The 144,179-nt window shown below is 43.0% G+C and overlaps 1 protein-coding gene across 1 annotated transcript; it reads right to left on the bottom strand.

The window, feature by feature from the left end:
• Positions 1-43,943: 43,943 nt before the first annotated feature.
• Positions 43,944-132,648, bottom strand: UHRF2 (ubiquitin like with PHD and ring finger domains 2). The gene is made up of 16 exons (XM_075278919.1): positions 132,139-132,648; positions 106,288-106,521; positions 93,133-93,392; positions 87,841-88,059; positions 83,941-84,050; positions 79,717-79,903; positions 77,548-77,671; positions 73,514-73,621; positions 55,547-55,651; positions 55,349-55,455; positions 50,471-50,633; positions 50,179-50,316; positions 49,166-49,403; positions 46,941-47,104; positions 45,280-45,378; positions 43,944-45,051 (listed from the first exon to the last, which is right to left on the bottom strand). The coding sequence occupies exons 1-16, from the start codon at positions 132,289-132,291 to the stop codon at positions 44,905-44,907; spliced, it is 2,556 nt and encodes an 851-aa protein (XP_075135020.1). The 5' UTR covers positions 132,292-132,648; the 3' UTR covers positions 43,944-44,904.
• Between the last annotated feature and the right edge of the window lie 11,531 nt (positions 132,649-144,179).

Below are 144,179 nucleotides of genomic sequence, written 5' to 3'. Positions count from 1 at the left end.
ATTCTGGCTCTGATCTCTCAGACTGATTCTGGCTCTGACCTCTCATACTAATTCTGGCTCTGACCTCTCAGTCTTATTCTGGCTCTGACCTCTCAGGCTGATTCTGGGTCTGACCTCTCAGACTGATTCTGGCTCTGACCTCTCATACTGATTCTGGCTCTGAATTCTCAGACTGATTCTGGCTCTGACCTTTCAGACTGATTCTGGCTCTGACCTCTCAGACTCATTCTTGCTCTGTCCTCTGATACTGATTCCGGCTCTGACCTTTCACACTGCTTCTGGTTCTGTCCTTTCATACTGATTCTGGCTCTTACCTCTCAGACTGATTCTGGCTCTGACCTCTCATACTGATTCTGGTTCTGACCTCTCATACTGATTCCAGCTCTGACCTCTCATACTGATTCCGGCTCTGACCTCTCAGTCTGATTCTGGCTCTGACCTCTCAGTCTGATTCTGGGCTCTGACCTCTCATACTGATTCTGGCTCTGACCTCTCATACTGCTTCTGGCTCTAACCTCTCTTACCGATTCTGGCTCTGACCTCTCATATTGATTCTGGCTCTGACCTCTCAGTCTGATTCTGGGCTCTGACCTCTCAATCTTATTCTGGCTCTGACCTCGCAGACAGATTCTGGGTCTGACCTCTCAGACTGATTCTGGCTCTGACCTCTCATATTGATTCTGGCTCTGAATTCTCAGACTGATTCTGGCTCTGACCTCTCAGACTGATTCTGGCTCTGACCTCTCAGACTACTTCTGGCTCCTGTATCTCAGACTGATTCTGGCTCTGAACTCTCAGACCGATTCTGGCTCTGACCTCTCAGACTGATTCTGGCTCTGACCTCTCATACTGATTCTGGTTCTTACCTCTCATACTAATTCTGGCTCTGACCTCTCATACTGATTTTGGCTCTGACCTCTCATACTCATTCTGGCTCTGACCTCTCATACTGATTCTGGCTCTGACCCCGTAGACTGATTCCGGCTCTGACCTCTCAGACTGATTCTGGCTCTGAACTCTCATACTGATTCTGGCTCTGACCTCTCATACTGATTCTAGTTCTGACCTTTCCTACTGCTTCTGGCTCTGAACTCTCATACCGATTTTGGCTCTGACCTCTCAGACTGATTCTGGCTCTTACCTCTCAGACTGATTCTGGCTCTGACCTCTCATACTATTTCTGGCTCTGACCTCTCAGTCTGATTCTGGCTCTTACCTCTCATATTGATTCTGGCTCTGACCTCTCAGACTGATTCTGGCTCTTACCTCTGATACTAATTCTGGCTCTGACCTCTCAGACTGATTCTGGCTCTGACCTTTCAGACTGATTCTGGCTCTGACCTCTCATACTGATTCTGGCTCTGATGTCTCATACTGATTCTGGCTCTGACCTCTCATACTGCTTCTGGCTCTGACCTCTCATACCGGTTCTGGCTCTGACCTCTCAGACTTATTCTGGCTCTGACCTGTCAGACTGATTCTGGCTCTGACCTCTCATACTAATTCTGGCTCTGACCTCCCAGTCTGATTCTGGCTCTGACCTCTCATACTGATTCTGGCTCTGACCTCTCAGACTGATTCTGGCTCTGTCCTCTCAGACTGATTCTGGCTCTGAATTCTCAGACTGATTCTGGCTCTGACCTCTCAGACTGATTCTGGCTCTGACCTCTCATACTGATTCTGGCTCTGAATTCTCAGACTGATTCTGGCTCTGACCTCTCAGACTGATTCTGGCTCTGACCTCTCAGACTGATTCTGGCTCTGACCTCTCAGACTGATTCTGGCTCTGACCTCTCAGACTACTTCTGGCTCTGACTTCTCAGACTGATTCTGGCTCTGAACTCTCAGACCGATTCTGGCTCTGACCTCTCAGACTGATTCTGGCTCTGACCTCTCATACTGATTCTGGTTCTTACCTCTCATACTAATTCTGGCTCTGACCTCTCAGTCTGATTCTGGCTATGACCTCTCATACTCATTCTGTCTCTGACCTCTCATACTGATTCTGGCTCTGACCTCGCAGACTGATTCCGGCTCTGACCTATTAGACTGATTCTGGCTCTGAACTCTCATACTGATTCTGGCTCTGACCTCTCATACTGATTCTAGTTCTGACCTTTCATACTGCTTCTGGCTCTGAACTCTCATACCGATTCTGGCTCTGACCTCTCAGACTGATTCTGGCTCTTACCTCTCAGACTGATTCTGGCTCTGACCTCTCATACTATTTCTGGCTCTGACCTCTCATACTATTTCTGGCTCTGACCTCTCAGTCTGATTCTGGCTCTTACCTCTCATACTGATTCTGGCTCTGACCTCTCATACTGATTCTGGCTCTGACCTCTCATACTAATTCTGGCTCTGACCTCTCATACTATTTCTGGCTCTGACCTCTCAGTCTGATTCTGGCTCTTACCTCTCATACTGATTCTGGCTCTGACCTCTCATACTAATTCTGGCTCTGACCTCCCAGTCTGATTCTGGCTGTGACCTCTCATACTGATTCTGGCTCTGACCTCTCAGACTGATTCTGGCTCTGACCTCTCAGACTGATTCTGGCTCTGAATTCTCAGACTGATTCTTGCTCTGACCTCCCAGTCTGATTCTGGCTGTGATCTCTCATACTGATTCTGGCTCTGACCTCTCATACTGATTCTGGCTCTGATCTCTCATACTGATTCTGACTCTGATATCTCATACTGATTCTGGCTCTGACCTCTCTTACTGCTTCTGGCTCTGACCTCTCATACTAATTCTGGCTCTGACCTCTCAGACTGATTCTGGCTCTGACCTCTCATACTAATTCTGGCTCTGATCTCCAAGTCTGATTCTGGCTCTGACCTCTCAGACTGATTCTGGCTCTGACCTCTCATACTGATTCTGGCTCTGACCTCTCAGACTGATTCTGGCTCTGACCTCTCAGACTGATTCTGGCTCTGAATTCTCAGACTGATTCTGGCTCTGACCTCTCAGACTGATTCTGGCTCTGACCTCTCATACTGATTCTGGCTCTGAATTCTAAGACTGATTCTGGCTCTGACCTCTCATACTGATTCTGGCATTGATCTCTCATACTGATTCCGGCTCTGACCTCTCAGACTGATTCTGGCTCTGACCTTTCAGACTGATTCTGGCTCTGACCTTTCAGACTGATCCCGGCTCTGACCTCTCATACTGATTCTGGCTCTGATCTCTCATACTGATTCTGACTCTGATTTCTCGTACTGATTCTGGCTCTGACCTCTCATACCGGTTCTGGCTCTGACCTCTCAGACTTATTCTGGCTCTGACCTCTCAGACTCATTCTGGCTCTGACCTCTCATACTAATTCTGGCTCTGACCTCCCAGTCTGATTCTGGCTCTGACCTCTCATACTGATTCTGGCTCTGACCTCTCAGACTGATTCTGGCTCTGACCTCTCATACTGATTCCGGCTCTGACCTTTCATACTGCTTCTGGTTCTGCCCTCTCATACTGATTCTGGCTCTGACCTCTCAGACTGATTCTGGCTCTGACCTCTCATACTGATTCTGGCTCTGACCTCTTATACTGATTCCGGCTCTAACTTCTCAGTCTGATTCTGGCTCTGACCTCTCAGTCTTATTCTGGCTCTGACCTCTCAGTCTGATTCTGACTCTGACCTCTCAGTCTGATTCCGGCTCTGACCTCTCAGTCTGATTCCGGGCTCTGACCTCTCATACTGTTATTGGCTCTGACCTCTCATACTTCTTCTGGCTGTGACCTCTCATACCGATTCTGGCTCTGACCTCTCAGACTGATTCTGGCTCTGACCTCTCATACTTCTTCTGGCTCTGACCTCTCATACCGATTCTGGCTCTGACCTCTCAGACTGATTCTGGCTCTGACCTCTCAGACTGATTCTGGCTCTGACCTCTCAGACTGATTCTGGCTCTGACCTCTCATACTAATTCTGGCTCTGACCTCTCAGTCTTATTCTGGCTCTGACCTCGCAGACAGATTCTGGCTCTGACCTCTCAGACTGATTCTGGCTCTGAACTCTCATACTGATTCTGGCTCTGACCTCTCATACTGATTCCGGTTCTGACCTTTCATACTGCTTCTGGCTCTGACCTCTCATACTGATTTTGGCTCTGACCTCTCAGACTGATTCTGGCTCTGACTTCTCAGACTGATTCTGGCTCTGAACTCTTAGACCGATTCTGGCTCTGACCTCTCAGACTGATTCTGGCTCTGACCTCTCATACTGATTCTGGTTCTGACCTCTCATACTGATTCTGGCTCTGACCTCGCATACTGATTTTGGGTCTGACCTCTCATACTGATTCTGGCTCTGAATTCTCAGACTGATTCCGGCTCTGACTTCTCAGACTGATTCTGGCTCTGAACTCTTAGACCGATTCTGGCTCTGACCTCTCAGACTGATTCTGGCTCTGACCTCTCATACTGATTCTGGTTCTGACCTCTCATACTGATTCTGGCTCTGACCTCGCATACTGATTCTGGCTCTGACCTCTCAGACTGATTCTGGCTCTGAACTCTCATACTGATTCTGGCTCTGACCTCTCATACTGATTCCGGTTCTGACCTTTCATACTGCTTCTGGCTCTGACCTCTCATACTGATTTTGGCTCTGACCTCTCAGACTGATTCTGGCTCTGACGTCTAATACTGCTTCTGGCTCTGACTTCTCAGACTGATTCTGGCTCTGACCTCTCAGACTGATTCTGGCTCTGACCTCTCAGACTGATTCTGGCTCTGACCTCTCAGACTGATTCTGGCTCTGACCTCTCAGACTGATTCTGGCTCTGACGTCTAATACTACTTCTGGCTCTGACTTTTCAGACTGATTCTGGCTCTGACGTCTAATACTACTTCTGGCTCTGACTTCTCAGACTGATTCTGGCTCTGAACTCTCAGACCGATTCTGGCTCTGACCTCTCAGACTGATTCTGGCTCTGACCTCGCATACTTATTCTGGCTCTGACCTCTCAGACTGATTCTGGCTCTGAACTCTCATACTGATTCTGGCTCTGACCTCTCATACTGATTCCGGTTCTGACCTTTCATACTGCTTCTAGCTCTGACCTCTCATACTGATTCTGGCTCTGACCTCTCAGACTGATTCTGGCTCTGACCTCTGATACTGATTTTGGCTCTGACCTCTCAGACTGATTCTGGCTCTGACGTCTAATACTACTTCTGGCTCTGACTTCTCAGACTGATTCTGGCTCTGACCTCTCAGACTGATTCTGGCTCTGACCTCTCAGACTGATTCTGGCTCTGACCTCTCAGACTGATTCTGGCTCTGACCTCTCATACTGATTCTGGCTCTGACGTCTAATACTACTTCTGGCTCTGACTTCTCAGACTGATTCTGGCTCTGACCTCTCAGACTGATTCTGGCTCTGACCTCTCAGACTGATTCTGGCTCTGACCTCTCAGACTGATTCTGGCTCTGACCTCTCATACTGATTCTGGCTCTGACCTCTCAGACTGATTCTGGCTCTGACGTCTAATACTACTTCTGGCTCTGACTTCTCAGACTGATTCTGGCTCTGAACTCTCAGACCGATTCTGGCTCTGACCTCTCAGACTGATTCTTGCTCTGACCTCTCATACTAATTCTGGCTCTGACCTCTCACACTGATTCTGGCTCTGACCTCTCATACTGATTCTGGCTCTGACCTCTCAGACTGATTCTGGCTCTGACCTCTCAGACTGATTCTGGCTCTGACCTCTCAGACTACTTTTGGCTCTGACTTCTCAGACTGATTCTGGCTCTGAACTCTCAGACCGATTCTGGCTCTGACCTCTCAGACTGATGCTGTCTCTGACCTCTCATACTGATTCTGGTTCTTACCTCTCATACTAATTCTGGCTCTGACCTCTCAGTCTGATTCTGGCTCTTACCTCTCAGACTGATTCTGGCTCTGACCTCTCATACTATTTCTGGCTCTGACCTCTCATACTATTTCTGGCTCTGACCTCTCAGACTGATTCTGGCTCTGACCTTTCAGACTGATTCCGGCTCTGACCTCTCATACTGATTCTGGCTCTGATCTCTCATACTGATTCTGACTCTGATCTCTCATACTGATTCTGGCTCTAACCTCTCATACTGCTTCTGGCTCTGAACTCTCATACTGGTTCTGGCTCTGACCTCTCAGACTTATTCTGGCTCTGACCTCTCAGACTGATTCTGGCTCTGACCTCTCATACCGGTTCTGGCTCTGACCTCTCAGACTGATTCTGGCTCTGAATTCTCAGACTGATTCTGGCTCTGACCTGTCAGACTGATTCTGGCTTTGACCTCTCAGACTGATTCTGGCTCTGACCTCTCATAAATATTTTTCAAAAAACCGCTCAGACCCCAAACAAATATATAGAAAAGGAATGGAAAAACACTTGAGTTGGCTGCTACGGATAAATCCCCGACTGAAGAGGATGAGATATGTAGCAATGGTAAATAAAAAACTTTCCAGCGCCAAAAAATATTTAAATAAAACTTGACTTTTGCTTCATACAACTAAAATTGTAAATACAATGGATCCATATGAAATACAAATAAGAGTAGCTTACGCGTTTCGGGGCTACGAAACATGCCCCTTACTCATTACTCATTCTGGTTCTGACCTCTCATACTGATTCTGGCTCTGAATTCTCAGACTGATTCTGGCTCTGACCTCTCATACTGATTCCGGCTCTGACCTCTCATACTGATTCTGGCACTGATCTCTCATACTGATTCCGGCTCTGACCTCTCATACTGATTCCGGCTCTGACCTTTCATACTGCTTCTGGTTCTGTCCTCTCATACTGATTCTGGCTCTGACCTCTCAGACTGATTCTGGCTCTGACTTCTTATACTGATTCCGGCTCTAACATCTCAGTCTGATTCTGGCTCTGACCTCTCAGTCTGATTTTGGCTCTGACCTCTCATACTGATTCTGGCTTTGACCTCTCATACTGATTCTGGCTCTGACCTCTCATACTAATTCTGGCTCTGACCTCTCAGACTGATTCTGGCTCTGACCTTTCAGACTGATTCCAGCTCTGACCTCTCATACTGATACTGGCTCTGATCTCTCATACTGATTCTGACTCTGATCTCTCATACTGATTCTGGCTCTGACCTCTCATACTGCTTCTGGCTCTGACCTCTCATACCGATTCTGGCTCTGACCTCTCATACTAATTCTAGCTCTGACCTCTCAGACTTATTCTGGCTCTGACCTCTCATACTAATTTGGCTCTGACCTCCCAGTCTGATTCTGGCTCTGACCTCTCATACTGATTCTGGCTCTGACCTCTCAGACTGATTCTGGCTCTGACCTCTCATACTGATTCTGGCTCTGAATTCTCAGACTGATTCTGGCTCTGACCTCTCATACTAATTCTGGCTCTGACCTCCCAGTCTGATTCTGGCTCTGACCTCTCATACTGATTCTGGCTCTGACCTCTCAGACTGATACTGGCTCTGACCTCTCAGACTGATTCTGGCTCTGACCTCTCATACTGATTCTGGCTCTGAATTCTCATACTGATTCTGGCTCTGACCCCGTAGACTGATTCCGGCTCTGACCTCTCAGACTGATTCTGGCTCTGAACTCTCATACTGATTCCGGCTCTGACCTCTCATACTGATTCTAGTTCTGACCTTTCATACTGCTTCTGGCTCTGAACTCTCATACCGATTTTGGCTCTGACCTCTCAGACTGATTCTGGCTCTTACCTCTCAGACTGATTCTGGCTCTGACCTCTCATACTATTTCTGGCTCTGACCTCTCAGTCTGATTCTGGCTCTTACCTCTCATATTGATTCTGGCTCTGACCTCTCAGACTGATTCTGGCTCTGACCTCTCATACTAATTCTGGCTCTGACCTCTCAGACTGATTCTGGCTCTGACCTCTCATACTGATTCTGGCTCTGATGTCTCATACTGATTCTGGCTCTGACCTCTCATACTGCTTCTGGCTCTGACCTCTCATACCGGTTCTGGCTCTGACCTCTCAGACTTATTCTGGCTCTGACCTCTCATACTAATTCTGGCTCTGACCTCTCAGACTGATTCCGGCTCTGTCCTCTCAGACTGATTCTGGCTCTGAATTCTCAGACTGATTCTGGCTCTGACCTCTCATACTGATTCTGGCTCTGAATTCTCAGACTGATTCTGGCTCTGACCTCTCAGACTGATTCTGGCTCTGACCTCTCAGACTGATTCTGGCTCTGACCTCTCATACTGATTCTGGCTCTGAATTCTAAGACTGATTCTGGCTCTGACCTCTCATACTGATTCTGGCATTGATCTCTCATACTGATTCCGGCTCTGACCTCTCAGACTGATTCTGGCTCTGACCTTTCAGACTGATTCTGGCTCTGACCTTTCAGACTGATTCCGGCTCTGACCTCTCATACAGATTCTGGCTCTGATCTCTCATACTGATTCTGACTCTGATTTCTCATACTGATTCTGGCTCTGACCTCTCATACCGGTTCTGGCTCTGACCTCTCAGACTTATTCTGGCTCTGACCTCTCAGACTCATTCTGGCTCTGACCTCTCATACTAATTCTGGTTCTGACCTCCCAGTCTGATTCTGGCTGTGACCTCTCATACTGATTCTGGCTCTGACCTCTCAGACTGATTCTGGCTCTGATCTCTCATACTAATTCTAGCTCTGACCTCTCAGACTTATTCTGGCTCTGACCTCTCATACTAATTTGGCTCTGACCTCCCAGTCTGATTCTGGCTCTGACCTCTCATACTGATTCTGGCTCTGACCTCTCAGACTGATTCTGGCTCTGACCTCTCATACTGATTCTGGCTCTGAATTCTCAGACTGATTCTGGCTCTGACCTCTCATACTAATTCTGGCTCTGACCTCCCAGTCTGATTCTGGCTCTGACCTCTCATACTGATTCTGGCTCTGACCTCTCAGACTGATACTGGCTCTGACCTCTCAGACTGATTCTGGCTCTGACCTCTCATACTGATTCTGGCTCTGAATTCTCATACTGATTCTGGCTCTGACCCCGTAGACTGATTCCGGCTCTGACCTCTCAGACTGATTCTGGCTCTGAACTCTCATACTGATTCCGGCTCTGACCTCTCATACTGATTCTAGTTCTGACCTTTCATACTGCTTCTGGCTCTGAACTCTCATACCGATTTTGGCTCTGACCTCTCAGACTGATTCTGGCTCTTACCTCTCAGACTGATTCTGGCTCTGACCTCTCATACTATTTCTGGCTCTGACCTCTCAGTCTGATTCTGGCTCTTACCTCTCATATTGATTCTGGCTCTCACCTCTCAGACTGATTCTGGCTCTGACCTCTCATACTGATTCTGGCTCTGATGTCTCATACTGATTCTGGCTCTGACCTCTCATACTGCTTCTGGCTCTGACCTCTCATACCGGTTCTGGCTCTGACCTCTCAGACTTATTCTGGCTCTGACCTCTCATACTAATTCTGGCTCTGACCTCCCAGTCTGATTCTGGCTCTGACCTCTCATACTGATTCTGGCTCTGACCTCTTAGACTGATTCCGGCTCTGTCCTCTCAGACTGATTCTGGCTCTGAATTCTCAGACTGATTCTGGCTCTGACCTCTCATACTGATTCTGGCTCTGAATTCTCAGACTGATTCTGGCTCTGACCTCTCAGACTGATTCTGGCTCTGACCTCTCAGACTGATTCTGGCTCTGACCTCTCAGACTGATTCTGGCTCTGACCTCTCATACTGATTCTGGCTCTGAATTCTAAGACTGATTCTGGCTCTGACCTCTCATACTGATTCTGGCATTGATCTCTCATACTGATTCCGGCTCTGACCTCTCAGACTGATTCTGGCTCTGACCTTTCAGACTGATTCTGGCTCTGACCTTTCAGACTGATTCCGGCTCTGACCTCTCATACTGATTCTGGCTCTGATCTCTCATACTGATTCTGACTCTGATTTCTCATACTGATTCTGGCTCTGACCTCTCATACCGGTTCTGGCTCTGACCTCTCAGACTTATTCTGGCTCTGACCTCTCAGACTCATTCTGGCTCTGACCTCTCATACTAATTCTGGTTCTGACCTCCCAGTCTGATTCTGGCTGTGACCTCTCATACTGATTCTGGCTCTGACCTCTCAGACTGATTCTGGCTCTGATCTCTCATACTGATTCTGGCTCTGACCTTTCATACTGCTTCTGGTTCTGTCCTCTCATACTGATTCTGGCTCTGACCTCTCAGACTGATTCTGGCTCTGACCTCTCATACTGATTCTGGCTCTGACCTCTTATACTGATTCTGGCTCTAACTTCTCAGTCTGATTCTGGCTCTGACCTCTCAGTCTTATTCTGGCTCTGACCTCTCAGTCTGATTCTGGCTCTGACCTCTCAGTCTGATTCCGGCTCTGACCTCTCAGTCTGATTCCGGGCTCTGACCTCTCATACTGTTATTGGCTCTGACCTCCCATACTTCTTCTGGCTGTGACCTCTCATACCGATTCTGGCTCTGACCTCTCAGACTGATTCTGGCTCTGACCTCTCATACTTCTTCTGGCTCTGACCTCTCATACCGATTCTGGCTCTGACCTCTCAGACTGATTCTGGCTCTGACCTCTCAGACTGATTCTGGCTCTGACCTCTCAGACTGATTCTGGCTCTGACCTCTCATACTAATTCTGGCTCTGACCTCTCAGTCTTATTCTGGCTCTGACCTCGCAGACAGATTCTGGCTCTGACCTCTCAGACTGATTCTGGCTCTGAACTCTCATACTGATTCTGGCTCTGACCTCTCATATTGATTCCGGTTCTGACCTTTCATACTGCTTCTGGCTCTGACCTCTCATACTGATTTTGGCTCTGACCTCTCAGACTGATTCTGGCTCTGACTTCTCAGACTGATTCTGGCTCTGAACTCTTAGACCGATTCTGGCTCTGACCTCTCAGACTGATTCTGGCTCTGACCTCTCATACTGATTCTGGTTCTGACCTCTCATACTGATTCTGGCTCTGACCTCGCATACTGATTTTGGGTCTGACCTCTCATACTGATTCTGGCTCTGAATTCTCAGACTGATTCCGGCTCTGACTTCTCAGACTGATTCTGGCTCTGAACTCTTAGACCGATTCTGGCTCTGACCTCTCAGACTGATTCTGGCTCTGACCTCTCATACTGATTCTGGTTCTGACCTCTCATACTGATTCTGGCTCTGACCTCGCATACTGATTCTGGCTCTGACCTCTCAGACTGATTCTGGCTCTGAACTCTCATACTGATTCTGGCTCTGACCTCTCATACTGATTCCGGTTCTGACCTTTCATACTGCTTCTGGCTCTGACCTCTCATACTGATTTTGGCTCTGACCTCTCAGACTGATTCTGGCTCTGACGTCTAATACTGCTTCTGGCTCTGACTTCTCAGACTGATTCTGGCTCTGACCTCTCAGACTGATTCTGGCTCTGACCTCTCAGACTGATTCTGGCTCTGACCTCTCAGACTGATTCTGGCTCTGACCTCTCAGACTCATTCTGGCTCTGACCTCTCAGACTCATTCTGGCTCTGACGTCTAATACTACTTCTGGCTCTGACTTTTCAGACTGATTCTGGCTCTGACGTCTAATACTACTTCTGGCTCTGACTTCTCAGACTGATTCTGGCTCTGAACTCTCAGACCGATTCTGGCTCTGACCTCTCAGACTGATTCTGGCTCTGACCTCGCATACTTATTCTGGCTCTGACCTCTCAGACTGATTCTGGCTCTGAACTCTCATACTGATTCTGGCTCTGACCTCTCATACTGATTCCGGTTCTGACCTTTCATACTGCTTCTGGCTCTGACCTCTCATACTGATTCTGGCTCTGACCTCTCAGACTGATTCTGGCTCTGACCTCTGATACTGATTTTGGCTCTGACCTCTCAGACTGATTCTGGCTCTGAACTCTCATACTGATTCCGGTTCTGACCTTTCATAATGCTTCTGGCTCTGACCTCTCATACCGATTCTGGCTCTGACCTCTGAGACTGATTCTGGCTCTGACCTCTCATACTGATTCTGGCTCTTACCTCTCATACTGATTCTGGCTCTGACCACTCAGACTGATTCTGGCTCTGACCTCTCAGTCTGATTCTGGCTCTGACCTCTCATACTGATTCTGGCTCTGACCTCTCATATTGATTCTGGCTCTGACCTCTCAGACTGATTCTGGCTCCGACCTCTCATACTGATTCTGTCACTGATCTTTCATACTGCTTCTGGCTCTGACTTCTCATACCGATTCTGGCTCTGACCTCTCAGACTGATTCTGGCTCTGACCTCTCACACTGATTCTGGCTCTGACCTCTCAGTCTGATTCTGGCTCTGACCTCTCATACTGATTCTGGCTCTGACCTCTCATACTGATTCTGGCTCTGACCTCTCATACTGATTCTGGCTCTGACCTCTCAGACTGATTCTGGCTCTGACCTCTCAGACTGATTCTGGCTCTGACCTCTCAGACTGATTCTGGCTCTAACCTCTCATACCGATTCTGGCTCTGACCTCTCATACTGATTCTTGCTCTGACCTCTCATACTGATTCTGGCTCTTACATCGCATATATATGTGCTCATGTATGTATGTATGTATATGTACATATATATATATATATATATATATATATATATATATATATATATATATATATATATACAGGGTGCTCGCATATATATACTGGGTGTCCCAAAAAAATGCGCTTGCACATGTCTCATTTTTTTGGGACACCCTCTATATATATGCATATATTTATATATATAAATATGCGCGGGTGTCACATATATATGCGCTCGCACATATATATACAACATACCCTGTATATGCGCGCATATATATATATACAGTCCTATGAAAAAGTTTGGGCACCCCTATTAATCTTAATCATTTTTAGTTCTAAATATTTTGGTGTTTATAACAGCCATTTCAGTTTGATATATCTAATAACTGATGGACACAGTAATATTTCAGGATTGAAATGAGGTTTATTGTACTAACAGAAAATGTGCAATATGCATTAAACCAAAATTTGACCGGTGCAAAAGTATGGGCACCTCAACAGAAAAGTGACATTAATATTTAGTAGATCCTCCTTTTGCAAAGATAACAGCCTCTAGTCACTTCCTGTAGCTTTTAATCAGTTCCTGGATAAAGGTATTTTGGACAAACAATTCAAGTTCAGTTAAGTTAGATGGTCGCCGAGCATGGACAGCCTGCTTCAAATCATCCCACAGATGTTCAATGATATTCAGGTCTGGGGACTGGGATGGCCATTCCAGAACATTGTAATTGTTCCTCTGCATGAATGCCTGAGGATTTGGAGCGGTGTTTTGGATCATTGTCTTGCTGAAATATCCATCCCCGGCGTAACTTCAACTTCGTCACTGATTCTTGAACATTATTCTCAAGAATCTGCTGATACTGAGTGGAATCCATGCGACTCTCAACTTTAACAAGATTCCCGATGCCGGCATTGGCCACACAGCCCCAAAGCATGATGGAATCTCCACCAAATTTTACAGTGGGTAGCATGTGTTTTTCTTGGAATGCTGTTTCTTTTTGGACGCCATGCATAACGCCTTTTTTTTATAACCAAACAACTCAATTTTTGTTTCCAAAATGAAGCTGCCTTGTCCAAATGTGCTTTTTCATACCTCAGGCAACTCTATTTGTGGCGTACGTGCAGAAACGGCTTCTTTCTCATCACTCTCCCATACAGCTTCTATTTGTGCAAAGTGCGCTGTATAGTTGACCGATGCACAGTGACACCATCTGCAGCAAGATGATGCTGCAGCTCTTTGGAGGTGGTCTGTGGATTGTCCTTGACTGTTCTCACCATTCTTCTTCTCTGCCTTTCTGATATTTTTCTTGGCCTGCCACTTCTGGGTTTAACAAGAACTGTCCCTGTGCTCTTCCATTTCCTTACTATGTTCCTCACAGTGGAAACTGACAGGTTAAATCTCTGAGACAACTTTTTGTATCCTTCCCCTGAACAACTATGTTGAACAATCTTTGTTTTCAGATCATTTGAGAGTTGTTTTGAGTAGCCCATGATGCCACTCTTCAGAGGAGATTCAAATAGGAGATCAACTTGCAATTGGCCACCTTAAATACCTTTTCTTATGATTGGATACATCTGGCTATGAAGTTCAAAGCTCACTGAGGTTACAAAACCAATTTTGTGCTTCAGTAAGTCAGTAAAAAGTAGTTAGGGGAATTCAAATCAATAAAATGATAAGGGTGCCCATAATTTTGCACCGGTCATATTTTGGTTTAATGCATATTGCACATTTTCTGTTAGTACAATAAACCTCATTTCAATCCTGAAATATTACTGTGTCCATCAGTTATTAGATATATCAAACTGAAATGGCTGTTGCAAACACCAAAATATTTAGAACAAAAAATGATTAAGATTAATAGGGGTGCCCAAACTTTTTCATAGGACTGTATATATATATATATATATATATATATATATATATATATATATATGTGCGCGCATATACAGGGTTCCCAAAAAAATGTATACACATTTTTGCAGCTGATATCTCAATTATTTATTCTTTTTTTACAGACTGAACCCATTAAACCGAGTGATGGCAAAAAAATGCACGCGCACATTTGCGTGGGTGTCCCATATATATGCGCTCGCATATATATGGGACACCCACGCAAATGTGCGCGTGCATTTTTTTGGGACACCCTGTATATATATGCGAGCGCATATATATGGGACACCCGCAAATATTTATACATATAAATATATGTATATATATAGAGGGTGTCCCAAAAAAATGGGCGCGCACATGTGCGCAGGTGTCCCATATATATGCGAGCGCATATGATGGGCAGAGAAACATTGAAAGCGTCAACATTTTTTCAAGAAAAAAAGTTCTCTATTGTTTTGCGAGCGCATATATATGGGACACCCACGCACATGTGCGCGCGCATTTTTTTGGGACACCCTGTATATATATATATATATACAGTCCTATGAAAAAGTTTGGGCACCCCTATTAATCTTAATCATTTTTAGTTCTAAATATTTTGGTATTTGCAACAGCCATTTCAGTTTGATATATCTAATAACTGATGGACACAGTAATATTTCAGGATTGAAATGAGGTTTATTGTACTAACAGAAAATGTGCAATATGCATTAAACCAAAATTTGACCGGTGCAAAAGTATGGGCACCTCAACAGAAAAGTGACATTAATATTTAGTAGATCCTCCTTTTGCAAAGATAACAAGTGATTATGAAGATAATCTTGTTTCCCTTAGTCCTAACAGCGGCACAATGTGGGGTATTTCTGCCCCTGTGTGCTGGTAGGACAGGCGGATTTTTAATTAGCCAATCAAAAAGCGTGGCTGGCCCTATAAGAGGGCACAAGAACCTCCCCTCTGCGTGTCAATACAAAAGTACCTCCATATTTATACACAGTTTTATACATAAGATATGATTCCCAGGGTGGGAAATCTTGTGCCGCTGTTAGGACTAAGGGAAACAAGATTATCTTCATAATCACTTGTTCCCTGTCGTCCGTACCAGCGGCACAATGTGGGGATATAGCAAGTAGGCCCCAAGATGGGTGGGATTATTCCATGACTGAGCTTAAAATGGTCTGGGCAAAGGCAGAGGAATCTGCCACCCGGTCCTTCAGGCGGTAATGCCGAATGAAGGTGGACTCAGATGCCCAGGAAGCAGCTGCACATATTTGATCTAAAGACAACGCACTCCTCTCAGCTCGAGAGGTGGACACTAGAGATGAGCGAACAGTGTTCTATCGAACACATGTTCGATCGGATATCAGGGTGTTCGCCATGTTCGAATCGAATCGAACACCACGTGGTAAAGTGCGCCAAAATTCGATTCCCCTCCCACCTTCCCTGGCGCCTTTTTTGCACCAATAACAGCGCAGGGGAGGTGGGACAGGAACTACGACACTGGGGGCATTGAAAAAAATTGGAAAAAGTCATTGGCTGCCGAAATCAGGTGACCTCCATTTTAGACGAATAGTGGATTTCAAATCCGGGTCATATGAGAATGTGAACTTTGTGACTATGAGACAGGGATAGCTGTACAGGCAGGGATAGCTAGGGATAACCTTTATTTAGGGGGGAATGTTATTAAAAATAACTTTTTGGGGCTCTATCGGGTGTGTAATTGTGATTTTTGTGAGATAAACTTTTTCCCATAGGGATGCATTGGCCAGCGCTGATTGGCCGAATTCCGTACTCTGGCCAATCAGTGCTGGCCAATGCATTCTATTAGCTTGATGAAGCAGAGTGTGCACAAGGGTTCAAGCGCACCCTCGGCTCTGATGTAGCAGAGCCGAGGCTGCACAAGGGTTCAAGCGCACCCTCGGCTCTGATGTAGGAGAGCCGAGGGTGCACTTGAACCCTTGTGCACCCTCAGCTCTGCTACATCAGAGCCGAGGGTGCGCTTGAACCCTTGTGCACACTCTGCTTCATCAAGCTAATAGAATGCATTGGCCAGCGCTGATTGGCCAATGTATTCTATTAGCCTGATGAAGTAGAGCTGAATGTGTGTGCTAAGCACACACATTCAGCTCTACTTCATCGGGCTAATAGAATGCATTGGCCAGCGCTGATTGGCCAGAGTACGGAACTCGACCAATCAGCGCTGGCTCTGCTGGAGGAGGCGGAGTCTAAGATCGCTCCACACCAGTCTCCATTCAGGTCCGACCTTAGACTCCGCCTCCTCCGGCAGAGCCAGCGCTGATTGGCCGAATTCCGTACTCTGGCCAATCAGCACTGGCTAATGCATTGTATTGGCTTGATGAAGCAGTGCTGAATGTGTGTGCTTAGCACACACATTCAGCTCTACTTCATCGGGCTAATAGAATGCATTGGCCAGCGCTGATTGGCCGAATTCCGTACTCTGGCCAATCAGCACTGGCTAATGCATTGTATTGGCTTGATGAAGCAGTGCTGAATGTGTGTGCTTAGCACACACATTCAGCTCTACTTCATCGGGCTAATAGAATGCATTGGCCAGCGCTGATTGGCCGAATTCCGTACTCTGGCCAATCAGCACTGGCTAATGCATTGTATTGGCTTGATGAAGCAGTGCTGAATGTGTGTGCTTAGCACACACATTCAGCTCTACTTCATCGGGCTAATAGAATGCATTGGCCAATCAGCGCTGGCCAATGCATTCTATTAGCGTGAACTGAGTTTGCACAGGGGTTCTAGTGCACCCTCGGCTCTGCTACATCAGATTGCTACATCTGATGTAGCAGTGCCGAGTGTGCATCAGATGTGTAGTTGAGCAAAACTGACTCAGCACTGCTAAGTCTGCATTCGCATAGGAATGCATTGGCCAGCCTTCGGCCAATCAGCGCTGGCTCTGCCGGAGGAGGCGGAGTCTAAGGTCGGACCTGAATGGAGACTGGTGTGGAGCTATCTTAGACTCCGCCTCCTCCAGCAGAGCCAGCGCTGATTGGTCGAGTTCCGTACTCTGGCCAATCAGCACTGGCCAATGCATTTCTATGGGGAAAAGTTAGCTTGCGAAAATCGCAAACTGACAGGGATTTCCATGAAATAAAGTGACTTTTATGCCCCCAGACATGCTTCCGCTGCTGTCCCAGTGTCATTCCAGGGTGTTGGTATCATTTCCTGGGGTGTCATAGTGGACTTGGTGACCCTCCAGACACGAATTTGGGTTTCCCCCTTAACGAGTTTATGTTCCCCATAGACTATAATGGGGTTCGAAACCCATTCGAACACTCGAACAGTGAGCGGCTGTTCGAATCGAATTTCGAACCTCGAACATTTTAGTGTTCGCTCATCTCTAGTGGACACTGCCCTGGTTGAGTGGGCATGAAGAAAAGATGGGGCCGGCAGCCTTGGGCGGTATAGGCGACCTTTATAGTCTCGGAAACCCAGCGGGATATCGTAGCTTTGGCGGGTTTGGCGCCCTTGTTTTTCCCCGTATAGCTAATTAGCAGGTTTTCGGCCTGCCTAAAAGGGTGAGTGCGCTGCAGGTAAATTTGCAGGCATCTGACTACATCCAGCTTGTGCCATCTTTCCTCTTCAGGTGAAGAGGGGGAAGGACAAAATACTGAAAGGGAAATTGTTTGGTTCCTATTAACAGCGGATGGTATCTTGGGACGAAACCTTGGGAGGAACCTAAGCTGCACATGGTCCGAAAAGAAAATAGTATATGGCTCTTCAGCAGATAAGGCCTGTAGCTCACTAACTCTTTTGGCAGTTGTAACTGCCAATAGCAGTGCCATTTTGCCGGTCAGTAACTTAAGGGAGACATCCTCCAGGGGTTCGAATGGTTGGTCACAAAGAGCGTTCAGGACTGGAATAAGGTCCCATTGGTGGACAGGGGTGTTCACCACCGGTCTCAGCCTAGTTGCTCCTTTAATAAAGGTGCTCACTAAAGGATCCTGAGACAAACGCCTCCCCAGATAGGCGGACAGGGCCGCTACGTGTACCTTGAGTGTGGCCGCAGCAAGACCTCTGTCTAGTCCGTCTTGAAGGAAGTCCAGGATCGCCTCCGTCGGGGGATCAGTGGAGTCCACTTGATGCTGCAGACACCAGGCATTAAAGATGTTACTAATTCGACGGTAATTCCTGTTAGTCGAATCCGCTCTGGCGCTGGATAGGGTCTTCAAGACTGCTTGTGACAGTCCTCTATTCCTCAATAGGGACTGGTCAACCTCCAGGCTGTCAGGTTGAGTCTCCTCAGATCCTGGCATCTCAGCTCTCCTTGGGTTACCAGGTCTGGGAGAGGGGGAAGCCTCCAATATATGCCCTGACTCATTTGTATGAGCTGAGCAAACCAAGCCCTTTTTGGCCAGAACGGGATTATGGCTATTCCCGAGGCTTGGTCCTGTCTTATTTTGATCAATACCTTCGGTATGATTGGAATTGGAGGGAATATGTAAAACAGCCTGAACCTCCATGGGATGGACAGGGCATCCACTGCCAAGGGATTGTCCTCCTGGTATAGAGAGCAGAAGGTCCCTACCTTGGCATTGAGTCGGGTAGCCATTAGATCGACCTCCGGGAGACCCCATCTCTGGACGATCTGTTGGAATACGTCTGGATTGAGAGACCATTCTCCTGATACGGTAATACCCCGACTCAGATGATCCGCTACTATGTTCAGGGAGCCCTTTATGTGAACAGCGGATAACTGGACCAGATTCTTCTCTGCCCAGGTGAATATGAGATTCGTCTCTCTCAGTAAGGTTGGTGACCTGGTGCCCCCTTGTTTGTTTATGTAGACTACCACCGTCATGTTGTCTGACCTGATCTTGACAGACTTGCCTTTCAATTCCGGGGCAAAGTGTACTAGGGCCAGGTACACTGCTCTGAGTTCCTTGAGATTGGATGACCCCAGCTCCGGACATCTCCATCGTCCTTGAACAGTCTTGTCCTGGCAATGGGCTCCCCATCCCCACTGGGATGCATCTGTTGTCAACAGGGTCCACAATGTCGGGACCGTGGACCTTCCGTCTTTCAGGTGTATCCACCATCTGAGGGAAAGACGGGTAGCGGGAGAAAAGCAGATCTTCTTGTGCAGTCCCCGTGGAGACCTGTTCCAGGTTCTCAACACTTCCATCTGCAGGGGACGCAAATGCCATAAAGCCCAAGGGACTGCTCTGGCCGAGGATGACATTAGGCCGAGGACTCTCATGGCGGTGCGAATAGTTACCCGCCGGGTGTGTAATAGAAAACGTGCACTGGCCTGGATCCTTTCCTTCCTTGGGCTGGAGAGGAAGATCTGCATCGCTTCTGAATCCACTTTGAACCCGAGGAATTTCCTCCGTGTGGATGGAACGATTTCGGACTTCTCCCAGTTGATGATCCATCCTAACTCTTGTAGGAAGCTGATGGCAAGGTTGAGCTGCTGGAGGAGAGCAGCAGGAGACTGAGCTTTCAGTAGCCAGTCGTCTAGGTAAGGAACGATGAAGAGACCCTGCAATCTGAGGGCCGCGGCGACCGGAGCGATCACCTTGGTAAATACCAGGGGGGTGGATGTGATGCCGAATGGCAGAGCTGTGAATTGAAAATGCTCCCTGTGGCCGGCCATAGAAACGGCAATCCTGAGGAATTTCCTGTGGGAGTGAGCAATAGAGACATGAAGGTAGGCGTCCTTCAGGTCGAGGGTGACCATCACATCTCCTGGCTGGAGAAAAGCAGTCACGGAATCCACGGTTTCCATACGAAATGACCTCTTCCTGATAAAGCGATTGAGGTACCTCAGGTCTATTATCATTCTCCAGCCCCCGGTGACTTTGGGGACCAGAAAGACGGGGAATAAACTCCCCGCCCGAGGTCTGAGGCTGGGACCTTCTCTAGGGCGCCTTTCACAACATACTCGGCGACCGAGGCCTCTAGACTGGCCTGTTGAGAAGGTGGAAGGGTTCTGGTGGCAACGAACCGATCTGGAGGTGGAAGCTGAAAATTGATAAGATACCCGTGCTGTATAATTCTTAACACCCATGGATCTTGAATATGGGTGACCCATGCTCTGAAGAAAGCGGAAAGACGTCCTCCCACAGGAAGGGGGGCCACAGGGAGCTGCCCCGCGTCAAAACTCCGGCTTCCTCTTGGTGTCTTCCCTGGAAGCACCTCGTCCAGTTCCCCTAGGGCGATATCTGGAACGCCTTTGCTGAGCCGGGCGTCTATAGTTGGAGGCCGAACCTCTGCCTCTAGAGGGGGCACGTCTGCCCCTGGAAGCTTGAGGTAAGGACTTCCCCTTACCTTCTGCTAATCCCTCCATGATGGTATCCAAGCCTCGGCCAAACACTCTTCCTGGCTCAAAGGGGAGAGCACAGAGAGCAGCCTTGGATGCAAAGTCTGCACGCCAAGGCTTTAGCCACAGGGGTCTACGGGCCGCAGTAGACAACGCCATCGATTTGGCTGAAATTTTTAATTGATGGCGGGAAGACACCGCCAAAAAATCTGCAGCCCTATGAACATTCTTCATGGAAGCCAAGATGTCATCCCTGTCCACGCCGGAATCAATATCCCGCTCCAAGGTAGCTAGGCGGCTACGTAGAAAATCGCCCACAGTGGTAGAGGCTATGGCTACTGAAGCTTGGGCAGAGGAAGCAGAGTAAACCTTCTTCAATGTGGCGTCAGCCCTACGATCCAGAGGATCCTGAAGATTTGATCCATCTTCAAGGGGCACCAGGGTTCTACGAGACAACTTCGCCACGGCTAGATCCACCTTCGGGGGAGGCCCCCAGGAATCCCATTGAGCCGAATCCATAGGGAACAAGGTCTTAAAGATCCTGGAAAGGGAGTGTCCCTTCTCTGGCTGTTTCCACTGCTGCCCCATAAGGTCGGTCAGCGTGGCGTCCGCATGGAAGGCAATATGTCCCCCAGAGGCAGACGTGGAGGCTTCCCCGTCAACATCTCGGCCCACTGTAGACCGGATGGACTTCAGCAGCCTGCCTGTTTGTTCATAGTGGAACACAGGTCTGCTGGAAACTACTGAGTCGTCCTCGGAGGAATCATCCTCTGCCACCCGTAGATGTTCCAGGGGAGGGAGGGACGAGGAACGATGCTCAGTGCATGGTCTCTTGGTGAGCTGAGACAAGGTAGACTGTATGCCTTTAAGGGAATCATCCTGCAAAAAAATAAAAGGAGAGTACAAGCAAGGGAATTACATTTACCCGAGCGATGCCCAAACTCACCATCTCCTTGACCCAGGCCATCATATCTCTGGGAGAGGGCTCCTCTGGTGGAGGGCCTCTGCAACCGCGACAACGGGCCCATTCGTAGCCTAAAAATAATAGGCGGGTTATAGGACCAGTGGTACCCCAGAGAGGATGACCCTTTAAGCCGCTACCTACCATCAGGGAGCGGTGTGTCACAGTCAAAACAGGAAAGATGCTTCCTTTTAGCAGTAGCTTTCCTCCTAAAATCCCCCGGAGGGGTAGTAGAGGATGACATATCCTACAGAGAGAACAGACCATGCAAACCTTTGTACCAAGACATGTCAAGAATAAAAAGGGGTAGATCTTACCAGGTCAGAAGACCGGATAGCAAGGTGACATCCAACAAGTTGGTAGAAACAGCAGTAGAAACAACAGGAGCTTTAGGGTTACACAATACCCAGCCTTCAGCGCCACTAGGAAGCAGAAGGTAACTGCTAGCCGGCCGGCCTGACCTTTAACCCGGCCGGCCGGAAATGGGCGGAGCTACAGCTCCAAAAGTCTAACCCAAACAGGGTTAGAAAGGCAAGATTCCCCCCCCCCTCAGCAAGCCCCAACAAGGGCACCTACCTCAGCCTCCTAAGGCCAATTCCTGGCCCAAAACGCGGCCAGAGCCCTGCCGGAGCCTGGAGACCGCCGGCGCCAGTACTAGCAATGGCGCCGCCGTACTTCCAGCTTCCCAACCGGAAGTGCGCACCCGGCCAGCGGTCGCCGCGAAACATCGCCGGGAACTCTTAGTTCCGGCTGCCGCTCCATAGCTAATACAGCCACCGCATCAGCGAAGTGGCCGGAGGACGGGGATGCGGCGTAAGATGAAACAAACAGGTTCACCGGCAGCAGCAGAAGGCAGCCTAGGAGAAGAGAAGGTAGGAAGGAGGACGGAGGAAGGAGGGGGGGAGGGGGGGGGGGTAAGCCACTTACAGGCTAATAACATTAATTCCCTCAACAGGGCCAGAAGATAGACCTTCAATCAAGAAGGGCCCTGGAGTAAGAAGCTAAGAAATGTGCTCAAAGGGTAAGTAACCCTATTGAGCCCAATAAGAGGACACAAGTCCTCCACCTGTCCTCTGTCCACACAGGACAGAAAAAAACACGCAGAGGGGAGGTTCTTGTGCCCTCTTATAGGGCCAGCCACGCTTTTTGATTGGCTAATTAAAAATCCGCCTGTCCTACCAGCACACAGGGGCAGAAATACCCCACATTGTGCCGCTGGTACGGACGACAGGGAACAGCCTCTAGTCGCTTCCTGTAGCTTTTAATCAGTTCCTGGATCCTGGATAAAGGTATTTTGGACAAACAATTCAAGTTCAGTTAAGTTAGATGGTCGCCGAGCATGGACAGCCCGCTTCAAATCATCCCACAGATGTTCAATGATATTCAGGTCTGGGGACTGGGATGGCCATTCCAGAACATTGTAATTGTTCCTCTGCATGAATGCCTGAGGATTTGGAGCGGTGTTTTGGATCATTGTCTTGCTGAAATATCCATCCCCGGCGTAACTTCAACTTCGTCACTGATTCTTGAACATTATTCTCAAGAATCTGCTGATACTGAGTGGAATCCATGCGACTCTCAACTTTAACAAGATTCCCGATGCCGGCATTGGCCACACAGCCCCAAAGCATGATGGAACCTCCACCAAATTTTACAGTGGGTAGCATGTGTTTTTCTTGGAATGCTGTTTCTTTTTGGACGCCATGCATAACGCCTTTTTTTTATAACCAAACAACTCAATTTTTGTTTCCAAAATGAAGCTGCCTTGAAGCGGCATCACTATTTGTGGCGTACGTGCAGAAACGGCTTCTTTCTCATCACTCTCCCATACAGCTTCTATTTGTGCAAAGTGCGCTGTATAGTTGACCGATGCACAGTGACACCATCTGCAGCAAGATGATGCTGCAGCTCTTTGGAGGTGGTCTGTGGATTGTCCTTAACTGTTCTCACCATTCTTCTTCTCTGCCTTTCTGATATTTTTCTTGGCCTGCCACTTCTGGGCTTAACAAGAACTGTCCCTGTGCTCTTCCATTTCCTTACTATGTTCCTCACTAGAGATGAGCGAACAGTGTTCTATCGAACTCATGTTCGATCGGATATTAGGCTGTTCGGCATGTTCGAATCGAATCGAACACCGCGTGGTAAAGTGCGCCATTACTCGATTCCCCTCCCACCTTCCCTGGCGCCTTTTTTGCTCCAATAACAGCGCAGGGTAGGTGGGACAGGAACTACGACACCGGTGACGTTGAGAAAAGTAGGCAAAACCCATTGGCTGCCGAAAACATGTGACCTCTAATTTAAAAGAACAGCGCCGCCCAGGTTCGCGTCATTCTGAGCTTGCAATTCACCGAGGACGGAGGTTTCCGTCCAGCTAGCTAGGGCTTAGATTCTGGGTAGGCAGGGACAGGCTAGGATAGGAAGGAGAAGACAACCAACAGCTCTTATAAGAGCTAAATTCCAGGGAGAAGCTTGTCAGTGTAACGTGGCACTGACGGGCTCAATCGCCGCAACCCAGCTTTCCCAGGATCCTGAATGGAATACACTGTCAGTGTATTCCCGTATACCCGATATATACCCCGATACCCGTTCCAACGGTGTGCCCCCCCACCTTCACCCCAGAAATACCCTGCAAGTCCCCTAGCAATAGAATTGGGGCTATATACACCCACAATTTTTACTACTGGTATACAGTGCCATTGTCTGACTGGGAATTCAAAGAATATATTGGGAATACAAATACCCTCATTTCTTGCTACTGCCATATAGTGCCAGTGTCTGACTGGGAATTCAAAGAATATATTGGGGTTACGTGCACCCACAATTTTTACTACTGGTATACAGTGCCATTGTCTGACTGGGAATTCAAAGAATATATTGGGAATACAAATACCCTCATTTCTTGCTACTGCCATATAGTGCCAGTGTCTGACTGGGAATTCAAAGAATATATTGGGGTTACGTGCACCCACAATTTTTACTACTGGTATACAGTGCCATTGTCTGACTGGGAATTCAAAGAATATATTGGGAATACAAATACCCTCATTTCTTGCTACTGCCATATAGTGCCAGTGTCTGACTGGGAATTCAAAGAATATATTGGGGTTACGTGCACCCACAATTTTTACTACTGGTATACAGTGCCATTGTCTGACTGGGAATTCAAAGAATATATTGGGAATACAAATACCCTCATTTCTTGCTACTGCCATATAGTGCCAGTGTCTGACTGGGAATTCAAAGAATATATTGGGGTTACGTGCACCCACAATTTTTACTACTGGTATACAGTGCCATTGTCTGACTGGGAATTCAAAGAATATATTGGGAATACAAATACCCTCATTTCTTGCTACTGCCATATAGTGCCAGTGTCTGACTGGGAATTCAAAGAATATATTGGGGTTACGTGCACCCACAATTTTTACTACTGGTATACAGTGCCATTGTCTGACTGGGAATTCAAAGAATATATTGGGAATACAAATACCCTCATTTCTTGCTACTGCCATATAGTGCCAGTGTCTGACTGGGAATTCAAAGAATATATTGGGGTTACGTGCACCCACAATTTTTACTACTGGTATACAGTGCCATTGTCTGACTGGGAATTCAAAGAATATATTGGGAATACAAATACCCTCATTTCTTGCTACTGCCATATAGTGCCAGTGTCTGACTGGGAATTCAAAGAATATATTGGGGTTACGTGCACCCACAATTTTTACTACTGGTATACAGTGCCAATTTCTAACTAGGAATTCAAAGAATATATTGGGAATACAAATACCCTCATTTCTTGCTACTGCCATATAGTGCCAGTGTCTGACTGGGAATTCAAAGAATATATTGGGGTTACGTGCACCCACAATTTTTACTACTGGTATACAGTGCCATTGTCTGACTGGGAATTCAAAGAATATATTGGGGTTATAAATACCCTCATTTCTTGCTACTGCCATATAGTGCCAGTTTCTGACTGGTAATTCAAAGAATATATTGGGGTTACGTGCACCCACAATTTTTACTACTGGTATACAGTGCCATTGTCTGACTGGGAATTCAAAGAATATATTGGGGTTATAAATACCCTCATTTCTTGCTACTGCCATATAGTGCCAGTTTCTGACTGGTAATTCAAAGAATATATTGTGGTTACGTGCACCCACAATTTTTACTACTGGTATACAGTGCCATTGTCTGACTGGGAATTCAAAGAATATATTGGGGTTATAAATACCCTCATTTCTTGCTACTGCCATATAGTGCCAGTGTCTGACTGGGAATTCAAAGAATATATTGGGGTTACGTGCACCCACAATTTTTACTACTGGTATACAGTGCCATTGTCTGACTGGGAATTCAAAGAATATATTGGGAATACAAATACCCTCATTTCTTGCTACTGCCATATAGTGCCAGTGTCTGACTGGGAATTCAAAGAATATATTGGGGTTACGTGCACCCACAATTTTTACTACTGGTATACAGTGCCATTGTCTGACTGGGAATTCAAAGAATATATTGGGAATACAAATACCCTCATTTCTTGCTACTGCCATATAGTGCCAGTGTCTGACTGGGAATTCAAAGAATATATTGGGGTTACGTGCACCCACAATTTTTACTACTGGTATACAGTGCCAATTTCTAACTAGGAATTCAAAATGCGCAAGGCTCCCGGAAAGGGACGTGGACGAGGCCGTGGGCGAGGTCGGGGGAATGGTTCTGGGGAGCAAGGTAGCAGTGAAGCCACAGGGCGTCCCGTGCCTACTCCTGTGGGGCAGCAAGCATTGCGCCACTCCACAGTGCCAGGGTTGCTTGCCACATTAACTAAACTGCAGGGTACAAACCTTAGTAGGCCCGAGAACCAGGAACAGGTCTTGCAATGGCTGTCAGAGAACGCTTACAGCACATTGTCCAGCAGCCAGTCAGACTCTGCCTCCTCTCCTCCTATTACCCAACAGTCTTGTCTTCCTTCCTCCCAAAATTCCGAAGCTTTACAGAACAATAACCCAAACTGTCCCTGCTCCCCAGAGCTGTTCTCCGCTCCTTTCATTGTCCCTCAACCTGCCTCTCCACGTCACGATTCCACGAACCTAACAGAGGAGCATCTGTGTCCAGATGCTCAAACACTAGAGTCTCCTCCATCTCCGTTCGATTTGGTGGTGGATGACCAGCAACCCACCCTCATCGACGATGATGTGACGCAGTTGCCGTCAGGGCATCCAGTTGACCGGCGCATTGTGCGGGAGGAGGAGATGAGACAGGAGTTGGAAGAGGAAGTGGTGGATGATGAGGACACTGACCCGACCTGGACAGGGGGGATGTCAAGCGGGGAAAGTAGTGTGGATGTTGAGGCAGGTGCAGCACCAAAAAGGGTAGCTAGAGGCAGAGGCAGAGGTCAGCAGCTTAGGCGAAGCCAGGCCACACCCGGAATCTCCCAAGATGTTCCAGTTCGTACCCAGCCCCGAAAAACTCCCACCTCGAGGGCACGTTTCTCGAAGGTGTGGAGTTTTTTCAAGGAATGCGCCGAGGACAGATATAGTGTTGTCTGCACAATTTGCCTCTCGAAATTGATTAGGGGCTCTGAGAAGAGCAACCTGTCCACCACTTCAATGCGCCGTCATTTGGAATCCAAGCACTGGAATCAGTGGCAGGCAGCAACGGCAGGACAAAGGCCGCCTGCCGTTCACGCCACTGCCACTGCCTCTGCCACTGCCTCTGCCTCTGCCACTGCCACTGCTGACTGTGCTGGCGATGCACTCCAGAGGACGAGCCAGGACACCACTTCATCTGCCTCCGCCACTTTGTTGACTTCTACCTCATCCTCCCCTGGTCCTGTCTTATCTCCTTCTCCTGCACCATCAAAGGCACCATCAGGCGTTTCTTTACAACAACCCACCATCTCTCAGACATTGGAGCGGCGGCAGAAATACACTGCTAACCACCCACACGCGCAAGCCTTGAACGCCAACATCGCTAAACTGCTGGCCCAGGAGATGTTGGCGTTCCGGCTTGTTGAAACTCCCGCCTTCCTGGACCTGATGGCAACTGCGGCACCTCGCTATGCCGTCCCTAGCCGTCACTACTTCTCCCGGTGTGCCGTCCCCGCCTTGCACCAGCACGTGTCACTCAACATCAGGCGGGCCCTTAGTTCCGCGCTTTGCACAAAGGTCCACTTGACCACCGACGCGTGGACAAGTGCATGCGGACAGGGACGCTACATTTCACTGACGGCACACTGGGTGAATGTAGTTGAGGCTGGGACTGCTTCCCAAACTGGCCCGGTGTACCTCGTCTCCCCGCCTAACATTCCTGGCAGGGACACGAGAAGAACACCCCCCTCCTCCTCCTCCTCTACCGCCTCCTCCTCCGCCACCGCCTCCTCCTCCGCCACCGCCTCCTCCTCCGCTGTTAGATTGACCCCAGCTACGAGTTGGAAACGTTGCAGCACTGGCGTTGGTAGACGTCAGCAGGCTGTGCTGAAGCTGATCAGCTTGGGGGACAGACAGCACACTGCCTCCGAGGTGAGGGATGCCCTCCTCGATGAGACGGCAATATGGTTTGAGCCGCTGCACCTGGGCCCAGGCATGGTCGTTTGTGATAACGGCCGGAACCTGGTAGCAGCTCTGGAGCTTGCCGGACTCCAACATGTTCCATGCCTGGCCCACGTCTTCAACCTAGTGGTGCAACGTTTCCTAAAGAGCTACCCCAATGTTCCAGAGCTACTGGTGAAAGTGCGGCGCATGTGCGCCCACTTTCGCAAGTCGACAGTAGCCGCTGCTAGCTTAAAATCTCTCCAGCAACGCCTGCATGTGCCACAACACCGGCTTTTGTGCGACGTCCCCACACGCTGGAACTCAACGTTTCAGATGTTGAATAGAGTGGTTGAGCAGCAGAGACCTTTGATGGAATACCAGCTACAAAACCCTAGGGTGCCACAAAGTCAGCTGCCTCAGTTTCACATCCATGAGTGGCCATGGATGAGAGACCTTTGTGACATCCTACGGGTCTTTGAGGAGTCCACAAGGAGGGTGAGCTCTGAGGATGCGATGGTGAGCCTTACAATCCCGCTCTTGTGTGTTCTGAGAGAATCCCTGATTGACATCAGGGATAACTCAGATCACACAGAGGAGTTAGGGATAGCATCCGATCCGTCACAGCTGGAGAGTAGGTCCACACATCTGTCCGCTTCACTGCGTTTAATGGAGGAGGAGGAGGAGGAGGAGGAGGAAGAAGAGTTGTCCGATGATGTGATGGTGATACAGGAGGCTTCCGGGCAACTTCGAATCGTCCCATTGTTGCAGCGCGGATGGGTAGACATGGAGGATGAGGAGGAAATGGAGATTGAACTTTCCGGTGGGGCCAGAGGAGTCATGCCAACTAACACTGTGGCAGACATGGCTGAGTTCATGTTGGGGTGCTTTACAACCGACAAGCGTATTGTCAAAATCATGGAGGACAACCAGTACTGGATCTTTGCTATCCTTGACCCCCGGTATAAAAACAACATCTCGTCTTTTATTCCGGTAGAGGGGAGGGCCAATCGCATCAATGCTTGCCACAGGCAATTGGTGCAGAATATGATGGAGATGTTTCCAGCATGTGACGTTGGCGGCAGGGAGGGCAGTTCCTCCAGTAGGCAACCAAGTTCTCACCGGTCCACACAAACGAGGGGCACACTGTCTAAGGTCTGGGACACCTTGATGGCACCCCCTCGCCAAAATGCCGCCACGGAGGGTCCTAGTGTCACCAGGCGTGAGAAGTATAGGCGCATGTTGCGGGAATACCTTTCCGACCACAGCCCTGTCCTCTCCGACCCCTCTGCGCCCTACACGTATTGGGTGTCGAAGTTGGACCTGTGGCTTGAACTTGCCCTATATGCCTTGGAGGTGCTGTCCTGTCCTGCCGCCAGCGTCCTATCTGAGAGGGTGTTCAGTGCAGCCGGTGGCATCATCACTGACAAGCGCACCCGTCTGTCAGCTGAGAGTGCCGACCGGCTCACTTTGATAAAAATGAACCACCACTGGATAGAGCCTTCATTTTTGTGCCCACCTGTGTAAAGCACCCCAACATGAAACTCCATGTCTGTACTCAACCTCTCCAATTCCTCCGCATCCTCATACTCATCCACCATAAGCGTTGCACAATTCTGCTAATACTAGGCTCCCTCCAACATGATTTCCCCCAACTCTGCTGGTTAGAGGCTCCCTCCACCCTGATTTCCACCAACTCTGCTGGTTAGAGGCTCCCTCCACCCTGCTTTCCCACAACTCTGCTGTTTAGAGGCTCCCTCCACCATGAATTGGTCCAAACTGGGTTTTTTAGAGGCTCCCTCCACCATGAATTGGTCCAAACTGGGGTTTTTAGAGGCTCCCTCCACCATGAATTGGTCCAAACTGGGCTGTTTAGCGGCTCCCTCCACCATTAATTGGTCCAAACTGGGCTGGTTAGAGGCTCCCTCCACCATGAATTTGCCCAAACTGGGCTGGTTAGAGGCTCCCTCCACCATGAATTGGTCCAAACTGGGGTTTTTAGAGGCTCCCTCCACCATGAATTGGTCCAAACTTGGCTGTTTAGAGGCTCCCTCCACCATGAATTGGTCCAAACTGGGGTGGTTAGAGGCTCCCTCCACCATGAATTGGTCCAAACTGGGCTGGTTAGAGGCTCCCTCCACCATGAATTTGCCCAAACTGGGCTGTTTAGAGGCTCCCTCCACCATGAATTGGTCCAAACTGGGTTTTTTAGAGGCTCCCTCCACCATGAATTGGTCCAAACTGGGCTGTTTAGAGGCTCCCTCCACCATGAATTTGCCCAAACTGGGCTGTTTAGCGGCTCCCTCCACCATTAATTGGTCCAAACTGGGCTGGTTAGAGGCTCCCTCCACCATGAATTTGCCCAAACTGGGCTGGTTAGAGGCTCCCTCCACCATGAATTGGTCCAAACTGGGGTTTTTAGAGGCTCCCTCCAACATGAATTGGTCCAAACTTGGCTGTTTAGAGGCTCCCTCCACCATGAATTGGTCCAAACTGGGGTGGTTAGAGGCTCCCTCCACCATTAATTGGTCCAAACTGGGCTGGTTAGAGGCTCCCTCCACCATGAATTTGCCCAAACTGGGCTGTTTAGAGGCTCCCTCCACCATGAATTGGTCCAAACTGGGCTGGTTAGAGGCTCCCTCCACCATGAATTTCCCAAAACTTGGCTGTTTAGAGGCTCCCTCCACCATTAATTGGTCCAAACTGGGCTGGTTAGAGGCTCCCTCCACCATGAATTTGCCCAAACTGGGCTGTTTAGAGGCTCCCTCCACCATGAATTTGCCCAAACTGGGCTGTTTAGAGGCTCCCTCCACCATGAATTGGTCCAAACTGGGTTTTTTAGAGGCTCCCTCCACCATGAATTGGTCCAAACTGGGCTGTTTAGAGGCTCCCTCCACCATGAATTTGCCCAAACTGGGCTGTTTAGCGGCTCCCTCCACCATTAATTGGTCCAAACTGGGCTGGTTAGAGGCTCCCTCCACCATGAATTTGCCCAAACTGGGCTGGTTAGAGGCTCCCTCCACCATGAATTGGTCCAAACTGGGGTTTTTAGAGGCTCCCTCCACCATGAATTGGTCCAAACTTGGCTGTTTAGAGGCTCCCTCCACCATGAATTGGTCCAAACTGGGGTGGTTAGAGGCTCCCTCCACCATTAATTGGTCCAAACTGGGCTGGTTAGAGGCTCCCTCCACCATTAATTGGTCCAAACTGGGCTGGTTAGAGGCTCCCTCCACCATGAATTTGCCCAAACTGGGGTGGTTAGAGGCTCCCTCCACCATGAATTGGTCCAAACTGGGTTTTTTAGAGGCTCCCTCCACCATGAATTTGCCCAAACTGGGCTGGTTAGAGGCTCCCTCCACCATGAATTGGTCCAAACTGGGCTGTTTAGCGGCTCCCTCCACCATTAATTGGTCCAAACTGGGCTGGTTAGAGGCTCCCTCCACCATGAATTTGCCCAAACTGGGGTGGTTAGAGGCTCCCTCCACCATTAATTGGTCCAAACTGGGCTGGTTAGAGGCTCCCTCCACCATTAATTGGTCCAAACTGGGCTGGTTAGAGGCTCCCTCCACCATGAATTTGCCCAAACTGGGCTGGTTAGAGGCTCCCTCCACCATGAATTGGTCCAAACTGGGTTTTTTAGAGGCTCCCTCCACCATGAATTTGCCCAAACTGGGCTGGTTAGAGGCTCCCTCCACCATGAATTGGTCCAAACTGGGCTGTTTAGAGGCTCCCTCCACCATGAATTTGCCCAAACTGGGCTGTTTAGCGGCTCCCTCCACCATTAATTGGTCCAAACTGGGCTGGTTAGAGGCTCCCTCCACCATGAATTTGCCCAAACTGGGCTGGTTAGAGGCTCCCTCCACCATGAATTGGTCCAAACTGGGGTTTTTAGAGGCTCCCTCCACCATGAATTGGTCCAAACTTGGCTGTTTAGAGGCTCCCTCCACCATGAATTGGTCCAAACTGGGGTGGTTAGAGGCTCCCTCCACCATTAATTGGTCCAAACTGGGCTGGTTAGAGGCTCCCTCCACCATTAATTGGTCCAAACTGGGCTGGTTAGAGGCTCCCTCCACCATGAATTTGCCCAAACTGGGCTGGTTAGAGGCTCCCTCCACCATGAATTGGTCCAAACTGGGTTTTTTAGAGGCTCCCTCCACCATGAATTTGCCCAAACTGGGCTGGTTAGAGGCTCCCTCCACCATGAATTGGTCCAAACTGGGGTTTTTAGAGGCTCCCTCCACCATGAATTTGCCCAAACTGGGGTGTTTAGAGGCTCCCTCCACCATGAATTTGCCCAAACTCTGCTGGTTAGAGGCTCAATCCACCCTGATTTTCAAAACAAATGTTGGTGCCAACCTCAACTTACTACAAGGGCCAAATTCACTGCTGGTGACAAGCTCTCCTCACTGCAAGTGCCAAATACACATGTTTCAAGGTGTTTTCCTACTGTCAGAGAGGTGGTATTGAGTGTGTAAAGTGTGTAGTTGTTAGGCTGTGATGTTGGGGTAATAGAGGGTCTTTGGTGTGTTAGATGCCCCCAGACATGCTTCCCCTGCTGTCCCAGTGTCATTCCAGAGGTGTTGGCATCATTTCCTGGGGTGTCATAGTGGACTTGGTGACCCTCCAGACACGGATTTGGGTTTCCCCCTTAACGAGTATCTGTTCCCCATAGACTATAATGGGGTTCGAAACCCGTTCGAACACACGAACATTGAGCGGCTGTTCGAATCAAATTTCGAACCTCGAACATTTTAGTGTTCGCTCATCTCTATTCCTCACAGTGGAAACTGACAGGTTAAATCTCTGAGACAACGTTTTGTATCCTTCCCCTGAACAACTATGTTGAACAATCTTTGTTTTCAGATCATTTGAGAGCGGGCTGTCCATGTTCGGCGACCATCAAACTTAACTGAACTTGAATTGTTTTGTAGAAAGAAATGGTCCAAAATACCTTTATCCAGGATCCAGGAACTGATTAAAAGCTACAGGAAGCAACTAGAGGCTGTTATCTTTGCAAAAGGAGGATGTACTAAATATTAATGTCACTTTTCTGTTGAGGTGCCCATATTTTTGCACCGGTCAAATTTTGGTTTAATGCATATTGCGCATTTTCTGTTAGTACAATAAACCTCATTTCAATCCTGAAATATTACTGTGTCCATCAGTTATTAGATATATCAAACTGAAATGGCTGTTGCAAACACCAAAATATTTAGAACTAAAAATGATTAAGATTAATAGGGGTGCCCAAACTTTTTCATAGGACTGTATATGCGAGCGCATATATATGCGAGCGCATATATATGGGACATATATATGCGAGCGCATATATATGCGAGCGCATATATATGCGAGCGCATATATATGGGACACCCACGCACATGTGCGCGTGCATTTTTTTGGGACACCCTGTGTGTATATATATATATATATATATATATATATATATATATATATATTATATATATATATATATATATATATATATATATATGTATATATATATATATTTATATATAAATGTGCGCGCATATACAGGGTTCCCAAAAAAATGTATACACATTTTTGCAGCTGATATCTCAATTATTTATTCTTTTTTTACAGACTGAACCCATTAAACCGAGTGATGGCATACAGACTTGACTTTGAAAAAAGGAAATTTATTCTAAAATGCTTCTGGAAGTATGAAAACGCAGTAGAAGTGCAAAGACAATTTAGGAGGGAGTTTAACAAAGAACCACCTACACGAGTTACCATCACTCGAATTAGAGATAAGTTTGAAGCTGATGGAAATGTTCAGGACGTCCATAAGAAGCGTTCCGGAAGACCACGTACCTCGACAAGCCCCATAAAAGAAGAAAGGTTACTGGAAACGTTTCAACGAAGTCCAAGAAACTCTTTGAGGCAAGCTAGTCGTGAGGCAGGAATTTCAAACTCATCAGTTCATCGCATCATGAAACGTTGTCAGTGGAGAAGTTACATTCCAAGTTTAGTCTATGCTCTTAATGACGATGATCCAGACCGAAGAGTACAGTATTGCGAGTGGTACTTGGAACAATGTAACGAAGATGCACACTTTCCCACAAAGATTGTGTGGAGTGATGAGGCCACATTCAAATGAAATGGTTCGATTAACAGACACAATTGCACCTAATGGGGACCTGAGAATAACACATGGTAGTGTGGAGGTGCCCCATCTTTCTTCTTTTATGGGGCTTGTCGAGGTGCGTGGTCTTCCGGAACACTTCTTATGGATGTCCTGAACATTTCCATCAGCTTCAAACTTATTTCTAATTCGAGTGATGGTAACTCGTGTAGGTGGTTCTTTGTTAAACTCCCTCCTAAATTGTCTTTGCACTTCTACTGCGTTTTCATACTTCCAGTAGCATTTTAGAATAAATTTCCTTTCTTCAAAGTCAAGTCTGTATGCCATCACTCGGTTTATTGGGTTCAGTCTGTAAAGAAAGAATATAATTGAGTTATCAGCTGCTAAAATGTGTATACATTTTTTGGACACCCTGTATATGTGTGCGCATATACAGGGTGGGGCGCATATATATGTGCTCGCATATATATGTGTGCACATACAGTCCTATGAAAAAGTTTGGGCACCCCTATTAATCTTAATCATTTTTTGTTCTAAATATTTTGGTGTTTGCAACAGCCATTTCAGTTTGATATATCTAATAACTGATGGACACAGTAATATTTCAGGATTGAAATGAGGTTTATTGTACTAACAGAAAATGTGCAATATGCATTAAACCAAAATTTGACCGGTGCAAAAGTATGGGCACCCTTATCATTTTATTGATTTGAATTCCCCTAACTACTTTTTACTGACTTACTGAATACTACTACTAAATATTAATGTCACTTTTCTGTTGAGGTGCCCATACTTTTGCACCGGTCAAATTTTGGTTTAATGCATATTGCACATTTTCTGTTAGCACAATAAACCTCATTTCAATCCTGAAATATTACTGTGTCCATCAGTTATTAGATATATCAAACTGAAATGGCTGTTATAAACACCAAAATATTTAGAACTAAAAATGATTAAGATTAATAGGGGTGCCCAAACTTTTTCATAGGACTGTATATATGTGCGCACACACACATATATATATATGCGCGCACATCTATATATACACACACAAACACATATATATGCGCACACACACACACATATATGCACACACACATATATAGGCATGCACACATATATATGCACACATATATATATACATACTAGCTGGTACCCGCGACTTCGTCTGCGGTGATTGTAGAAGTGGGTATATACAGGCGCGGGTAAGGTTTTAGTAGTGTGTATAAGGTATGGGATATAAAATGTAACTTTGTATCTTGTTTTTGCTGTAATTCTGAGAATACGTGAAACTTTTGTGTTGAATGTAATTTGTATTTCAGCTGCTATACGGTGTTCTGAGAAACTGTACATAGTGTGTTTGGGACAGAGGTATTTCAGGTTAATATACTTCGATATACGACATTGTACGATTTGTTATTTTCCGCCAGTACATGTAAGTTTTGGGCACAGGATACTCTTGAGCAAGCAACATAAAGTCTGGCCCTGTGCATGACAGTTTAGTAACCCATCATGTCCCTCACATTAACCCTTGTGTAAGTTACTGATATGTGAGAGACTTGGAGGTAATAATTAAGTATCTTCATTATTGAGGTCTTTTATTAGTACCTCCATATGTCTCACATATTAGTAACCTTTATATGGGGCACACAGGGGTTAATATGAGGGACATGATGGGGTTTATTCCTATTAATGTGAGGCACATGGAGTTACTAACACTAAACTAATAACCCCAAATGCCTGACATTAATGAGAATAGGAAGTAAAGGAAGGTAGCTGTGTGTTTCTTCACTTTGCTAGCAGCTTCCTCTCCTCCTCGGGAACGTTTGCAGGATGCAGACGGCAGGAGCTATCACTATAGCAGACAGAGACCTGAGCGATTAAGCTCCACCCCCTGGGTTTCCTGCACCCCTCTCATTGGAGGGCAGTGAGAGAAGGGGAGTGTCCTTATGCCTCAGCTCTAGCAGAGCACTGAAGGGACGCTCCGACTTCATTTAACTCTTGCAGGTCCTGTGCTGCTGGTGTGCCAGTGAAATATGGCAGGAGTGCCACTCTTGGCACGTGTGCCAGGGGTTGCTGACCTCTGCTGTAGATGGTAATATGAATTTTGTGGCTTGCTATGGTCCAAAGTTTGTGAGATTGCAGAGATAGTGATGTGAGTTTGGGTTTTGTGGGGGTCCTGGGAAAAACGTATGTGCGCTATTGTGACGAAAAAATAGCCTATTGTGCAATCCTGTGTAGTAACTATGTTTGTGGAAAATTTCAGCCAAATCGGTGGAGCGGGTTTTGCGTGATTGACCGCCAAACATCCAAACCCACAAACATTTCACAATTATAATATACTAGCTGGTACCCGCGACTTCGTCTGCGGTGACTGTAGAAGTGGGTATATACAGGCGCGGGTAAGGTTTTCGTAGTGTGTATAAGGTATGGGATATGAAATGTAACTTTGTATCTTGTTTTTGCTGTAATTCAGAGAATACGTGAGACTTTTGTGTTGAAGTTAATTTGTATTTGAGCTGCTATATATACGGTGTTGTGAGAAACTTTACATAGTGTCTTTGGGACAGAAGTGTTTGAAGTTAACCCTTTCCCGCCGATGGCATTTTTTGATTTTCGTTTTTGACTCCCCTCCTTCTAAACCCCATAACTTTTTTATTTCTCCGCTCCCAGAGTCATATGAGGTCTTAATTTTTCCTGGGACAAATTTTTCTTCATGATGCCACCATTGTTTATTCTATATAATGTACTGGGAAGCAGGGAAAAAGTTCTGAATGGGGTGGATTTGACGAAAAAATGCATTTCTGCGACTTTCTTACGGGCTTTGGTTTTACAGCGTTCACTGTGCAACCAAAATGACATGTCCCCTGTATTCTGTGTTTCGTTACAATGCTGGGGATACCAAATTTATATGGTTTTATTTACTTTTTGACCCTTTAAAAACATCCAAAACTGTGTTAAAAAATTTTTTTTTGAAAAGTCGTCATATTCCGACAGCCGTAACTTTTTTATACGTGCGTGTACGGGGATGTATAGGGTGTCTTTTTTTGCGGGGTTGGGTGTACATTTTAGTTCTACCATTTTTGGGAAATGTTATTGCTTTGATCACTTTTTATTCAAATTTTTATCAGAATCAAAAAAGTGAAAAAACGGCAGTTTGGCACTTTTGACCATTTTTCCCGCTACGGCGTTTACCGAACAGGAAAAATATTTGTATAGCTTTGTAGAGCGGGCGATTTTGGACGCGGGGATACCTAACATGTATGTGTTTCACAGTTTTTAACTACTTTTATATGTGTTCTAGGGAAAGGGGGGTGATTTGAATTTTTAATCCTTTTTGTTTTTTATATTTTTTTTACTTTTTTTTAAACTTTTTTTTTTGCATTTATTAGACCTCCTAGGGGTATTGACATGGGTGGGCGGTGTCGCGGATTGTCAGAGCGGTGGGGGTCGGCAAACATGGCTGCTCCGGAGCGTTAAAGAGAACCTCCTGGAGTATCGTTAAGGTGAGGGGCAAAGTGGTAAAGTATATGTATATGTGATTGTGTGGGGTTAGGGGCTAGGCTGTAGAGGGCAATATGAATTTTGTGGCTTGCTATGGTCCAAAGTGTGTGAGATTGCAGAGATGGTGGTGTGAGTTTGGGTTTTGTGGGGGTCCTGGCACAAACGTATGTGCGCTATTGTGACGAAAAGTAGCCTATTGCGCAATCCGGTGTATTAACTATGTTTGTGGAAACTTTCAGCCAAATCGGTTGAGCGGGTTTTGCGTGATTGAGTAACAAACATCCAAACACACAAACATCCAAACTCACAAACTTTCACAGGTTGTATCTATGTCCAGGAATGTGTATTTCCTGTATTCTTATTGATAATCATATACATATACAATGTCTCTCTTGGCCAGTTATGGCTCCTTCCTATAGACACTCCACTCTACCGTAACTGCTCCTGTAGTGAGGTGACTAGATTCGAGTTTCTGGCGGCAGCTCCTATTAGCAACTCCATTCTAGTCACTTCAGTACTGAACAGTCTACATTGGAGTTGATTCTAGTAGTTCCTGCCTCCAGCAACTCCAATCTAGTCACCTCACTAGTGAATTGTCTAGATTGGAGTTGCTCCTGGTAGGTCCTCCCTACAGTAACTCCATTCTAGCCCGTTCACTAGTGAGGTGACTAGATTGGAGTTGCTGGAGGTAGGACCTACCAGGAGCAACTCCATTCTAGACGCAACCAGATGCTAAATCCTAGTGTGCTAAAGGACCTCTGATGACGTCATGACCATGTGATCGGACTCTGGTGTGGGCGGAGCTACTAGGATTTAGACTCAACCTTATCTGCACATGTTACATACCAGTGGCTACAGGACCTTTGATGACATCACAGTCATGTGACCTCATGACAAGCCAATCACAGAGCAGTAGCACTAAAGGACCTCCCCCTTCCAGTTTTCTGTGCTCCGTGGACCCTGACTCGTGTATAAGCCGAGGGGAGCTTTTTCAGCATGGAAACATGTGCTGAAAAAGTCTGTTTATACTCGAGTATATACGGTTCTCACTTTTAACCATCCACTATGTTATAAATCTGGATAACTAATTGCTCACTATGTTCCTTGAGTTCCAAGGGGATTCCACTTTACTGGCACCCCAGGGGCTCCTCAATATTACAAGGGATACAAAAACAAATCTAAATTAGCGCTCCAAAAGCCAAATAGTGCTCCTTCACTTCTGTACCCTGCTATGTACCCATACTGCAGTTTATGCTCACATACATGACATTGTTGTACCCAGGAGAACCCACTTAATGTCATATGTGGGTATAAGCAGCTGTTTCAGCACATAGAGGAGAAGCAGTACTATTAGTGGCACAACTTTAGGCGTTTTGTTTTTTGGACGTCAAGCAACTTTTGCAGTGCCGCTGAAATGTCGGTATAATGGAATATGACATGTGACCTCTGAAGAAATTTATCTAAGGGTACAGTGAATATTTTTACTCCCAATGTTGCATTAATTTATTTTCTGGAAATAAATGCACAGGTGATGGTGAAAAATACATTTTTCCAATTTGTGTCAGTGCACAACATGTTGTGCCCAGCTTGTGTTGAAGATGAACGCTCTAAGAGCTGTTGTAACCATATTACCCTCTTAAGTTTTGTCTCTGCTGATGCACTCACTGGTAGTTTGGGGATCTGCAATTGAGACACGGCACGTGAAAGCTATTCCGGCACAATCTGCCCTCCAAAAGCCAAATAACACTCTCTCCATTCTGAGCCCCGCCATGTACCCATACAACAGTTTAGGACCACATATGAAGTATTGCCATGTTCTTTAATGACCTGTGCTTTTTTTTTCTTCTTTAACCCCTTGTGAAAATAGTATGCTTAAAAAACATTTTAGGCCGGGGCCCCACGGACTGGAAACGCTGCGATTTGTACATTGCAGTGTTGTACAGTGCAGTTAAAGTGGAAGGGATTCATGCCAATCCCATCCCCAGTTTGCGGAAAAGATCGCAGCGCGGACATGCTGCGATTTGCAAAGCCGTTGCGGCTTTGCAAATCGCAGCATGTCAATTATATCTACGGAAACGCCGGCGTTTGCAATCAGCATAAAAAGGTGTCAGTATACAATCAGTATGTGCATCAGTCCGTTTTAAAGTCTCAAACTGAATTCAAACGGACTGATGGCATACTGATGTGTGAACATACCCTTAATCAGATTTTTTTTCCACATCCAAATGTTATTAATATCTGTGAAACAGCTGTGGGGTCAAGATGCTCACTATACTGATTTATAAATTCCTTGAAGGGTGCATAGTTTCCAAAATGTTGTTTCTTATGGAGGGTTTTCATTGTACTGAACTTTAGGGGCTATGCAAATGAGAGATAGCACCTGAAAGCTATTCCAGCACAATTTGGTCTTCAAAAGGATATGCAAATCCTTATACAAAATTTCTTATATTTTCATAATAAATAAATAAATAAATAAAAATAGACCAAAGTTCTCCACTTTGTATCACAATGTGTCACAAAGAACAATCTCAAAATTACTCGGGTAACTTAAAGCGTTCCAGTTATTACCATATAAAGTTAGTTTAATAATCAGTTAAATAAATAAATTAAAAATGGGACCATGTCCTCAAGCGGTTAAGTTGTAGAGGATTTTTTTTTTATAAACTGATATATATATAAAAAAGTAAAGTTAAAATAAATAACTGTCCCACAAGGGGACTTGGGCTCTCTTGAGTCAGTGTACAATGTAATGCAAAATGTGTCATAGGGAAAGGAAGCCAGGAGGCCAAATAGCAACTGCTAGGACCTAGCCACATGGTTTGGGGGGTGGGGGGTTTCTTGGGGAATGGCAGCCTTGCACGAAGTCGGCGTTCCAAAACATCCCAAAGGTGTTCTATAGGATTCAAGTCAGGACTCTGCAGGCCATTCCATTACAGAGGTTATTGTCGTGTAACCACTCCGCCACAGGCCGTGCAGTATGAACAGGTGCTCGATCCCCTGATGAAGCCATTAGGTGGCGAAACGCGTGTCAGACGCACCAGTATTGTCGGTAGGCATGTCATTACTATTTATATGATCCATTATGCTATAAATCTTGTGCTTGGTTTTCTTCACATTGTGTGTTTTATTGTGCTTTACCTGTTGGGCATATTGATTCACTCTGGCAGCTAATGTCAAAGTTATTAATTAGCTCCTGTTATATTGCACCTTTTTTTCACTTTTGTAATCCAGCACGGTCTATTTATTATGGATTCTCTTTTGAACAAATCGTGCCTCCCACATACTGGTTAACCTTTGGTTGCATTGGTCCTCCCTTTTTACTACCTGTTATTATATTAGTTTACATTATACTGTTTTTATATTGTACTCTAATAAATATTAATTTTATGGTGATCCTGTCTTTTGACAAAATTTATTTCTAGGTGCTCGATCGTGTTGAAAGATGCAATCACCATCCCCGAATTGCTCTTCAACAGTGCGAAGCAAGAAGGTGTTTAAAACATCAATGGAGGCCTGTGCTGTGATAGTGCCATGCAAAACAACAATGGGTGCAAGCCCCCTCCATGAAAAACACGCCCACACCATAATACCACCGCCTCCGAATTTTACTGTTGGCACTACACACGCTGGCAGATGACGTTCACCGGGCATTCGCCATACCCACATCCTGCCATCGGATTGCCACATTGTGTACCGTGATTCGTCACTCCACACACGTTTTTCCTCTGTTCAATCGTCCAATGTTTACTCTCCTTACACCAAGCGAGGCGTCGTTCGGCTTAGACCTGTGTGATGTGTGGCACCCAATCACCTGATCACATTCAAAGTCTGTGAGTTCCGCGGAGTGCCCCATTCTGCTCTCTCACGATGTCTAATGTCTACTGAGGTCGCTGATATGGAGTACCTGGCAGTAGGTGGCAGCACAATGCATCTAATATGAAAAACGTATGTTTTTGGGGGTGTCTGGATACTTTTGATCACAGTGTATATGCTCATTGCACTGAGCATAAGAGGTTTCCCATTTCAGGGTTTCACCTGGTTGCCTGTCTTCTCCACTTCCTGGTGTGAGGAAAATTGGGTAGATCTTGTGGACTCTCTTTAATGACTTTTTTTTTTCTTTGTTTTTTTTTTTACTGGAATATATCTTTAGTGTGTTGCAGCCATGTAACTTTTGTAAAGCGTTTTATTATATCAGTAACAAAGCAACTGCAATTCAACATTTGCTCAATTTTAGGTATTCAAAGATTACTGTGATTAATACTGTATTTAAGGGTCAATCCAATTTCCTCTTGAAAGCTGAGGAGCATCATCTTTTGAATCCCCTAAATACCATATGGGCCAAAATAAACTTAGGATGGTTTGGTAATACAGGATTTTTTTTCTTTCATGATTTTTTTTTTCTTCGATGAAACTATGCAAAAAAAAATCCCCCACCAAAAACATATAGGCTATTACTAAAAAGAAACCCAAATTAAATCAACAGTGCAGTTTATCAGTGGTAAAACGTAATGAGATGTAAGGTTATAGTGGATCTGTCAGCCATTTTGATAAGTCTGTTTCACTAAACCATCACAAAATAATAATTCTGCAGAACATGTTTTTAAAATTCTGCACTGTGCCCTTTCCTCTGCTATCTCTCCTGATATGTCTGAACTTACAGTGGGGTAGAAATATAACGTCCCTCAGGGTCTTGACCCAAATACGCGTGGAGGTATGGGGAAGAGTGTGCACAAAACCAGTAGTCAGCCCAAAGATCTTCCAAAACTTTAATTATAGTGAACAAGCACCTCCACGGCTATTTGGGTCAAGACCCTGAGGGACGTTATATTTCTATTATTGCTGTGTACCTCGGTTCACAAGAGGGGAGGTAGTTGCTGCCATTACGATCCTATTTTTGGCTGATTCTGTTATTGTGGCATCTTATAACGTGAGAAAGTAAGAGGCCATCTTTTGGTCTTTATCACTTTTCACGTGCGAATTTACTACACTATCATTGGCGCTCGGTGTTTCTCCTTTTTTGTTTCTTACAGTGGGGTGTTACTATTCCCTTTGTGTTTCTACATGTTTGATAGTAAATTATAGTGACTAGAGATGAACGAACACTATTCGAAACAGCTGTTTCAAATAGCACGCTCCCATAGAAATGAATGGACCTCTTCCGCTGTTCCGAATAGTGTTCATTCATCTCTAATAGTGATAGTTTCTTAGACCCTTTTTTTTTGCATGGTCAATACTTTTTTTTTCTTTCTAAAACCTTGACAATAAAGCAGTTTCTGATTTTTTTTGGGCCGTATTGCTCAATAATTTGTACTTGCCAAATTCCATATGCTTTTATAGATTTACAATTTATACAATTGTGTAGTATAGCTGGATTATAATTATAGAATAGCTGTAATATTTCTTAGTCATTTGCCAAATAATCAGATTATGTTTCACAATCTATTCACAAGCCTGGCACATACCTTATATAGACCCATAAGCCTCCATTAAAACTGACCAAGGTCAAAGGTTCTTTTGACAACACAGTGGGATACACAAAGGCTTCCATATTGAATAGCATGGCAGACTGGGTGTATTTTATACAGGAAAAATGTATACTACAGTGTGTGTGTGTGTGTGTGTGTGTGTGTGTGTGTGTGTGTGTGTGTGTGTGTGTGATTTTTGTTATTTTTAACAATGGACACCTTTAGAAAATGAAAAGTAAAAAAAAATGTCTTTATTAATCTATGTTGAAACTTTTCAGTTCCAGAGTTTGATAAAAGCGCGGAACTGAGAAGAAATGAAACAACATAAATAGATAAAGACATATGTTAACTTTTGCTCTTATTTTTACCTACAAGTTAAAGGGTGCTCAAGCTATAGTAATGCATAAATTGCCATATAAAGCTTATTTTTTTTCACATACACAAGTCACTTTGTTCTAGCAATTAGACGCAACTGATGTAACAAAAAACAAAATAAACTTTTTTTTTTTATATATATATATATATAAAATGGATCATCATTTAAAAAAAAATGAAAATACACAAAAATTGTAGAAGAGGCTACAGGCACACAGCACAGTCAGCCAAAAACATAAGCAACATATCTGAATCATAAAATATTTAATAAGGTATATTTTAGGGAATATACTGTGTATAAAATTTGAGATCACAATAGGAAGCTATTTCAGACCTTTTCCAAGCTATTACCATCACCCATTTGCAGATTGTATTACCACTGATACAAGGCTCTACTACAGCATACAGCTTGTAAACTAATACCAAAGTGACAATGTATAGAAAAGAAAAATCACCAAGCTAGGGTGACGCGATTATCTCTAGGAGCAATAAAAAAAACAAAAAAACAAAATAAAAAAAAAGGGTTAGAACACAGATCACGTTACACTAATGTAGCAACAATGCATATATATTGTTCTCATTAGTAATTAGTAGTCAAACTGCATAAGGCAAAAATTATGAAGCAGAAAGAAGCTCACGGTAATAAAGTACAAATAAGCAGCTCTGCAGAAGAGAGGGAAAAAATAGAAATTGGGAAGGAAAAAAAAAGTACAAAGTATTTGCTGCTGTTTAGTCTAATCTCTGTTTATAACTAAGTGCTGTCAGTGCTAACTGAGCCCTTCAGTCCTTAAAGGTGTCGACAAGCCTTTGCCCAGCAACGCACTGTGGACTCCCCTCGGCACCGAAGCTAAGACGACTAATGGACCAGGCACAACTTCCAGAGGCAGTGTGAGTTGCTGAACATCAAGGTAACCAATCACTTCATCTCTTTGTCTCCATGTTTTCGTCTCTGTCTTGAGGTAGTTAGATGAAAACAAGCAAGTATCAGGTGTAGTGGCAAGAATGCTGCAAAAACTTCTTTCAAATCAGTGGCCTTAGTGGGCAAACTACCTTGGATACTTAGACAGCCAAGAACTGAAGACATGGTGACATGGAGAAAGGTGGTGCTTGAAATCCATGGTGCCTGTTGGTCCACGTTCCTTTTCATGATTTTAGAAGAATGTCTATTTATAAAAAGTCAAAAAGAGATGCTCTGTGAGCATAACAAATCATCGACCTTTGCTGTAACCAGGAAAAAACTGGTCAAGCAGCATCTGCAGGGCCTTATTTGGAATCATATTGTAAGTCTTTCCAAGATCATAGCGGCATGCTGGACAAGTGTAGACCTCAGCCCGGAATGAACGTTGCAAGCAGCTCTAAAAATAAAAGAACACAAAAGTTATCCATTATTTATTGTGTAAACAGCAGAAAAGAAACACTTAAGAAAGGTTATTAAGCATCTCTGAAAGAAATAGGTTATTACATAAAAGTACATGTAAAAATTACGGAGTTTCTAATATCTACCTATTGATCACAAAGCTCTACTATCATTTTCTAGTTACACATACAGTATAAATATATATATATAAATATATATTGCTTACTTTGCACACATTGTGGAGGCATGCCGTTGTGACAGGTTGATACACCAACTCTTGACAGCAGACACACATAAATGTTTGTTCAACTTTTTTCAGAAATTTCTAGAAAACCAAACAATTTTATGTTTTTAACAAACTAATATAGCAAATAGCACAGCAAATTATTAAATTTTACATTATGAAATCCAAGTATTGCCTCTGAACATCATTGAACCAGCACAAACCTTTACAGAAAAAACATTTTCAAATGGCTGCTTTTAAAATGGGGACAACCACCAAAATACTCCAACTTATTGGGTTTAACCTATTCAAATCGCTATTGGCTGTACAAGGATTGCAACCATAATATGGACACTACAATGCGCATTTATTACACATATTGCTAAATATGATTTTTATTTTTTTCTGTGGAGTAATCCAATTTCTGTAGGCAAAGTGCTGTATGTTAGGGATTTGCTTTAATACGATATATCAAACAAACTGATTGCTGCTAGAAAACGGTCATCACAGAAAATAGCCTTAGGGCCCCTTGACAAGGCCCTGTTATTGAGAATGACTGTTCCTGGAAACACTGGAAACATAAAATCAGGGATCTGTCAGGATCAACTGTATAAGGAACATTTTAATTGCCTGTTTTATTAGATCTGCAAGGAAAAATAGCACAGCCAGGAAAAATAGTATTTGAGATAGGATGGTATAGGTAGGTATAAACCACCAACATAAGTCCAGTACTAGCGGCTTCGGGTAAATAGGCATTGTACAGAAGCAACCGAGAACTGTATACTTTGTGTCATGTGATGGACACACAGGTGCACAGCTCGTTACCAGGCAGATGTCTGATTACTGTGCTGTGATTATTTCCTTTGTGTGCAATGGAAAAACACAAAAAAACTAAGAAAAAAAGGCAAATTGGACATAATTTCACACAAAACTCCAAAAATGGCCCAGGCAAAATTGTTAGCACTAGAGATGAGCAGATAGTATTCGAAACTGCAGTTTCGAATACCTCGCTCCATAGGAATGAATGGGAGTGGCCGCGTGCCGGCTGGTGGACGATGCTTTACCCCTTGCAGTTTGATAGAATTTCGAATAGTATTCGCTCATCTCTAGTTAGCACCTTTTCAAAATTGTGGGGTAACAACTTTTTTCAAGCATGTGATGCTCGTTTAAACTCACCTATGGCAAGTAACAGGTGTGGGCAATATGAAAATCACACCTTTTTTACCAGTGGTGCCCCAAGTCTGAAAAGATATGGGAACACATACATAAAACAACCGTTTGCGGTTTATCTACTGAAAACAGGAAGAGAGAATGCAGCCAAAGGCCTTATTCACACAAATTTCTTGTATTGTGTCAGAGATTTGTGATACTATACCAAATGCTCTAATGCTTAATTAGTGAATTAAGTAATTAAGTCCTTGGAATGCCAATTCTTCTATTACAATACTCTTGTTACCTATTATATATTTTTAAGTAAATGTAAAAATGACTGCTCAGGGGTGATTCTTCAAAACTTACCTATAGTTTTCATGTAGTACCACAGTGCACTTGATGGAACCCATGACTATATTAGACATGATGGAATTCATCATATAAAAGCTGAACAAGGTCACAAGTTTAAAAGCCCAAATAGAGAAGTAAGGCTTTTTAGTTTTTGCACTTACTGGACCTTCCTTGATAGAGATAAGAACCTCATCCCAAAGCTTTTGGTTAGGAGTGTCCTCCTTAATGAGCAAATGCTGCTGTTCAGTGAGTTCAAATGCTTCACCTCGTTCTTCTTCATCTGAACGCTTACTCAATTTGGGTGGTATAACCTCTTCTACATCATCTGAAGAAAAATAATTAGGTCAGTAGAATATTGGGTACATTTTAGGCACTAATTAAATACTATAGATAACATTGAATGTATTTTATTTATTATAGCATTGTTCTCAAAAATACATTTTTCAATAAGCCTTTAGCTCTTTTCTCATTCTTCTAAAGGCTCAAACACTCAGGGAAATGTTATCAAATTCCACTTAAACAAGCTTTTATGGGGCAAGTAGGAAAAACTGCAACATACTGAGCTCTCCTTGATGACCGTGTCCTTGCCTGGCACGTACAGGACGTGAACACATGCAAGCTTCAAACATACTAAACAAATTTTTTTTTTTTTTTAAAAAAAGTAAAGACCTAGTGGAAAAAGGGCTTTAGCCTAAAATGAGTACAATGCAATACCAAAAAAAAAAAAAAAAAAAAAAAAAAAAGATTTTTTTTCTTCATTTTTTACCCTTTACTTTCCATAAACTTTTCTCTTTTCTACTGGCAAGCTTGTTTGTTATAGGCCAAATTGTATTTTTGATGGCACTTTATAAAGTTTTAGTTAATGTATTTAAACACAAATTTTATACCTGTTTTTCAGGTATAGTTTTTGCAGCATTCACTGTGAACTCAAATATTACATGTTAGTTATGGTCTGCAGTATAAAACAATTATGGAAACTTGTATAGTTTATATTATGCTTAGCACTTACAATAAAAAAAAACAAAAAACCTATGCCAACATACTTGGACACCCATAACTTTTTATACGTCTATCTACAGATTTGTGAAGGCGTGTGTTCTACATGACACAAGCTATAGTTGTTAGTAGTACTGTTTGGGGGAAACACAATGTTTTGATTATTTTTTTATTCCATTTAGTTGAGGGGTGGGGGGTGGGATGTTGAGGTGACAAAAAAGGCAGTTCATACATTGTGCTTTTTCTTGTTATGGTACTCACTATGTTGGATAAATAATGTTGTATTTTAAAAAAGTTCAGACATTTTTGGATGCAATTTTTCTTCTATGCAAAAAAGTTGCTTTTCAATTTTTTTTTATACTAAAACTATATTTAAACTTTTTTTTTTTTTAAACTCTTATTTTACTCTCCGTAGGGCACGTTAACATTAAATTCACTTGTGCAATACAATGCTTGCAGATTCCTTCTATTAAAGGGAGTCTGTCACCAGGGTGAAGCATATTAAATTGGCAACATAGTTAGATCCAAACTGTGCTTCAAACTGCTATGCCCCAAACTACTGTAATATGCCGGAGCAAATACAACACCACAGGGACAGGCGATTTCAGCATAGATCATTGTTACTCAGAAAAGGAAAAGGGGACAGAGGATGCAGTTTACAGCAACAGATCTGACCTCAGTGCACCAAACTGCTTATTTGCATGTTGTGAACTGAATGTGAGATGAATATCTTGGCAACAAATGCCCAAACTTTCATGGGGTAAAAGCAGCAGGCCCAAATAAGGGGGCGTTCACACTTGGGCCTGTTGTCCACCCTGTGTCACTCAGCTGGGCTTCCGTCCTCAGCCCTGAGAAAATGGGACGGAAGAAGACTACTTGGCAGTCAGTTTTAAAACCCATTCATTTGAATGGGTTCTAAAAGCAAACCGCCGGTGTCCGTCTGCAGCCTCTCTGCAGGGAAACCGTTTTGTTTTGTTTTTTTTTGGCTGGATACAAAGTCGGACATGCAGGACTTTGTGTACAGCCAAAAAAAAAATGGTTTTCCCGCGGAGAGGTCGCAGGCGGACACTGGCGGTTTGCTTTTAGAAGCCATTTAAATGAATGGATTTTAAAACTGACCGCCAAGTAGCAGTCCCCTGTCCAGTTTCTCGGGGCTGAGGACGGAAACCTGCGGAGTGACACAGGGCAGACACCAGGCGCAAGTGTGAAGCCCCCTAAGAAATACATAATTGTAAACTGTGCTGATAGCCCTACAAGGTACTGCGATTAGTTTATTTGCCAATTATGTGGTAACAGGCTCCGTTTAACGCCAGACGCAGTTTGTAACTTTGCAGTTTGTATACACATATATATATTAACATACAGTATACATACAAACACACAAATATACCATCATCAGTGGGTCTCTTCTGGTTTCCATTGCTTTGGGTGCTGCTGTGTCTGGAGCTGCTACGGGTAGAATGGCTGTGTTGCTCTGCATCTTCTTGCTTGTTCTGGTTCCCAGTGGCATTTCGAGGAGTCTGATTGCTTGGGCTAGCTGGACTACTTGGCTCGGATTTCACAGGCTGCTTCTTAACTTTATCCTTTTTCTCTTTGTTTGCCATAGCCTCCAAATAGCCTTCTGGGAACTGAATGCAATGCAAAACACTGAATAATAGATATTTACCAAATATATATATTGTAGGGAGAAAATGATAATCTCAGGCAGTTACCTACTGGAGTAACCCCAGCAGGTAACAGACCCTATTTATTTACCAATCACCACTCCTGCTCATGGCCACCTGCGCTTCCAGTCTTTTCAGACTCCAGAGTATAATGATCAGAGGCCCAGGGGAGGTGAGACAACATGAAAAAACAGTGTTACTTACCTCTCCTGCGCTTCAGCAGGCTTTGGGCATGTTTGGTGACGTCCCAGACATCACATGGGCCAGGCCTGCATCATTAGGAGTTGTGATGCAGGCCTGGCTCACATGACAACTGTACCAACATAGAAAAAGGCCGAAATCAGCGGGGAGTGCACTGGAGCCCAGGAGAGGTAAGTAACATTGTTTTTTATGTTTGTATCCTCCCCTGGATATCCAATCTTTTTGGACCGTAGAGTATAATAATTGTTCATGGGTGGTCCAAAATGGGGCATAATACTGTGTGCAGGGGCCACTACAAGACATAATACTGTGTGCAGGGGCCACTATGGGGCATAATAGTGTATGCAGGGGACCATTATGGGGTAGAATAGTGTATGCAGATGCCACTATGGTACATAATAGTGTGTGTAGTGGCTACTAGGGAGCATAATAGTGTGTGCAGGAATGCAGTTTGTGGGGAAAGGGGGAGTCCATATCAAATGTTCACCTTGGGGCCCAGCCATTCCTAGTTATGCCACTGATACATTGTATTTCTCACCTGCAAAGTTAGTCCAAGCTTCTTTGAACGTTCTATGCCCTCTGCTGTCCAAGGAGCTGGTTCAACATCATCCCTCCGTAAAAGATAGCGCCAAACCAGAAACCCACACTTGCCTATTTCAGGCCAGTATTTCACCACCTATTTAAGGAAAAAAAATATTCAACAGTATTCATTTTGTATGCTCTGTTTTCATTATTAATTAATAAAAAAAGTGAAAAAAAGGTTCTAGCAGCTTATATTATTTAAAAAAAAAAAAAAAAAAAAAAGCAGTTATTCCTCTAGGGTGGAAGACCTTGTAAATGCCATCATATCTGTTGCCATCTTCAGGTGCATATTTGCTGATCCTACGACCTTTTGAGCTTCGAACAACTCGGACAGGCTTTCCCGCTCTCCAGTTTTTAGACTCTGCTCCATCTTTATCATTTAGGCCTGCATCACAGTTTAGGGCCAAAGCCCTACAAGAATATACAAGATGAAAATACATGCATTATTATAAAATTCACTACATTATAAATTACTGAATGGAAACTTTTAATATAGTGACAAGTAACATGTAAATCAACTTTGAACTATAGAAAAATATGTTTTGTAATCTTTCAATATAATGTAACTATAGTTAAGGGTTTATGGATGCGATTTTTGAGTGTAACTATATTACATGTTCTGTGAACTAGATGGGTTATCACATCCCACGGACACAGTATATTTAAGTCAGAGAGGAATTTTTCCCTTAAGGTAAGGAAAATGGCCCTTTGTCTGGAGGGGCAATTTTTTGTCTTCCCTTAGAGTAACCCTGAAGTGAAATAGGCTGAACTTGATGGACTTGGTTTTTTTTTTCAATCTTACAGATTACAGTAGGTGACAATTGAAGTTATAGGTTTACATAAATCTTAGCTATACATATTCTTTAATATATCTTAATCCTAGTACACATTCAGTATGGGACCAGCTCCATATTAAGAGTAAGTTCACACGCTGGGATTTGTCCCGTAGAATCCACTGCAAAAATTCCACCTCCAATTTCATTTCCATGCAGGTACACAGTTCATTTTCTATTTGCGGAAAAAAAAATAAGCCATAGGAAACAGAAGTGTCCTGCCCTATTTTTGGAACTGCTTGATCTTTACACTGAAGATAGTTCTTAATGAGGTTGGCAGCATGTTTGGGATTGTTGTACTGCTTCAGAATAAATTTGGGCACCTCCATGATGGTATGTTATGATGGACAAGTATTTGCTCGCATTTCTCAGCATTGAGGACACTATTCATTTTGACTGTGGACGCAGTGGTCGGTCAAGAAAAGAATACAGTTTCCTACAATAATGAGTGCCTGGAGGAATCAATGTTGGAGGTTCTTTGAAGTCTGGGGCTGCATTTCAGTAAATACATTTGTACATTTGTATTTGATCAATCAGAATTAATAGTGTCCTCATTACTGAGATATAAAGGCAGATACTTATACATCATGAAATACCATCAGGAAAGCGTTTGCTTGGTTCTAAATTCTGTCCACTTTTACATAAGAACAAAGAGTCCTAGAAGCTTTTCAAAACTCATTCATTGTATTTATTTGACGATTTGAATGCATAGGGTATCTCTGAATCTGATACTTTCTTCCATTGCCAAGGAACCTTTTTAACACTGCATATGATAGGACCCCAAGATATCCCCCCTTTGGTCAAAGGAGGTGGCATTTCTCCTTCATCACTTTGAGTTTCCTTAATTCCTTGCCCCTCAAATGTCTCTTCGGTATTAATAACAATGTAGTGCAAGGGTATTATGATAAGTTATTTTTCCAATTTAACCATTTCTCTGCAAGGAAAATGATTATTATGACCTGGAAAGCAACTGAGAAACCCTCATTGGAACATTGGCTTCAACTTATCAATATGAATGTTCCTCTATCAGTTTTGGTTGATATTTGGATGTATGAGCTGGAAATCACAGACTGCACAGTAGGTCTATCCATTATTAAATGGTGGAGGGAGATCTGGGTGTTGAGCATGTGTGAATGGTTAGTGTGCATGTTGCATTGTCTGGGGTACAGGGAGTGCTGGTGGGTCATACCATATGCCTTATACATGGCTATGATTGATGCATCTGCACCACTGGTATGCTGCCCTATTTATAACATTTTGCTGTGATATTATTATTCACCACTACAACAAATGCTTGTTGCACTTCTTACGTTTGTTAAAATGCATAAATAAATAAAGCCTTTAAAATGAATGTCACTGAAAGCTTTCACTATATAATGCACTGTATACATTCACAAAACTGTTATAGAAATATAAATTAAGACACAATTGCTTTTTTTTTTTTTTTTTTTTTGGTCACATGACCTCCAAAAAGTAAAATCTAGTGCTCAAAAAGCTTCATATAACCCAAAAATTGTACAATTAGAAAAAGATTGTCTCTCTCAGAATGTTGGTAATTGTGCTAATGTGCAGAATAAAATTAACATGTTATATGATTCACAGCTCATAGTTTAGAATGAAAGAAAAATTTATAATTTTTTTTTCCCTTCAATTTTGCACAGAAATAGTTAATGGAATTTTGTCAGTAGACTGTGAGAGATTCAACAAACTGGGACGTTAGTTTTGCTGGAGTCTGTGTTGATATAATGTGCACCAAATTTATCAAATATTCCATGATTTTTGATAAATTTGGTGGGTTTATAAATCTAACACGTCTGTCCTTATATGTTGCTCCACTTTCTATGCCACCCACTCCCTAAAGGGAGGTTGGAACAATTTTGCACTTTTAAACACCAGAATTCTGGAGTGCACGGTTTCCTATAATGCGACAGAAAAATCAAAATTGTCATGAAAAAAGTGACCCATAAGGCTATGTCAGCAAAGACTACCTCTTGAAGTTCATCAAGAGAATGCTAAGAGTGTGCAAAGCAGTAATCAAAGCAAAAGGTGGCTACTTTGAAGAACCTAGAATACAAAACATTTTCAGTTGTGTCACACTTTTTTGTTAAGTATATAATTCCACATGTGGTAATTCATAGTTTTGATGCCTTCAGTATGAGTCTACAATTTTCCTAGTCATGAAAATACAGAAAACTCTTTGAATGAGAAGGTGTGTCCAAACTTTTGGTCTGTACTGTACATTTATACATAAAGGATACTAATATTTTGCACCCCATATTACAAGTCACTAGATTGTACTCAATTTAGACATTACTGGAGTGACACCATTTCAAAGGCAGCTAAATAATAGGTCAGTCGAACTTGTACATTATGTCTAAAGTTATGGTTTTTAGATATCGGCACTTTAAATCATGACTTGAAAGTTTTGCAGATATTGATTGTTCAGGCTAGTAGGTATGGTACAAGGCTGTTATGTTAGATTTTTAAGATTTGTGGGTTCAATTTTAAGGTGTTGATAAGATGTTAAATTGTTATGTGTACGTTCCACATTTGTTCACCCCATCCCTCCCTCCTACTACTTCCTTGACACAGATTTAATATTTTCATAGCACTTTTTATGGCATGAAACTAAAGAGACAGTAGACAATGCAGTGCCAGGGACAGGCAAGTCAATTAAAAAAAAATAAAAATTTACACCTCCCCATGGCACCCCACGGTTTTCTCCATTTCCTGGAAAACCCCTTTAATGACTTATTTTTTAGCCACCTGCACCCATTCTTTAAGAGGCAAGTCTCATATCTCTGGGGAGAAACTATAACAATGGACAGAGACATAACACAAAAAGTATATAGTAAAGTGCTACAGTGATAATTCTGCACTACGCAGTCCTATGTCGGGAGTGAGAGGTCTGCTTGTGGTTTACTCTTGTCCCACCTAAAAGACTGTGAAGTTGTAAAGCAGAGATTTAGGGTACATTACAGCTCACTTATTTGAATTCAAATGTGTTGCAATGCTCAAACGATTTTCTATACAAGTTTAATATATATGTCCAGTAAGACTGTAACATACGCGGATTTAAAAAAAAAAAAAAAAAAAAAAAAAAGTCAATAATTTTGCTCTTTAACCAAAAAGGTGGTGGACCCGTGCCACAAACTCCCAGTGCGAACATCCACTGTGAACTTACCTCATTTTTCCAATTGTAATTCCCCTCTGAAATGTGTAAATTTAAACCATTGCACAGCAAACAAAAAATACACAAAGATAAAACGAGCACCCCTGATTGTAATATAAAAGGAAATGGACAAAAAACAAACAAAAACAAAACCCCAAACTACTGTGATATAACAAAGGAAAACAGATCAAGCCAGGTGAACAATGGTTAATAAATAACAAACCATTATAATCTTTGTCAAGGCTCCACGATTACAGGCTTTAAACAATCTAGCAATGTTATAGAAGAAGGATGATCAGTATTATATTGTAAGTGGTCACTCTTGTTCTCCTACAAATTAATAAAGCTTTACACATAAGCACAGTCCTATAGTTTTTGTTATCCCAATCATTTCAAGGGAGACTGTCACCAAAATTCAGCATATCAACCCAGCTGCAAAGATTGATTCAGGATACCCTAACCTATCTTAACTGTTGTGAAAATTGGGGGTAGTTTAGCATCAAAAGTAGCAATTTCCGGGACTTAACAGAGGTATTTGTGCGCTGGGTGCCAAATAAACAGCATAGCAGGTAACAGCAATATGAAAGAAATGGCTTTATTCATCTTGTAAATGGCAGTGGGAACAAAAATAACAAAACAGCCTAGTCCACACACAGGGCAATACCTCACTTCTTGAACCCTAACTAACTTTTAGCAGTCTGGCTCACACTGAGCTTAACCAAGTCCCTTTTGGAATCCAGTCGTCTTGGGACAGACCACTTGTCTGTCTCCAACTGGTCCATAGTCTACCTGCAGGTCACGACCAGCACTCTCCTGCTGTGTGCGCTCAAAGAGGAAATCGGCAATGCCCTCACTGCTGCAAAAAGCTAATTTGCATATTGACAAACCGCAATATCTAGGCACTGGAGGCATCGATAAACAAGGAGGAAACAGTTTGATTCAGTTGGTCATAACCTATGTGTGGGGCTGATTTGAAATGCTGGGTTAGCTGTAAAGAAGACTGTGTAAAATTAGAAATAGGAATAGAACTGGAACAAAAGCTTACTAAAGTTTATTACATATAATGACTAGAACAGTACTGAGGCAATGAATTGATATGTAAGCTTAGAAATATTGCTGACCTGTTCATATGAGTCAATGTTTGATCAAACGAGTGCTCTCCAATTCTTTTGTTGCCAGAAAGATCTCGACCACCACTTCCTGTATAAGTGAACTCATCCCCTCGGTCCTAATAAAAACAATAAAAATATGAATCTATTCATTATTGTACACTTCAGAGCGTGGAAACTAAGGCTTATCTTGAAATGTATAACACATACCACTTCATCTTCAAATCCACCAGCTAACACCAGAGAATATGCACCATCATTGCTGCGCCCATGAATTCCACCAACATGAGGACGATGAACTCCTGCTTCACTGACCTGTGAACACAAACAAAACACTTCAAGGGTAAATGCTTTTTACAAACCACTACTTTAGAAACAAATACTGCAGTTTTAATTTTTTAAACAATATATTATTATGGTTTTAATGAACAATATTCATATTTCTGCATTTAGTCTACAAAAGAGGTTGGTGATTATGACCTAAATCAAAATTGCAATTAATAAGGCATTTTATCTTGTTGACAATTAATGGAGACTATTTAGGTCACATCACCTTTACAGTTATTCAGCATGCCAGAACAGGCCCAAACAGGACACGCCAGAGCCCTGGGGAGGTGAGTGACGCAATGTGTAATTTCTAGAGATGAGCGAACAGTGTTCTATCGAACTCATGTTCGATCGGATATTAGGCTGTTCGGCATGTTCGAATCGAATCGAACACCGCGTGGTAAAGTGCGCCATTACTCGATTCCCCTCCCACCTTCCCTGGCGCCTTTTTTGCTCCAATAACAGCGCAGGGTAGGTGGGACAGGAACTACGACACCGGTGACGTTGAAAAAAGGCAAAACCCATTGGCTGCCGAAAACATGTGACCTCTAATTTAAAAGAACAGCGACACCCAGCTTCGCGTCATTCTGAGCTTGCAATTCACCGGGGACGGAGGTTTCCGTCCAGTTAGCTAGGGGTTAGATTCTGGGTAGGCAGGGACAGGCTAGGATAGGAAGGAGAAGACAACCAACAGCTCTTATAAGAGCTAAATTCCAGGGAGAAGCTTGTCAGTGTAACGCGGCACTGACGGGCTCAATCGCCGCAACCCAGCTTTCCGCGGATCCTGAATGGAATACACTGACAGTGTATTCCCGTATACCCGATATATACCCCCGATACCCGTTCCAACGATGTGCCCCCCCACCTTCACCCCAGAAATACCCTGCAAGTCCCCTAGCAATAGAATTGGGGCTATATACACCCACTATTTTTGCTACTGCCATATAGTGCCATTGTCTCACTGGGAATTCAAAGAATATATTGGGCTTACATATAACTTCAATTCCAGGGAGAAGCTTGTCAGTGTAACGTGGCACTGACGGGCTCAATCGCCGCAACCCAGCTTTCCCAGGATCCTGAATGGAACACACTGACAGTGTATTCCCGTATACCCCATATATACACCCCAAATCCCCGTTCCAACGGTGTGCCCCCCCACCTTCACCTCAGAAATACCCTGCAAGTCCCCTAGCAATAGAATTGGGGCTATATACACCCACTATTTTTGCTACTGGTATATAGTGCCATTGTCTGACTGGGAATTCAAAGAATATATTGGGGTTACGTGCACCCACAATTTTTGCTACTGGTATATAGTGCCATTGTCTCACTGGGAATTCAAAGAATATATTGGGGTTACGTGCACCCACAATTTTTGCTACTGGTATATAGTGCCATTGTCTGACTGGGAATTCAAAGAATATATGGGGGTTACGTGCACCCACAATTTTTGCTACTGCTATACAGTGCCATTGTCTCACTGGGAATTCAAAGAATATATTGGGGTTACGTGCACCCACAATTTTTGCTACTGGTAGATAGTGCCATTGTCTCACTGGGAATTCAAAGAATATATTGGGGGTTATGTGCACCCACAATTTTTGCTACTGGTATATAGTGCCATTGTCTGACTGGGAATTCAAAGAATATATTGGGGTTACGTGCACCCACAATTTTTGCTACTGGTATATAGTGCCATTGTCTCACTGGGAATTCAAAGAATATATTGGGGTTATGTGCACCCACAATTTTTGCTACTGCTATATAGTGCCAGTTTCTGACTGGTAATTCAAAGAATATATTGGGGTTACGTGCACCCACAATTTTTGCTACTGGTATATAGTGCCAGTTTCTGACTGGGAATTCAAAGAATATATGGGGGTTACGTGCACCCACAATTTTTGCTACTGCTATATAGTGCCATTGGCTCACTGGGAATTCAAAGAATATATGGGGGTTACGTGCACCCACAATTTTTGCTACTGGTATATAGTGCCATTGTCTCACTGGGAATTCAAAGAATATATGGGGGTTATGTGCACCCACAATTTTTGCTACTGGTATACAGTGCCATTGTCTCACTGGGAATTCAAAGAATATATTGGGGTTACGTGCACCCACAATTTTTGCTACTGCTATACAGTGCCATTGTCTCACTGGGAATTCAAAGAATATATTGGGGTTACGTGCACCCACAATTTTTGCTACTGGTAGATAGTGCCATTGTCTCACTGGGAATTCAAAGAATATATTGGGGTTACGTGCACCCACAATTTTTGCTACTGGTAGATAGTGCCATTGTCTCACTGGGAATTCAAAGAATATATTGGGCTTACATATAACTTCAATTCCAGGGAGAAGCTTGTCAGTGTAACGTGGCACTGACGGGCTCATTCGCCGCAACCCAGCTTTCCCAGGATCCTGAATGGAACACACTGACAGTGTATTCCCGTATACCCCATATATACACCCCAAATCCCCGTTCCAACGGTGTGCCCCCCCACCTTCACCTCAGAAATACCCTGCAAGTCCCCTAGCAATAGAATTGGGGCTATATACACCCACTATTTTTGCTACTGGTATATAGTGCCATTGTCTGACTGGGAATTCAAAGAATATATGGGGGTTATGTGCACCCACAATTTTTGCTACTGCTATACAGTGCCATTGTCTGACTGGGAATTCAAAGAATATATTGGGGTTATGTGCACCCACAATTTTTGCTACTGGTATATAGTGCCATTGTCTGACTGGGAATTCAAAGAATATATTGGGGTTACGTGCACCCACAATTTTTGCTACTGGTATATAGTGCCATTGTCTGACTGGGAATTCAAAGAATATATGGGGGTTACGTGCACCCACAATTTTTGCTACTGCTATACAGTGCCATTGTCTCACTGGGAATTCAAAGAATATATTGGGGTTATGTGCACCCACAATTTTTGCTACTGGTATATAGTGCCATTGTCTGACTGGGAATTCAAAGAATATATTGGGGTTACAAATACCCTCATTTCTTGCTACTGGTATAAAGTGCCATTGTCTGACTGGGAATACAAAGAATATATGGGGGTTACGTGCACCCACAATTTTTGCTACTGCTATACAGTGCCATTGTCTCACTGGGAATTCAAAGAATATATTGGGGTTACGTGCACCCACAATTTTTGCTACTGGTATATAGTGCCATTGTCTGACTGGGAATTCAAAGAATATATGGGGGTTACGTGCACCCACAATTTTTGCTACTGCTATACAGTGCCATTGTCTCACTGGGAATTCAAAGAATATATTGGGGTTATGTGCACCCACAATTTTTGCTACTGCTATATAGTGCCAGTTTCTGACTGGTAATTCAAAGAATATATTGGGGTTACGTGCACCCACAATTTTTGCTACTGGTATATAGTGCCATTGTCTGACTGGGAATTCAAAGAATATATGGAGGTTACGTGCACCCACAATTTTTGCTACTGCTATACAGTGCCATTGTCTCACTGGGAATTCAAAGAATATATTGGGGTTATGTGCACCCACAATTTTTGCTACTGGTATATAGTGCCATTGTCTGACTGGGAATTCAAAGAATATATTGGGGTTACAAATACCCTCATTTCTTGCTACTGGTATATAGTGCCATTGTCTGACTGGGAATACAAAGAATATATTGGGGTTACATGCACCCACAATTTTTGCTACTGGTATATAGTGCCATTGTCTGACTGGGAATTCAAAGAATATATGGGGGTTACGCGCACCCACAATTTTTGCTACTGCTATACAGTGCCATTGTCTCACTGGGAATTCAAAGAATATATTGGGGTTACGTGCACCCACAATTTTTGCTACTGGTATATAGTGCCATTGTCTGACTGGGAATTCAAAGAATATATGGGGGTTACGTGCACCCACAATTTTTGCTACTGCTATACAGTGCCATTGTCTCACTGGGAATTCAAAGAATATATTGGGGTTATGTGCACCCACAATTTTTGCTACTGCTATATAGTGCCATTGTCTCACTGGGAATTCAAAGAATATATTGGGGTTATGTGCACCCACAATTTTTGCTACTGCTATATAGTGCCAGTTTCTGACTGGTAATTCAAAGAATATATTGGGGTTACGTGCACCCACAATTTTTGCTACTGGTATATAGTGCCATTGTCTGACTGGGAATTCAAAGAATATATGGGGGTTACGTGCACCCACAATTTTTGCTACTGCTATACAGTGCCATTGTCTCACTGGGAATTCAAAGAATATATTGGGGTTACGTGCACCCACAATTTTTGCTACTGCTATACAGTGCCATTGTCTCACTGGGAATTCAAAGAATATATTGGGGTTACGTGCACCCACAATTTTTGCTACTGGTAGATAGTGCCATTGTCTCACTGGGAATTCCACAAATAATTTGGGGATTCATTCACCCTACATCTCAGGCTCTTGCCATATTCACCAAGGTTGTCAGTGCTGCACCAGCTCGTTCCCAGACAGCTCGGCCCGAAAAACATGTTACCTATATAGAGGATTTGGACAATGAAGACAACATGTTCTAAATCTAATGTCTGCACCTTCTCCAGAATTAAAATAAAGGCAGCGTTTAACTTTCAAATAGCACTGCACAAAGGAAGAGCTTATCAGCTTGTCTCATGACATGCTACTGAAAAGTGTCATTTGTGTATCTTAATGTAAATATAGTTGTATAAGCTTTTTGGGTTTTAGGCACTGCCAAGTTATTACCACCCACTCCCTTATAATGATGATGACGCCAAAGTCACTGTGGGTGTTCAGAGCTCACAGCTTTGGTTGACATTTGTCTTGCTCTCTGTCGGTACCAGCTGTCTTTTTGGATACCGTAAAGTTATGTTGACTTTATTAACAGCTATAGAAGCTTTAGCCAGGTTGTGACGGTGTGTAACCCTAACAACACTAAGTGGGATGCACATTAATAGTCAGTCTATGTACGCTAAACGTATCACTGAAGTCATTTTTTTTCCCTCTCCCCTAATATAAGAAAGGAACAGACATTAGACCTAGACCGGGGTTCGAGGCTTGTAAAAATCCAGTATTATTTGTTCTTCATGATGTGAAATATGTGTTGAAAAGCAACCCAAGATGAAGTCAGCCATGTGTGCCAGTGTGTTACTTGGCATGCCTTTGCTGGCCCCAACTGTAAGGGTCACTCTCCATTTCCTCCATTTTCCACTCCCCTTCACACCATTTGTGGTGAAGCAATGGGATGCACTGAAGTGCACCCTCTAGCCTCGTGTGGGACAGGGACATCAGATGCCACTCCAACCCCCTCGTCTTCCTCCGCCAGCCAACGGTGCGAAGATGAGAGGAGTGTGCTCTGAATGTTTTCTGCCTAGCAGAGGCTAGTTCTCACTTACGAAAATGGCCCCACTTTGACCTGTATATCAGGCACAATGGTGTAGGTTTCAAAGAAACATGGCACCAACAAGTTGAAAAACGTGGGCCATGCTTGGACCGTGTTTGAGTCTGGCAAGCTCCAGATCTGCTACCAGGTTCCAGCCATTATCACAGGCGCAAAAATGCCAGGCCCCAGGTGTAGCAGGGAAAAAAAAATGCCATCTCAGCCAGGATGGCATCCCTGACCTCGGAGGCACTGTGCTGTCTGTCCCCCAAGCTGATCAGTTTCAGCACGGCCTGCTGACATCTCCCCATGCCAGTGTTACAGTGTTTTCCGCTAGTAGCTGGGGTGGAGGTTGCAGCATCGTAGGGTTTCAGTCTACTCCTGCCATGAATTTTGGCCTGGGAGAGGAGATAGGCCACCCCAGTTTGCACCCGGGGAACAGACTCCACCACATTCACCCTGCCTGTCATTAAAGATAAGCACTGCAGCATCCCTGACCACAGGCGCTTGTCCATGTGTCGGTGGTCAAGTGGACCTTGCAGCAAAGCGCAGAGCTCTGGGCCCGACTGATGTTATGGGACACATGCAGGCGCAAGGCAGGGACAGCACACCAAGAGAAGTAGTAACGGCTAGGCCCAGCATAGGGAGGTGCCCCAGCTGCCATCTGCTGACGGAAGGCCTGGGTCTCCAGAAGCATAAACAAACACCAACATCTCCAGGGCCAGCAGTTTATCGATGAGGCTGTTAAAGGCTTGGGCATGGGGGTGGGTTGTGTTGTACTTCTGTCTGCAATGAAAAGCTTGGGAAATGTGGAGTGGCTGGGAAGAGGCGCATGATGGTGCAGGCCAAAAGGGCGCATGAGGGTGAACTCCCCAATGTGTCAGCGATAGGTGTGTAGGTGTCCTTGCATCATATACTTGCACCATATTTGGCTTTGGAAGTTAATTTTGTGCCAAAAAGTGGTTAAGACAGCGATCCCTCAGCTACTCCCGTTACACTGTCTAGTGAAATTACCATCTTTGGAAGTGGACCACCACTTGTAAGATCCCAAAGGAAGCAGGCAAGAGATGTGCAGTGCAGAAAAAAAGATGAGAAAATAAGTGTAGGCTGTAGAGCACAGAGGGATCGGAGAGGACAGAGCTGGTGTCGGCCAGGTATTCCCACAACATGCGCCTATACTTGTCCCTCCTGGTGACACTAGGCCCCTGAGTGGCAGTAATTTGTCCAGGGGGGCCATTAACGTGTTCCAGACCTAGGAATAAGTCTTCCAACAGGGTAGAGTTTTGCATGCCTTTGCTTCTACCCACTGTTTTTGCTGCTTAGCTTCCCTCCACATCTACACTGCTTTCACCCCTAAACATCACCCCAGTTTATGCCTTTGTTTCTACCCTGTTTTTTTTGTTGAATTAGCTTCCCTCCACATCTACACTGCTTTAGCCCCTAAACATCACCCCAGTTTATGCCTTTGCTTCTACCCAGGTTTTTTGTTGATTTAGCTTCCCTCTACATCTACACTGCTTTAGCCCCTAGACATCACCCCTGTCCATGTGGGGTCGGTGGCCTCGTCATCCACCAACTCCTCTTCCAATTGCGCACTGGCCCCTTACTGCAAACCGCACATGACCACAGCTTGCCCTGATGGCAACTGTGTCTCATGATCCCCATTTAGGTCCAGACAAGTCAGTGGCGGGTCCAAAACCCCAAAATTGGAAGGAAATGGCGGATGCTGCAGTATTTCTAACACCTGTTCCTGGTGCTCGGGCCTGGTCTGTGTTGTACCCTGCACCCTGCTTAACGCAGCTGCCATATCCGAAGTTGTGCTGAGCGCATGCTAATGTTTCGTGTCCAGTGCAATGGATGGGATGGGATTTCACATAAGTCTGCCACCCATGGCCACTCATGGTTGAGCAACTGAGGGAGTTGACTTTGACGAACCCGAGGGTTTTGGAGTTGGAACTACATCAAAGGTCTGTGCTGCTCACACACTCTGCTCAACACATGATATGTTTAGTGCCAGCAGTGTGGAGACGTCGCACAACAGCCGTTGTTCCAGCAGGTACAGGCGTTGTAGGAGTGCATAGAGGCTAGCAGCGGCAACTATAGACTTTAAAAACTATCCGCACAAGCGCCACACTTTCACCAGTAGCTCAGGAACATTGGGGTACCTTTTTAAAATGATTAGCAGCAATGAGTTAAAAACGTGGCCCAGGCATGGAATATGTTGCAGGCTGCCAAGCTACAGAGCCAATCCCAGGTTATGGCCATTATCACACATGACAACATGCCTGGGCCCAGGTGCAGTGGCAAAAACCACATTGCAGTCTCATCGAGGATGGCATGACTCACTTTGTAGGCAGTGTGCTGTCTGGCCCCCAAGCTGATGAGCTTCAGCACGGCCCGCTGACGTCTCCCCACACCAGTGTTGCAGCGTTTCCAGCTCGTAGCTGGGGTCAATTTAACAGTGGAGGAGGGTGGTGTTTCAGCCCTCCTCCCAGGAATGTTGTGTGGGGAGACAAGTCAGGCCACCACATTTTGCGACCCGGTCCACGCCTCAACTACATTCAACCACTGTGCCCAAATTGAAAAGTAGCGTCCCTGTCCGCATGCACTTGTCCATTCGTAACTGGTCACATGGAACTTTAGGGCTAAGCGCTGAATTTAGGGACCGCCTCATGTTTGGGGGAAAGTGCTGGTGTGGACGGCACAGTGCGGTGGCGCAGTAGACACTCTGCCCAAAAAGGGCAGAGTGTCCCCCAGCCGGGATTCCAACATCTCCTGGGCCAGATTTCTTGAGATGAGGCCGTTGAAGCCTTGGGCATGTGGGTGGGTTGCGCTGTACTTTAGCATGAAATGAAAGGCTTGGGAGATGGGGAGTTGCTGGGAAGAGGCGCATGATGGCGCGGGCAAAAGGAGAAATGGCAGGAAAAGGTGAGGATAAGGGTGAACTCCCCAAAGTGTCAGAGGCAGATGTGGAGGTGTCCTGGCTGCTGGTCTGGACTGCAGCGCCAGCCCTGTCAACAGTGGGAGAGGCAGTGGCCGCCAGGCCAAACGACGATTATCCTGCGCTTGCTCTCACCCACTGAGCCCAGGGCTTGCCTTCCAAATGATGGCACCCGCAAGAGGTGGTGAGATTCCTCTCCGCAGATCTCCAACCCATCTTGGACTTGCAAATTGCACTAAATTTGTCATGTAACTGACATGTATATGATGAGTCTATCCATTGTCTGTTCATTTTGGTGAAAGTCAGCCTGTCAGCTGACAGACAGCTGCGCTTGTCAGTGATGATGCCACCGGCTGCTTGTACCCCCAGTTTTTGCTGCTTAGCTTGCCTCCACATCCACACTGCTTTTGCCCCTACACATCACCCCTATCCATGCCTGTGCCTCTAGCCATAAGTCTGCCACCCATGGAAACTCATGGTGCAGAAAGTGAGGGAGCTGACTCTGAGGAACCCTTGGGTTTTGTAGCTGGTACTCCATCAAAGGTCTCTGCTGCTCACACACCCTGCTGAACATACGGTATCTAGGGTTAGAGCGTGTGGTGACCTCGCACAACAGTAGGTGCTTCAGGCAGATGTAGGCCTTGCTGGAGTGTATTGCGGCTAGTTCCAGGTACTGTAGACTTGGGAAAGTGGGTGTCCAAGTGCCGCACTTTCACCCTTAGCTCAGCTAATTTGGGGTATGTTTTTAAAAATCATTGCACCACTACATTGAACACGTGGGCCAGGCATGGAACGTGTTGGAGGCTGGCAAGCTCCAGAGCCCTCCAACAAGACAAAAAAGCCTGGCCCCAGGGGCAGCGGGGATAAACAAATTGCCATCTCATCCAGGATGGCATCCCTGACCTCAGAGGCAGTGTGCTGTCCGTCTCCCAAGCTGATGAGCTTCAGCCCAGCCTGCTGACGTCTCCCCACACCAGTGTTGCAGCGTTTTCAGCTCGTAGCTGGGGTCAATCTAACAGCGGAGGAGGAGGAGGGTGGTGTTTCAGCCCTCCTCGCAGGAATGTTTTGTGGGGAGACAAGTCAGGAAAATTCTTGAAACAGGGGAGAGTTTTGCATCTTTGCCCTTGCTGCCTATGGACATCCCTTTGCCTCTAGCCACCATTTTCCCTGCTTTGCTTGCCTCCACATCCACACTGCTTTTGCCCCTAGACATCACCCCAGTCCATGCCTTAGCTTGTACCCCCAGTTTTTCCTGCTTAGCTTGCCTCCACATCCACACTGCTTTTGCCCCTAGACATCACCCCAGTCCATGCCTTAGCTTGTACCCCCAGTTTTTCCTGCTTAGCTTGCCTCCATATCCACACTGCTTTTGCCCCTAGACATCACCCCAGTCCATGCCTTAGCTTGTACCCCCAGTTTTTCCTGCTTAGCTTGCCTCCACATCCACACTGCTTTTGCCCCTAGACATCATCCCTATCCATGCCTCTGCCCCTAGCCATAACTCTGCCACCCCTGGAAACTCATGGTGCAGAAACTTTGGGAGCTGACTTTGAGGAACCCTTGGGTTTTGTAGATGGAACTCCATCAACGGTCTGTGCAGCTCACACACCCTGCTCAAGATATGGTATTGTAGGGTTTCAGCGTGTGTGAATGACGGACAACAGCCTGTGTTTGGACAGATGTAGGCCTTGCTAGAGTGTTTTTAGGCTAGCAGCGACTCCTGTGCACTTGCAAAAGTGGGCGCACAAGCGCCGCATTTTCAACAGTAGCTTCGGTACATTTGGGTATGTTTTCAAAAAACTTTGCACCACTAGGTTAGACGTGGGCCAAACATGGAACGTGTTGGAGGCTGGCAAGCTCCAGAGCCGCTACCAGGTTCCAGCCATTATCACAGGTGTAAAAATGCCAGGCCCCAGGTGTAGCAGGGAAAAAAAAATGCCATCTCAGCCAGGATGGCATCCCTGACCTCGGAGGCACTGTGCTGTCTGTCCCCCAAGCTGATGAGCTTCAGCACCGCCTGCTGACGTCTCCCCACACCAGTGTTTTAGCGTTTGCCGCTAGTAGCTGGGGTGGAGGTTGCAGCGTCGTAGGGTTTCAGTCTACTCCTGCCATGAATTTTGGCCTGGGAGAGGAGATAGGGTACCTCAGTTTGCACCCCGGGACCAGACTCCACCACATTCACCCTGCCTGTCCTTAAAGATAAGCAGCATCCCTGACCACAGGCGCTTGTCCAAGTGTCGGTGGTCAAGTGGACCTTGCAGCAAAGCGCGGAACTAAGGGCCCACCTGATGTTGAGTGACACGTGCTGGTGCAAGGCGGGGACGCCACACCGGGAGAAGTTGAGACGGCTAGGGACGGCATAGTGAGGTGCCACAGTTGCCATCAGGTCCGGGAAGGCGGGAGTTTCAACAAGCCGGAACGCCAACCTCTCCTGGGCCAGCAGTTTAGCGATGTTGGCATTCTAGGCTTGCGTGGGTGGGTGGTTAGCGGTGTATTTCTGCCGGCGCTCCAATGTCTGAGAGATGGTGGGTTTTTGTAAAGAAGCGCCTGATGGTGCCTTTGATGGTGCAGGAGAAGGAGATAAGACAGAAACGGGGGAGGATGAGGGAGAAGTCAACAAAGTGGCGGAGGCAGATGAAGTGATGTCCTGGCTCGTCCTCTGGAGTGCATCGACAGCACTGTGAGCAGAGGCAGTGGCATGAACGGCGGGCGACGTTTGTCCTGCTGTTGCTGCCTGCCACTGATTCCATTGCTTGGATTCCAAATGACGGTGCATTGAAGTGGTGGACAGGTTGCTCTTCTCAGGGCCCCTACTCGATTTCGAGAGGCAAATTGTGTAGACGACACTATATCTGTCCTCGGCGCATTCCTTGAAAAAACTCTACACCTTCGAGAAACGTGCCCTCGATGGGGGAGTTTTTCTGGGCTGGGTACAAAAGGGAACATCTTCGAACATTCCGGGTCTGGCCTGACTTCGGCGAAGCTGTTGACCTCTGCCTCTAGCTACCCTTTTTGGTGCTGCACCTGCCTCAACATCCACACTACTTTCCCAGCTTGACATCCGCCTTGTCCAGGTTGGGTCGGTGTCCTCGTCGTCCACCACCTCCTCTTCCAACTCCTGTCTCGCCTCCTCCTCCTGCACAATGCGCATGTCAACTGGCTGCCCTGACAGCAACTGCATCTCATCGTCGTCAATGAGGGTGGGTTGCTGGTCATCCGCCACCAAATCGACCGGAGATGGAGGAGACTCTAGTGTTTGAGCATCTGGACACAGATACTCGTCTGTTAGGTCCGTGGAATCGCGAAATGGAGGGGCAGGTTGCGGTACAGTCAAAGGAAGGGAGAACAGCTCTGGGGAGCAGGGACAGTTGGGGTTATTGTTCTGGGAAGATTGGGAATTTTGGGTGGAAGGAGGACAAGACTGTTGGGTAAGAGGAGGTAGAGGCTGACTGGCTGGTGGACAATGTGCTTTAAGCGTTATCCGACAGCCATTGCAAGACCTGTTCCTGGTTCTCGGGCCTACTAATCTTTGTACCATTCAGCCTAGTTAATGTGGAACTTTTGTGCAAAGCGCAGAACTTAGGGCCCGCCTGATGTTAAGGGACACACGCTGGTACAAGGCTCAACTCACCCTAAGTGCCAAAAACACTGCTGGTGCAAGGCTCTACTCATGCCAAGGGCCTCAATCTCTGCTGGTAGCTCAGCTTAAGGTCCTGTAACTTTGTTTGGAAGGGCTCATGTTAAGGGCTAGAAAAGTGAATTTTGGAAGGTCTTACCACATCACACACACACACACACACACACACACACACACTCAAAATGACAGTTAAGGGTGAGGGCTTTTGGAATTCCCATTGCCTATTCCATTTGTGGTTGTCATGGGGAACGTGATTTAAAGGGGTGGTTGTTACTGTTTGTTGAGCTTAAATTGGGGTTTGTGTCCATCCATTTGGGGAGTAAAGAAGGTTTCCAGGTATTTTCCCACTTTGATAGAGGTTTTTTTGAATGTGGAAAGTGTGTAGTTGTTAGGCAGTGATGTTGGGGTAATAGAGGGTCTTTGGTGTGTTAGATGCCCCCAGACATGCTTCCCCTGCTGTCCCAGTGTCATTCCAGAGGTGTTGGCATCATTTCCTGGAGTGTCATAGTGGAGTTGGTGACCCTCCAGACACGGATTTGGGTTTCCCCCTTAACGAGTATCTGTTCCCCATAGACTATAATGGGGTTCGAAACCCGTTCGAACACACGAACATTGAGCGGCTGTTCGAATCGAATTTCGAACCTCGAACATTTTAGTGTTCGCTCATCTCTAGTAATTTCTTATTGCTTAGCCTCTGCCTCCGCTTTTTATACTCTGGGGTCTGAGGAGTCAGTTCCAGTTTGGATGTGTTCGGTCCAAAAGAAACTGCCAGAAGAACCTTGCGAATATTCAGGACACAATTCACGCAAGGTTCACCCAACACATACTCAAAACTGATTGCAAGCTTGGATTAATATGGTGTAAAAGTACACTTGTCACTGGGTCCCTGACAGTCTCAGACCCTGGGCAACCATCAATACAGGTTGACCCAACTGGCAGTAGAAAGTATTGAGAACATATCGGGTATTGAAACTAGAAACAGTTATTGCTCAGGTGGGGGTAAGAAAAAGTTCCAACTGCAACAGCATCAGTGGCGCTTTGCATACTGAAGGATGCAAAGAGTTGGTGGAAATGGTGAAAGACCTTTTTTTTAAATCCACACCGCATGTCAATTTCTAGACAGATTTTTTTTTTCCAGAGTGTGTGGATAAGATTTATGACATATTTATGATTAGCATCTGGGCCCTGCTACAGGTTCTTGAGACAAAAGTGAGTTATCAAAATTATTTTTCTTTTAGTTATCCTAATTGATTTAATATGCATACAAAACAGAGTGAGTCTAATATACAATCAGTCAATCTGGGCTCCAGGATTTACAGCAACTCCTGAAATCAAGAGTCAGGTAGGCACAAAGGAGGGCTCTATGAACAAAATGCCCAGTATGTATTCTTACATTGCTGTAATTGTGCAAAAGTTGCAAATCCTTGAGAAATGCTAGAATCAAGACAGCGATTGAGTGTAGATTAGAAAGTTGCACACCATCCTCCCTTTTGGCCTTTAGGTTACTTTGAAATATATTAAAGGGATTTGATATGATGACAAAAAAGCATATAATATACTGTCTATTATTACTGCTGGTGCAGTGACTTATTATAAAATTTGATTTTCTCCCCTCCCCCCATCCCCGGCATGTTTAAAATTGGCAAACTGCCAATTTGGATTAAACTTCAGCACACTGCTTGGAGAAGATGAGATAAAATGCAAATGCATGTACACAATGGACTCAGGGTTAGCTGTGTGTTTACATACAGAGATAACAGAACAGCTTTATCAGCAATCTCCAATTAACTGAGATAATGCTGCTGCTAAAAGCAGTTTAATATAGTATATGAACATAACTTCATAACACTCGTGAAGCCATGTCATATACCAGGATAAAAAGTAGCCTATGTTTTAATTGAGGTTACAAACTATGTACCAAAATTCATCCAAATGGGTTTGGCGTTTTTGCGTGATTGAGTGACAAACACACAAACTTTCAAATCCTACTAATCCTACTAATATTATAAATGTGAAAGTTTGTATGTTTGTAGGTTTGTGTGTTTGTTCCTCAATCACGCAAAAATGGCTGAATGGATTTGAATGAAATTTGGCACATAGATAGATTATAACCTCGATTAACACATAGGCTACTTTTTATCCCGGTAAATGACATGGATTCACAACTGTTATGACACATATCTTTTGCAACATTTTTAATAGCACCATTTTAGAGCACATATATTCTAGCTCTAACTTTCACTTTTTTTTTTTTTTTTTTTTTTACCTTATTCAGCATGCAATATAAACAGTATTTTAATTTTTTTCCACATGTTATGTTACAACACATATACAGTTTTTATGTTGACTGATTTTAACCCCTTAACGCTAAATCACGTACCTGTACGTCAGGGAATGTGGTTAGTTCCCGCATTCCCACGTACCTGTACGTGATGGAGATCGCACGGGCTCTGCTTCTCCACGGGAGGCCGGCTGTATCTGACAGCCAGGCTTCCCCTGTAGCAGCAGGGACGGTGATTGCACCGACCCCCACTGTTTAACCCTTAAGGTGCCATGATCCATAGTGATCATGGCACCCTAGGGGTTTGGCCGGCTATAAAGCATGCTGCCGGCTGCATAAGGAGTCTGTGTTAACTGTAATTTACAGCTACACGCTGCTCCTTAATCCCTCCGATGGGGGGAGGGTTAACCCCTTGGATGCCGGGACGAGAGGAAGCTAGTCTATGCATCTGCATAGCTAGCTTCCTCTATAGACTGCAATACACGTGTATTGCAAGTCTATAGTTAGTATAGAACCAGCGATCCTCTCTGATCGCTGGTTCTAGTGTGCTTACAGCACAAATGTAAAAAAGGTTTTTAAAAAAAATAATAAAGTGTGTAAAACAAACAAACAAAACCAACATAGTTACATTTCTTGTAAATCTGGAAAATCGCTGTTACACTTGTAAGCCTTGTAACGTCCAAAATAAATTAAAATACAATCAAAAGATGATGCCAATATAAAGCAGAGATATGGTAGATAATATTTATTCATGTATTTGGGTGATATGGTTATCTGCCTGAAAAGCAGAGAATTTCACATTTTGAAAATTGCAATTTTTTCCAAATTTCCATCAAATTTCCTATTTTTTTAATAAGTAAATACAAAAATATTGATTACTGTTTACCACTAACATGAAGTATAATGTGTTACGAGAAAACAATCTCAAAATCACTTGTGTAAGCTAAAGCGTCTCAAAGTTATTACCATTTAAAGTGACACATGTCAATTTTGAAAAAATAGGCCTGGTCCTTAACATACTTTTGGGCTGTGTCCTTAAAGAGGACCTTTCACCATATCTGGGCACATGCAGTGTTATATACTGCCGGAAAGCTGACAGTGGGCTGAATTCAGCGCACTGTCGGCTTTCCCGATCTGTGCCCGGTGTGAAGAGCTTACGGTCCAGTACCGTAGCTCTTCTATGGTCAGAAGGGCGTTTATGACCATTAGCCAGAGACGTCCTTCTGCCTCGCGGCACCTATCACGCTGTGCTGTGGAGCGGGGAGGAACGCCCCCTCCCTCTGCTCACACAGCTTGTCCATAGACGAGTATTATCAGGAGAGGGAGGGGGCGTTCCTTCCTGCTCCACAGCACAGCGTGATAGGCGCCGCGAGGCAGAAGGACGTCTCTGGCTAATGGTCAGAAACGCCCTTCTGACCATAGAAGAGCTACGGTACCGGACTGTAAGCTCTTCACACCGGGCACAGATCGGGAAAGCCGACAGTGAGCTGAACTCAGCGGCAGTATATAACACTGCATGTGCCCAGATATGGTGAAAGGTCCTCTTTAAGGGGTTAATCAAAAATATGTACTTGAGGTTATTCAGTTTAGAGAAAAGACAAACACATATAGAGCTATTCAAAATGTACAAATACATGAAGGGTCAATTGTAAAAAAAAACTATGTAATGATTTTTTTTATATCAATTGTAGGTCTACCATATTATGATTTTATTTGAATTGGTCAGTTATGACCTTCCCTTCCTTCATGATTGTTTTTGTTTTAGAGGTTTTTAATCGTTAAATTTTGGCCTTTTTAACATGAACATTAATAAATGCGTTTGCTCAATTTTATGTAATATTATTTGGTATTAACTTGAGATTTAGTAGGGACATATGTATAGGGCTAAGTATATTCTGCAGATTGGTACAATTATAGCAATACCAAATTTATACAGTTTTTGTTATGTTTTATTTAAAACTCAAAGCTCTGAAAAGTTATAAAATATCGCAATATTCTAAAACTCAACTTTTTTTTTAAGGCTCCCAGCTGTCAAGGAACCAGATTGCGACCTCCAGATCTCATTCTGGTGTACTCTGAGTGAGCACCATATTTAAAGTGCCAACATCCAGCATACTATTATAACAAATACGAGTATCAACAAGGAGTTAAAGCTTCCCATTCATATCATAGAGCCGCAGGCTGACAGGTTTTCACAGTTATGAATGTATTGCGTTCTCAATAAGGACCTGAAAATAAATCAGTCAGACATCTCTGGTGGTAAACTTAAGGCCAGGGATCCACGTGGCTTTAACGCCACACCAAAAAACGCAGCATTTTACAGTCCTTGCAGAGTGGATGGGATTCTAACAAATCCCATCCAGATATTGCAGAAAAATACCCGCAGCTGAAATGCTGCTATTTGCAAAACTATTATTTTTGGAAATCGCAGCATGTCAAATATACCTATGGAAATGCTATGAAGACTGGAGCTTTGAAGACAGGAGAATATGATTTTTTGTAAGTTGTCAAATTTCTGGACAACACCTTTAACTCTCCTGAAAACAAAAGGATCAGAATTTCAATATGCAAGATCCTTTATTCTGGTGGAAAGAGCTGTGACGCATCCATATGCCTTACACTGTTTGCTGGCCCTGCTGAAATTGTTTTAGATTCTGTCCCTGAGACAGTCCAGGTATAGATTGGAATCTTGTAGAAACTACAATAAAACATTTAACCCCTTCACGACATCTGCCGTAATAGTACAGTGGATGTCAGGTGTTTAAAGATGGTGGTCGCTCAGGATTTGTGCGGCCGCCCAGTCTCTGCTGTTTTATACAGCATAGACTTGGCACTAAGAGATCCGGTGCCCGCACTGATTGCGGGCATTAACCCCTCTGGCACCTTGATCAAAACTAATGACTAAAGTATGCCAGTTTTAAAGGGAGTCTATCATTGGATAAATCAATTTTCAACAGATTCCACATAAGAATAGCCTTTATAAAGGCCATCCATCTCATTCCTTTACTTTGCAAGTCCTCACCACCATTTTCAAATTATGCCAGTTCTTGTCTTTATGCAAATTATGCTCACAGATCACAGGTTCGTCATCCCCCACAGCACCACCTCTATGTCTTCGTCATGATGCCCCCTGCTTCAGTCCCCTGCCTCTTTGTTTTGACAGGGATCTTAGCCGACTGAGCATGCTTGGGATTTCAATCCCGAAGATAAGATCGTCGGCTGCTGACACAGTGAAGAGGCAGGAAACTGAAGAAGACACAGCATAATTTGCATAAAGACAAAAAAACTGCATAATATGAAAACGGCGGCAAGGACCTGCAAAGTGAAGGTATGAAATGAATAGGCTTTATAAAGGCTATTCCTACGTGGTATTAGTTGAAAATCGATTAATTCAATGACAGAATCCTTTTAAGCTTCTCAGGTTATACATTCACACTGCTTGTTTCTCCAGCACTGGTTTACCTTATTGCACAATTATAGCAGATGGATCCTAGAGTTCATTAACCCTCTAATCAAGTATAGATTAATGCGCCTTCTCCCTATGCAGTAAATAAAGTTTATTTGAAAAATAAGCTAAAAACAGCCCCAAAAGGTACCCCATGAAGTACCTGAACTCTAAATTTCCATAATGCACCCACAGGAACGCCAGGGATCGGTCCATAGTGATTTGATGGGACAATGGTACACTCTTTAGTACGGCCAACACATGCCATCCCCTTTGAAGAAAAAAAAAAAGTTGAGTTACCACACATTAGGTGACCTTAATACATTTACATTCATGATATTCATAATAAAGACTGTACATTACTACTTGCTTGAATCTGGTTTGATACCCTATATCAACAGTCCCAAAATAGTGGGCCGGAGATATATGGCAGCCCACAGAGCTGCATGAGTTTTAAGTCACCTGCAAGCCACCTGCACTGGTTAACATGCGACAGCAACAATGTCTGACAAACTAATCCCTAAATATTGCCACCATAAATATTAACATCTCACAATAAAATATTTAAAGTGTTGGTAACTAGTATTATTTACTATTCCCAAGTACTGCAAGCAGCACTTTTCTCTCCGCATGTTTTGTAAGGAAACAGAGTGGAAACCACACGGACCCCATTACAGTCTATGGGGTCCGTGTGTTTTCTTAACTAACAGCTTTTTAATGGCTATAGGTTTTTGTTCGGGGGTCCCTTAGCGGGCTCCCCGAATGGAATACCGAACGTAGATGCGGACCGAGCCTAAGTCTTCAGTGTGACATATGTTGCAGCTTTCCATTTCAAGTAAAAATTTGGTAGTAAAACACCAAAAAGAAGTCTGATAAAATGAAACATGCAAAATGTAAACAGAGTCTTACACCTAGACATTATTTACAATAAATGCACTAGCACTTTTTTTTTTACCTAATATGTATTACATGTACAACACTCACCCGACTAGAACTTTATATTATACTTTGACAGCATATTTGAATAGGTGTGATATAAATATGAATTGCTGGATACTAAGCTATGAGGATATCTTGGACTGGGCACAACATTTAAATCTATTTAATCTCCAGGCTACAGAAAAAATATATTTCTTAAATCTGCTTCCAGTAGCATGGGACTAAAGAATACAATACATGCTTAGTTTGTACCATTTGGATGTGATTTGACAGATCTTAGGGCAATACCCTAAAAATGATTAATTTCTTCTATGAATATTATGACGAATGATATTATCAGTCACAGTCCAATATTGTGAGATTTATCAAACATGTACCTATCCTAGCACCATTTCCTTTTTCCATATCTAATAAATAATTCAAGGACTTCAAAGAGGCAATACCCAAACTGTATACTGCATGGAAATAAGAATAGCATATGAAAAAATTACAATATATTAAACACTAGAGGGAGGACGCGGCTCCGCACGGGTATATTACATTTTATGTTTGTGTAGTGGACCCATAAGAATTGTCCAGTTTTGCACTGATGTATTTTGTATGTTGTTTCTGTCTATGTCCATAAGCGTCATGTGATTATGTGTATCTCATTTTGGATGTCAGTGAATAACCTGTGATCAGTTGTTATGGATACCTGGAGTAAAGCTGTATCTAATCCTTCCCCGTGTAGTACTGTGTTTAGACGCAAGTATTTAATCCTTGTTGGTGTGGTACTGTGTGCAGATGCACATATCTAATCCTCCGGCGTGTGGTACTGTGTGCAGATGTGTGTATCTAATCCTCCCCCGTGTGGCATTGTGTGAAGAGGCACGTATCTAATCCTCCGGTAAGTGAAACGGTGTGCAGACGTGCATATCTAATCTTACGGCATGTGGTACTATGTGCAGACGCGCGTATCTAATCCTCTGGCGTGTGGTACTGTGTGCAGACAGGTGTATCTAATCCTCTGGCGTGAGGTACTGTGTGCAGATGCACGTATCTAATCCTCCCCCATGTGGTACTGTGTGCTGAGACGCGTATCTAATTATCTGGCATGTGGTACTGTGTGCAGAGGCATGTATCTAATCATCCAGTGTGGTACTGTGTTCAGATGCACGTATCTAATCCTCCCCCGTGTGGTACTGTGTGCTGAGACGCGTATCTTATTATCTGGCATGTGGTACTGTGTGCAGAGGCATGTATCTAATCATCCAGTGTGGTACTGTGTTCAGACGCACGTATCTAATCCTCCCCTGTGTGGTATTGTGTGAAGAGGCGCGTATCTAATCCTATGGCATGTGGAACTGTGTGTAGACGCACGTATCTAATCCTACAGCATGTGGTACTGTATGCGGACGCGTGTATCTAATCCTATGGCGTGTACAACTGTGTGAAGATGTGCGTATCTAATCGTCTGACATGTGGAACTGTAAACAGACGCGCGTATCTAATCCTACGGCATGTGGTACTGTGTGCACATGTGCTTATCTAATCCTCTGGTGTGTGGAACTGTGTGCAGATGCGCGTATCTAATCCTTCCCTGTGTGGTATTGTGTGATGAGGCGTGTATCTAATCCTATGGCATGTGGTACTGTGTGCAGATGCACGTATCTAATCCTCTTGCGTGTGGTACTGTGTATTGAGACGCGTATCTAATTCTCTGGCTTGTGGTACTGTGTGCAGAGGCTTGTATCTAATCCTCCAAAGTGTGGTACTGTATGCAGACACACGTATCTAATCCTTCCCTGTGTGGTACTGTGTGAAGAGGTGCGTATCTAATCCTACGGCGTGTGGAACTGTATGCTGATGCGCGTATCTAATTCTCTGGCTTGTGGTACTGTGTGCAGAGGCATGTATCTAATCCTCCAAAGCGTGGTACTGTTTGCAGACACACGTATCTAATCCTTCCCTGTGTGGTACTGTGTGAAGAGGTGCGTATCTAATCCTACGGCATGTGGAACTGTGTGTAGATGCGCGTATCTAATCCTACAGCATGTGGTACTGTGTGCAGACGCGTGTATCTAATCCTCTCTGTGTGGTACTGTGTGCTGAGACGCGTATATAATTCTCTGGCTTGTGGTACTGTGTACAGAGGCATGTATCTAATCCTCCAAAGTGTGGTACTGTATGCAAAAACATGTATCTAATCCTCCCGTGTGTGGTATTGTGTGAAGAGGCATATATCTAATCCTACGGCATGTGGTACTGCGTGCAAACGCGCGTATCTAATCCTCTGGTGTGTGTTACTGTGTGCAGATGCGCGTATCTAATCCTCTGGCATGTGGTACTGTGTGCAGATGTGCATATCTAATCCTCCCCCGTGTGGTACTGTGTGCTGAGACATGTATGTAATTCTGTGACTTGTGGTACTGTGTGCAGAGGCATGTATCTAATCCTCCAAAGTGTGGTACTGTGTGCAGACACACGTATCTAATCCTCCCCTGTGTGGTATTGTGTGAACAGGTGCGTATCTAATCCTACGGCACGTGGAACTGTGCGTAGACTCGCGTATCTAATCCTACGGCATGTGGTACTGTGTGCAGACGCATGTATCTAATCCTCCAAAGTGTGGTACTGTGTGCAGACACACGTATCTAATCCTCCCCGTGTGGTATTGTGTGAAGAGGCGCGTATCTAATCCTACGGCATATGGAACTGTGTGTAGATGCACTTATCTAATCCTACGGCATGTGGTACTGTGTGCAGATGTGCATATCTTATGCTCTGGTGTGTGGAACTATGTGCAGATGCGTGTATCCAATCCTCTGGCGTGTGATACTGTGTGCTGATCTGCGTATCTAATCCTCTGATGCGTGTATCTCAGTTTGGATATCAGTGTTGGGTTGTGTATGTGGAGTGACCGTGTGTATTGCAGTTGGAATATGAGTGAAAGTCTTGCAGGTTTGTATTGGCTAAGGGGGGGGGGGGGGCGCATTGTGTTTGGAATGCTGTATCTTAGCAACGGTACGTCCGAGCGAGTTGGAGTCTCGTCTTAAACCTTCCCGGATATCTGAAGTATCTCTGTACCAAATTTGGTGAAGATCGGTCCAGTCGTTTGGTTCGCATTAGAGCACAGACAGACAGACAGACAGAAATTCATTTTTATAATATAGGGAGATACAATGTAGGCACTTGCTCCTGCCAAACTAGGTAAATCAATTCAGCTATGTATTAAGAAAAATGTATTGAATGAACGTGACAAACAAGAGTTAAGTCTACCTTGCCCCAGTCTCTTTGGCTTTCAGTGCTTGCTGATGGCATTTTTGCCTTCTTTTTACTTTGCTTCAATTTTTCTCCAGCTTTTACCACCTCAGTTGAATCATTTTTGCAGGAGGGACAATACCTGGACAAAGAATTGTTTTGTGAGAAAACACATAACAAGGCTTAAATAGTTATGTAACTATTGTAAACTATACATAAATAAAAGGACACATGAGCTTTATATTACTATTTTCTTTCACTAGGAAAGGAAGCCACACAAAACATTAGGCATTTGAGTGCACTGCCCCTCCTTTTCCGGACTGATGCTTCCTGCATTCTTCCATTCTAATCCTGTAATCTCACAAATTCTAAAGAAAAGGTGAAATCCAGCGTCCATAGGAAGGACCCACATGCATTCACGGATAAATGTAACATATAGCCTTTATTTCCATCTTGATAAAAAGTAACAGCATAACTGGTGGATTGAACTATGCCACATAGGAGCAGCCACGCATTTCAGGACTAAGCTCGTCCCTTCCTCATGGGAAATAAAGGCTATATTTTACATGAATCTGTGAATGCATATGGATCCTTCCTGTGGATGCTGGATTTTACCTTTTTCTTTACATTCATCACCTACTCAAGTTCTGTAGCTGTCCGTACCTCCCAGGTTGTGGATCCTTTATTGTGGATATAGTGAGCTGAAGGATTTTACTTTTGTTATATCTCACAAATTCTGCCTTCCCCCAAAGTTAACATATATATGATTATTACAACCTGATATACTTTAAAATACAAACATCTTAAACATGCATATAAAAATACAAAAGAATGCTCAGACCCCTTTTAACCCCACTTACTACATTGCAACATTTTAAGCCTGGTTCACATCTGTGTGCAGTAATCCATTCGGGGCGTCCGCATGGGGACCCCTCGAATGGACTACCAAATGCATTGACAAGTGGTGAGCAGTGAAAGCACACGGACCCCATAGACTATAATGGGGTCTGTGTGCTTTACGCGTGATCTCCGCACGAACCATGCGGACAGGAAAGTAGATTATGAAGTACTTTCTGTCTGCATTATAGTCTATGGGGTCTGTGTGCTTTCATAAGCTCACCGCTTGTCAATGTGTTCAGTAGTCCATTCGGGGGTCCCCATGCAGACTCCCCGAACAAATTACCTAACGCAGATGTGAACCAGGCCTTACTTCTAGTTTTTTATTGAAAGAATTGCAGAAGCTAGTTAACGTTAGATTCACATCTGCACCTGGTGTCCGTCCGCTTGCAAATTGTTTTAATAGAAAAAAGGTTTGGTACAAAAAGAATTCCAAACAGTTACACAGAGGATACCCGAATCCATCTTTTTAGATGATTAGTCAATGGGTGTCCATTTACAAAAAAAAAAAACAACCTGCCAGTTTGTGTCCATTTGTGATCCGTTTCTGTCCATTTTTGACCAATCTGGGTTTTGTTTTGTTTTTTCTTTCCCCCGCTTCATTCTGAGCAGAGGGAAAAAAACGGATTGCAAAACGGACACAAACTGATTGCTATCCATTTGTAATTTGCTCTCCACAGACCTCAGTGTTAAAGAAAAGAAAAAAAACAAAAACAAAACACAGATTAGCTGCTGTGGGTCTGAAATCCTTATTTTCTGAATTGAAAAAAAGTACTGCAAGTCCGACTTCTCTCTCCATTCAAAAATGGGTCTTAAAACTAACTGTTTGAAATTGACTTTTCAGGCAGTTTCAAACACTGAGTTCGTGCGGAGAGGCAACTGCTGATGTGAACCTAACCTTAGCCTCTAACATAGCACAAAGTAAATGCCAGTTTTGACAATCTTTGTGTATCAGATGTTAGATCACAAAAACAAAACCTAAAGCAATGGTTTCTGATTGTTTTATGAGTTGTGAAGGCATTACTTCTATAAGCTCCTGGTAGCTGCAAAAAAACTGCAGGAACTCTAAACTAACACATGCGCACACTATACTAAAACCAATGCTTATAAAAATGCTTTCCATACCAGTAGTAACTGCTCAAACATGACCATGGCTCAAGTACAGAAACCCTACCAATCAGCAATTTACTATCTATTCCCCATGTGATAGGTGGTAAAGAGTAGATTAGTAGGGTACTAGAGAAATGTGGAATACCCATTTAATAAATTAAAATTAAAATCACAGCATACCAATCTTCATCTTCAGGTATCTTTGAAAGTGGGGGATTTAGGCAGTAGATGTGGTATGCCATGTTGCATTCATCACATAAAAGCTGCATGTGTGCATCCTGCTTTCCACCACATATATAGCATGAGCAAAATCTGCATTCTGCATTGGGGTCTGCTTTACAATGCTTGCATTCAGGACCACTCTTTCCTGTATAAAAAAAAAAAAAAAAAGTACAGTTCAGACTTTCCTGCTGTTACTCAGTTCAGAAAATCCTACTAATATTATAATGGTGAAAGTATGACCTACATGGGTGAACAGATTTGTCTAAAAAATGCGCACATACATACCTTGGGTCCCGGATTGAACCATAGGCTACATGGAATTCCCGTACACCACCGCAATTCACTCCCGTGCCCGGTGCTTCTCACGGTCCAATTCGCTGCAGGACCTGTCACGCTGTAGGACCTGGGATGACGTCATCCCAGCCCCTTCAGCAGCTCACCCGATTGGGTGCCGCTTCTCCATGTGGGCGGAGTTATCGTCTGGCCGCCGCCCATACCAACATGGCGTCTCTGAGAGGTCCGGAGCGTCCTGCACAAGGGCCTGTACTCTGGGCCAGCGACAAGTCCATACGCTGCCCCAACTGTGTGGCCTCACCACGGGACCGCAGTACTCTGCCGCGGCCGGTCAGGGGGTCGCCTGCACCGCGCTCTGGAACGCCGATTCGGCCAGCTGTCCTGCAGCGTCTGCCGTCTCTGGACATGACAAGTCGGAACATCGGTGCACGAGAAGCCCAGGGTGTGGTGAGGCCGGGGCCACAGGTTGGTAGGGGGAAAGGGGACACACAGTCGGCAGGGTCTGGTGGGGGGAAAAGGGGGCATGGGGTAGGTAAGACGGGGGAAGGGGGCATGGGGTAGGGGGAAAAAGGGGGCACGGAGAAGGTAACATGGGAGAAGGGGGCATAGGGTTGGGGGGGGCACGTTCCTAGGGGGCAAAGGGGCACGGGGTAGGAAGAAGAAGAAGGAGTGACCACATGGGGAAGCGGGTAGGGAGAAATGGGGGTGGCGGCCACCAGGAGGGAGAGGAGGTAAACAGTTCCAGCGGGCCGCAGGGTGGGCCCCGAGAGTCCATGGACCCACAGGTGTAGGTAGCCCTAATCGAAAAAACTAAGTTAAGATGGCCATACAACCTAGACAATTGTTGGCTGAACCTCTGACTGACAAACAGCTATTCCTTCCCCCCACTTGTCATACACATAAAGTTGGCCAAGTGTGAATGCGTTCTCAGTTTGGAGAGAGGAATTAGTCTCAGCTAGACACTTCTGGGGTCGTTTTATTTCCTTTCAGAACAAAATCTAGTGCAAGACAGAAAGCCCCCATACACATTAGGTGGTTGGTCAATTATTATGAAAACAGCACTGACAAAAAAAAAATAAAAAAATTTAGACCTCAACTGGAATCGCATTTTTAAAGGGATTCTATCACTAAATTGCAAATTTTTTCTCACTAACACTTAGGAATAGCCTTAAGAAAGTCTATTCTTCTCCTACCTTTTAGATGTCTTCTCCGCACCGCCGTTTGGTAGAAATCCCTGTTTTCTTTGGTATGCAAATGAGTTATCTCGCAGCACTGGGGGCGGTCCCCAGCGCCCAAACAGCATTGGGGGTGTCCCCAATGCTGGGCGAGAAATCTCCAGCATATGCCCGCGGCCATTTTTTTGTGGCCATTTACGCTCGTGGCCCGATGGCAGAGCTGACTGCACATACGTAAAAGTTTGAAGCCAGCGGCGAAAGAAGATGCGGAGAGATGCCATTCCAGACAAAGGTGGAGGCTGCGCTGGAAATTTCTCTCTCAGCATTGGGGATGCCCCCAGTGCTGTTTGAGTGCTTGGGACTGCCTCCAGTGCTGCGAGAGAACTCATTTGCATACCGAAGAAAACTGAGATTTCTACTGAATGGTGACGCGGAGAAGACATCTAAAGGTAGGAGAAAAATGGCCTTTCTTAAGGCTATTCCTACGTGTTAGTGAGAAAAAAATGCAATTTAATGATAGAATCCCTTTAAGCGTTTTCAAGGCAAATTAGAATAGGCTATCAGTATCGTATTCATAGGGATCAGAGACTCAGTACCCTAACTGATCAGCTGATATCAGGAGCTGTGCTGCTGTTACTTAAAAGAGAACTTAAAAAACATTGCTTTCAAATGTGTATAAGGAAAATGTTTCTGTCCGCATGGAAATGTTCCTGTGTTGGTTGGAGGTGACAGTGAGCTGCTGACAACCATATTCCTGAGGTTTGGTGGCTGTCTGTAGCACAGGAGAGGGGGATCTGGAAATATGGATTTTAGACGGTTGTCTTTTTGTAGTAGTGGATGTAGTTTGCGTGTGATACCTCTTAGCATCTCCAGGTGTGGGTTATATGTGACAACCAGGGGCACCCGATTGTTTTCCTTTTTGGTATTGTATTTTAATAAATCCGATCTTGATATCCTCGTGGCTCTGGTGATTTGGTTATCAATTGTTCTTGGATGGTAACCCTGCCTCAAGAATGTGTTTTTGAGGCCTCCAAGGTGTTCGTCTCTATCTGCAGGGTTTGAACATATGCGATGGTATCTGATGGCCTGGCTGTATGCAATGGAGTTCTTTATGTGTTTAGGATGGAAGCTATAAAAGCTACAAAGCTACAAAAAGACAACCGTCTAAAATCCATATTTCCAGATCCCCCTCTCCTGTGCTACAGACAGCCACCAAACCTCAGGAATATGGTTGTCAGCAGCTCACTGTCACCTCCAACCAACACAGGAACATTTCCATGCAGACAGAAACGTTTGAAAAACCTGTCCCCACATACTGACGACGGACAGGATAGAGATACCAAACTCTAACAGAGCATATAAAGTACCAGGTACGTTCACCTGCAGCACACCCAATGTAGTGTATTTAATAATATGCATCAAATGTTCCACTGATAATCTGTATGTTGGAGAGACCGGACAGCAGCTTAGAATGCGGATGAACTCACATCGCCATACAATTAGAGAACGAAGAATGGACCTCCCCGTATCAAATCTTTTCTGCAATGAGGATCATAATATGACTGATCACATGAAAGTTTTGGTTTTGGGAGGGAATTTCAGATCAAAGAGAGAACGACGCATTCATGAGTGTAAATTTATGACCCTGCTTCAAACACTGGAGAGGGGGTTAAATTTGTCACATGGTTTTATGTCACTTTACAGAAACCTGAGAACTGATAAGGACCTGTAAGTGTTTACATTGTCTTTACCAATAACTATTAACCCTCTACCCCCCTTCCTCCTGGAATTCTATCCCTATGTGCCCTTTTTGTATATAAATATGCATCCTTCAGAAATGGTTTAAATTTACTTGAGAAAGGAGCCTAGACGTTCCAAAACGTTGTAATCTGTCGTCATTATGAGTTAGCCATTAAAAAGGTATCAACTACTGAAGACTATCAAGTTTTTTTGTTTTTTATATTTCAAATGTGTAGTGGCAGTTAGTAAAGACTGCAGATTTATTTTGATGGAAGCAGTATTGCAATAATCACTGACACTACACAATGAATGGCGCTATCTGCGTTCAGCTCTGTGCAGTAACAGTACAGCAGCTAATGATAGCACCTGACTAGGGTCACCAATTACTTTTGCCTGGAAAACCATGTTTTAGTCTAAGGCCCCACATTGCGGAAACACAGCTTTTTTTGTTGCAGATTTTGCTGCGGTTTTTTGAGCCAAAGCCAAGAATGGCTGCAAAAGGAATGGGAAATATAGAGGAAGTTCTTACACTTCTACTTTCTGCTCAATTTACTTCTGGTTTTGGTTCAAAAAACCGCAGCAAAATCTGCAACAAAAAAAGCAGCAATTCCGCAACATGGGGCCTTAGCCTTAAACTGATGACACCCGACAATCCCTTGATCAGCTGTATGTCACAGCCCTTAGGAGAGCTGCTTCACAGGCTATGTAACATCATGTTTATCAGTTATATGGATTGTTTGTAGCTCAGTCCCATTTAAAAAATGGGGCTGAGGCGGAATACCATTGGGCAGCAGTGCAAATCAGACAAACCAGGGGTGTACTATAAGTACACAAAAACAGTATGTCATTTATTGTCCATCAAAAGGGAAATTATGGTTTTCCTAGGCAAATCTTAGGTCTTTTATTCATGAGCATGTCATTATTTACTTAAAAAAAATAAAAACACCATATATACACTCTTTTAGCAACTTACTTTTAAATTCTCCATCTCCAGATGACAGAGGATATGCTCCTGGCTTCTCTATCTTGTATATCTCATCAGAAAAAACAACCTTACAATCATTAATAGCATCATCGGGTCCACTGAAATATACAAACATGAATTTAAATATTACTGCTACTATGCAAACTCCTCAGCATGGTAAGTATAATGCATATTGTGAATAGGATAAAAATTATTTCCATTCAAGGTTCCCCAATTTCCGCTCATAAAAACAATTTCATTGAAAAATATATACCAGTAATACACATTTCCTAATATACACATGAAACTAGAGTTTAAGAAGGTGATTTCTATTGCTTTTATGGAAACCGTTTTAAAAAAAAAAAATCTATTCATACAGGAAGTTGGATACCAATTTGTCACTGGCTTAGGTTTATTTTTTAATGATTTTTAAAGGGGTATTTCAGTTACCATAGAAACAGACCACAGGAACAACAAGTCTATGAACGTCCGTTCCCAGTTTCCTGCAAAGCCAAGTGGTGCCTGCCACAGTAAAGAAAGCCTGTGGCGCGCAGGTTGCTTTCTCCATATTGTCTTTGGAGCAGTCAAGCAAGCAAATGGCTCTCTCCTCCTCCTCTTCCATTATGTGTAACTTCTATTAAAATAGTAGTATAATAAGACCCTGTTCGAGAATAGGGAATAGAATTTTCAATAAAATATGTTTCCCCAAACTAAACGGTCATATGAAGTTTAAATGGTCACTAGCTTGTCACAATTAATAAAGCAGGTGAATCTGAACCAAAATATAACACATGCTATTTAACCCTTTCCCATCTAAGGCATTTTACAGGAAAAATATTTTTAGAAATTTGTAGACTGGGTGTTTTCAGACACAGGGATACCTAATGTGAACATGTGTTTCACTGTTTTTTTTTCTCAATTTTTTTTATGTTGTAGGCTGCCAGCTGTCATAGCAACAGATCATGGGCCTCAAACGAATGATCTTCCCCAAATTGGAGGAGCCCACGCTCTGACGAGGCACTGGACACTAATTTGAACACTGATCACGAGCATTAGCGCCTGGTCTTTGCTGTATGATACAGCAGAGACCCGGCGGGTATGGTGGCCACTCAGCTCCTAAGGGGCCACCATATTTATATACCGTATATACTCTAGTATAGGCGACCTTTTCAGCACAGTTTTTATGCTGAAAAAGCCCCCCCTCGGCTTATACTCGAGTCAGACAGCACAGGACTGCAAGGACCTACATAAAGTAAGTAAAGGGGGGGGGGGGGTGTCCTTCAGTGGTTGCTACAGTAATGATATAAGATACTCCCCCCTTCACTTAATTTATGCAGGTCCTTGCAGTCCTGTGCTGCCTGACTCGATACTTCCCTGTTCCTGTGTCTGCATAGAGGAGAGCTGAAAGTGAAAGTAAAATACACAGGTACATACTGGGGTTACAATTCCTATTAATGTCAGGCATTTGGGGTTATTAATTTAGTTTTAGTAACTCCATGAGCCTCATATTAATAACAGTTAACCCCATCATGTCCCTCACATTAACCCCTGTGTGCCCCATATAAGGGTTCCTAATATGAGAGAGATATGGAGGTAATTATAAAGTATCTTAATAATGTTTAATGTAATAATTATTACCTCCATAAGTCTCGCATATCAGTAACTCTTATGTGAGGCACACAGGGGGTTAATGTGAGGGACATGATGGGGTTAACTGCTATTACTATGAGGCACATGGAGTTTCTAAGCTGTAATGCACATGACCATGATGTCTCAGTTAATGTAATTTTATTGGTATCTATTTTCATTTTTTAAATATTCCAGTAGCTGCTGCATTTCTCCTCCTCGGCTTATACTCAAGTCAATAAGTTTTCCCAGTTCTTTGTGGTAAAATTAGGGGCCTCGGCTTATATTCGGGTCGGCTTATACTCGAGTATATAAGGTACCCGATATCCTCTGTAATAGTACAGAAGATGTCGGGAAGGGGTTAAAGTGTAGCGCTTCTTTTTTCTTTTTTTTCCCCATCTAAATATTTCCTTTTTATAAAGGAAGTACTTAGACAATTGCCTTCTGTTAAATCCACTCCTTGGTTTAAAAAAAACGAAGCATAATCTGCAAAAAAAAGCTGCATTTCTGCAACATGGGTCCTTTCTTAACCTTACTGTGGAAAAATGGGAAAATTTTAATGATAAAAAAGGACTTTATTATTATCTTCAATAATCAATAACAAAATATACTTTGTTAAACAGCTGGAAAATAAATTCAGTTTACAGAAAATTAGTAGAAAATCTAAATATATATGTATATATATATATATATATATATATATATATATATATATATATATGTATATATATATATGTAACTACAAAGCGATAAAATGTGATATAAAGTGCTTATATACTATAACTAGTAAGAGAAAAGAATTGCGTATTTCATCTGCCTATTAACAATTCTGACCATATCCTGCACAAAAGTCAGTGAAAGAACACAAGACCTTAGCAACCACCACATCCAAACTTCCACGTAGCATAAAGAAATTCAACTCCCTCACCGGAAACCAAAGGGAAAAAATGCTACAGAAACAGCTTACAGAGCTGCTAGCTATGTGGTACATGAGGACTCTGATTTGCTACACTGCCTTAGGGGACAGCAAAAAAAGATATCTGAATGCATGCTGCTACTAGCCAACTCAGAAAAGTAGTTGCTATCAACAGTCAGAAAAATTTATCTCAAACTTTGTGTTTTGTTAAAACAAAAACTCTCTCAGCCAATGTTTTTTCTGGTATCCTGAAGTTACAAAAAAAAAAAAAAAAAATCTAACTTCTGCCATTCATCCTTGCATCCTACTGTACAAGCCATTTAATGTATTCTACATTGTATAATTTTAAGCAAAAATCTTCCCCCACTGATTTTAATGTTGCCACTAAGATCCATTACTCAATGGTCTGTTTTCTGACAGTCCTTTAAGTGGCCTTCCAATAATACAAAATGTCTTATCTTTGTCCACTGTAGCAGATTCCTCAATAGAGTGAAGTGATAAACCAAGGTATCACTTTCAGTTTTAGGGAGCCTGCACACGGAGTTACGCTCCGCTCATTCTGAACGTAAAAAGATCCTATTGACTTGAATGGGTGCCGGCATACTTGCGCTACCCACTGAAATCAACGGGAGGCTTTTTTCCCTATTGCTTTCAATGCTGGCCCCGTATTTAGTTCCAGGAGCCAGCAATCCTCCCCAAAATGGTGACGCCCATACGCTGCCAGGAAAATGGCACCTCAGTCAAAGTTGATTATCATGTGTATTAGCACTGAGTCTTTGCTGAATAATGCAACAAAGACCTAATGGCTATGGTGGAAGCTCAGCTCTTGAGTGGCCATCATATTTAACCCCTTCTCGCCGACCCCAGGATGCATTATATTGCTAATGCATTGCAATACATTGAAAAAAATTATCATTTCTTTTGCAGGCTGCACAGAGCACCCGACATTCGCCGTACTATCAATTTGTGCTGGATACCCTGGATATTTGTTAAGACTTACTACTTTCTGTAGTATTTAACAGATGTGTAACAAGGGTGAGACACTACAAGTCAAATCCATCATGTCGGGGTGAGAATTTCCTGATGTGCCATTGCGATCCTAAGCTCTAAATGACCCCCCTTTCCCACAAATTCTTACATAACATCTTGTGTTGGGTGGGTGGTTTCAGGTACATCATTGTTGGAAATGTTTCTTTTACATCATGTTGTATCCAATCACCAGCTGATGCACATCATTGCTGGAGTGTGGGAACATAAGTCCATTCTATCATACAGTAGTTCAATAGGGCTACACATATGTGTGTATCACCACAGTTTCATCCTACATACAGTTATTGAAAATTCTATTTTCATATTTTTATCCTTACCCCAACAAAATCTTCACATATATTTCTTTATTAGTTCTTGAATTTTCTTTTAAGTCTGTTATTTCTGCATCAAACCAGAAACCGCGTTCCTCTGGGGTTTCAATGTTGTAGTTCACCATCACTACATCACCTACTTTCAGGTCACTCCACTTCAAAATGGTTCTCGCCCTGGGCCGCATATTGGTGGTTTCTATTTCTACAATCCCATTTTCAGGATAACTAAAACATAAGAATTTTTGAAATTGATAAGATACTTAACGTCTAAACATGGAATCAAATTTCTAAACTTAAAAAAATACATAAATAAAAATAACATCTTTACACAAACTATAAGCCAGAAATGTCTGCACTTTTGTGTTCCTTCCAAAATATCTGTAAGAGCACAAGAAAACAAGGTAGAGCAAGCAATTCTCCTAAAATGGGTTATGCCACGAGTCGAGAATGGGAGGCACTTTCAGCTAGGTTGACCACAGCTAGCTAACCACAGCTAGGTTGAATGTGCATGTGACTGGTGGTGGATGGCGCTCGCTTTCACTTCAAGAAAAGCACCGAGGATAGCCAAGTGCTTTATTTCGGCTGTCTCCAACACTCCCATTAATCATTTTGCATTTCATTCTTATGCAGAGTAGCAAGAAAAGGCTTTGGGGGTTTCTACTCCTCTACTAACTCTTTGGTCTAGATAACCACTTCTAAGTACCACCCAGCCCCACTCCCCATTGCTATCAATTGCGCACATCATCTGGATCAGCTGTTATAAGTGCAGTACTTACTGTACTGTGTATGCCTAATGATATCAAAAAGAGGTGGACAGCTTCAAACAGCTGTAGAAAAAGTGCGACTAAGTGGAAGATGTCACTTTAGCAATGGGGCGGAGGAGGGCAGCAGATAGGGGCAGTTGTCTAGAGCAGGGAGCGAATTGAGAGAAGACACACCACTAAAGCGCTTTTCTGCATATTTGTATAGAAATTAAGTGAAAATTGAATGTCAATTCAGAAAAAGAAAATAATCTTTGCAAAATGTCATAGCAGCCCCATAAAGGTTCTGTTACTAGTTTTATACAAATTTTTCTGCCGACAGACTACCAACAGTTTCTATTTCAAACTAGGGATGGATTCACGTTTGTGTTTTGCATTCCCATAGTAGAATCTGCCGCAGATTTCCCCTAATATCAGCAGAGAGAAAAGTCCTGAAAGCAGGATTTTTCCTTTCACCAGTTTCAGTATAAAACTAGCTGAAACCGGGCCGACCCCATTATAATCTATGAGGTCCTCGGGTAACCACTTTTTAAGCGGACAGGGTCTATGTCTTCAGGTCCCCATGCGGACCTAAACGATGGAGACCCAAATGCTAGTGCGAACCTAGCTTCACCTCTCCTCAATCCTGCCATCTCGTTCTGCTTAAAGTCCTGACATTCACTCTAACATCAGGATTTTGTCTACAGTGGTGCTTAAGAGGGAAATGGACAATAGGAATGGGGAGAATGAGATAGGAATATCTGCTTCTCTGATCTGAAGTATGTATTATGAGCTGGTGGACATATTTGTCTACATTTTGAATAAAATGGGGTCTGGTCTGCAACCTGCAGAAGGGTAGGTTCTAGAGATGAGCGAGTAGTGTTCGATCGAGTAGGTGTTCGATCGAATACTACGGTATTTGAAATACTCGTACTAGATCGAACACTACTAGCTGTACGAAGTTTAAGGTTCGATGCAGAACCAGCGTTGATTGGCAGAATGCTATACATTCTGCCAATCAACGCTGGTTCTTCTCTTACCTTTAGAAGTCTTCTCCGTGCATCGTCCCCGCGGCGTCTTCCAGCTGGAATTCACTCTGCCTAGGCATCCAGCCTAGACAGAGCCGACTGCACATGCGCGGGCATGCCCTCGCATGCGCAGTCGGCTCTGCTCAGGCGTCGGGCTGGGCAGAGCCGACCGCGCATGCGCAGCGGCTCTGCCTAGGCCCCGATGCCTAGGCAGAGTGAATTCCAGCCGGAAGACGCCGCGGGGGCGCTGCACCGGGAGAATACTTCAAGGAGAATCCAGCACGACCGTCACTCGTGGACTTGGTAAGTATAATTTTATCGACATTTGCGTACCCCTGAAACGAGCATTTCCCCCCATAGACTATAATGGGGTTCGAAATCCGTTCGAACAGTCGAACAGTGAGCGGCTGTTCGAATCGGATTTCGAACCTCGGACATTTTAGTAGGTTCCTTTATTAGAAAGCATGATCTTTGTTAAATCTGTAGTTCTTTAGGAGGTTGAGTATGGGATCTTCACTACCGTTCAAAAGTTTGAAGTCACACAGACAATTTTGTGTTTTCCATGAAAACTCACACTTTTCTTTATCAAATGAGTTGCAAAATGAATAGAAAATATAGTCAAGACATTGACAAGGTTAGAAATAATGATTTTTATTTGAAATAATTTTCTCTCTCAAACTTTGCTTTTGTCAAAGAATGTTCCTTTTGCAGTAATTACAGCATTGCAGACCTTTGGCATTCTAGCTGTTAATTTGCTGAGGTAATCTGGAGAAATTTCACCCCATGCTTCCAGAAGCGCCTCCCACAAGTTGGATTGGCTTAATGGGCACTTTTGCATACTATACGGTCAAGCTGCTCCCACAACAGCTCAATGGGGTTGAGATCTGGTGACTGCGTTGGCCACTCCATTACATACAGAATACCAGCTGCCTGCTTCTTCCCTAAATAGTTCTTCAATAATTCGGAGTTGGCTTTAGGTCATTGTCCTGTTGTAGGATAAAACTGGCTCCAATAAAGCGCTGTCCACAGGGTATGGCATGGCGTTGAAAAATGGAGTGATAGCCTTCCTTATTAAAATCCCTTTCACCTTGTACAAATCTCCCACTTTACCAGCACCAAAGCAACCCCAGACCATCACATTACCTCCACCATGCTTGACAGATGGCGTCAGGCTCTTTCAGCATCTTTTCAGTTGTTCTGTGTCTCACAAATGTTCTTCTGTGTGATCCAAACTCCTCAAACTTTGATTCGTCTGTCCATAACACTTTTTTCCAATCTTCCTCTGTCCAATGTTGTTTTCTTTTGCCCATATTAATCTTTTCCTTTTATTAGCCAGTCACAGATATGGCTTTTTCTTTGCCACTCTGCCCTGAAGGCCAGCATCCTGGAGTTGCTTCTTCCATGTAGACATTGACACTGGGGTTTTGCGTGAACTATTTAATGAAGCTGCTAGTTGAGGACCTGTGAGGCGTTGATTTCTCAAACTAGAGACTCTAATGTACTTGTCTTGTTGCTCAGTAGTGCAGCGGGGCCTCCCACTTCTCTTTCTACTCTGGTTAGAGCCTGTTTGTACTGTCCTCTGAAGGGAGTAGTACACACCGTTGTAGGAAATCTTCAGTTTCTTGGCAATTTCTCGCATGGAATAGCCCTCATTTGTAAGAACAAGAATAGACTTTGGAGTTACACATGAAAGTTCTCTTTTTCTGGCCATTTTGAGAGTTTAATTGAACCAACAAATATAATGCGCCAGATTCTCAACTAGCTCAAAGGAAGGTCAGTTTTATGGCTTCTCTAACCAGCAAAGCTGTTTTCAGCTGTGCTAACTTACTTGCACAAGGATTTTCAAGCGTTTTCTAAACATCCATTAGCCTTCTTACACAGTTAGCAAACACAATTAGATCACTGGAGTGATGGTTGCTGGAAATGGGCTTCTATACACCTATGTAGATATTGCATTAAAAACCAGACGTTTGCAGAATAGTCATTTACCACATTAACAATATATATAGTGTGTTTTTCTGATTTATTTAATGTTATCTTCATTGAAAAAACTGTTTTTCTTTCAAAAATAAGGAAATTTGTAAGTGACCCTAAACTTTTGAACGGTAGTGTGTATTAACTTAGGCAGAAGAAGCCTTGTCTGCAGAATCTATTTGTTTTGGGGCTGGGGCAGTTGATTAATTTGAAGAGGACTTTTCACCTCCTCCAATAAGTCCACCTCTTTATATCAAAACTGTAATTTTCATTCATTTACTGCTGAAAACGCTACACCTATTCAGTATCTGAAAGAGGATGCAGTTTCCTGCACCCTTGCTCGTCAGAAGTATTACTTATTTGAATCACTTATCTGTCTCATGAGATTTTTGTAATTTCACAATTAAATCAGACATAAATCACCACTTGTTACATTTGCATGTCTCAATTAAGTTGCATGATTGACTTTTGGCTATTTTATTTAAAAGCCTGCTTTAAGAGCTAGGTCTGTGCTGCTACCCAATTTGAGAGATTTTAACCACATTTTTTATCTATATTTTATTACCATGGAAACCACTTCTCTCAGGGCTCTTATTACAAATTGGCACAAAAAATAAAAATAAGTCACAGTACAACTAGTGCTAGTATATACCAACCATTACAGCCGACAAAAACAATTAAAGTCCTCAGTAAGATGAATAGGTTGGCTCTACAGCCAACGTGTATCCACTATTTTAAGTTAATGACCACATTTGTGCACAAAAAAAAAAAAAAAAAATCAATAAACTCATATATTACTAGAGGCCCAATCAGACAAAGATTTGTGAGAAATGAATGGTCACTTGTTCCTGAAATTTACCTAGTAGTGCAAACAATCACCCAATGAATAAAGTGATCAGCTTTTTTTTTTTTTTTTTTTTAATTTCAGGACAATAAAAAAAACAAAAAATCACCATCCAGTCAACAGAAAATTAAAATATATACCGAGGGAACAATTGATTTAGTGATCGTTCTTGCATTTCCTTCATATCAGCCTGGGTAACAAGGCTGGTGCAGACAGAGCAATGGCTGGCACAGTTTTTAGCCGATCAATATTCAGAAACATCTTTTGGTCTAATAGGACCTTAAGTTCCTGTTGTAAACAGAGTTTTATTGTTTTTTTTTGCAATCAGTTTTGTCTATTCAGTAACCTTCATAGCTGGATTGTGTTCTTCTGCATTCATACTTCAGGCTCTGAAGACATTCCCTAGCATTGGTCATGTTATCTTCTCTGTCTGTTTTGATTTCTCATGAACAAACAGCATTGACTCAGCTCTACACCCTCCCTTCTTCTCTTCAAGATATTATATGTGTATTGCATTCTTCTTCTATGTAAGTTGCTGTATATGATATTCTCCTTGACTCTGCCCTGAGCGGACAAAATTATACATGCTTTAATTCCCACATAACAAAACTATTTGCAACTCCACTACTTCAAGGGGTGCATCAGGAAATACACAAATGACTTGATCACATAAATCACCATACCAGATGTCTTACATCAGCAAAAGACTTACTCGTCATATTTGATATAATAAGTTACATCTTCTTCATCCACATAATCTGAGTAAGAAGTTGAAGGGGCGATATCGGAAACACCGGAGTTCTCTCTCAAATGTTCTGGACTTAAACTTCCATTGGTCCCTTTACAAGAGTGGCCACCTTTAACATGAGCCTTTCCATTCTTGTGTCCCTTTGTGGCTCTAGTAACATTTTCAACATGTGCTTCAAACCAAGCTCCAATAGTTACATCACGGACATCAACCAGCTCATTGATCTGGAGTTAGACAGAAAATAAAGTGAAAACAGTGCATGGAATTGTAAATGTTTCAATGTAAATCTGGCAAGCTCATCGTATGGTTAAATGTAAGGCTGAACAACTGAGACTAACATTTTCTGACACCTCTTAACAACAGAGAAAAGCAAATCGGCGTTCACACTACCGCCTCTTTTCCGTCGTAAACACTGGATAGGGAATGGATTGCGATTTTTAAAGCTGACCACCGGTATCTGTATGCAGCCTCTCTGCCTGGAAACCGTTTTGTTTGCACAGACACAAAGTCGTACATGCAGAACGTTGTGCCTGTGCAAAAAAAAAAAAAAAAAAAAAACCCTAAAAAAACAACACACGTTTCAGGCAGAGAGGCCGCATACGGACAACAGCAGTCAGCGTTAATAACCCATTTAAAAGAATGAGTTTTAAAGCTGGCCGCCAGCAAGCCGTCCCCTGTCCAGTTTCCCCATGACGGAAACCCCAGGGCGGGCAGCGGCATTAGTGTGAACGCCTCATAACCAGTATAATTGTGGAAAATTGAATAAAACATCAATACAGGAAGGCAACATTTAAAAGGGAACCTGTTTTTTCCAGCACAGTGAAGCAAATTAAAACCAGAAACAAAGTTAGATGGGTCAGGTTAAACCAATTGTAACACTTTTTTCCCTCTGAAAATTTGTGCCTTCATTCAGACAGAGAGCCAAGCTGAAATCTCACATGGACTGTCACAGAGAAGGAACGGTAGAAGGAGCATGTATTATAGCAGTGTGGTGAATAGAGACGGAGTCATTCTTGGTGCTCCAGATTGCCCTTTTGCTAGTTCTGAAATAAATGAATATCTCAACAACCGAAGCATAAACTTTCATGGGGGGGGGGGGGGGAGGGGGGAGTGTTATAATCCACCCGTATGATCCTCCATCATGTGACTGTTCCCAGATTATAATAGGAAAATTCCAGTGAAAGCCCACCTGTAGATGGGGGCATGGCCTCCAGTGGGCCTAGCACATTTACTATAATGTACTCCAGACACTGAAATTATAGTTAAAATTTAAATCAGCTCCTAGTTGGTCTATTTTTGAGATTCTGGTGCTTGAAGGGTAGGAAATGCGCTTTATTCATTAAAAGGCATGAGCCTCTTCATAAATTAAAAGGATATATAGAAAAAACGGGAACTGGCAGAGCGCTAAAGGCAGCAAAATCCGTAATAGACTTGAAAAATAAAAATGACGATATGCAAGGTTAAGATGAATTGGTTCTGTTTTATTGCTCCAAGGACATGAACAACAGCTTAAAACGGCTATGCGTTTCTACACTGGGCGGGTGTCTTCTTCAGGCCACTAAAATATACAGTAACAGACAAATACTAGAATTAAAATCAATAATCAAATCTTTCCATTTTTTTCACCACCCACTGTGTGGGACGGTGTCCGGGTAAGAGCTGCAATTGGCCTGGTGGGCTCCTGACTGGAGTCTACTATTTCCACCAGACGGGCGCCAGGTCACCCTTTTTAAACTTCTCTCTTCATAAATTAGGCACATCTCACTCCAAAACAGGGTAGATCAAGACTGCTGTTAGAAACTCTAGTCTTGATAAATCTCCCCCACTGACACCTATGATCAAGTTCTTTATCATATGCACAGTTGCTGTCATGTGCAGTTGAGTAGTGCTATTTCTATGATCCTTTATGCATGGTGTAATCCTGAAATATGGGATTACAGGTTTAGAATAGTGTTCATTTTCATTGTCTTTTGATGATATTAAGAGGACTACTAATCCTGCCCTTAATTTACACAAAAATCTGTTAGGCCTCCTTCACATAACCAAAGTGGTTTTTAGTGTCCGCAAAACACTGATCTGCAAAAAACATGTCCATAATCACAGATCATGCCAACCAGAATCACAGATTCACAAGAAGACTTGTATGATCCACAGCACTTGTATGTGCCACAAATGCGGGCAAAACTCAGATATGCTTCATAATTTGCAGTCCTTGTATAGGGCGGACATGCATCTGGGCCCATAGAAATGCATGTGCTCTTTGATCCGCAACTGATAAACAAAAGCATGCTTGTGTGAAGGAGGCATTAGCCAAAAGGGACCAGAAAAAAAGCAACATTATAGAATTTGTTAACCACATGAGGACCGCCGTACGTAAATTTACGGCCTCATGTGCTGGTACCTAAAGACCGGACTATTGTCGAAATACGTCCGGTCTTTAGGTGCCATTTCGGAGCAGATCGCGCCCCCCGCCCCCCCGGGACTTGGTGAAGATGCCGGGGACCGATCTGATTGGTCCCCGGTCATGTGATCGCTGTGACAGCAAGTCACAGCGATCTCTTTTATTTACAGTACAGGCAGCGTCTCAAGTCTCCTCCCTCTCCTCTTCTCCTTACACATTGTTACTTTGTGAGGAGAAGAGAAGAAGGAGAGAGACTTGAGACATTGCTTGCTAAAAAACACCCATATACACAGTTTCCACTGCCCGATCCTGCCCCCAAACCCATCGATCCCCTAATTCCTAATCCCCTATCCCCAAATCTATATATAGATCATATATATATATATAAAAAAATAAATATATATATATCTGTGTATATCAGAGCTAGATAGGGAGATATATATATATATATACCCACCATATAGGTATATATATATATATTTCTGTCACTTGTATAGCGCTAACATATTCTGTGGCGCTTTACAGAAAGTGTCAGTCACCGTACCCTATAGGGCTCACAATAAATTGCTCTCTAGCACCATATATATATATATATCTACCGTATAAATTTTAGATATATATATATACATATATATATATACCCGCCATATAGGTATATATATATATATATCTGTGACTTGTATAGCGCTAACATATTCTGCGACGCTTTACAGCCACTCTACCAAAGAGGGCTCACAATAATCAGCTCTCTAGCACTATATATATATCTACCGTATAAATTTTAGATATATATATATATACATATATATATATACCCGCCATATAGGTATATATATATATCTGTGACTTGTATAGCGCTAACATATTCTGCGGCGCTTTACAGCCACTCTACCAAAGAGGGCTCACAATAATCAGCTCTCTAGCACTATATATATATCTACCGTATAAATTTTAGATATATATATACATATATATATATACCCGCCATATAGGTATATATATATATCTGTGACTTGTATAGCGCTAACATATTCTGCGGCGCTTTACAGCCACTCTACCAAAGAGGGCTCACAATAATCAGCTCTCTAGCACTATATATATATCTACCGTATAAATTTTAGATATATATATATACATATATATATATATATATATATACCCACCATATAGGTATATATATATATATATATATATATATATATATATATATATATATCTGTGACTTGTATAGCGCTAACATGTTCTGCGGCGCTTTACAGCCACTCTACCAAAGAGGGCTCGCAATCAGTGACATTATGGCGAGGAGGTTTTATACTAGTGAGGAGGCATACGCCATTCTTTGGTCAGATGCATCAGATGCGTCTGACACTGAAACATTTGCAGACAATGAAAATGACAATACAAGTGTCATTTCAGATTTGTCTTCAGGGGACGTTCTCCCTGATGACATTGACTCTTCAGATGGTGAAGGTGCCGGAACTAGCAGTGCGGCAGCAGACAGTGACACTTTCCCACTAATTGATGTGCGTTCCCTCCAGTGGGCACCTGCTCCATCTTTTGCCCCTAGAGTCCACCCATTTACTGCATCTCCTTGCATAACAGTGGATGATTCCCAATTTACCCACATGAATTATTTTAGTTTATTTATAAGCGATGACCTCCTCAATGAAATTGTCCTTCAAACGAATTTATATGCCACCCAGTACATAACCCAAAAACCTTCCTCTGCCCATGCCAAAGATTGGACACCCACAGATCTGGTGGAAATGAAAAAATTTTGGGGCCTCACCCTAAATATGGGTATTGTAAAAAAGCCCTCAATCAGATCATATTGGTCAAAAAGTCCCGCACAGTCAACCCCAATATATTCGGCAGTCATGTCCAGGCTTCGCTATGAGCGAATAATGAGGTTCCTTCACTTCAGTGATAATTCACAGGCCCCCCCAAGTGATGATCCAAACCGTGATCGGTTATTCAAACTGAGACCCCTCATAAATTATTTGAACCACTCCTTTTTACAACATTACACCCCAGAGCAAAACGTCAGTGTGGACGAATCCCTCCTTAGTTTTCACGGTAGACTGAGCTTTCGCCAATATCTCCCTTCCAAACGGGCAAGATATGGCATAAAGCTATATAAGCTTTGCGAAAGCAGTTCTGGCTACACCGCCGCCTTCAGAATATATGAGGGACGAGATAAAAAAATTAATTCCCCAGGATGCCCCCCAAATTTTCCCATCAGTAGTAAAATAGTGGTGGAGATAATGCAGCCCCTGCTACACAAAGGGTACCACTTGTATTGTGACAACTTCTATTCAGGTGTGGCCCTATTTAGACACTTGCATTGTGCAAGCATAGGAGCATGTGGAACCATGCGCAAAAACCGAATTGGTTTTCCGCAGCAGCTAGTGGGGAAGGGCATACAAAAGGGGGAGTCCTGTTCTTATTCTTGTGAGGAGCTGTTGGCGGTGAAATACAGAGATCGGAGAGATGTCTATTTGTTGAGCACAATACACCCCACAGGAACAGTGGCAGTGAGGGAAAGAGGGGCAACAGCAGACAAGCATAAGCCAATAAGTGTGTCCGAGTATAACAAACACATGGGGGGGGTGGATTTAAGTGATCAAATCTTACAGCCCTATTTAGTAAAAAGAAAAACCAAAACCTGGTATAAAAAAGTGGCCATTTACCTCTTTCAAATTGGAATCCAAAATGCCTTTTTACTTTATAAAAAGAAGGGAGGCACCGACAAATATCTGGATTTCCAGGAAAAAATAATTCACAACCTCCTTTTTGACCCTCAGGACCCCATAGAGACCCCCCAGTCTGAAGATGTCAAACGACTCACTGAAAGGCATTTTATTAGTCTACTTCCCTCCACAACAACACGAGCTAACGCGCAAAAAAAATGCCGTGTCTGCACCAAAAATGGGCGACGCAGAGATACCCGTTACCATTGTCCCTCATGCCCCTCAAAACCAGGCCTGTGTATTGTCCCTTGCTTTGAGAGATACCACACTGTTCTTCATTATTAGATCTCTTCCCCAGAAAATTCCACTTCTAATTTTGTGATTGCCACCAAGCCCCATCTTTTGCATAAACCTGCAAATTCCTATTGTTATAAACTCTAAATTCCCTAAATTATACCCCTAGATGAATACATTGGGGAACAAAAATACTAATTACATTTTTTTGCATCTTTTTCAACATTTCACAAAAAATCTGGATACTCTAAGAAGATGCTAAAGCACTTATTGAATGCCTGCAAACTATTCTATCAAAATCTGGCCTACAAAATCCAATTAGCGCTCCATCCGTTCTGAGAGCGACCGTGTGCCCGTACATTCGGGTACCAGCACATATGGGGTATTGTCACGTTCGGGAGAAATTGGGTAACAAAATGTGGGGTGCAATTTCTCCTTTAACCCCTTGTGGAAATGCAAAATTTGGGGTAAAGCAACATTTTATAGCAAAAAATGTCATTTTCCCATTTGCTGGGCCAATTCTGTGAAACAACTGTAGGGTCAAAGTGCTCAATATACCCCTTGATAAATTCCTTGAAGGGTCTAGTTTCCAAAATGGGGTGATATTTTGGGGGTTTCCACTGTTTTGGCACTTTGGGGGCTCTGCAAAAGGGACATGATGCCTGCAAACAATTCTAGCAAAATCTGGCCTACAAAATCCAATTAGCGCTCCATCCATTCGTACATTAGATTACCAGCACATATGGGGTATTGTCACGTTCGGGAGAAATTGTGTAACAAAATGTGGGTGCAATTTCTCCTTTAACCCCTTGTGGAAATGCAAAATTTTGGGTTAAAGCAACATTTTATAGCAAAAAATGTCATTTTCCAATTTGCTGGGCCAATTCTGTGAAACTCCTGTAGGGTCAAAGTGCTCACTATACCCCTTGATAAATTCCTTGAAGGGTCTAGTTTCCAAAATGGGGTCATTTTTGGGGTGTTTCTACTGTTCTGGCACTTCAGGGGCTCTCCAAATGCAACATGGTGCCTGAAAGATATTCCAGCTAAATTTGCCCTCCAAAATCCCAATAGCGATCTTTACATTCTGGACCTCACAGCATGCCCATACATCACTTTACAGCCACATATGGGGCATTTCTGTAGTTGGGGGAAAATGCGTAACAAATTGTGGGGTGCATTTTCTCCTTTAACCCCTTGTGGAAATGCAAAATTTTGGGTTAAAGCAACATTTTATAGCAAAAAATGTCATTTTCCAATTTGCTGGGCCAATTCTGTGAAACTCCTGTAGGGTCAAAGTGCTCACTATACCCCTTGATAAATTCCTTGAAGGGTCTAGTTTCCAAAATGGGGTCATATTTTGGGGGTTTCCACTGTTTTGGCACCTTGGGAGCTCTGCAAATGGGACATGGTGCCTGAAAAGTATTCTAGCAAAATCTGGCCTACAAAATCCAATTAGCGCTCCATCCGTTCTGAGAGCGACCATGTGCCCGTACTTTACGGTAACAGCACATATGTGGTATTGTCGTGTTCGGAAGAAATTGTGTAACAAAATATGGGGTGTAGTTTCTCCTTTAACCCCTTGTAAAGATGAAAAATTTGGGGCTACAGTAACATTTTATTATGAAAAAAGTAATTTTTCATTTTCACGTCTAAATGGTAAAAAAATCTGTGAGACACCTGTAGGGTCAAAGGGCTCACTATACCCCTTGATAAATTCCTTGAGGGGTCTAGTTTCCAAAATGGGGTCACATTTGGGGGGTTTCCACTATTTTGGCACCTTGGGAGCTCTGCAAATGGGACATGGTGCCTGCAAACTATTTTATCAAAATCTGGCCTACAAAATCCAATTAGCGCTCCATCCGTTCTGAGAGCGACCGTGTGCCCGTACATTAGATTACCAGCACATATGGGGTATTGTTGTGTTCGGGAGAAATTGTGCAACAAAATATGGGGTGCATTTTCTCCTTTAACCCCTTGTAAAGATGAAAAATTTGGGGCTACAGTAACATTTTATTACGAAAAAAGTAATTTTTCATTTTCACGTCTAAATGGTAAAAAAATCTGTGAGACACCTGTAGGGTCAAAGGGCTCACTATACCCCTTGATAAATTCCTTGAGGGGTCTAGTTTCCAAAATGGGGTCACATTTGGGGGGTTTCCACTATTTTGGCACCTTGGGAGCTCTGCAAATGGGACATGGTGCCTGAAAAGTATTCTAGCAAAATCTGGCCTACAAAATCCAATTAGCGCTCCATCCGCTCTGAGAGCGACCGTGTGCCCGTACATTAGGGTACCAGCACATATGGGGTATTGTTGTGTTCGGGAGAAATTGTGCAACAAAATATGGGGTGCATTTTCTCCTTTAACCCCTTGTAAAGATGAAAAATTTGGGGCTACAGTAACATTTTATTACGAAAAAAGTAATTTTTCATTTTCACGTCTAAATGGTAAATAAATCTGTGAGACACCTGTAGGGTCAAAGGGCTCACTATACCCCTTGATAAATTCCTTGAGGGGTCTAGTTTCCAAAATGGGGTCACATTTGGGGGGTTTCCACTATTTTGGCACCTTGGGAGCTCTGCAAATGGGACATGGTGCCTGCAAACTATTTTATCAAAATCTGGCCTACAAAATCCAATTAGCGCTCCATCCGTTCTGAGAGCGACCGTGTGCCCGTACATTAGGGTACCAGCACATATGGGGTATTGTTGTGTTCGGGAGAAATTGTGCAACAAAATATGGGGTGCAGTTTCTCCTTTAACCCCTTGTAAAGATGAAAAATTTGGGGCTACAGTAACATTTTATTATGAAAAAAGTAATTTTTCATTTTCACGTCTAAATGGTAAAAAAATCTGTGAGACACCTGTAGGGTCAAAGGGCTCACTATACCCCTTGATAAATTCCTTGAGGGGTCTAGTTTCCAAAATGGGGTCACATTTGGGGGGTTTCCACTATTTTGGCACCTTGGGAGCTCTGCAAATGGGACATGGTGCCTGCAAACTATTTTATCAAAATCTGGCCTACAAAATCCAATTAGCGCTCCATCCGTTCTGAGAGCGATTGTGTGCCCGTACATTAGGGTAACAGCACTTATGGGGTATTGTCGTGTTCGGAAGAAATTGTGCAACAAAATGTGGGGTGCATTTCCTCTTTTAACTCTTAGTAAATGTGTAAATTCTAGGGCTAAATGAATATATTAGTGATAGGAATTGAAAAATGTAAATTTGACCTCCATTTTGTTTTAATTGCTGTGAAATGCTGAAAGGGTTAAAAAACTTTCTACCTGCTGTTTTGGATTCTTTCAGGAGTGCAGTTTTTAGAATGGGGTGACTTATGGGGGGTTTTATTACAGAGGCCTTTCAATTTCCCTTCTGAACTGAACTGGTCCCTTGAAAAATGTGTTTTGGAAATATTCTTGAAAATTTTGAAAATTACTGCTTGATTTGTAAGCCTTATAATATCTGAAAAAAATTAAAGAGTGATTAAAATTTGATTGCTACATAAATGAAAGACATGGTTAATTATATTTATGAAAAAATTTGGGTGGTATGACTTTCTATTTGAAAGACATGCAATTTCAAAGTTTGAAAACTGCATTTTTTTTCCAAATTTTCGCCAAATTTCATATTTTTTAATAATCAAAGACATAACATACCGACCAAAATTTACTACTGACATGAAGTACAAGGTGTTACGAAAAAACAATCTCAGAATCACTTGTCTATGTTAAAGCGTCTCAAAGTTATTGCCATTTAAAGTGACACATGTCAGTTTTGAAAAAAAAGGCCTGGTCTTTAACATACTTTTGGGCCCGGTCCTTAACCGGTTAAATAAATCTATTTTTTATCTAAACAATAAGTAACTGTCTGAAGATAGACTCTTTAATGAATGTAATATATTTTTACCAACTAGTATCAAAATGGTAGAAAGATTTATCAAAGGAGTAGTAAACAGTAAAGACACATTTACACAACTCTGTAAATGCTTAGAAGAATGGCACTGCTTGACAGCTTCTAAATTAGCTTTCCGTCTCCTCTTTTACTGTAATCACTAGTCATACCGCCCCCCCTCCCTTCTGTTCCTGTGTGTCTGTTGTCTCTCCCCCTTTTTATTATTGTGATGCTGAATTGTATATTGTTTTTGGTTTTATTTTCTTTGGGATCTGGCAGTTCAGCCTTTCCCTCCTGTTCTTGGCCTTTGCATTGAATATTGTTTGTATTGTTATGCCCGTTTGAAAACTCAATAAAAACTATAGTTGAAAAAAAAAAAAAAAAAGGAAATATTTACTGGTGGAAGTAAATGCAGTAAGACCCTCTAACTAGGCCGCCATTGAGACAATTACTAGAATACATAGCTTTGACACTTTTTTACTTCTACCAGTTGTACTTTGAAAAGCTGAAGACTGACAATGTACACGTATTTTAGTCTTCAGCTCCACTAGAGATGGTCAGGAGAAGCAGAGAGGCGAATAAGCTACTACGCCCTCTACGCTCCGTCTCTGCATTTGGAAATGACTAAAAATTAAATATTGGGGCACAAATATTTTACACTGAGCCCTTCACGAGGACCAAAGGTACAAAGAATAAAACTGCTTGCTTCTGTCACTGCAACAAGTTCAGAACACACGCAAGCTCACTATCAGTAAAATCCCCATGGCAACTGAATGCTAAATGAGACATGTAAAAGGACTATGAGGCGAGTAGTGTAATTGAAACACTGCCGCAGTCTTGAATAAATGTTCCAGGTATTTGCTGTACATGTTCCCTTATGGTTGCGTGGAGCTTCCAATCATGTAGAGACCACAATCTGTGTGAACATTTACAAGAATTTGTCAAAAAAAAAAAAAAAAAAAAATTGTAGCAAAATTTAAAGCAGTAAAATTTCAGCTTTGCCTCAGCAAATGTTTTCCACCATTTAATCTACCTTTTGTGCAGTACCTGATGCTTCTCTTTACATTTACATCTACCCAACTGATTAATACATCAGTAGGCTATGTTATTTAGAGTTATTGCCGTATTTCTTATTATTCTAAATTCTGCATAACAAGCTTCGTGGCCAATGATATCCACCATCTTTAGGGAGTCTGTATTTTTAGGTCCTTGTGATTGCGTAGAAATATTAAGAGCTTGGTTATTTGTTCTGCTGCAAGGAATTGCAATGTTTGCAGGGCTTCATGGCTTTATACTCTTACACAAGGAATATAGTGGATTCTAGAAGGTTTAAGCAACACAATTAAATAAACCACGTCTATAAAATGCACAAGATACCTCCAAATTAAAAAGCTGTCTAAAAGATAAAATTACCACAGTTTGTGCAGGTAGATTTCACCTCAAAAATCGACTGCCAACTCCACAATTCATTTCAACGGGAGGAACGCAGATTTTTTTTTTTCCTTCTCTTTTTTATCACATAAAGAGAAAAAAAGGTGTTGTGACCTATCTTCAGGCAGATTCCACTTTGCAAAACCTATTGAAATGAATGGAAGGCAGAAAGAAATGCCTGCTGCAAATAAAGAATATCTGCTATTGACTCCCATTATAATTAATGTGGGTGTTGGGAGGTATTTTAAGGCACAAAACAATGTGAGCAATGTGTGGGATCAATAGCTTGCAAAATCAACTTTAGCAGCAATAATGTAAACAAAAAGCAAACAACACATGTTGCATTTTTCCAGCAGCATTTTTTCTTCCATTATTAAAGAGGTTTTCTGGGCAAAAAACTATTTGGTTAAAAAAAGGTCTATTAGTGCTATTAATGAGTTAATAAATGCACCCATATACCTTCAGCAGTGTTTTGAGTGATTCCTGGGTGTCTCTGAGAGCTCCTGGTATCTTCTGCATTTGTTTACAGGTTCAGCTTCCTGCTATGTAACGTCCGTGCTAACTACCTCTCACCTCACTACTCTCCCCTTCCTCCCATACACCCCCCTCCCTGTCTCTCTAGATGTCCCACCCACTACTAGCCCTTCCCTACCTACTCAGCCCAACCTCCAACCCCATTATATACTTACCTCTCTTCCTTCCAGTCTTCCTCCTGCAGGATGCTCATCCTTCTTTTCTGACTCCTAAAGTATGCTAGAGACCCAGCGCTGCTCTGTAGCTGACAATCCACCCCTATTGCACAGGTCTCTGACAATCCCATGCCTGTGTGGTAGAGGTGGATTATGGGTTGCACAGAGCAGCACTGGGTCTATAGCACGCGCCAGCAGTCAGAAAACAGGGAGGAAAAGTCCTGCAGGAGGAAGCCTGGATGAAAGAAAATAAACAAGTATGATGGAGTGGATGGGGGGAGGAGGGGAGAGTAATAGTAACGTTTTATTTCCGGAAAGGGAGAAATGGATCATAACCAGATAACCAGCAAATGTCCCTGAGTGTTGGTAAATATAATTTTTTTGATAAATTATGTTATTTAGAAAGTATGCGGGAGGGGGGGGGGCGGTTAGATTAGTGTAGAAATTTATACTTATCCCCGACAACCCCTTCAAATCTATAGCGATAAAGCTCACAATTCTGCATCTAAAATTAACATGCTACATTTTCAATAATGCATGTGTTTTTGAAAATGCAGTTTATTGAAGCTTTTTTTTTTTTTTTTTTACATACTTGTGCTGATAAAATATATTTGGTTTTCCCCAAACAGGTGAGAATTATGGCCAAAAATCTCCAATTTCCAAAGGATACTGATCCAGATCAGAAGTCTTGTGGTTTGTTCAGATGCAACTGTGCAAGCTTAAACCGTGCTTACATGTTTTGTTTTTGTTTTTTTCTTTACAAAGAAGTTGCTTTCTAAATGCTCCTCAGCTCCCCACCCCATACAACACAAAAAATACAGGGTACAGTAGACTGTTCCAGAAATTGACCATCTGTTATCCTAATTCTACCTGCTTTGCCAGTCAGGCATAAAAAAAGAGGGGGTTTGACTGCAGGACCAGAAGTCTTTAAGAACTCATCTTTTCCAATTGGAGATGAAGCAGTTAATTTTCCAGCCATGTAGGAAGCAGTTCACCACCCAACCCATGAAGTGAGAAGAGTGGGTACCCTGGCAGGGTGCATTTGAATGAGTCATTGACTCACCATTACTGAAGCTATGGAATTTAGGAGAACTGTGTCACAACTTTGGAGCCAGCAACTAGCTGAGTTTTGACCATGCCATCTGAGATCTTCCAAACCTCAAAGAAACAAATGGACTTATAGCTCCCAAGGTTTTTTTTCTCCTTTTTATTCTACAAATGTTTGCTCGTTTTGTCACCTTTGTGTGTCTATTTCTTTGTGATCCATGTATGCTCTATGAACCCAATATCTTTTTAAAGTGTGCTTGCGTTTGACATGTGATCTATGTGATCTTCCTACTAAAACCATTAAAGTTAATTTATGGCTGGCTTGTATCTAGGGTGTGTGGACTGTGGGTGTGAATTACATTCAATTTACAGCCTGAATGAAGGGTCAGGGCAAGACTGAATGTAGTGAATTAATCTCCGACAGCCACACCCATATCACGTGTTTCAATAGTCTGGACATGTCAAGTGACTAAAGTAATTGGGTGGATTGGTGGATTAGAGTATAAAGAGAGGTTGTGAAACTTGGGTTGGCTCAGTTTGAAAAAAAAAAAAAAGACAACCGATAAACATGAAAACGGGGGCTCCTTAAGTCTAGAGGGAAAAAAAAACGTTTTACCATAGTAATATGTGGGACAAACAACTTGAAACAAATTTACAAGAAATAAGACCAGCACAAACCTTGTAAATGCCAATGCCAGCATCAATGAGGAATGCTCGGGCAGAAGTAGATGGCTGAACAGTATTGGAATTGGCTCGTGATTTGTGCTTATTTGCAGAATTCTGATGGGCTTTCCCATCGGAGTCCTTCTTCTTTGTGGAAGGAGTTACATCATCAGACTGTGAACGGATTAAAAGTTGTACAATGTCATTCAAGCCCACATTGTAGTCAAATAAGGTATGTCCATCTTCAAGCTGTAAATAATAAAAAGTAGAGGTATTAAATAAAAACACAAGTTTCACAGATTCAAAATGCCTTGCAATAACAGAGCAGTATAGGCATTTTAATAGAAGCAGAAACACGTATGAGGCAAAAATTGATTGATTATTAAATATGCATATCAGACTCAAGTGCACAGAGGTGGGGCCTGATTTGAATATAGACGAGGAGGAATTTGTCGAGAGGAGGAATTTGAATATTCCTAACAAGATACTCAGTTACTTTACACAGGCAATAATCCAGAAACATTGATAATCCAGTAAGATTTCCAGCACATAACCACATTTTGGAGACACATAGCAAAAATCTGAGCAGAGATTGGGAAATGGTTATATTAATAAGTCAAAACTAAATCTAAATTGGTAGACAATAAAAAGTGGTGGAGACAGTCTTTTGTGGGAATTCTCCTTTAACTCCCACATTTAAATAAGTTTTACACCTGGATGTAAAATCCAGACGACCCATATCTGTCTAAGGTGAATGGGAGACCCGGACTATACATCCACATTAACCTGACCATAATTAAAGGGGTTGCTTCACTATATTTTTCAGGTCAGAGCAATTATAGTGATATAGTTTTGGTTATGTTTTAATACCTTAAAAGATTTAAAATATATATATTTTATATTTTATTATTTATTATATATATTATATATTTATTTATTTTTTTCTTGGCGTCACCATATTCTGGCACAAAAAAAGAAGAAGCTGTTTTAATTACAGTTGAATGAATAGATTCATAAACTGGTTTTGACCCGAATTTTCTAAACAAAATCAAAATTCCTGCAATTCGGTCTCAGGAGAACTATAATGGCTGTCACCACATTGAGGCCCTGTTCCCATGGAGTAACGTGCCGCTCATTTAGACACGTATACACGTGTCAGTGTGATGCACTTCAAAACAGATCCCATTGACTTCAATGGGTGCCAACTTACGCGCGCTACACATGGAAATCAATGGGAGGCTTTATAACCCATTGATTTCAATGTGTAGTGCGCGTAACACGGGCACCCATTGAAGTCAATGGGATCTGTTTTGAAGCGCCTCGCTCCGACACGTGTATACGTGTCTAAATGAGCGGCGCGTTACTCCGTGGGAACGGGGCTTTACTGTGGAGTAAAAATGCAGAGGAGTACAAGGACACTGTCTCAGTGACCCAGGAGGGCTTCTGGCTTCACCTGACTGCCCCTCAGCCAATCACTAGTGGTAAGTGGAGAGTGCTCAAGTTAGACAAAGAAGATGCTGACTACATGAAAATAAGAAAATAAGCCGATTTGTCATATGGTAGTCTTATTGCTGCTAAAACATTGCTAATGGAAAAACACCATTAATATTGTAATTGGAATACAGAATTAAAGGATAGGACTACTCTTGAGCACAGTTTAGTTAAATTTAATACATTTTACACAGATAGGTAGAAAAATTATAGGAGTAAGAGAAGAAGCTCTGCACTGTGCTGTGTGACTGCGGTGCTCAATGTGTTATACATACACTGTACAGGTCACCCTTTCATCACCAATAATCTCATTTTGTTAAGTCTTTTATGCTACAGAGCATTTTTTTGTAATACAATGTCAGATTTACCATTACTATTATTGTAGTTTGCTACACTGTGATCTGATTGTCCAAAGTGTTTCTTACATTGTTGTTACTGATAAAGTCAGTCATTTTAGTGCAAAGTCTCATTTTGTTTAAATCTAAGCTGAATTTCAGAGTTTTCTAGGTTACTACTCTTACTACTCACTGATCAGGACTTTTTTGGGCTAAATCTCACATTCTTAAGTATTTATAAAGTTTTTTTTTTTAAAAAAAATAAAGCTTTAAAAATATATAAAAATAAATAAAAGTTCTAAATCACCTCCTTTCTCTAGAATACATATAAAAGAAGAAAATCATATGTCAAACACATACACATTAGGTATCCCTGTGTCCGAAAATACCCAGTCTACTAATAGTTTTCCTGTACGGTGAACGTCAAAATCAAAAGTGACAAACCGCCGGGGTTTTTTTTCACCATTTTGCCTCTGATATAAATAAAAGGTGATCTAAGCAATAGACATTCCCCAAAATGGTATAACTAAAAAGTACATCTGGCCCCGCAAAAAAAAAACGCTCTATGCCTCCCCGTACAGCTGCAAGGTCACCTGTCAATGTGACCTTGCAGCTGTTGCAAAATTACAACTCCCATAAATTAAATATTTTACCATTTTTTGCTTCAAATTTTTTTCCCCTATTTTCCTCCTCTAAAACCTATGTACGTCTTGTAGTCCGAAAAATAAGGTAAATTGTGTTACTTTGTGTTGCTCTATGAAGCCCATTACCTTTTTGAGGTGTGTGTATAGAAACATCCACACCTAGCACAGTCATTATCATCTGGATTCCACTGCATTTCACCAACTGGTGGCATATGTACAGATTTGATAAAGAACACCTAATGATTATTATTTCTGTAGGAAAGCTGCCTCCTAAGTTAGTTGTACTGCATGCCAGAAGCCACCATCCAGAAGTGCAGCAAGGCCAAATGCTAGTACTGATACACACTGCGACTATAAGCCCTGTTTCAACACCAGACGGGGACCATCAGCCTCCTCCAGCTCATCCTCACTGGACCATTTTTTTTCTCACCCTCATTTCATGGCTGTAAGATGTAGTGCACATTGAATGCGATGGAAGCACATGCATGAGAATCTGTTTGAGAAGGCGGCGGCAGTGAATGATTACTACATGCATGAAATCTCAGGGAGAATGTGTTACTTCAAAACCCTCCAGTGGAGCCTCATAAGGGAGGTGTGCTCTCTGAAGTCCTGTCAGGAGGCTCAGGCCACCAAATGTCTCGACAGCAGGATCAGTGACATCATCCCAATGATATATATCTTACAGGAAACATTTACAGATAGGCAATAAGAAGAGAAAGAAGAATAACAACTTCTAAATCTTGGCCACTCTTAGAAGATTGTTCAGCTTCTTCAGCTCGAAGGCTAGACACACTGACAGCGTGCCAGACATTTTCTCTTGAAATTCTAAAGATACTCACTCCTCGATGCCGAATAATTTTTTTGTGGATTTTTTTTTATATAAACTCAAATTTTATCACTTTTCAACTTGCAGGCTGACCGTATCAGAAATCTTTCTGGAAATTGTCACTAGGCCAATGCTATTTTTCTGTGGCATTTGTTCCAATAAACGGATGATGGATAGTCAGTCAAGGTTCTCTTCTAGCTCCCAACTTTTGTAATAAATTAGGGAAGATATTCCAGCTTTTCATTCTCCATATTCTGTACTTGCCACGTGCAACAACGTTGGCATAAGAACAAGAAAATAAAACAAACAATCCCACCATTACTTCTTCCAATACCAATGTCATGTTGTTGCGGCCTCTACTCCCATAAAGGGATAAATTTAAGTGGCTTTCTCTTTTTGGAAAGACACTTCATTACTTTTCAATCAGGCACATGGCCACATTTTCTTTACAAAATAACAAGCCTGTTGCACTTGCGAATCCCCAAGACAGGCTAGTATTTATAGAATTCACAGTTTTTTCAATACAACCATGTGTGTTTAAAAAACAAAACATGTGATGCCGGAGGTCCTGCACTGAGCTGTTATCTAAACTAGGGTGATAGACTGTTGTATGTGGAGGTTGTCTAGTTCATAACACCAGCAGTTGGAACAGTAACTTGCTCTAAAGCAAAGGCAGCAATGTAGCGACTGCTCTCATCTCACAAGTCAGGTGGGTAATTGGTCAATACACTTAAAGGGGTTGTTCGGGATAAAATTAAATCCCTGCACTAATTTAAACACCATCTCACCTACTTTCTAAATAACATAATTTATCAAAAATGTATATTTACTCATATCCAGGGATATTTGTTGGTTATCCGGTGACAATCTGTTTCCCCATTTCCGGAAACGGAACGTCATTACTACTCCCGCCCTTCACCCCATCATACTTGCCTATTTTCTTTCTTCCAGGTTTCTTCCTGTGGGACGGCTCTTCCCTATTTTCTGACTGCCGACGCGTTATAGACCCAGCACTCGTTTATGCAGCCAATAATCCTTCTCTACTGCACACACATGGGGGCAGCATCAGAGACCTGCACTGATGAGATGGATTGTCAACTACAGCATAGCGCTGGGTCTACAGCATGAAGCCGGCAGTCAAAAAAGAAGGATGGGCTGTCCCACTGTATAAAGTCTGGAAGGAAAATAGGCACATATGATGATGTGTTTGTGTGTGTGTGGGGAGGCTCAGTTGGTTGGGAAGAGCCAGTAGCGGGCGGGATAGCTAGAGAGACAGGAGGAGTATGGAAGGGAGGGGGTATAAGAGAGGGGGAGAGAGAGAGAGGAAAGGGGAGGAGTGAGGTGAGTGGGGTTAGTGTGGAAGTTGCATAGCAGGAAGGTGAACCAGTAAACAAATGCAGAAGATGCCAAGAGCTCCCAGAGACACACAGAAATCACTCAAAACACTGCTAAAGGTATATGGGTGCATTTATTAACCCATTAATAGCACTAGCAGACCTTTTTTAAAAATAAATAAATAAAATAAAAAAAATAATGAAAAAAGTTTCTGGAAAACTTCAACTGTAGCATAGGGGGAGTTTGTGTTGTGTGTGCACTCTGATATGGGATACAACACTATACTATATGGTACACAATTAATATATTTTCCTAAAAAGACCTATATTTAGAGAGTACATTGTAGACAATGGGACAGAGATACTAATACTGTTTACGCTAGGTTCACACCTGCGTTTAGCCTTCCGTTCTGTGCTTTCCATTTTCTGCATGCCAGAAGACGCAAAGCACAGACCGGGTCCGGCCGTGAGCGGCGGTGAGCGTTTTATGCTCTCCGCCGCGAAACCGGATTTTTTAATCCGGGCACAGAGTACTGCATGTCCGACTCTGTGTCCGGATTATAAAACCCCATTTCGCGGCGGAGGGCGCAACACGCTCACTGCCGCACAGCTTTCTCACCCATTCAAATGAATGGGTGAGAAAGCCTCCTGCAGGTTTCCGTCTCCTGCTCTGTTTTATGCAGGAAACGGAAAACTGCACAACGGAGAGGGCAACGCAGATGTGAACGAGCCCTTAAAAGTTAGTGAAAAGTTAGACTAGAGCATATTATGATGCACCAGATCATAGTGATTGATGCTGAATGATAAAGAGCAGGTACTGTGCCACCCGTTGTTGTTGCCAAGGTGGGAGACTGGTAGCCAGTCTCCTGTATAGTCAGGGAAAGTGTTCCTATGTTTAAGTTAGTTCTCAGCCGAGAAGGGTTTTTGTTTTGGTTATCTGTGCCTTTGCAAGGCAGTGTATGCACTACATGTGAATAAAGCCTGAACTTGTGTGCAACCCAGTGTCTGTGTCCCTGTTTCCTGCACTGCTACAAGCATCTACCCGAGTGAATCCCCACAAACCTTAAAGAGGTTGACTGGTTTTCAACATTGATGGCCTATACTTCTTTTTAAAACACAGAATTACACGGCAGTGCCCTGTGCATTGTGAAAACTTGGTGTCACAGCTGCTGATATCAGCTGCTCGATGGGGGTGCCAAGTGTAAAACCCCCAATGATCTGATGTCAAGGAAAGTTTAGAATTTTTTATTATTTTTTTTTAATTTTTAAAACCTTTAATGATAATGTTTGAGTACTACTGACATGACTGTTTTAGTAAATATTACCATTACCCATGAAATAACATTGGGGCATCTTTTACCATGACTGAGCGTTACCATTTTCCTTGTCAAAGTGACATGTACCAACCCAGTTCAACAATGACAGCACTGATTGGCCAGTCAGAGCGTGAAGGGACAAACCCCCAGATGATAACACACAGTTATCAATTTATTTATAAATATCTAACCATTAAATTAACGACAAATAGTTATAAGAAAAAAATGCTACAAAGCTGTTATAGAGAATACAATTATTTACTAAAACGGACAGGAGATGCAACAGGTCCTCTTTAACTGTGACTATTTAAAAGTCCTGCTGGGTTTCTGCAGAGAGATGAGGTCTGTACAGAAACTTATGATTAATTAGGGTTAGTGGCCAGACTGAAAATTGCAAGGTATAGTATATATATTTAAATGTATAGGTGATCCTTAAATATAGGTTTAGCAAAAAATAAAAAAAACTTAAAATTAAAAATTTAGCATCTTTTTTTAGTCACATATTAAGCTAGGAGGAGAATTTGTTAAAAAAAAATAAATTAATCACATGCATATTATTTAATAGTTCTAAGAAATATGTCTCTCAGACTACACTGTGTGCAGAGTTTTTAGGCAAGTTGTATTTGAGAGGATCCTTTTTATTATTGTTCAATGATTATGTTCTCAGTCAACCCAAAAGACTGAAATATCAAAGCTTAATATTTTTGGAAGTTGGAGTGGTTAGATCTGGGAGTTGAGCTTCACTCCATCCTCAACCCAAAAAAGGTCCCACAAGTTCATCTTTGATGATGCCAGCCCATACCAGTACCCCACCTCCACCCTGCTGGAGCTCTCTGCCCTATACTGATCCAGCCTCGGGCCCATCAAGAGTCACTCTCATTTCATCAGTCCATAAAACCTTAGAAAAATCAGTCTCAAGATATTTCTTGGCCCAGTCTTGACGTTTTATCTTATGTTTCTTGTTCAAAGGTGGTCGTTTTTCAGCCTTCCTTACCTTGGCCATGTCCCTGAGTATCGCACACCTTGTGCTTTTTGATACTCCAGTAACATTGCAGCTCTGAAATATGGCAAAACTGGTGGTAAATGACATCTTGGCAGCTTCATGCCTGATTTTCCTCAATTCATGGGCAGTTATTTTGCACCCTTTTTTTTATCAGCACGCTTCTTGTGACCCTGTTAGCTATTTGCCATGAAACGCTTGATTGTTCGGTGTTCACGCTTCAAAAGTTTTGCAATTTCAAGATTGCTGCATCCCTCTGCAGGATATCTCACAATCTGTTACTTTTCTGAGTCTGTCAAGTCTCTCTTTTGACTCATTTTGCCAAAGGAAAGGAAGTTGCCTAATAATTGAGCTCACCTTATATAGGATGTTGATGTTAGACCACACCCCTCCTCATTACAGAGATGCAAATCACATGATTTACATAATTGGTAGTTGGCTTTCAAGCCTATACAGCTTGGAGTAGGACAACATGTATAAAAAGGATGATGTGATCAAAATCCTAATTTTACTAATAATTCTGCACACAGTGTATAGACATAACCATTATCCATGGACAAAAAAATGTTCACATTCCATAGATATATCAAATACTAGCTGCTGGTATTCAAGATTTTTGAAATCACTTGTCTCATTTACCATACTATTTCTATATTCTTTTTATATAAAGTAAAATAGTCTCAAAAGTATATGGTCATCTTTCCAGTAGGCCATTAAAAGGCATTAGCTACTAAATGCTCTTAAATTTTATTTCCTGCTATGTATAAACATATTTCATCTTTTAACCACTTCAGTACTGGGCCAATTTGTGGTCCAGGACCAGACACATTTTAGGTTTATTATGTATGTGCGGTTTTGAGGTCTGTAAAATTTTTCTCGTATGTCTTAGTCAACTAATTTTTGCGTCTTTTTTCAGGGACACATAGGGCTTTATTTTTAGATTATTTTTATTTTCAAATGTGTTTTAATTTTTTTTATATCCAGGAAAATATAAACAAAATAGGAGGGAAATTGTGTCTGGTTTTCAATTTATAATTTTTTTTATTTAATAACACAAAGTGTCACTGAAAAACTTTATAATATAGTTTTTCCTCTCTGTTACGGTAATTTTTATTTTGTACGGTGTCGTCGGTGGTGGGGCTATAACCTTTAATAACGGCGTTTTATTAGCGTATTATTTATTTATTTTTTATTATTTTATTTACTTTTTTTTTAAAAAAAAAAAACAACTTTATTATATTTTTATTTTATTTTTTTCCCAGATCGTGTCCCCATAAGGTGATAAGAGACATTTGGGGACATCTGATCACTTTTTTTTTGTACTTGAGGCTGATTTCTCCTATAACTGGGGCTGGTACATTTAACCTCAGTTACAGGAGAAATACAGACTCCTGCACACTGTATACACAGTATACAGAGCTGATCTGGGGTCCTGTAGGACCCAGCAGCTCTGGCAGGACACTGCTCCCAGCCGATCATGTGTCTGCCGGGTCAGAGGGCAGCTGATTTATGGCTGCGTCCATAGCCTGTATACACAGAGATAGCAGAGGAGGTAATAAATCTTCCCTGCTATCTCTCTGGGAGCTCCGGCTGAAGTTACAGCCCGCTCCTAGTGAAAGCAGCTAAACGATCTCCGTGCAGCTGCTGTGTTCTGACTTGGACATACAGGTACGTCCTGTCAGAACAAGGCAACCACTTCCCGGACGTATATAGTTTATGGGCGGTCCGGAAGTGGTTAACAAACATCCAGAAATGGTTTTAAAAAAAATCTTAATCACTTGCACATTCATAGCTAAAGTACAACAGGAAATGAGTGGTGAAAAAGGCATGAAAGTAAAATTGTCAGTTTCCAATGAACAAATGAATGAATGAGTAAACATGCTTATTTCATGAATCACTCATTTTATGCAGACATAAATTTGAACAGATTTTGAAATATTTTTAAATGAACAACAATATAATGCTTCAAATGGGTTGCCCAGTTTCAGATTTTCACATTGACAGAAATTATTGTTTGTATAATTCATATAATTGTATAAAAGTTAGACAATTTTGTATTATATACTTAATGTATTAATTCCTCAGTTTAATAGACCCCCATTTGCAGTTATTCAATGTGCTTACTTCCAGTGGGAAAAAAAAAAAAATCAGTCCATGGTCATGTGATGGACACAGGTGCACAGCTCGTTACAGTCACAGCACAGTAATCAGATATATACCTGGTAACGAACTGTGCACATCACATGACCATGGACTGATTTTTATGAATGACAGCAAGCAGAGCTCTAAAAAAAAACTGTGAGAAATTGACAAAGTATATTGGAAAATTGTACAACTTTTCAATATACAAAACAATGACATTTGTCTCTATTAGTCTGAATCTGGATAGCCCCTTTAACATGATAAAATTACATGTTAAATTTACTTGCATGTGAGGTTTTCAGTCTTGTTCTAACACCAGGTTACATGATCGCCACTCAGCACCCATCTCCCTTCATTATCTGTTCTCGGAACCTGGTGCTTCAATCAGCACAAAACTTGGTGTTTCAAAAAAAAAAAAATACAGAACCTGGGCTAGACCTCAGCACATTTAAGTCCCCATATAACCAAAACAGTACAAAAAAGTACAAAACAGTACAAATCAACTTAATCCATGTGTATTCCTCACAGTTATTAATTTTAAAATACCGAATAGACAAAGTGACAAAACGCGTATCCTTACAATTACCTGCTCTAGCATTTTCATGCATTTTGGGCAAGTACCACTCATTACAAGTTAGGCCTGGTTCACATCTGCGTCGGTAATCCGTTCAGGGAGTCCGCATGGGGACCCTCCCAAACGTACTATCAACCACATTGGAAAGTGGTGTGCAGTGAGAGCACACAGACCCCATAGACTATAATGGGGTCCGTGTGCTTTCCGCACAGAACATGCAGACACAAAAATAGTTTATGATCTAGTTTCCTGTCCGCTTGCCAATGCGTTTGGTAGTCCGTTCAGGAAGGCCCCCACGGACACCCCCAAACAGATTACCGTTGTAGATGTGAACCAGGCCTTAGCAGTGGTTTGTTCGCCAGCAGAACCGCTGGTTGATAATCTGCTGCAAATTACAGCTGCAGTGAAGTTGTCAGCCAAAAAAGGATTGCCTCATTATATATTTGTGGTCCACCTTATAAATGTTCACTGCCCTGTTACTAGTTAGTCATAATTCTGTTCAACCCTTTTTTTTTTTAAATATTTCGCAGGTGGTGTCCTGTCCTGTCCACTGTCCTGATGACTCACATGGAGAAGGTACCCGAGTGGATCCAGGCTTTTTTTTTTATATATAGATATTTCCTATAAATACGGTAATTAGATATTGTAACTTAAAAGAAATCACTAGTGCCTGATGATGTTGCCCTGATATAGTCTGTCCATGATTCCCACTCAGCTCTTTTGATCCTAGCGCTCGACATTGTCCTTTGACCCTAACTTTTCACAACTCTGGAAAAATTTGAATTCCCTCATCCCTTTAGAACCTCCTCATGACTACTAACAGCTTACTTAAAGTCACCTTTTTCTCAGTCACATTCCATAAAAATAGCTAAGGGATGTCACCTCTCCCCTGCATTGTTTGTAAGACATTCGATCTAACCTGGATGTTACCATCACCCACTGTTCTGCTTAAAAGTTGAGTTTATTTAATGATGACCTATTTCTCAAGGTTACTAATTCTCATGTATTCCTCCCTAATATTTTCACCTTTCTACAGTCTTAAAGTTAAAATAAAAACATCTGTAAAAGCCGCCATGTCATCCATCCACTTCAACCCCGGCCTTGCATCCCAGCTTCTCGTCAGTTGTCATTAAACACCAGGCCGATACTGACCTCTTCCATTACGCAGACATAGTGGATCCATTCACCAGGACACTATTGAACTTCTGGACCCTGCAATCCAAATTTAATCTCCCCTTGACAGCCTGCTTCTTATTATTCACATACCACACAACTGGCCTTCCTACTTCAGCCCCAACTTAGCTTTTCCAAACCTATAGGCTTCGAGCTCACGAGCTGGGGTAATTTCACTACCCAGAGTCTAATTAGTGACATTTACACCCTCCTCTCTACCTCTACCCTGGATTCCCCTCCAAGACTTTCCTACATGACTCAATGGCACTCCTATTTGAGGTGGGAGATCTCCCTCTCTGTGTGGCAGATTATATGGTCACTCCTGGTGCGCTTACATTTCCTAAGTAGGCCATTCATTCCTTTTCCTGGTTAGGAAGAATACATTCCATTAAAACCCAATTTTCTATAATTATTTTGCTCCCTCCCAATCGTTATACCAGCAGTAACGTTTCGTACTATACAGTAAAATATGTTTGGATTGGCAAACGCACCAGAATCTCCCTCAAAACTCTATTCATGCATAGAAGACTGCAAATATGTATTGTACTTCGCATGGGTCCCAGTGTCTTGCCCGTTGGTGAACCTTTCTAACCCCGTTTTTTGTATTATGTCTATATGAAGTCAAAATTATGTTGATTCGCACACTACTATACCCTATGTGGTGAAACTTTATGCAAATTATCGCACTTGTTTTCCATTCAGTATCATCTTCAATAGAGATGAGCGAACAGTGTTCTATCGAACACATGTTCGATCGGATATCAGGGTGTTCGCTATGTTCGAATCGAATCGAACACCGCGTGGTAAAGTGCGCCAAAATTCGATTCCCCTCCCACCTTCCCTGGCGCCTTTTTTGCACCAATAACAGTGCAGGGGAGGTGGGACAGGAACTACGACACCGGGGGCATTGAAAAAAATTGGAAAAAGTCATTGGCTGCCGAAATCAGGTGACCTCCATTTTAGACGAATAGTGGATTTCAAATCCGGGTCATATGAGAATGTGAACTTTGTGACTATGAGACAGGGATAGCTGTACAGGCAGGGATAGCTAGGGATAACCTTTATTTAGGGGGGAATGTTATTAAAAATAACTTTTTGGGGCTCTATCGGGTGTGTAATTGTGATTTTTGTGAGATAAACTTTTTCCCATAGGGATGCATTGGCCAGCGCTAATTGGCCAGAGTATGGAACTCGACCAATCAGCGCTGGCTCTGCTGGAGGAGGCGGAGTCTAAGATCGCTCCACACCAGTCTCCATTCAGGTCCGACCTTAGACTCCGCCTCCTCCAGCAGAGCCAGCGCTGATTGGCCGAATTCCGTACTCTGGCCAATCAGCACTGGCTAATGCATTGTATTGGCGTGATGAAGCAGTGCTGAATGTGTGTGCTTAGCACACACATTCAGCTCTACTTCATCGGGCTAATAGAATGCATTGGCCAATCAGCGCTGGCCAATGCATTCTATTAGCTTGATGAAGCAGAGTGTGCACAAGGGTTCAAGCGCACCCTCGGCTCTGATGTAGCAGAGCCGAGGCTGCACAAGGGTTCAAGCGCACCCTCGGCTCTGATGTAGCAGAGCCGAGGGTGCACTTGAACCCTTGTGCAGCCTCGGCTCTGCTACATCAGAGCCGAGGGTGCGCTTGAACCCTTGTGCACCCTCGGCTCTGCTACATCAGAGCCGAGGGTGCGCTTGAACCCTTGTGCACACTCTGCTTCATCAAGCTAATAGAATGCATTGGCCAGCGCTGATTGGCCAATGCATTCTATTAGCCCGATGAAGTAGAGCTGAATGTGTGTGCTAAGCACACACATTCAGCACTGCTTCATCACGCCAATACAATGCATTAGCCAGTGCTGATTGGCCAGAGTACGGAATTCGGCCAATCAGCGCTGGCTCTGGAGGAGGCGGAGTCTAAGGTCGGACCTGAATGGAGACTGGTGTGGAGCGATCTTAGACTCCGCCTCCTCCAGCAGAGCCAGCGCTGATTGGTAGAGTTCCGTACTCTGGCCAATCAGCGCTGGCCAATGCATTCTATTAGCCCGATGAAGTAGAGCTGAAGGTGTGTGCTTAGCACACACATTCAGCTCTACTTCATCGGGCTAATAGAATGCATTGGCCAATCAGCGCTGGCCAATGCATTCTATTAGCGTGAACTGAGTTTGCACAGGGGTTCTAGTGCACCCTCGGCTCTGCTACATCAGATTGCTACATCTGATGTAGCAGTGCCGAGTGTGCATCAGATGTGTAGTTGAGCAAAACTGACTCAGCACTGCTAAGTCTCTGCATTCGCATAGGAATGCATTGGCCAGCCTTCGGCCAATCAGCGCTGGCTCTGCCGGAGGAGGCGGAGTCTAAGGTCGGACCTGAATGGAGACTGGTGTGGAGCGATCTTAGACTCCGCCTCCTCCAGCAGAGCCAGCGCTGATTGGTCGAGTTCCGTACTCTGGCCAATCAGCACTGGCCAATGCATTTCTATGGGGAAAAGTTAGCTTGCGAAAATCGCAAACTGACAGGGATTTCCATGAAATAAAGTGACTTTTATGCCCCCAGACATGCTTCCCCTGCTGTCCCAGTGTCATTCCAGGGTGTTGGTATCATTTCCTGGGGTGTCATAGTGGACTTGGTGACCCTCCAGACACGAATTTGGGTTTCCCCCTTAACGAGTATATGTTCCCCATAGACTATAATGGGGTTCGAAACCCATTCGAACACTCGAACAGTGAGCGGCTGTTCGAATCGAATTTCGAACCTCGAACATTTTAGTGTTCGCTCATCTCTAATCTTCAATAAAACAGATCTGCTGTGGATATAGGCTTGCTCAAATCATTATGTCTCTTCATGTAATCCCACACAGGCTCAATAATGTTATGTTTAGGGCTTTGTGGGGATCCTATTATCACTTCCAGTACTGCCTCACCAAAGGGCTGGTAACTCCAAATGTTGGTTTGATTTAGATTTCTCGTTGTTTATTCACTTAATGTCAATTAACACAATTAAACACTACTTTTTGCTCACAGTATTGATAGACATGTTAATGTTATGCAAATAATAAAAATGGACACAAAATATTCACAACTCACAACATTGCGGCTTACTCAGTGTCGAGCATGAGCAATAAGCAAGAAAAAAAATACATGAAATTACACATTGGCATGCAGTCACTGAGGAATTTAATGGTTGTCTGAGGAAAATTATGCCATACAGAATGCAATTGGGCATGCATATCATCATGACTGGTTACTGGTGTGTAGACACTGAAGGTCATGGTAGCACGTTTAGACCACACAAGCTACTAACAGTAGCATGAGCAACATTTGGTCTGGCATTGTTGAACATGGTTCCTGGGACACTTTAGAGAATTAGCCATACCACTGGTTTCATGATCAAATCAATAGAAGCACAAACTTTTAGTGTAATCTGAGATAAAAATTAGAAGAGTCCGACATCCGAACATTATACCACCCCCACACCATAATCCTAGCATGAGGTGTGAGGATCTTTTGTGAAGGACTCTTCACAGCATTGCCCAAGTGGTCTCAGACCAATCTCTATCATTGCATCTGAAATAAAAGCTGGACTCAACGCTGAAGAGCACAGACTTGCCATCTTGAGGTGCACCATGATAGCCTGCGAGTGCAGTGGCGTGAATTCTCAGCAGAACATCCACAAGCCTGCCTAGTAGGAAAATGCCACTCTTTCTGTCATTCTTCCAACCACCAGGAAATGCAATGTTCAACAGTGCTGATATCTTGGCCTAGGAGTGTAGAAATCTCGTGGTATAATAAATCAAGGTCAGTTCAAGGATTCTGTCCCTCTCAGTTTGATAATAGGCCAGTTTTTGCCACCAGTCACAAATAGGGGTATCACACAATCTTCACATACCACCTGATCTGATTTTTGAGCATTCATGTGTCTAAAAAAACAACAACTTTGCTTTCAACCTATCTTTCATCGTGCCACAGTTGATTTTCTTAACCATCGTTTACCCTCTTGGGGTAAGTTCATAAAAGTTTGTTAGATTTAAAAAAAAAAAAAAAAAAAAAAACCCTGCTTAAAATTTTGTTAAGCAGATTTCAAAGCTTTTGTAAACAATTTTTTGCCTAGCAATCAGGAGTCTAGCATTTTTATTTTTTTAAACTACTTTTTTGGGAACTCCATTCATTTCTTCCTCTGTGATGTTCTTTATTTCTTTTCTTTCGACATACCATCTATATGACCACCTTACCCTCATTTCTATGGGATTCTCAGTCAGAATCTACTTGAAAAAAGGACATGATACTTTTTTTTTTCCCTTCTAGCGGAAAAAAAATAAAATAATCAGGTAGAGGATAAAAAAAATAAAAAATCTTCCACATACTACTAAAACGAATGGGATAGAGTTGGGCAATTTTTGAGGAGGATTTTGAGGTGGAAGCCCCTCTCACACTTCCTCCAATAATAAAAAAAAAACAAAAAAAAAACATAACCTTTAAAATCACAAATTCTTCATGCACCCCTCTCCATTTGCCTGGAGATCCAGCAAAGAGTCTCCATTCTAGTCTAATATGTTTGTAGATATTTTGCCTACAGGTGAGGGTGTTAGCCAATCAGTTTCTAAATTGTGATATTCCATTTTCATGCTGAATGGCTATATCATTTATGTGCGAGCCAAAGGTCAAAAACACCAAAGACCCAAATGGAGACTCTCCGCTGCATCCCTGGTTGAATGGAAATGGGAGTATGCAGCATTTGTTATTTTAAGCCTCTACACGGGGTTAAAAGAAGAATCGGAATACCCCGTTAAAGGGTTTGAGAACATGGCAGGTTCTGTTTAGGTGTATGCCCAGTTTAGAGCCACTTTAATGAATGTAATCAGAAATTACATAACAATACACTTCACATTTAGCTGAAATTTTGACAACATAACACTGAAGAGTTGAGGAGAATTTGAATTCACTTAAGCCATAATGGGTGTTATTTAGGAAAAGAAACAAAAAATTCCAAAGTACTTTGCTAAACAGTTTTGATCAAGACTAGGCTAAAAACAACTGGAAATATAACTATTAATTTACCATGAAATGCAGACACATGAAATCATCTAACTAAACACGAAAAGGGCACTGCATGTAATCCAATAAGCAATCCAAAAACACTTGGAAAATAGGCAAATAAATCTACCAAATAAAAAGTTGGTTTTTCCTATCAGACAAAAAAAATGGTTAATGTTTTTGGTACTAAATTTGATTAGAAACAGGTTGATGAATTGAAAACTAACTTCAATGTGATGCACTTACAATGCACCTTTTCAAACACACACAGGAAAAAAAAAACCTACAAACTTTTATTTTTCCTTTTATTTATGTATATTAATGTAGCTGGTTTAATCTTTCATGTGCTGATGACCTAAGCACACTCGTGTAAAGTAATCGACTGAACATTTGCATGGCATAGTTTCAAAGGGATTTAAATTCCAGAAGCCTAAAGTTAAGTAACAGGAAGCTGACAAAATGTTCACAATTACAGTAAATACAAAAGAATGTGCAAACAGGAATATTTTATAACATAATTTGACAAAAACAAAGTTTTGTACTAAAATATGCAAAACAAATACATATTTTTCAACCATTAGTCTTTACATTTTCTGGGATTACTTGGATGATTTGTTTGCATTTTTTACTATTCACTTAAACACTAAATATTTCTAACTGAGAAATAGCAGCCGAAGCCAACAAGAGAAGTAGTGAAAAACCATCCTCTTTTCCTTTGACCTTTGCCATTGTAACTGAGTGAACTTCCTTGACATAATTGCCTCTGATCAGAGCAGCATGGCGTGTCTTTTATTTTCCAATCACTGTCATATGTGGAAAGATAAAGAAAATCTGCGGGAAACAAATGCATTTCTCATTCTGAGCACAGCTTTCATCAGAAAAGTGTTAGCTGCAATGGTGTATGTAAAGAAAAATTACTCAGATATATATTCTGCAAAGGGTTGAGCTTTTAAAACTTCAGATTTCTCACTGTGCAAACATATAGAATATTCTTTGTAAATTCTTGAGGCCAAGTAAGCCATAGAGAAAACCTTTAAGTAAAATGGTCACCTTATAGAAACCATTGGGCACTCCAATAGTTTATATTAAAAGGGATCATATCATTCAGAAGTAATTTTTGGTCCCTAACACGTCAGAATAGCCTTAAGAAAGGCTATTCTTCTCCTACCTTTAGATGTCTTCTCCGCGCCGCCGTTCCGTAGAAATACTGGTTTTTGCCGATATGGAAATGAGTTATTTTGCAGCACTGGGGGAGGGCCGCAGCACTAGGGGCGTCCCCAATGCTGCCAGAGAACTCTCCAGTGCCGCCTCCATCTTCTTCAGGAACGTCCTCTTCCTGTGTCTTCTTCCGGCGGAGGCTTTGAAACTTGTAGGCCTCGGGCAGAGCCGACTGCGCATGCTCACAGGCCACAAGAAAAATGGCTGCTTACAAAGTAAGTAAGCAGCTATTTTCTTGTGGCCTGTGGGCATGCGCAATCAGCTCTGCCCGAGGCCTACAAGTTACAAAGTGAGTTCTCTGGCAGCATTGGGGATTCCCCAGTGCTGTTTGAGAGCTGGGGCCCGCTCCCAGTGCTGCAAGAGAACTCATTTGCATACCGACGAAAACCGGTATTTCTGCGAAACGGTGGCGCGGAGAAGACAGCTAAAGGTAGGAAACGAATAGCCTTTCTTAAGGCTATTCTGATGTGTTAGGGACAAAAAAATTACTTCTGAATGATAGGATCCCTTTAAATACACACACTTTGCATACATTCACACATACACAGAAGCAAGGGGTACATTCAATAGATAAATATGCATACTTGGATCAAGTGATGCTAACTTCACCATAAGCATTCGGATCTCCAATACATTTAACCAATACATACAGCTAATGATATATACATTCAATTAAATTCTCTATTTCAAAGCATCGCTAATCTAGTGCTCACTAAGAATGTGAAATGGCTGTAAGCCTGAGCCAGAGTCTGATATATTCCATGCAGGCTTTTTCCTGTTGCTACAGACTATGATGAACAGTTTACTCACTGTAGCAAGTAGACTTAATGGTAGAATGAGAAAGTCTGACTATCTTCACCCTGTCTAGCACAAGCTCTAAAGCAGAATTTCAGTCAAAATTATTTTCTGCCACTATACATGTCTTAAATAAAATACTGAAAAATCACATTGGTGAAATCTGTACCCTCATAACACCCTTGATGTCCAGAAAGAAACTGCCACCCTTTTGTCATTTTTCAGGTATTTCTGGTACTAAAAGTCTAAGCACCCAGCCAGTGATCTGAATAAACCTCTATAGATTCATCAAATGTTCAGTCACATATCTAGTAACAGAAACACCTGAATACTGCCAGAAAGCTGCAGGAAGGGGCACGTAGTGCCCACTTACTAAAGGGTGGCCTATTAAGTTGTGTAATACTATATATCACTGCACAGAAAACATGTGGCCCTTTGTAGCTTACTCAGACAACAACAGCAACAGAAGAGACAATCTTCTGCCACAAAACTATATCAATGTTATCAGCTACTGAAGATCATGCCGATCAATCTATATGTTCAATGTGACAGGCTCCCCTTACAGGTCTGCAGGGCCTATTTTTTCTGGAGATTACTGGTGTTCTGAGACTACAGACTTCACCAATGAGCTCTTCCCACGTGTACTGATTACATGCCAGAAGATGATTTCTATTGCTATTTTCTCTATTTAAGCAAACAGTAGACAAAATCTAAAATATCAGCTTTTGCTAATGTTGAACACATTGGCTTTCCTGTACAGATTTGTGGTTTGCCTACCACCACTCAGGCCTATACAGCAGAAACAGGCTTCAGATGACAGCTTATATCCTGTAAAGTGAAATTTGATTAACAATGGCTTTGTAGCAGCTATCTGACAACAAATTTTGTGATTGCTTGTTGTAATTCTGACTTGTATGAACACCATCAGACTTATTAACACACCTGATGTTCAACCAAAACTCTCTCATTATTATTGTCAATTCTGTGGGAGTTTTTCTTGCAGCAGTCACTTCATTTACATGAAAAGTAAGGCCAGGTTCACACGTCCATTGTTAATGTTTGTTGCTGTCTTCTGTTATAGGATGACAGTAACGGACATTAAACTGTTGCAGAGAATGGACACAGATTGATTCAGTCTCTGTTCCTATTGACACTAATGCAAACAACATGAGGGACACTATCTTCTGTCATGTTTGTTTACTTTTGTAAAGGAAGAAAAACTCCTGCATGCACAACTTTATCTTCTACTACAACAATAAACAAACTTGATGGAAAGCTTCAATGGGAACAGACAGAATCAGTGTGCGCCTGTTCTCTGCAACAGTTTAATGTTCGTTGCTGTCATCCTAGGTCTGTCCTAGGATGATAGAAATGAATATTCACATTAACAATAGTGAACCCAGCCTAAGATAGACATAACAGAAGATAAAACTTCTGTAGATAACACTACATAACATCCATCTACTGACATATTATCTACTCTGCCTCCTTGCACAAAGCATATGTAGAAAACTCTCATAGTTAAGAGAGTCAGCTCCAGACTATTGCTGCCTAAAGCCATTAGAGTGCTGTAAGGCATATCGCTAAGGCTGGGTTCACACTACTGCCGCTGTCCGCCCCGGGGTTTACCCCAGGGAAACTGGGCAGGGGACGGCTTTCCGGCGGTCAACTTTAAAACCCATTCATTTGAATGAGATTTTAAAGGTGACCGCCGGTGTCTTTATGCGGCCAAAGTACTGCATGTACGACTGTGTCTGTGCAAAAAAAAAAAAAAAAAAAGACGGTTTCCAGGTGGAGAGGCCACATATGGACACCGGCGGTCGCCTTTAAAAACCCATTCAAGTGAATGGGTTTTTAAGTTGACCGCCAGCAAGCCGTCCTTTGTCCAGTTTCCCCGGGGTTTACAACAAATCCCCAGGGCAGACAGTGGCAGTAGTGTGAACTGAGCCTAAGTTACCAGAGAATCTCAAGTAAATTGCCAGCCCCCATAATCATAAACAGGGTATAGGAGAGGGAAAAAAAAACTGATTAGAAAAGAGCAGATACAACTGTAAAGATCTCTCAATCCCCAACTATCTGTATGGCACAGGGAGTAAATAAGGAGGTACAGCTAGAGAAAAACAGTTACTTGTATGCTATGTGGTCCTATATATCTGCATTTTTATAGCACGTTATTAGGGTGCAATGTGTTAATATTTATTTGATTAAGTTCTGAATGAGGGAGAACAGTGTGTGGTTCACTAGCTATAAAGGCATAGGGGGAACATACCTCCAGTTTCATGGAGGTATGTGAAAAGTGAAATTATTGCATCAGGGCCCAAAAACAGACTCCCCAGTCAACAGTCAAAACAGAGTTCCCTTTGATAATTACAGGTCTGCAACTCTTTTTCTTACATAGTAGTAAAAGCAGAACACCCCTCCTGCTTCCCCAAGTGGTCACAGCAGCTGCCCCTTCCCCCTTCCCCATGCGTTCAGCAGCAACTTGCCCCCACCCACTTCCCCAAACCATTCAAAGCATTCCTGCCTCTAATTTCTCTCCCTTCAAAATGTCACAGCAGTATTCCTACCATCCCACTACCATCTCCCAGAAGTCAAATATGAACTCACAAATAGCTCAGTCTCCCTCCTCAAATTTACAGCACATTAATTAAATGCCCTTCGACATACAAGAAAAAAATATGGTTTACAATACTAAAAAATAGTGAAGTGGTGGGAAACCTCCCCCCCTCCCTCCCACACAACTATAAATTAACTTTACTACTGTTTTCCCCAGCTTTCACAAATTGACAAGTAAATGTGGGTGACTGCCAACTCCATTCTCAAGTTCTTTTCATAGTGGAGTATTGAAAGATAAATGTACGAATGTTTAAGAGTTGTACAAGTTCTTTAACAAAATTGACCAAGAGCATGCACAGTTTTAAAGAGGACCTTTCATCACCTCCAAACAAGTACAGCTCTTTACATTATTTAAAGGAGCTCTATCACTGGGAAAAGTCATTTTTATCTAAACACATCCTTGCATAGGCTTTAGAAATGCTATTCCACACCTACCTTTAGTATGTAAATTGCCTCAGTGGATTCTGAATAAGTCAGTTTTTATTCATATGCTAATGAGCTTCCAGCCAGTACAGGAAGTTCCCAGCAGCCTCCTCTCTCCTATTATCTCCTATGCGTGTGAGGCAAACAGGAAGCTGAGTCATCAGCAGCAGCCTCCCATAGGAAACAACAGGAGAGGAATGCACGATGTATCATGCACCAGACTAATTAGCATATGAATAAAAACGGACTTATTCAGAAACCACCGAGGCAATCTATATACTAAAGGTAGGTGTGGAATAGAGTTTCTAAAGGCTATGCAAGGATGTGATTAGTTACAAATGACTTTTCCCAGTGATAGAGCCCCTTTAATAGATACTGCTCAACTAATTCCAGCACAGTTGGAATAATTCCTCTAGCTCTCACAATTCCTGAGCAATCAATGCTGTTAGTGTTTGATATGCTATTTAAAGGAGTTATCCAGCTTCCAAAAATTATCAGCAAATACATGCGCAGCAGTGCTAAATACTCACTGTGTCCTTGTGCAGCCTTTCCATGGCTTTATTTTACTTGAGACTCCTTGTATCACTGTTATTTACATGCAGTGAATCTTTGAAAAAAAAAAAAAAAAAATACACTTTCTATGATTCATCTGCCTGTTCTCACTCCCTGTGTTTACTTCTCATGTGGGCATTGGCAGATAATATTTGGAAGCTGGATAACCCCTTTAAAAGAGGACTTTTCATGTCCTCCTGCACATGTGGTTTTAAATACTGCTAGAAAGATGACACTGTGCTGCATTCAGTGCACTGTCAGCTTTGCCATTATGCGCCCCAGGCTGGAGATATTAGTGCAGTTAGTTTCGGCATTGATCTTCATCAGAAGAGCGTTCCTGACAGTCTAGCTGGTCTGTGAAGAATGCCCCCCATCCCCCCCGAACAGTACTTGTTCATTGACTTGTACTGGGGAGCGTTCCTCACAACTCAGCATCATCGCTAGACGGTAAGGAACGCCCCCTCTGACAATTTATCTATTTGCAGCTGAGAGCAGGGAGCAAGTAAAGGGCTGCCATAATCAAGATTTGTTTTATCTTGCCCCATACTCAAATTAATATAGAAGTCTGCAAGTGGATGACACTAAAACAGTATAAAACAACTTTTTAAACTGCAGATTTACACAGAGTTGCCTATCCTAAGAAGGCAAAAATTAGGAGTTGCATATATTGCATATATTGCATATATTAGCAGTTGCATATATTGTTACAACCTAAAATCTCAAATGCCATATGAGAAGAGCAATTAGAACAAAAAGTACAAAAAGTAACACTTTCCATGCAAAGACATGTAGCTCCGTTCTATATTGTCCAATTTAGAAAACCAAAAATCATGATCTTCATGATTTTGTAAAGCATGCGGGCCTGAACTAAAAGGAAGGCAAACCACACCTACAGACATTATAAAGATCTGTTACTCTAGTTATTATTGTATTGTCAAACTAATTATCATAACATAAATGTTACAATTCAATTTCCAAGTAAATAAACCAATCATAGCCTCACTTCATCTATTATGACTAAATTCTATGGTCTTAAAGTGGAAAATGAAAACACAGTAGCAGATACTACAAATTATCAAAAACATTACATCTAAAGAAAGTGAGAACCAATAAAAAACCAACTACTATTTTACATGTTTCAAATGAAAGTTCAAGTAACCAAACACAGTGCAGTATTGTGATCACACAACCATAACATGCTGTAATGCGAGGAGGCGGGAAGCCATACTGTGCCAGATGCCTCTCATTAATTGTGCACACTGGAAAAGATTTGAGAAAAACAAAACTGACTGGCGAGATAAAGACTGGTTATAGGAAAAGGTGTATTGCACAATTTTGTCCATACAGACAAACGCAAAGCATCACAACCTCTGATAGACTGTGTACACTATTTATAAACAAAGAAAATAAACAAGCCTACATCTAATACATAAAAACATCAACTATGATTTCCTATTCACATTAAACAAATTAGCAAGCTTTTCCTAATATTTCAAGGAATGTCTGTTGTGAGTTAAGGGGAGTCTGTCGCCAGGGGGAAGCACATTAAACTGGCAACTCTTTTCGATAGGTCAGGCTCAGGCTAGGTTCACATGTGCGTCAGAGTCTCTGTAGGAGACCACACTGCAAATTCCACCAAAACAATTGGCGGAGAGAAAAGTCCCGCATGGAGGACTTTTCTCTTTGCCAGTTTCAGCATAAAAACCTCAAAACCCAACAGACACTAACGGATGCTATTATAGTCTATGCTTGTCTGAGGGTAACTGCTGTTTTAGTGGACGGGCTCCCCATCGTTCTGGGTCCCTTGCCAGGCCCAAATGACAGAAAGCCCAGCGCATGTGCCTTACCTGAATGTAATGCTTTTTTATCGCATGAAAAGGTCTTCCTTCAAGACATTGATTTATTTCAAAATATACAAATGAGTAGTCTGGACCACTGATGGCAACACTGTTGCTCCAAACTGCTATGCTCCACATTGCTCTAATACGCTGGCATGAAAGCAAGAACACAGGGCCAGACAAAATTTCAGCATAGCTCCCTGGCCCTGTCACTCAAAAAAGGGAGGGGGTAAAAAGATTGTATTAGAGCAGCGTGGAGCGTAGCAGTTTGGAGAAACGAAGCCGCCCTCTATGCTCCAAATCGCTCAATTGCATATTGTGAAATAATGGAATATCTTGGCAACGGAGGAAGGATTTGTCATGGGGTGAAAGGGTGTTACATTCAGGTGAGACTGACCTATCTAACTGTGTTGCTGGTTTATTATGCTTCGCCCTGATGACAGAATTCTTTCAACCTCTAGAACTAGAGAAGGACTATCATTGATATCAATTATCATCCAAATGCACAAAGTTAATATTTACCAAGAAGTGGTATATTTCTGTTTGGCTTTTCTATATACACTAAGCAAGACATAAAGTAAGATTTCTACCATATTTCTTAATCAATTTACATTGAATTATTTCTATAAAAAATATAAACAGTAGGCTGGATGTTAAGTAGTTAAATAATGGCTTTCATATACTGCCATCACGTACAGGCCCTTGCTGTCATTTCCAGTACACATTGTTCATGAAAACAAGTCACATGGCAGAGACAGACACAGTTTAGTGGCTTTTTCAGCTTGTGGGAAGAGTCTTGCAGTCAGGTTTACCAATCATAATAAGAGAAAAAAAAAAAAGCAAAAGGGTTAAAGAATCATAACTCTAAGGGTGCATTCACACTGAGTAAACGCTAGCTTATTTTGTAGAGTAAAATTACACTTGTAAATTTTGCTATCCCATTGACTTCAATGACATTTTACAGGCGTATTTTTACAGGCGTATTTTTTACAGGCGTATTTTTTACTGGCGTATTTTTACACTTGTAAAAAAATATCATTGAAGTCAATGGGATAGCAAAATTTACAAGTGTAATTTTACTCTACAAAATAAGCTAGCGTTTACTCAGTGTGAATGCACCCTAAAGGATAACACAAAAGATAGTTGAAGTTCCACAACATTAAAAGCAATCCCACTGTAAAAGAAAACATGCATGTATGGGTCTATGCTTTTACAAAAGCTTAAATGGTGAAACTGATACATGACTTGTACAGTACTAGTAATGAGAAATATAATAATGGATGTAAAACTAAAATCAGTTAGGTAGGTTTAAACAATCCACAGCAGACACTTACAAGGCACCCAGTGCATTTGACTTAGGCATGAGTGGGTACCAATCACAAGTATATTCCTGCTAATTAGTTCGTGTTAATAAATAAATACATTTATAAAACTTTTTATATAAATTAAATTACTTTTCCTATCGCGAGTTCCTTTCTACGCTCAGCCAACAAAACTACAAATCAAGGCACAAAGTGAATGCTCTATAGGCCTCTCGCTCGCTGCTAGCAAAGTACTTGCGTATTTGCATGCCAAGTTACGTCTTCTAGGCCTTTCCAGAAAGGAAGTAGTAGTACACACAGTAGAATAGTAGATGTCTAACACACATTGATGGGGGCCCATTCTTTGTAATCTTGGAGCATGATAGGTGTTAAGTATGAAGTTCTGATTCAAGAACAGAGGTGGAGAAGAACATTTACACCAAAGAGAGCCAAACAAAGGTGTTATGAAAAAGATGTTAAGCAGCAGAAATAAAGCAAAGTAGCCCAGGAAATCTGCGAAGAGCTGATAGATACTGAATGAAATCCACTGCCTACACTGTAATGAGGATGTAATACCTCGCGTAGGCATTAAAAAAAAAACACAATGCAGAAAACAGGAGATAAGTAGTAATATTCATCAAAAGTTTAGTAACTTCTCAATTTAATACAAAATACGACATGATAGCGTTGTAGTTCCAAGCTAGATTTGTAAGCAAGGATAAATGCTTTATCTATGAAACAACACAATAAACAAGATCAGAAGTGCTGAAAGTGGCACGGGGTGTTCGGTGCTGCAGGGGTTAATGCACTGTCCGCCTACCAAATAGTGAAGGAATGCAGGGTGAAAGGGTTCCCTGGGCTAGGTAAATAAGGCTTATTAAGAGAGTACATGACATGCCTAAACTTTGTTAATACAGCATGCGTCTCAATTCATTCATTAGCGTGAGGCCTAAATTTTTTGGGGGGTGAGTAAAGGAATAGCTACCCGCAATTGATGGAAAGAATATATGAGTGTTGTTTATTCTACGTCCATGAATATGCTATGGTAATAATTTTTTCTTCCCTTCTTAGCCCCTGCGACCCACAACATCAGTCCTTGGGGGAATGAATTGAAACACATACTAGATTACCAAGTTACGACACTCTTTGTACTCTCTTGAAAGCACTTTATTTACCATGTTATAGAGACCCCAATTAATGCAATGGGTGCACACAGTGATGTCGGTGTTTGGTGTCATGTATTACCGCCTGCTATTGTTTACCTGTTTCCCCCGATAGAAGAGGCGCTGACGATCTGGGGTGACGTTAAAACTCTCCTGGATCTTTAACCTTAAGCCCTCTATTTTGGTAAGCCTGGAGAGGTCATCGATGGTGCGGGTCTCTGTTCCGTCAATGGTCCTCACCTGGATCCACATCTTTCATGCACTCACCAAGCTGTAGGATGAAATAGAAAGAATCACCTCTCTGGATTGTCCCAGTCTCCCTTGTCTTCGTAGTAATGTCACTGTTTTAATGCATCAGAGTTGTCGATGACAGCCACAGCAGCACAACAAAGAAGGCAGCACAGGCTCCACCGACAGAGCAGGCTCTGCTGCTGCAGCTGAGGAGAAGTGCGCTGCACGTTGCTAGTACTAGCCCGCTATTATTACTGTGCACTGCCACCACCGCTTACGGTTATTAGTATTATTATTATTGCTGCCTAGTGCTGGGAGCGCAGGGCAGCCATGTCTGAGCGGCTCTGGGAGTGTTTACTAGGAGCTGCTGCTCTCACATGGGGGTCACGGCGCCAAGCTGAAATCTCGCGTAATGAAAGCGAGGCCGGGGCCGGCCCTCAACACTCAGGCGGCAGAGCACAGGCTACGAGCGCTCGGCTCTCCCCGCCCTATTCTCGGTGCATGTGCCTGCTCTCTCTGCCCCAGTGGTGCATGTGCCCTGGCCTCCATCTCCTGTGAGCTGTATGAGAAAGCCGTACGAGAGGCTTACTGCACCATGAGGTCTGACAAGTTCTATATAGTTGCCTATCAGTTGGTCTCTCACATGGGAACAACCTGAGGCGAATTTTGTGTTTTGCTACTTCACCATCGCCGCCAGTTATGTATGTCAGTGGATGGAGCTAGTCAGTGCGTAGTTACATTGTACCTAGTGAGGAATATGGTGCGGGTATTGAACAATGGCAGCAGGTTGCACATGAAGTAGTTTACTGCAATCGTCTTTCCAGTGCAGTAACTAAAGTCTTGTGGGCTCCGGTGCAATCTTTTGTCTGGGGCTCCCTACCTCATCCCTACATAGGATTCTTGACAGTGATGGTTACGGTTTCTAAGGAGTTTAATCAACCTTAGGGTTAGTTCACATGGGGTTCTGCGTGAACACATTCCGTCGCAGCCGCCGCGACGGGATGCTGGTGCAGTGCACCGGCATCCCATCGTGGATTTCCACTCCGTATTAGGCCCAAATGAATGGGCCTTGTCCAGAGGGTGCTGTCACGAGATTTAGCCGCAGAATCTGCCTGAAGAAAGGGCAGCTCGCTTCTTTTTTCCGCTAGCGGTTTGTACTGCTAGCGGTCTACATAGACCTCTATTGTGTGGGGGCAGATTTTGAGGCGGATTCCGTGTGAAAATCCGCCCCCTCTTGCCCCGTGTGAACTAGCCCTTAGTGTGGTTAGGGTAATCTGTGGGTCGCCTTGGCTTATGGGCCAGATGGAGGTTTCAATCTCAATACTGATTCCAGTGCTTATGGGCCCCGATGTGGCTGCACCCTCTGCAACCCCTCAAGTTACGCCCCTAGACCCTTCACAAAAAAGTAGCCGTTTACGTTAGTAGGGACACATTCACATGAAAGGGTCTATAAACCTCTGTAAGCCTATGTATGCTCAAGGTGAAAGCCCAACATGGTCACCTGCATATATAAAAGTAAATGATGTGGACTCCAATCAGTGAGGGATATGCTATTAGGCTAACACCCCATATTGCGGAAAAGCAGTGGTTTTTGTTTCAGATTTTGGTGAAATTTGGGGGTCCAAGAATGTACAAAAGGAATGTGAAACATATAGGAAGTACTTATACTTCTGCTTAATTCACTCCTGGCTTTGGCTCAAAAAACTGCAGCAAAATTTTCAACAAAAAAGCTGCGTTTCCGCATCCTGAGGCCAGGGTCCCATATTGCGAAAATGCAGTGTTGTGGCTGCAGCAAAAAAAAACCTTCTACATTACCCGTAAAGTGGATAGGATTCTGGGTAATCCCATCCGCACATTAAACAAAAAATCTGCAGCATAAATGCTGAAATTTCAAAAACACTTGCGGACTTTCTGTGAAAAATGCTGTAGAAAAAAACCAATGTTTTTCACCTCAGAATTTTCCGTAACATTTTTTGGCTGCGAGTCGCTGCGTGGGGTCTTAGCCTGAAATAGCACTCCTTTCTGTTTGTGCGGTCCCTAAGTCCAATGTAAATGATATTCGTGTTTCTTCCACAGAGGTGCGAGAAAGTGAAAGGCAAAGTGCTGGAGTCTTGCTATATCAGCCCCAGATTCCTGAATTGTGTATGGTCCAGTGCAGGCCTGGAATAGGTTTTAGTCCTGAGACTCTTTACTGGCCCATAAAAGGTTGCAGAGCCTGCACTTCAGGGCAGATCCAGAAAGTGAGGAGGTGGCTGGGTCTGTCCTGTAACCCTGTGTCCACTGAGACCAATTTGTCCTTTCTGTTTTTCGTGTGGCTGTTAGTAAGCCACACGTATAGTTAGGTTATTATTTCTGTTTAGTTAGTTGCTCGGACAAGCAGGAATTTGTTTTATTTTTGCCTGAAGTTAAGGCTATATTTTGTTTTGCTCATTTGTGTCTAAAGTGAGAGTTTATTTATTTTCTTGGTTTTTTTTTCTAAATAAACCAGTTTGCTGCAGAGTTGGTGTCCCTGTCTTGACTGTGTGGGTTCGCAACACTGCTTCTACCGAGCTACCTTCCCCACAGAGGATACAGCAGAAGCTGTAGTGAATTCTACTGCACAGGCATGACATACAAAGCTTTACACAAGGTTCACATCTGTACCAGGCTCTTTGTTGTTTGGGTCCACTGGCGGACCCCATTGACTATAATGAGGTGCATTGAATGTCTGCCATTTCAAAACTAAAAGCAGCAGAGAGAAAAGTCCACCTTGCACATGTGAACGTATCCTTACTAGAATGACATGCTCAAACCTATACATTATGAACATCGGGATGCTATTGCAAGCAGGTAATTGGAATATTCCACAGAGGAAGAAGGACAGGACAATACTTTTCTAAGTTATTCTAAAATACATATTAAGTAGTTACACACACAGGCAAATAAGGTAGTCTCACAGGGAGGAAAGAACTAGCATCAGACATTGAAATTACATTAGGTGTTGCTTAGATTGTCAAATGATTAAAGTTTTTGGACCACTTTGCTTCTTGGCTTCCCCACTTTTTATCCAGTGAAATTCCTACCCTCATCATGGGTGACTTTAATGTATAATCGGGTTTTATTGAAATTTTTTCATAAAAAGTGAAAAAAGAAACAAAGACAAAGAAATCCAAAAACCGGTTACGCAGGCCCCAAACAGCAAATACAGGCAAAAAGGGGGGGGGGGGGGGTATCCCCAACCACAAAAGCTTAATCAAGTATATGCAATGGTAAAGTGGCAAATATAGAGAGATAAACTGGTCGCAGGGACTGGACAAAACGAACGATCAAAGCATACAGGGGACAGAGAGGGGGGACAAAAAACCCCAAAGGGAAGGAGAGAAGAAAGAAAAAGGAAACAGCACAACCAGACAGGACCACACACATAGACAAAAAAAAAGGGGGGGGGGAGACAAGACAAGAAAACATGAGGATGAACCAGACAGGAAGGAGAAAAATAAAAAGGGGACAAGATGATCAATGACGCAACCAGAATCCCACTGAGGTAAAAGAGGAAGAAAAGTCAGAGGACTCCTGAAACATCACCCAAGGCCGCCAGAGCTGCTCAAACCTAGAGGAATCAGGGGAGTCCTCTGCCACCAAGGCCTCCATTCTCCGAATAAGGAGGAATTCCTGGAGAAACTTGATAAGGGCTAGTTCACACGTGAACTGCCCGCACAGGTTTTGACACCGAGAGACACGGCGAGCCGCGTCTCTCTCAGGTCAAAACCTGCCTGCTGCGACCATCACGGTCGCGGCAGGAGGGTGCTGCCGGGGAAGGAAGCCACGCGGCTTCTGCCTGAAGAAAGGACATGTCGCTTCTTTTCTCCGCTAGCAGCAGCCTGCCGCTAACGGAGAAAAGCCTGGCGGTCTGCATAGACCACCATTGTAAAGGGGAGGTTTTTGACGTGAAATCCGCTGTCTAAAACCTCCCCTTTGCTCACGTGTGAACGAGCCCTAAGAGTAGGCGGGGTGGAGCTGCGCCAATGCCTCGGGATGACAGCCCTGGCGGCCGTAAGGAAGTGCCCCAGAAGATCCCTTTTGATGTCGGACAACTTACCAGGAAGGACCGATAGCAAGGCCAGTTGGGGATAAACCACAACTGTGCGTTCACAGACTCTGGAGTAGAGGGAGAAAACCACATCCCAAAATGGTCAGAGCACAGTGCACTCCCACCAAATATGGAGCATGGTTCCCCTCTCGGTACCACATCGCCAACACCGGTCAGGAACAGCAGGGAAAATCCTGTGAAGGAGGTCAGGACATCTATACCATCGGGTAAATCATGGGTGACTTTAACATCCTTATTGACACCCCTCACTCCCCAGCTGCCTCACAGTTTCTCTCATTAACTACTTCTAATGTTCTTCTTCTGCCACACATGTAGATGGCAACACGATTGATCTTGTCTTCCATCGACTCCTCACAGTTTCTAAATTTACTAACTCTTCTCTGCCACTCTCTGATCATAATCTTCTGTCTCTCACCATCAGTGCCCTCTCCCCTTCACAAGATACACCTACCCATCACACATATAGGAATTTGCATGCTATCGACACCCAGCACCTCTCAGATACTCTACAGTCCTCTCTGTCCCCCATCTCCTCAATCTCCTATCCCAATCTGGCCACCAGTCACTATAATGAAACCCTTAAAAATGCATTAGATGCATTTTTTCGTAAAGTCCCACATAAGAGGCAGAAATCCTGGCACACGCCACAGACACATTTTCTTCAGCGGTGCTCTAGGTGTACCGAACGTCTGTGAAGAAAATCACGTTCACATGCAGATTTCCTCCACTTCAAAGTTATGCTTAACCCCTTCCCGACATCCGCCGTAATAGTACGGCGCTGCCGGGAAGGACTTCCCGCAAACTGCCGTACTAGTACGGTGGCTGCATGGTGCGCACACAGAACCTGTGTGCGCACCATGCACTGCGGGTGTCAGCTGTATGTTACGGCTGACAATGCCCCGTAACACCCACGGTCGGAACCGGGTCCGATCGCGGGTGTTAACCCCTGAGATGCCGGCGGTCAACATGATTTGAGTGTAATATGGTGGCGATCGGCACCCCCCGCGCTGGTTTCGGGGGGTGCTGATGTTCGTAGGGGGCAGCCCGGGGTTTGATCAGTGACCCCGGGTCTGCCCCTTCACTTACCTTGTCCTCGTGCCTGGTTGATCCTGCCCTAAAGGAAGCTGTCAGCCTGTGCGTTTACACAGGCTGAGCGCTTCCTATACAATGCAATACACGTGTATTGCAGCGTATATCTAGTGAAGCAGTGGTCAGCCGATCACTGCTTCAATCCCCCATGGGGACAGAAAAAAAAAGTTATAAAAAAGTTTAAATAAGTTTAAAATAAATTAGAAATAAATAACGCCCCCAAAATCCCTTTTTCCCATATAAAATGTTTTATTATGTAAAATAAAGAAAAAGAGAAAAAAAACATTACATATTTGGTATCACCGCGTCTGTAATAACCTGAACAATAAAATTAAAACATTATTTAACCCGAACGGCGTAAAAAAAAACCGTAGAAAACCGCACAAAATAATGATTATTCACCACCTTTCCCTTACAAAATGTTCAATAAAAAGTAATTAAATGGTCAGATGAAAACCAAAATGGTACCAATAAAAAGAAGAGGTCTTCCCGCAAAAAAGAAGCCCTCAACCAGCTCTGTCTAGCGAAAAATAAAAATGTTATGCCTTTCAGAAGATGCCGATGCAAAAATAATTGATTTTTTTCCCTAAATTGAATTTTATTCTGCACAAATAGCAACGCATTAAAAAATAATATAAATGAAGTATCACCGTAACCGTACCGACCCGCAGAATAAAGGTAACATGTTACTTATGCTGTACTCTGCACGGGAAAAAAAATAAATGCTAAAAAGCAATGCCAGAATTGATGTTTCCTTTTACATCCCACCCAGAAAGAGTTAATAAAATGTAGTCAATAAGTTACAGGCACCCCAAAATGGTGGCATTGAAAAGTACATCTAATACCGCAAACACCAAGCCTCATATGGCCACTTTGCCAGAAAATAAAAATCTAGCTTGTACAATGTGAAGACAAAAACCCCAAATGTCGCCAAATCATTAGAACATAAGTGGCTGCGACTAGAAGGAATTGTATAAGCTATGCAAGCGTTTTCAGGGGACACCCCATATTTAGAGCTTATGAGAGAGAAGACACCAGCGCTGATCCCCCAGAATGCCCCTCTTCCCCGTCCATGTCAGAGGAGCTAGTGGGAAAATAAAATGAGGGGTAAAATAAAATGGGATTTGGTGTACCCAATTTACTCCGCACAGCTTACGTATTCACTTCGGGGTTACTAATGCTCACTACATCACTTGATAAATTCTTTGAGGGGTGCGGTTTTCAAAATGGGGTCACTTTCTAGAGGTTTCCACTGTTTTGACTCCTCAAGGGCTTTGTAAATGCGACATGGTTCCTGAAACTGATCACAGCCAGATCTGCCCTCTAAAAGCTCCTTGGCGCGCCTTCCCTTCTGCGTCTCGCTGAGCGTCCATATATTAGTTTACACCCACAAGTGGGGTACTATGGTAGTCGGGAGAAGTTGCATAACAAATTGTGGGATGCGTTTTCTCCTTTAACCCCTTGTGAATGTGCAAATTCTAGGGCTAAACGAAAATATTAGTAAAATCAAATCAAATTTGAAAATTTCACCTCCATTTTGTATTAATTCCTATTAAGCACTTATAGGGTTAAAATACTAGGTATATGTTGCTTTGGCTTATTTAAGGGGTGCAATTTTGAAAATGGGGTGATTTATGGGGGGGTTTAATACAAGGGTCTTTCAAAACCCCTTCATAACTGGATTAGTCCCTTAAAAAGTGGGTTTTGGAAAAAAATTTAAAATTTTGAATATTGTTGTTTCACTTGTAAACCTTCTAATGTCCGTAAAAAATAAAAGGGTGACTAAAATTTTATGCCGACATAAAGCAGAGATCTGGGGTATAATTTTGGCGGTGTGGCTATCTGTATGCAATGCACATCATTTCAAACTTTATAAAATGCATATTTTTCGAAATTTCCACCAAATTTCCTATTTTTTCATAATTAAACACAAAACATATCAACCAAAATTTACTACTAACATGAAGTATAATGTGTTACGAAAAAACAGTCTCAAAATCACTTTGGTAAGTTAAAGCGTTCCAAAGTTATTGCCACATAAAGTGACACATGTCAGTTTTGAAAAATCAAGCTTGGTCAAGAAGTCAAAAAGTGCCATCGGCGGGAAGGGGTTAATACTGGTTGTCTACAAAGGGCTGTTTTAAGACTTTGGAAAGCCGTCTCTGCCTCGGGTGACCACTGTACCATCACTGACTTTCTTCCCTTAGTGAGGTCGGATAAGGGTGCTGCCATACTAGCAAAATTGGGCACAAATCACCAGTAATACCCCACATTACCTAGAAAAGCTCTCACCTGTTTTTTTGTGAGTGGGCGAGGCCAGCTTTGTATGGCGTCCACTTTATTGTTTTGGGGTTTAATCAAGCCCCTCCCTACAACATAGCCCAAATACCTATCCTGCTCCATGCCTATAGCACATTTTTCTGGGTTGGCCATAAACCCTGCTTTCTTAAGTGAATCCAAAACTGCCTGATCCTTGTTCAAATGACTGCTCCAGTCTAGACTGAAAATGACAATGTCGTCCAATTAGGCTGCTGCATATTCTTTGTGTGGGGCAAGGATGGTATCCATTGTCCTTTGGAAGGTGGCAGGAGCTCCCTTCAGACCAAATGGCATCCTAACATATTGAAAACAACCATCAGGGGTGGAAAAGGAAGTTTCCTCCCTGGCAACTTTAGCCAGTGATATCTTCCAATACCCCTTTGTCAGATCTAGGATAGTTATGTACCTAGCTGGACCCAACCTTTTTCAATGAGCTCATTTACGCGTGGCAAAGGGTAGACATCCATTTTTGAAATCTCATTAAGCTTTCTGAAATCGATACAAAAACGCCAAGTCCCATTAGGTTTAGGAACCAGTACAATCGGACTAGACCAGTCACTCTTGGAAACTTCAATTACTTCCAGGGACAACATCCTCTGCACCTCTTCTGAAACAGTCTTCCTACGGGCCTCGGGTATTCTATAGGGTTTTACTTTTAAGTGTGGTTCTGTAATGATCCCATGCTCAATCACAGTGCACCCTGGTAAACCAGAAAACATCTCCTTGTGTTGCAAAAAATATTTTTTCTCGTTTTGTGAGGTGGACAGAGTCTCTGCTATTCCTACTTTATGGTGTTCTGTCTCTACATCTGGGGATTGGCCGGTTAGAGCGGTCAAAGACTCCCTTTCTCTCCAGGGTTTGATCAGATTTACATGGTAAATCTGTACAAGTTTCCTTTTCCCTGGTTGATGTACCTTGTAATTTACTTCTCCAACCTTTTCTAGAATCTCAAAACGGCCCTGCCACTTAACCCGGAATTTGCTTTCTACAGTGAGCAGGAGTATTAAAACCCGGTCCCCAGGACTGAATTCTCTAACTCTGGGTGATTATATACACTCTTTTGCATTACCTGCGCCTTCTATAAATGCTCTTTTACTATTTACATTATTTTGGTGATTCTCTCCTGCATGTTTGCCACATGTTCAATAACACTGCGGTATGGCGTGGACTCAGATTCCCATGTTTCCTTAGCAAGGTCTAAGAGACCACGGGGATGTCTACCATATAACAAGGCAAATGGGGAGAACCCTGTAGAGGCCTGAGGAACTTACCTAATAGAAAAAAGCAAATACGGTAAATGGCAATCCCAATCTTTCCCATCTTTTTCAACAGCCTTTTTTAGCATTGCCTTTAGGGTTTTATTGAATCTTTCTACCAGACTGTTAGTTTGGGAATGGTACACAGAGGTTCTCAACTGTCTGATTTTAAAGACTTTACACAGTTCCTTCATCATCTTAGACATAAAAGGTGTACCTTGGTCTGTCAAGATTTCCTTGGGAATTCCCACCCTAGTGCACATATGAAACAGCTCCTTGGCTATGCACTTGGCTGTGGGTTTTCTCAAAGGGACTGCCTCGGGATACCTGGTAGCATAGTCCAATATAACCAAAATATATTGATGCCCTCTGCCTGACTTCACCAGAGGCCCTACAATATCCAAAGCAATCCGTTCAAACGGAACCTCAATGACAGGCAAGGGTATCAAGGGACTCCTGAGATGTGCAACAGGAGCATTTACCTGGCAGGTTGGGCAAGACTTACAATAGTTTTCTACTTTTTTTCCTGGGCAGTAAAACCTTTGAAAAATATGTTCCCTGGTCTTGTCTGATTCTGTTACCTCCTAATACATGAGAGTGAGCCATATCCAATACCATTTTCCTGTATGGTTTAGGAACCAGTAGCCGTTCCAGAGTTTCATCATTCACACTTGTCACACGGTATAACAAGTTGCTTTGCACCTCAAAATAAGCATATCGCAGTTCAGCCCCTGGTTCCTGTGGTACGCCATTTAGGACTGTCACATTTTCAAAGGCGGTTTTTAGGGTGGGATCCTGTAGTTGTGCAGTCTTAACCCTTTCCCGCCGATGGCATTTTTTGATTTTCGTCTTTCGTTTTTGACTCCCCTCTTTCTAAACCCCATAATTTTTTTATTTCTCCGCTCCCAGAGCCATATGAGGTCTTAATTTTTGCAGGACAAATTTTTCTTCATGATGCCATCATTAATTATTCTATATAATGTACTGGTAAGCAGGAAAAAAAATCAGAATGGGGTGGATTTGAAGAAAAAATGCATTTCTGCGACTTTCTTGCGGGCTTTGGTTTACAGCATTCACTGTGCAGCCAAAATGACATGTCCCCTGTATTCTGTGTTTCAAATTCAAATAAAACCCTAAAAAAAGAATGTTATCTACTTACGCATCGTGCACGCTGGGCGGGCATTCAGGGTGTGTCTTCTTCATCATCCATGCCTCCTCTTCCTCCGATGTCCTCCTCCGGCGCTCGTGAACTGACACTGATAAAAAAAAATGGCCTGGGCGCATGCGCAGTAGTATGCAGCTTCTACTACGGCTACTGCGCAGGCGCCCAGGCCATTTTTTTTTATCAGTGTCAGTTTGTGAGTGCCGGAGGAGGACGGGACCGGAGGACATTGGAGGAAGAAGATGGCGCACCCTGAATGCCCGCCCAGCGTGCACGATGCATAAGTGGATAACATTCTTTTTTAGGGTTTTATTTTAAAACTGGGGGATAGTTTAATATAACTTTTACGGTGCCTGAATAGCCTTTTTAAAGGCTATTCACGCATATGTGGGGCTCTATCAGCATGATTTTGCTGATAGAGCCCCTTTAAAGCAACTTTTTTTCTAATTACCACATCGGAATAGCCTTAAGAAAGGCTATTCGTCTCCTACCTTTAGATGTGTTCTCTGTCGCGCCGTTCCTTAGAAATACCGGTACTTACCGGTATGCTAATGAGGTCTCGGCAGCAATGGGGGCGTCCTTCTTCTTCATCTGCCTCCTCCCCTTGTTTGTCGTCTTCTTTCTTCGTCATATCTGACGCCTGCGCAGACAGCAAATTGCTGTCCTCCTTTTCTTCACTCTGATTGTTTATCTATATAAAATCCATCTCTTTGCTCAGCTCACACAGAAGTGAGGGGGGAAATATAATTTCTGCTGTCTAATTAATGGCTTTATTTACACATTTAGTACAGTGGTATAGTCTTATTTTGAAAGATAGCAGTTAGAGATGAGCAAATACCGTTCGATCGAGTAGGTATTCAATCAAATATTATGATATTCGACATTCGATTTCGATCAAATACCACGCGGTAAACGCAGTAAAAATTCGTATCCCCTCCCACCTTCCCTGGCTCTTTTTTTGCACCAATAACTGTGCAGGGGAGGTGAGACAGGAAAGAGGAAAACGTAGGCATCGAAAAAAATTAGTAAAAAGTCATTGGCTGGCGAAATCAGATGACCTCGGTTTATAAGACTAGTGCCAGCTATGCTCGTGTCATTTGCGGCTTGGAGAGATAGGGAGAGACATTGTGCTGAGGGTCAGAGAGAAATTTTAGCTTCTGCTAGGCAGGAAATATTCTGAAAACAGCAACACTGCTTGAAGAGTCTATAAACACCATCAGCTTATAGGCTCATCCTGCAGAAATTTCTCAAAACCACTTTTTAGGGCTGAAATTCCGTACCACTGGCATACAGTATATACGTAGGCTGAAGCAACAGAATGGGCCTGACACTCTAAACGCTGCTGGGGCAAGTCACATCTCCAAGATAGGGGTGAAAGAATTACTACTGGGGGTGGCAGGGCTGAATTGGCACAAAGGGGCACACAAAAAAGAACTCTGCTTGTGGGCTGAAGCAACAGAATGGGGCATAAACTTAAAATGCAGATGCCCCAATCTATCTATAACTCAAAAGAAAGCATAGACACACAGGTTCTATCATGATGTTACAAGTAGAAGAGTGGCTCAGCAAGTGACAGTTGGGGTTCATTGTGTACACTCTATGCCACCAAAAAGGCTAACTGGGGGGTGTTCTTGCACCCCCTCTCCATACTCACGCAAACCTCAGTTGGGGGAAGCCTGCACTCACCCCAAGGGCCACAGGTCCTACTTCTACACCCAATACGTGTAAGGTGCAGAGGGATCAGATTAGGACAGGGCTGTGGTTGGCCAGGTACTAACGCAACATGCGCCTATACTTTTCCCTCCTGGTGACACTTGGCCCCTCAGTGGCGGTAGTTTGGCCGGGGGGGGGGGCATTAACGTGTCCCGCACCTTGGACAGTATTCCCATTGTGATTGTGGACCGGATGGCAGTTGTTAGCCTCTTGAAGGAAATCTCTCTGCCGCCAGCGAGGGTTAACGGAAACATTTCCATCATATTCTGCACCAGGTGCT

Source organism: Leptodactylus fuscus, chromosome 1, assembly GCF_031893055.1.
Source record: "Leptodactylus fuscus isolate aLepFus1 chromosome 1, aLepFus1.hap2, whole genome shotgun sequence".
In the NCBI taxonomy this organism is placed as follows: Eukaryota; Metazoa; Chordata; class Amphibia; order Anura; family Leptodactylidae; genus Leptodactylus; species Leptodactylus fuscus.
The sequence above is the reverse complement of the archived record's forward strand: the minus strand, read 5'-3'. Positions and strand labels throughout refer to the sequence as shown.

What these genes read in the sequence shown, in the direction of transcription:
- UHRF2 (XM_075278919.1), bottom strand. Translation starts at nt 132,291, where the DNA reads ATGTGGATCCAGGTGAGGACCATTGACGGAACAGAGACCCGCACCATC. An exon ending in GCCAAAGAGACTGGGGCAAG is followed by an intron (nt 73,622 to 77,547) that starts GTAGACTTAACT and finishes TTTTCTTCAAAG; the next exon opens with GGGATGGCATGTGTTGGCCG. An exon ending in GAAGAGACCCACTGATGATG is followed by an intron (nt 47,105 to 49,165) that starts GTATATTTGTGT and finishes ATTTTTCTTCAG; the next exon opens with ATGATGTAGAAGAGGTTATA.